This window comes from Mytilus edulis, chromosome 8 (genome assembly GCF_963676685.1).
Source record: "Mytilus edulis chromosome 8, xbMytEdul2.2, whole genome shotgun sequence".
Lineage (NCBI taxonomy): Eukaryota > Metazoa > Mollusca > Bivalvia > Mytilida > Mytilidae > Mytilus > Mytilus edulis.
Genome location: NC_092351.1, coordinates 54,668,806 through 54,789,835, shown reverse-complemented (window position 1 = coordinate 54,789,835; position 121,030 = coordinate 54,668,806). Strand labels below are relative to the sequence as shown.

The 121,030-nt window shown below is 32.7% G+C and overlaps 7 protein-coding genes across 8 annotated transcripts in view; 3 read left to right on the top strand and 4 right to left on the bottom strand.

Moving 5' to 3' along the window:
* Window positions 1–24,298: 24,298 nt before the first annotated feature.
* LOC139484199 (uncharacterized) lies at window positions 24,299–25,705 on the top strand. The gene is made up of 2 exons (XM_071267933.1): window positions 24,299–24,365; window positions 25,248–25,705. The coding sequence occupies exons 1-2, from the start codon at window positions 24,299–24,301 to the stop codon at window positions 25,703–25,705; spliced, it is 525 nt and encodes a 174-aa protein (XP_071124034.1).
* Window positions 25,706–37,058: 11,353 nt separating this feature from the next.
* LOC139485899 (bone morphogenetic protein 1-like) lies at window positions 37,059–65,813 on the top strand. The gene is made up of 15 exons (XM_071270555.1): window positions 37,059–37,220; window positions 38,122–38,230; window positions 40,741–40,837; window positions 43,129–43,241; window positions 43,887–44,039; window positions 44,575–44,686; window positions 47,288–47,415; window positions 48,783–48,938; window positions 52,253–52,394; window positions 52,681–52,781; window positions 54,740–54,901; window positions 56,111–56,213; window positions 58,355–58,479; window positions 61,592–61,747; window positions 63,718–65,813. The coding sequence occupies exons 2-15, from the start codon at window positions 38,158–38,160 to the stop codon at window positions 64,266–64,268; spliced, it is 2,172 nt and encodes a 723-aa protein (XP_071126656.1). The 5' UTR covers window positions 37,059–37,220; window positions 38,122–38,157; the 3' UTR covers window positions 64,269–65,813.
* Window positions 65,814–67,812: 1,999 nt separating this feature from the next.
* On the top strand, window positions 67,813–87,373 carry LOC139485897 (zinc metalloproteinase nas-39-like). The gene is made up of 15 exons (XM_071270553.1): window positions 67,813–67,974; window positions 69,049–69,161; window positions 69,480–69,576; window positions 70,339–70,451; window positions 71,314–71,469; window positions 71,959–72,070; window positions 72,684–72,820; window positions 78,071–78,226; window positions 79,083–79,224; window positions 80,247–80,350; window positions 82,119–82,280; window positions 83,882–83,984; window positions 85,189–85,313; window positions 85,722–85,877; window positions 86,471–87,373. Exons 2-15 carry the CDS (start codon window positions 69,089–69,091, stop codon window positions 87,076–87,078), a joined length of 2,244 nt encoding a protein of 747 aa, XP_071126654.1. The 5' UTR covers window positions 67,813–67,974; window positions 69,049–69,088; the 3' UTR covers window positions 87,079–87,373.
* A 990-nt stretch (window positions 87,374–88,363) lies between these two features.
* LOC139485898 (uncharacterized) lies at window positions 88,364–93,229 on the bottom strand. Its single transcript, XM_071270554.1, has 2 exons — window positions 93,131–93,229; window positions 88,364–91,053 (listed from the first exon to the last, which is right to left on the bottom strand). Exons 1-2 carry the CDS (start codon window positions 93,135–93,137, stop codon window positions 89,105–89,107), a joined length of 1,956 nt encoding a protein of 651 aa, XP_071126655.1. The 5' UTR covers window positions 93,138–93,229; the 3' UTR covers window positions 88,364–89,104.
* Window positions 93,230–97,167: 3,938 nt separating this feature from the next.
* Window positions 97,168–100,488, bottom strand: LOC139484198 (cerebellin-1-like). The gene is made up of 3 exons (XM_071267931.1): window positions 100,484–100,488; window positions 98,566–98,723; window positions 97,168–97,619 (listed from the first exon to the last, which is right to left on the bottom strand). The coding sequence occupies exons 1-3, from the start codon at window positions 100,486–100,488 to the stop codon at window positions 97,219–97,221; spliced, it is 564 nt and encodes a 187-aa protein (XP_071124032.1). The 3' UTR covers window positions 97,168–97,218.
* An 8,281-nt stretch (window positions 100,489–108,769) lies between these two features.
* On the bottom strand, window positions 108,770–110,377 carry LOC139484197 (uncharacterized). Its single transcript, XM_071267930.1, has one exon. The coding sequence runs from the start codon at window positions 110,375–110,377 to the stop codon at window positions 108,770–108,772; it is 1,608 nt and encodes a 535-aa protein (XP_071124031.1).
* A 4,187-nt stretch (window positions 110,378–114,564) lies between these two features.
* The window catches only part of LOC139485891 (elastase-1-like), a 10,339-nt gene continuing 3,873 nt past the window's right edge, over window positions 114,565–121,030 (bottom strand). For both annotated transcript variants that reach the window (XM_071270543.1, XM_071270542.1), the window contains exons 3-8: window positions 120,168–120,423; window positions 119,530–119,620; window positions 118,161–118,332; window positions 117,334–117,372; window positions 116,411–116,562; window positions 114,565–115,524 (exon numbers count right to left, since the gene is read on the bottom strand). In XM_071270543.1, coding sequence (XP_071126644.1) covers window positions 115,294–115,524; window positions 116,411–116,562; window positions 117,334–117,372; window positions 118,161–118,332; window positions 119,530–119,620; window positions 120,168–120,423 — 941 coding nt within the window. In that variant the 3' untranslated portion in view covers window positions 114,565–115,293. The remainder of the gene's footprint in view (window positions 115,525–116,410; window positions 116,563–117,333; window positions 117,373–118,160; window positions 118,333–119,529; window positions 119,621–120,167; window positions 120,424–121,030) is intronic.

Genomic DNA, 121,030 nt, shown 5'->3' with positions numbered 1-121,030 from the left:
AATTTATCATGTAACCGTTGTTGTTTTTTGTTTTTTTTTGGTTTCTGAATACCAGGTTATCCCCATTAACGATTGTTTTCATAGGAGCAAATGGTAGGTTGTAACATTAAATAGACAAGAATAACGAACATTTCGAATGGTCGATTTCTGTTATATTCAAATCACATGTTTCCTCCCCCTCCCTATCCCCTTATTTTTTTCGTATTTTATGGTTTAACAAATACAAATTATAAAACGTATTAAAATATATATTTGCAGTATAATTGGTATTTGGTCACTAATATTTTTTAGTATTGTTACATTGATAATCGGCATACATGATGTTTTATAGGGGGGAAAATTAGCAATATTAGAAGCAACTAAGGTAAACTAATTTGATATCGCTATCTTTTATTTTAAAAGAAGGGCTAGTTCATAGATTGAAAATAAACTGAACTAGCCCCTCTAAGATTCATAGATTGAAAATAAACTGACAACGACATGGGTACAAAGAAAAAGACAAACAGACAAATAATAGTACAGAAGACACAACATAGAAAACATACACGAAAACCACCAAAAACTGGGTTGATCTCATATGCTCCGGAATGATAAGTAGATCCTGCTCCAATTGTGGCACCCGTCATGTTGGATTGTAGAATAACAGTATACACTCTATTTAGTTATATACTTTAACTTGTTAAATCTGCATATTTTGATTGAAATAAATCACACTGTAGACATATTTCATTTCTTCATGTATAATATTTAGTGTTGTCAAATCGTACACTTTTCCCTTACCGTTTACTCGGATAATTGTTCGACCGATTAACCGGTTAACCGATAGTTTGAGTTGGTGTTTGCAACCCTTATCAATAGTACCCTACACATAGATATAATATGTGATATGAATGTCAAGTTGACAACCTTTCATCCAAGTCATAAATTTACGCTTTTAGAATTGAAGTTTGTCATCTGGCATTATCAGGCTTGTCTGTGAGGATTTCTGGCAAAGTTTGACTTTTAATAATCAACTACACCGTATCAACTATAGCGTTTGTACCAACTTCAGATTGAAAAATAAAATAAAAAACTTCTTGATCTCGTAGAATTGAAAATGTCTGAAACTAATTATTCTTTCCTTTTCACCTGTTGTCTCCGAAAATAATGTGGAGTGTTTCATTTTGAGTGATTAAATATGAAAAAGAAGATGTGGTATGATTGCCAATGAGACAATTCTCCACAACAGATCAAAATTACATAGACATTAACAACTTTAGGTTACCGTACGGCCTGTTTCTTTACTTTGTTTGCATGTTACTCGTACTATTACGTATACATTGAGTACATTCACATCAATTTGGTTTGCAATTCACAATTTTTGAGTTAGCATTTCGTTCAAATGCACATTTAGATGAAGGTTTACACAATATTAGATCAAAAACGAAATAATGAAGTAAATCGTAAAATTTAATCGCATTACTGATTTAGAGTTATTGCTAAAAAAAACATGTACTATACTAATTATATTTCTTTAAGATCCTGCCCCGAGCTGAAAGACAAGTTCTAATTAATTTTATGTTCATAGGTTTAACAATAGCAATCTATTTACTGGACAACATCCGGTATGGACAAGTCTTTCTTCAACTGTATCAGATGTTAAAAAGGGAGCGATAAAAGGTCGTCTATTCACTGGGACTTATATTCTTGAATCTCACAGATCTAAATTTAGTGGTGGCAAGGAATCGGCATTATGTAAATGCTGCGGAACTTCAGATGAAGATATAATTCATTTCCTTCTATTGTGCCCGGCTCTACACAAGCAGAGAAAAGAAACATTTAGCAAACTCAAGTCTTATGTGATCTCAGTCATTGGCACGAAATATTGGTCTAAGAATTTTAAAGAACATTTGGATCTGATAAAACTTATTGTTGACAGCTCTTTTCTACTGCCAATGCTTAGAAATAGGATTGAACTGGACAAAGTTCATCGATTGGCTACGGACATGTGTTAAAGACTCCATGCTCAGCGTGTGTGGAAATTACAAGGAACATAATATCTCTATACTCAAAGATAAATATGTATAGGCAATATATTCAGTGCAATAAGGAAAGATATGAAATGAACATTATGTACATATGTGTATAGGTAGAGGCAGGGGTGTCCTGCTTTCCATTGTATAAAGCACCCTATATTTTTAGATTTTAGTTGTGTACAGTAAATCTTATAAGTAAATATTGATAGGGCCTAGATATTTTTACCTTTTATTGCGTAAATTATTTTATCAGTCCTTACATATTTTTGATTTTATCTAATAGGGCCTAGATATTTTTACCTTTATTGCGTAAATTATTTGATCAGTCCTTAAATATTTTAGATTTTACCCGTGTACAGTGAATTTAAAAATTTTAAGTTAGTTGGGGGATTTTTTTTTTTAGTCTATAAATTTTAATTAACTCCCGTCTGGATGATATCCGCTGAGAAGGTCTTCCATAACCATGATAACTGGAAGGATTTACGAATAGAAGAAGAAGACTATATGTCAAATCAATTACCACGACGACATTTTTTTAATAAAACCTAACTTTTTAATGATTTCAATACAAATTTATATAAAATCTATCAAAATTGAAAAAAAGTCCGGTTAACCGGTTAGCGTTTTTGGTATTCGGTATTCGGTCGTTCGACTGGTTAACCGGTTAACCGTTGACAGGATTAATAATATTCAATGTTAACATTCTAAGTAACTAATTGTTGTACCAAAATCCTGCTTTTTTTATTTACAATTTATCATTATATCCCAATTATTATATGTTTAGTTTACAGATAATACAATTGGTATTCAACAACATGATAAATTAGAAAATTAGGAACGTGCCTATACATAATTCAGGCGAAATTCATACTACTGAGATATTGTAGAGAAATCTTGAGCACCATCAAGGATGTGTCTTGGTGTGTTCAGACACCTTTAATACTGTCAAGAATGTGTCCGTCGGAACATATCCAGATATCATTAAGAATGTCATGAATACACAAATTTTAGGCAGTCGAAATAGGTCAACACTAATCAAATTATAAAATCACAAACCTACTTGACTCCTATGAAAATTCAATAAGAAAAGTCCCTAATCCAATGGTAAAATCAAAAGCTCAAAGACATCAAATGAATGGATAACAACTATCATATTCCTGACTTGGTACAGACATGTTCTTATATATAGCTAGCTAAACTTCGCATTTGTATGACAGTCGTATCAAAGTCCGTTATATTGACAACGAGGCGTGAACAAAACAAGTAGACATAATAGGTAAAACTGTCAAATATATGGGGAAAAGCAGTAGTTATTGTGGTATCATCTTAATCACTATAAAACAAAAAAATGTAACAAAGCATAATATTGTATTTTAAAAACAAACAAATGTTACACAGCACAAAATACAATTCTCATATATAAAGAAAGTGTTGAGAATGTGTAAGACAACTGAATGGTAATACTGTCAAGACATTTTTAAAGAAACATCACTTTATAAAGACAAATTTAGACTTTTTCAAGCATTTTTACGAAAATTCCAGATCAGACAAAGATAACATTTTGAGAAATATTTCATTCAAACTCAAACAAAATATTGGTCTTTTCAGATTTTTTTATTTTTGCAGTGGATTCATTGCATTATATATACCGTTTTAACAAATACCAAATTTTTTTTTTTATTCAAATCGTTTTTTAATCTAACCATTTAAGGGGGATAGCTCTAATGGTAAACATCTTTATAAAGGATTGTTGGTGACATCTTTTTTTTAAATGTTCTGTCACAGCATTATAAATCTGTAATTTTCTAAGAACATATTCTGAATTCTATTTTTTCATATTTAATATCTAATTTTAAAATTCTATCTCATTGATTTATTTTATTCACAAAAGTGTATTTTGTTTAAATAATTATGAAAATTTGGCAGTTGTGCACGAATTATAGATTTAAACATATTACGGTAACCAATACTTTTATTATGTATTTGAGTAACTATGGTAAAATTCTGAGGAAATTTATACTGCTGATCTACCTTCGGTAAGATTGATTGGACGATAAAAAGCAATTGATATCACACTATGACAAAAAACAATTTTGCATTTGCAATCAGAAATCAAAACAAAACTTGTGTATGTATCCAGCGTACCAGCTGTCAGTTCAGAAAACACAGGTTAGTTTACATGTATGCATCTTATCAACAGAAATATCATAGTATGCACGAACTTACTGGTCTCTTTTCTAATGGTGCTGTATTTTACTATGATCAGAAGCGGATTAATGGTAATGTAGAGGTAGTACCCTTTCTGATTGCGTAAATGTCATTTTTGCTTAAATTCATCAAGAAAAATAAAGAGGCGAATACCCCTTCCCATTATTAATTTAACACATCCCATGGGTATCAGTTTGGGGTATTTTCTATTAATTTAGATGATTCGATAAATTAACTTTTCATTCATAAAATCTGTAATCAATAATTGAACAGATTGCCATTCAGCGGTTTACGTAGTAATGTACTACTATAGTAGGATCGCTTATGCTAGTTATTTGGAATTATCCATATACAAATGTAGTGTGTCATTTATCATTGAAAACCTCGGTAAAACTTGGGTGGCATGTTAAATGTTTTTAACATTTGAAATCCGATGCGCAAAGGCGTTCCTATTATAGTAGTACATTACTACATTTACGTAAATCTCTGAATGACAGTCCGTTCAATTATTAATGACAGATTTTATGAATGAAAAGTTAATTTATCGAATCATCTCTTTTTTAATAGAAAATATAACAAAACTGATACCCAGGGGATCTGTGAAACAGTAATAATATATGCATATCACGTTTTTGTTCATGTACTGAATTTAGCAGTAAAGCTAAATGAGTTGTGCACAGTTAATAGAAATACGTGTTAAACGTTTGACAGAATGTTCCCAATACTCCAATATCATATCCACTGTAGCCTTCATTTAATAAGTAATAACCTAAATTCATGTATAATTTCAATTTATTATTTCATGGATATAAAAAAAAAGCCAAACCTTCATTTTTTCCGCCTACTGTAGAGAAGCGTGAGACAAAAGAAATGTTTTATATAAATACATATATTGAAATTGATTGGAATACATACATGCATTCTGTTAAAAGTAAGCAGTTAAAATGCATTTTTTACTGATATTCATTTTGTGTATGTTGACTGTAGAAAGCTATGGTATGTATTTTTTGCTTGTAAGATTATCTATATAATATTATGTTCTTTTTGTCTTTTCTTATTTTTCTATATGTATTTTATCTTTTATTTCTAATTTCACTTTTTTTGTTGCAAGTCTGGATTTTATCCCATATCGGCCAAAATAAGTTGGTTTAAAGTATTATTGTGTTAAAATATATCAACTTTTTTCTATTAAGTTTGAGATAAAATCTAACCAATTCTTGCGCGTGTCTGTAGTGACGTTTTAGATTCCAATGAACGTAATCTATATTTTACTGGTTAATATTGACATTTCAGTCAAAGATTTCGTTTCCACAAATTAAGATTTTGTTTTGAAGTATGTAATATTTAACAAACGGTATAGAACATCTTAATTTGTGCAGTGATTCTGTAGATTTAACTACGAACCGAATGAATTAACCAATTCTTAAAATCAACGCATTCAAAACGATTACCAACTCAACACTGTAATCAATTTCTTTATTACTAATTTTATTGTTATGAACATTGTTCTTGTAATCAGTAAATTGAAATAAAACTATTGATTATTGTTCAACACATGTATATGTACGGTCTTACTACGTGTTGATGCTTATAGTTTGACAGTTCGGGTATTCTCTGACTGTAAATTACGTCTTTACACTAATCATATTGGATGTTGGATATGTGTTGATTGATTTTTTTTTAAATCCGCTGTATTTTTTATTCAACAACTTAACTGCACGTGCTGTTAACAGATTTCTTCACTGGTATAGTTATTTCAGTTTTCAGTAATTGCAAGTACTATCATATGTTTACTTTGTGTTTTCTGTGTTCTGTTAATATGTTAATATGTTTTGTCCATTGTATTGATCGGATGATCTAAGCCCTTTTCAACTGAGTTTTATAGATTGTTCTTATGTTAAACGGTATACCAATGTCCACAATTCAGTAGAGGGTTTGGCGCTAGCAAACATGTTTTACTTAGCCTAATTCTGTATGTTAGGAGCTTGTGATTTAGTGGTCTTTGATTGGTGCTTTGTCAGTGTATTGACATTTGCTTTACGGTTGAATATTTTGTACATGATTAAGGCCGTTTGATTATCGTTTAAACGGTTTTTAATTTTTATGACATTTTATAGCTTACTACACGGAAGGCATTTTTCTTATTCTTAAAGGCCATACGATGACCTATATTTGTTAATATCTACGTCGTGTGGTCTCTAGTTGAATGCGGTCTCATTTCAAAATGTTGAATATTCTCAAATTTTTCATTACTTTTATTAGTAATGCTGCTGAACATAATGACTTAATATTTGGTAAGTGGCTTGACCATGATGAGTTCACTGTTGTGTCTGCTATTTTGGATTAGTAAAAATTGATATTTCTTGTTTTTAGATTCTTTGAATTGTGAATTTTCATATGCTTAGCAAAACAACTGATTTATTCTTGTTTGTATATAGAATGAATCACTGTGTATAAATTAAACTAATGATTTGTTACTAAAAAAAGCAGGAAACTCAATCAAAAGCACAGAAATTTTTATATTGATATGATCTAGATATCAATCAAAAACATCTAAAAACATTTTGAAAACATTTTTATGGCACAGTCTCACTTGAAAGAAAACAAGTCGATTTTTTTGTGATATTTTCATGACATTAGACACAACATTTTAATAACATTTTAAAGATGTTTTGTGTTTGCTGGGTTTATACTCCAATCAAATTTTATAGGTCTAAAATTGAGAAGGGAAATGGGGAATGTGTCAAAGAGACAACAACCCGACCAAATAAAAAACAACAGCAGAGGGTCACCAACAGGTCTTCAATGTAGCGAGAAATTCCCGCACCCGGAGGCGTCCTTCAGCTGCTCCCTAAACAAATATATACTAGTCCAGTGATAATGAACGCCATACTAACTTCCAAATTGTACACAAGAAACTAAAATTAAAATAATACAAGACTAACAAAGGCTAGAGGCTCCTGACTTGGGACAGGCGCAAAAATGCGGCGGGGTTAAACATGTTTGTGATATCTCAAACCTCCCCTATACCTCTAACCAATGTAGAAAATTAAACGCATAACAATACGCACATTAAAATGCAGTTCAAGAGAAGTCCGAGTCTGATGTCAGAAGATGTAACCAAAGAAAATAAACAAAATGACAATAATACACAAATAACAACAGACTACTAGCAGTTAACTGACATGCCAGCTCCAGACTTCAATTAAACTGACTGAAAGATTATGATTTCATCATATGAACATCAGGCACAATCCTTCCCGTTAGGGGTTTAGTATCATACCATCATAACATATATGAGAAGAACATAACCCGTGTCATGCCAACAACTGTTTTTAGAATAAATGTGTTTAGTTCCGATGCAAAGACCTTATCAGTGACTCAATATTAACGCCAAAATATGCAATCTTTAATGACTTGACAACAGTATCGTAATTATATCCCTTCTTAATAAGTCTATTCAAAGGTTTTGTAAGTTTCTGAGGTGAATACTGACACCTTTGTGCTTTATAAAGAATATTTCCATAAAAAATTGGATGTGAAATACCTCAACGTATTAGAAGTCTGCATGTTGAGCTATATTTACGAATGATGCGCATAGGTGGATCCAGGGGGGGCCTGGGGGGCCCGGCCCCCCCTTTCGTGGGAAAAATTTGGTTGATTATATAGGGAATCATTGAAGCATGACTGGAGCGGGCCCCCCCTTAGGAAAAGTTCTGGATCCGCCACTGTCTGATGTCTTTATACCGAGGATAAAATTCTAACATTTATATTTTCTCTAATAATTGTATTGTATTCTGATATGGATGACATGATCAGCATGGATCAGGAAGACACGAAATACAGCCTTTTGTTTATGGTGTGGACTACCAAAACCTTTTTATGACCGAAGGTTATGGTAAACCCTAACTAGAAGGGTAATGGATGCCCATAACCTTATCAAGATAAATGAAAAATAATTTCTCCCACCCTCAAAATGCACAGTTATGGATATCCATAACTATGAAGGTTATGGGTTACCATAACATTGTAGAGTTATGGCTTGCCATGAATTCCCAGACTGTTGATAATCAAATTTCTTATTTGTTTTATCAAAGACGTCACATAAAACAAACACATACATTGCAGATCATTACACAAGTCAGGTTTCCCTAAAAATCGTATAAACATCGTAAGAGATACATATTTTATCACTGAATCTCGTGTAATACGATATTTATCCACTTTCGACAGTCAGGTTGCCAATACTTTACAGTCTCAAGTGAATAAATATTGTATGAAACTGATGCTATGGTAGAATCTATATATTCAAGTCAGAAATATACTATTATAATTTTTTAGAAAACGTTATCAGTTTATAAACAACCTTACATTAAATGTTTATCAATTTGTCATAGCTAAGGATTTAGTGCTTCAGTACTTGGATGATTTATAACCAAAAATAAAAAAATGTCAAATTATAGATTAAGAAATTATATGGAAACTAAGGTTTCAACTCTAAACCAAAAGCGTTCTTTAGCACAGTCATATCAAATAATGTGCGTTGTAAACCTGATAAAACCGAACATCGGTTAAAACCGAACAAAATCATAAGTCCAAAAGAGGTTCGGTTTAAACAGGTTTCATGGAACGCGCATCTGGCGTAATAAATTTTGATCCTGGTACCTTAAATAACTATTCACTTTATATGATTTTAAGTTTGATTTGTACATAACCATAAATGGGTAAACTATACTATTTTAAATTCAAACAAATATGAGATGGTGTAAAGTCGAAACTGAGGCTAACATATTTCACTTTATTTGTGGGTATCGTACCAAACATACATAGGTGAACTCAAAATTCAAATTACGTGTTTGAAATTGAATCTTGTGTTTAAATGCAAAATATAGTAACTGGTGTCAGCTCATATTTGTTCCTTATAACTGATGTCCTTTTTAGAAATATTATACTAGCTAGAATCTTTCTCTTTACAAATATTCCTTATGAAATATATATTTTTCCATGTCATTATGGACTATCGACACACCATGAGGGTATCATCAGCTCAGTACGTAACCAGTACTTTTAACAAACATTTATTTTTATCTTGCACTTAACATGACCATTTGTATTGAGTGTTTTTGCAAAAATATGATGCATATAATCAAGATTTATATTATATATCATATCTTTCAGCATTTTCCCATTTTTCAATGATGAGAGTGATGTTACAACAATGCCATGAAACCCTCCCGTTTTTAACAAGATCAGATGATACCAAATGCGACTATATACAACGTCTACACAAAGAGTTATGTAAAACCTGTCGGACATCAACAAACTTCTTTCAATGTGTAGAACGATACTGTCTTTACAGGTAGTGTGTGCGTGGTTGTTGTATCATACGGATTGGATATCGTATAATGCAAAATGTTAAGCAAAACGAATTGTACTTTTGCAAGTTTTGATAACAAAAACTTTGAGAAATAACTTATCATGCCATTCCATCAGATATTCATTCCATCGGATATATATATCTTTATGAGATTTAGCATAAAATTGCAAAACATTGGTATGATATAAAAGAAAATTGTAACACAATTACTGAGTTCCACGACAATCTGCGGGTAACACAAGTGATGATGAAACTTAATTCGTATCATTCGTGAACACTTGAGTTCAATCACTGTAATTTTGTTATCGTGTTGCTGAATCATATCTGTGTGTGTCATTTTGTGTCATTTTGTGTTTCATGTGTTTTGTTTGTTGTTTTTTTATGCACTGCGCATGCTGTTGGTCAGTTCATCTAATTTCAAACTAATATCACTATCTTCATTTAATTTTGTATATGAAAAAAACATCGTTACATAATGTGGCTTTTTCTAGATTCAGGTTAACAGTGTGCCACATATGGAGCAGGATCTGCTTACCCTTCCGGAGCACCTGAGATCACCCTATTTTTTTTGTGGGGTTCGTGTTGCCTATTCTTTAGTTTTCTATGTTATGTGTCATGTGTTCTATTGATTGTCTGTGTGTCTTCTTTTATTTGTAGCTAGGCGTTGTCAGTTTATTTTTGATATATGAGTTTGACTGTCCCTCAGTATCGTTCGTCCCTCTTTTAACGATACAAACAACCTGTCTTCTTCTTCTTTGTGTTACTTCTTCCTGTGGTTTGGAGCACATCAAGTACTTGATGTTTATCTTGATTTAAGTAACATGATCAAGTAAAGAGTATTTAGGATACTAAAATATGAAATATATTTTTATTAACTTATGTTGTTTGTCGTGCATTTGATAACTCAGATTTTGGTAATAAGAAACACATGCGTGGAGAAACAGGAAGTGACGTTGGTTCAGTCATATCTTGTAAAGTTAATTGCGTAGGAAGTTTATCAATCTTCTGCACACTTTTCTTATTTTTGGGTTTATATACACAAAATATGAGCAACACAGTGAAAAATATGAATATTCCAGCTACACATACAGCTGCTAAAATTCCATAACACTTCTGCATCTCCAATGTTGAACAAAACCAGTTTTGGTATAAAGATGTTTCATTTGCGGCTGCAAAAATATATTATAACGTTTTTTATACGATCAGTTTTCATGTAAGAATGTTGACTTTTTTCTAACAGTTTAAGATTATCAAACAAATATCAAAACACTTTGTTAGTTTCGTAAAAATACATGAACGCGTTTACTTATCTTTAACTACATATAAATATACTTTATTTCATCATGTATTAAAACAAGAATAAAATACACACGTCTTGATTCACATTCTTGCCAACTAGTACATTTTCTAATTAATTTACACATTTAGTCAATTTGACGATTTTCATCAAATTCCAGTGACACCCTTGTCCTGCCAATTTTGATTTAACTATTATGTATTTTTAAAGAAAATAATAAAACAGACCTTTTGTCAATGTTTCAAAAGTACAGTAAACTACATTTGATACATATTTTATTAAAACTATTTCATTGATAAATTTTCCTTGTTTCAATTTCAACAATAAAAATTCCTTAGTTTGACGCGTTTAGTTATGCTCAACCGTTTACGTCTTTATATGCGGTATTTGTTTTGCTCATTGTGGAAGACTGTACGGTGATCTGTAGCTGCTCACTTCCATGCATTTGTCAAGTCGAATCTATTTGGGTGGTTGTCTCATTGGATATCATACAACATCTTTAATTCATGAACCAATGGTTGGAACCATTGTTCGAAGAGAAATATATTATATGTAGATTGTATTTAAAAATTGTTTAGTCATTATTTATCAAAGTCTTGCCGATTGCAACTTTTACTGATCATTTCTGTGGTCCTCAATGCCCTTCAACTTCGTAATTAGTTTGACATTTTTTTCTTCGAGCGCCCCTAATGAGTCTTTTGTAAACGAAAAATGCGTCTGACGCAAATATAAAATTTCAATCCTGGTATCTATGATTAGATCAATGATAATAACTTACCACACACCAATATGCATACTAGCTAAGTTTTCTATACATTTACCCTTAGATATTTGAATGTACAAAACTATTTGCTATGACCTTAATCTGCACTTTTCTAAACAAAACCTAACACATTCTGGTTAGAACCATTCAATAGTTCCTAACATGTACATTCACTCACAATAACTATTGTTACTGCTGATCGATATACTGCTTTCTGTTGTTAAACTACTTTCAGTTGTTCCACTACTTTCAGTTGTTCCACTACTTTCAGTTGTAGCACTATTTTCTGTTGTAACACTACTTCCTGTTGTAACGCTACTTTCTGTTGTAACACCACTTCCTGTTGTTATCTCATTTTCGGTCGAAGCACTACTTGTAGTAGATGTGTCTGATGTACAATTGACTACAATAATAATTAAAAATTACAAAACAAATTGTTGTCATGGTTTTTCATTGGAAATACATGTTGTGTTACCAAAATGTTTTATTGATAAAGAATATGATGAAGACGCCACATACAATTCTATCTCGTATCACAGCTACAGTACTGTACAAGTTCTGACCCCTCGAAAACATATTGACTGTTAAAAATTGCAGAGCATCTGAGTTGGTCTCAAGTTCGATTTCTATTCGTTTACTTTTATTCGCTATTTTGATTGGGTGGTATTTGTTTTGGTCAGATTTGGTTTGTGTCTGTGTTGTTTCTTTCATCATAGTCTGTTCTGTTCTTCGTGAGTGCGGAAACAATCGTATAATATTTTTACATTCTAATGGAGGTCTATAAAAAAAGAAATAAGTACTGGGGACAAAAAGAAGCTCAACAAATCTAGCTGTTAGAAATGAACTAGGACTTTTGCCATTAGAAACTTTCATAAAAACCCAAACTATGATGTACCTATCTAGATCTAAACCCACTTCTTAATGAAGCCTTTAAATTAACTAAAAGTTTAGATACCAAGGGAACATACTCTTGGTATACTTTTGCAAAAAATGTGTCACAAGAAATAAATATTGACATTAAACTTATTGAGGAAACTAAAACTTTAAAACAGACTAAAATGTTAAAACCCCAATTAAAAAAAAGTTATATCAACTATTATCAAACTCTTATTGATGATAAAATAAATAACTTAAATGAAAATAATAAAATATATCTATATAAATTTCTTAAATCTAATATAAATAACCAAATGCAATAATACCTATCTCACCCAAGTAAAGAGACAAGAAAAATGTTAACCAAATTTAGAATAAGCGAACATTGTCTCTTCATAGAAACTGGACGATATACCAAAATACCACGAAATGAAAGAAAATGTAAAATATGTAATATCTTAGACGATGAATTTCATTTTTTCTTCAACTGTAAAATAAATAAAAATATAAGAGAAATCTTTCTAAAATATTATATACAAAAATATGTAAATTTTAATACACTTAATTTTACTGATAAACTCGTGATAATACTTTATCCATCAACACCAAATGATGTAAAAGCAGTTGTTTCTTTTATTAAAGAGTCATTAGAACTGAGGAAAGGAGAACAGTAACTGTTTTTATCATATTTCTTATAATATTGTCGAGTTTTCATTCTGTTTCATTATGTTTGTTTGTCAATGTATTTGCCACAACCAAAATTGTTTTTTGTATGTTTTGCAAATAAAGATATATTAATTATAAAAAGTAAACACAAAAGCGAAAATGAGCAGCAAAACAGTAAAGGAATAAAAAATGAAAACAAATTAGATAATTAAGGGCCGAAATATCAAGAGTAGTAAAAATTGTCTAAAATATAAAAGAAACCTAAAATGAAGCACTTAATTCAGAACCTCAGTCACTCGAGAATCTCAATATTGTTCAAGGTTACACATGGAATCTCACCTATCGTCGATAAAGACAGTACGCCACCAGTGGATGTTGCAACCGCTGGTGACTGTGATTGTTCGCAGCTTCCAGCACTAACACTGCTGAGTAAAGTATTTCCAGAATAAGCCACTGCCTTCAAAATATCAAACCCTTTTAATTATCTAAATTAATCATTATTTATTAATGTTGTTTGTTACTTCTGTTTTTATGCCCCCGTCGTCAACGAAGGGAGTATTAAGTGTTACCATTGTTCGTCCGTCCATATATATGTACATCGCAAAATTTGTTTCCGTTCTCTAGATTTAGTTTGACTCAAAAATATGCTATGAAACTTATAAACAATGCTTATAATTACAAGATCAAATCTAAGTGGCGGCATTTCTATCATTCTCCAGTTTTACCAAACAAAAAAAAAGTTGGTATGAATGCCAGGTAGACAACTATCCTACAACGTTCAATTAAAGTGGATGTATATAATAATAATAATAATAATCTTTATTTGTCATATAAGTAACATTATACTTGTGACATAAACAAAAGTAACAGCAACAATAAAATAACTGAGTTAAACACACACATATCTATATATATACAAGTAAAAGTAACTAAGAGTCCCCTGTCCTCAGCTCTAAAGACTGTTTTATAAAGGAACCTGTTTTTTTCACTTGGTTTATATTAGAAGGATTTAGTAGGACTACTAGTTTTTCAGTATCAGATAGATTTGAAAACATAGGATTATCTATTGCCATGTCATTAAAAAGTTTTATACGTAAAACATTATTAATTTGACAGTGGAGGAGAAAGTGATTTTCATCTTCTAAGGTTTTACAAGTTGGACATGTTCTATTGTCTCGAGGTATTTTTAGATATCTGCCCTTCTCAATGAGCAAATTATGGTCACTATTTCTAATTTTTGTAAATAAACGTCTAGTTTCAAAATTGTGATATTTTAGATAAAATTCTTGGTCTTGTTTGACTTTAATATTTTTGTAAAGAAAAAGTTTGTTATTTTCGTTCAAACTATTAATTTTATTTTCCAGTAGTTCTGAATAAAATTTACTTGTAATATTCTTAATCCAAGTCTTTAGTTTGTTAACTTGTTCCATATTTTGACAGGACATTACTTTTTGTATATCAATATTCATTTCTTGTGTTGAATCTTTTATAAAAGTGGACCAAGTATAAACTCCTTGTGAATCAAGGTGTTTACTTAATGTATAACTTTCTTTTAGCAATGGGTTTATGTTTTCAGTATTTAATCTAGCCCAATAAAGAATTGCTTGTGTTTTTATATATTTTTCTATTGGTTGTCTACCAAGTTCAGCTTTAACACCTAAATTAGCAGATGTTTTTTTAGTACCTAAAATATATTTACAGAAATTAACATGAACCTTTTCGAAGGGAGTCTTATCCAAATATTGGAAATTATCTATATCTTTGTTTTGGGATTTTAATCTGCCTTTTGCTCTATAATAAGATTGATATGTATCCATGTATGATATTTCAGCATTATATGTTAAAATTGGTTTTATAAGAGAATCAAAAAGATTACAGGATACATTAACAGGAAAATTTCCCAAAAAGGCTGCATGTGTTTTTAATGAAAACAGAGCTTTCCTAGCTTTTTTGGCTAAATCTGTTAAACTTGCATTTAGATTTCCATTATTTTTTATCAGAGAGCCCAGAAATTTATACTCAGTAACGTTATCAATTTTTTCATTATTGAACCTTACAATGTATGGTTCCAGTTTTGTAGTTCTTTGTTCAATGATCATTGTTTTTGTTTTTTTAGTATTTAGACATAACTGCCATTTTTCACAGTAATTTGATAAGTTATTTAAGCTATTTTGAAGACCTTCTTTACTTTCGGATAATAAGCATTCGTGCGTCCTTCAACAATAAGATTAACGTAATATGCAATTGGGAGCATCACTTGTGTGTATAATGAACACATTCTTCACTTATTTTTATTTTTATTATCTAATTCGTTTCAATTTTTTTTCTCGAAAAACACTTTCCATTTTTTTGGTATTTTTGGTCTTCAATGCTCTTTAACCTTGTACTTGTTTGTCTTTCTACCTATTTTGATCTGAGCGTCACTGATGACTCTTATGTAGACGAAACTCGCGTCTGACGTATTAAGTTATAAGCCTGATACCTTCAATAACTATAAACAATTTTTAGAAAACAATATTATGTAAATACTTCAATAAAAAAAAGAATTTATTAAACAAATAAATAAAATGTTATTCTTCTGGTTTCATACTCAGAAGGCAATTCTGATGATTTTTGTTCCAGAAAAACTGATCCTGAAAATTGGTGTTTGTAACTAAAAACGTGTTTTAAAATTACTTACCAAACATGAAAATCGAAAATAATTAATGTTGTCTACTGTTCCTGGATTGTATACACTTATATACGATGTACTTCCACTTGGTATAGAGGCGACACATTGTAACACTCCTTCATCTTGCAAAATGATAAAAGTACAACGCGTGTCAAAATTTACTTGACTTTAAATTCCTATAACATATTTTCTAGTACGACTTAAACAATGTTTGGGACTGAACAAAACATTTAAATTTAGAGGTTTTAGATTTTAAATATTGGTACGAATTATTTTTTTCAATGTTACGTGTACAATCACACTGTGATGTTTAGTAAAGCTCAATTTATTTATTTATCCGCGATGATTTTGTATTATATTTGACACTCTGCGAATCGCTCTCTCGCCAAAAAAGTTCACATTAAGGCTCGTGACTGATAATAAACGATATCAATGATTAGAAAACCCGGTAAAAAGAAAAATCACAACAATACTGAGCTGAAATTCAAATCGAAAGTTCCGAGAATCAAATAGCAAAATCAAAGGCGCAAGCAGAAGCATCAAACGCATGGACGACAACTGTCATATTACTGACATAATACAGGCGTTTTCTGATGTAGAAAATGGTGGATTAAACCTGGCTTAACAGCTAGCTAGACCTCTCACTTGGTAATTCATACCACATTATTTCTCCCCTTGGAAGATAATATTACTTACTTGAAAACAGTTGTACTGTGCTGCATAGTGTGTAATTAAATTTTGCTGTAGTTGTATCAGCACAAATATCTACATCTGAGGCAGCACTACAAAACACAGATCCTCCATGTGTGTACGTATATGAGTGTGTCCCTTGTAATATAGGAGGGAAATCTATATAAACTGAGGATGCATACCCTGTAGGAAGAACGATAAGTCAGTTTTTAAATATTTTTTGTCATTTATAAAATTGATAAAATTCAATTTAAATCGAGACAGGAAGATGTCCAAAAAATAAATACTTGAACAAATGCGTCTTTTATATCAATGATGGTGCTAAATGCAACGAAATATCATTGATACTGATACGGGTGTTCAAAGACGAAATTAAACAACCTTTAAAAAAGTGTTTGCAGTTATGGTAAGTCTGTTTAACAGATGACGACAAATCTGTACCAATTGTCGTAACCACGATCCCGCCCTCTTTTCTTAGATGTGCCATATCGAGCTAGACTTTTCTACAGGTTTGTAATTTCATGAGCAACAAAATGAGTGCCAAATGTCAAACAGGATCTGCCTATCCTTCCGGAGCCCGTAAGATCACCCTTGTTTTGTTTTCAAGTTTTGGGGTACGTGTTGTTCTTGCTTAAGTTTTAAGCGTAGTTCCTTCTGCTTTTAAAATTTTCGATGCCTCCGTTGTTTATATTGGCAACAGCCTTGTGTATCCTTAATTGAAAAATGTGTCAACTTTAAACTTTCATCCTCGGTGAAGATTCAAGATTTGATAATTTACATGACCGATAGTTTACCAATTTGATGACGTGTAAGGCCTAAATAAGAGACGATTGCAACAGACTTTTGTGCGACGCTTTATCACTTAATCACTTAGCTTATCAAGAAATCTTAGGAGTAGCACGTCGGGTGTCACTTACGGACAGGATCAGCTAACCCCTTCCGGAGCACCTTAGATCACCCAAGAGTGTGGTGTGCACCGTGTTGCTTAGTTTTTATTTGTCTTTGTCCTGTTGTGTATACTGTTGTTTTTTGTCTTTTAATCGTGTTTTTTTTATATGAGTTTGAATCCATGCCTTGTCTTTTGTCTACGTTCTAAGCGCAGCTACATTACATTTTTTCTATAAGTCAATCGTTATTAACTATTCGTTAATTTTCGCTACTACTACAATAACTAACAAGAATGACAAATTAGGTACGATTGTTTTACAAGGAAGTTGATTTTAAACCTTGTCTGACAGCCATATGGAATTCCTCGTCTCCTGGTGGACTTGAAGGCGAACAGTACGTTGAGGCGGACCAAGATGTAATTGCTGAACTGAATGTTTCAAGGTAAGCGCGTTCATTCACACCATTTGACTGATAATCTAAAATGTATATGAAAATAATTTGATGCAAACAAACAATACAAAAAAAAGACTTCTAAATGAAATATAATGGGAAAGAAATACTTTGTATAATCTTGAATTTATGTTTAACGAGAAATCAAAATGTTAATTTGTATAAATATTGATAAGTGTTTGTTACTCAAAAGTATAATTCAATATTACTGATAAGACATGTAACACGCCGGTTACGTAATCGAATATAGAAAAAAAGATGTGGTATGATTGCCAATTTGACAAATCTCTACAAGAGACCAATGACACAGAAATTAAAAATTACAGGTCACCGTACGGCCTTCAATGTCTTCCAATGGCATATTATTAGTTACATAATGTGCTAGTGACCTAATACGATATATTGAATCATTACGTTCCATATTGGGATTCGTATTAGTTCACTAGCACACGGGGTTGAATTTAACCAATCATATTCCTAGAAATTATTAGAAGGTAAGATGAGTTTATATATAGGAATATTATGGTTTTAGTCTACATTGTATATCTCTCTTCGGTCGAACGATTGCACTATAATATATGTGTTTATCATATGTTTAGTAGTAAATACAGTAGTTTTGCATATTTGATAAATAACCTGCTGTTTAATCCATATCGCGCAATTTTGATGCGCACCCTTTATCGCATACCCTTTATTACACTCCTACCCTTTATCGCATACCCTTTATCACACCCTTACCCTTTATCGCATACCCTTTATCACACCTCCTAATTTTTTTTTTCCTTTTTTTTTTTTTACATAAATAGATATAGAAAGATGTGGTGTGAGTGCCAATGAGACAACTCTCCATACAAATAATAATTTAAAAAGTAAACCATTATAGGTTAAAGTACGGCCTTCAACACGGAGCCTTGGCTCACACCGAACAACAAGTTATAAAGGGCCCCAAAATTACTAGTGTAAAACCATTCAAACGGGAAAACCAACGGTCTAATCTATATAAACAAAACGAGAAACGAGAAACACGTATATATTACATAAACAAACGACAACTACTGTACATCAGATTCCTGACTTAGGACAGGTGCAAACATTTGCAGCGGGATTAAACGTTTTAATGGATCCAAACCTTCTCCCTTTTTCTGAAACAATAGCATAACATCACAACAAAGAAAAACATACGATAAAATATCAATTGGCAGACTTAACTCAATCAAAAAACGTATGATTAAACAATGAACGAATAAATTTGATCTGCGATATCTGAATACAAATGCACAGTTAATTAAATATTAGAGACAAACATTCATGACCAAAAAGCTAACAAACAAATTCAAACACAGGACATGACTGAGAAATATTTAACCAATCAATGTTCACTTTAGAAAAAAACCGTTTTTTTTATAATCTTGAAGTTTATACAAATGTTGTAAGAATAAGTGAAAAATTGAAGATATTACAAATAATCAAAGCTGGTGTACAGACAAGATCCATATAAATAAAAAATAACAAAAAAGCATTATAAACAGTATCAACAGGTCGAATTAATAAATTAATAAAGTCTGTTTTTGTTTATGTTAACTTAAGAAAAATTTTCCTCAAAATAGGTCCAATAGAACGGTCACTATAATATATGTGTTTATTACCTGCTAGAATGTAGTAGTAGAACGAATTATCCGTCACATTTGTCCAGTGAATACACAAATACGGTATAATGTTAGACGAAAAAAAGTTCAAAGACGAATCTCCACTAAAATGGAAAATAATGTCAAAGCTTTTTTATTAAATACATAAAAACATTTTTATTTGGAATAGAATTTTTAATCAACGCTACGATCAATGTATATGTCGCTGAAAAGGTAAAATCAATAGCACTGATCAACACTTTTTACAGGAGTTCAAACCCTTGCAATTGTGAATATTATGAAAATAACAATGTACTCGACTTTAGGGGAGAAACCATTTGATTGTTCAGAATGACATTTGACTAAATGTAGGATATGCTTGAGTAAAAAAACAGGATGAGCATCTTCGCAAAACAAAAACGCAGGATAACAATTTATGTCAGAAAAAGTCCGCTTAAACTAATTAAAAAAAGACAGATTTGAATAGAGTGAGAAAAAAAACAGGAATGTGTGATCATCCTAGACCAAACATCCCAATTTATATCTAATGATAGCTCATTTATGTATATCAAAGTTTTATATCCGTATTGCCCACAACATACGATTGGTTTTTTTTCTCTATCTGTAGCTGTTCCTTTCGTGTGTTTGTGAATTGGGTAGATTAATCAAGATCAAAGGCATACTTTCAGAGAATACCTATTAAATCTATGTTGATTATCTTTGTACATGTGCAAAATATGTAAGTATATGAAAGAAATTATTCTTTTTTGTTAAAATAAACAATTTGTCCTTTGAATCCGTAGTAGTACATAGAGTCTCAGAGCTTGCTTCGGATTAGAAAACGTTCAACAGATATAAGACGAGGTTGTATGAGTGCCAATGAGACAACTCTTCATCATAGTCACAACTTATAAAAGTACACCATTATAAGTCAAAGAACGGATTTCAACACGGAGCATTTGCTCACACCGAGCAGCAAGATATCAAGGGCCCAAACAATTACTATAGTGGAAAACAATTCAAAAGGGAAAACAAACGGTTTAATCTGTATAAAAAAACAAGAACCAAGAAATATTTATGAACCACATCAACAGACGACAACTACTGAACATCAGTTTATGCTCAGTTATACAGACTAAATAACATACATAATTTACAGACAGATAAAAGTTTAAAGAAATAAAAATTATAAAGTAGTTTTTAAGTTGTAAAAAGTTAAAATGTCACAGTTTCAATATGATTAAATAGGCCGTTTTAGAAAATATAACCCAGAATACATTAGGTTCTACTGGAAAATTGAAAGCAGAAGTGTTAATATAAATGAAATTCTGAATAAAGATGGTAATACAGTCTTCCTACCGAAACACTAAGTAATTGTTAGAAGTATCTTCAGCTACGCATGTCCAAGTTGTGACTGAGGATGAGCCAAGTGTAACAACCCAACCGGAAGTCACCTGCAATGTTGCCTTGGAGATCGTTAGTGTACCTTCCGTACTATCATACCAAGTTCCGTCCCACATTACAGGAAATGTGCAGCAGAAAATGTCTGAAAATATCGAAAATTAGCTATTGTAATTTGATGTTTACTATTTCAAAAATAAAAATAGGTCACGATTGAAAAAAACTTTTGATATATCGTATATAATGGTAGCCAAAATTATTATAATTATTAAGAAAAGTGTACTCTCAATATGTGATATCATTATAATGGTAAAAAAAAACATTAGATATAGGAAGGTGTTAACAAGTTTCTTCCTACTAAAATTGATTTCACGATCGGGTCTAACGTTCGAACATATTAAGACTAGAGTCAGTGACATATTAAAAACGTTATCAATACAACAACTTCAAATACTTGCGTAAAGTTTAACCTCGTGATATAATCAATAGAAACAATTAAGCTTCATTTTTGTTTAAACGCTCTGTATACATGTATTTAAAGTATGCTATTCAATATCTCCCAGAGGACTTTCAGTACATCTATTAAATCGATGTGTGGTACTGCAAAATTGAAATTATCTTCCGACACGAGATCATCATGATCATAAACTGTTAAAATACAGTATCTGATTCAGAATATGCTCGATTGGTTTAAATGCACTAAAATTGTCTTAAACTTGCACATTCTATTAAGTCACAAATTCAGTTTTTGTTAAACGCAAATTTGTCATAACGTTATTTCACTTTAAGGTGGCTGGGGTGAATTTTGAAAAAAGCATATGAAAATCGATCTCAAAAGTTTCGTATACAGTTTAATTTTCATTACACCAATTGTCAAAGGCATGAGAATACAAGGTTTCTTGCTCTTGCATTTAAGTTCAGTTTTTTAAGCATGTACATTTAATGTTCGTTTTAGTTGTGTTTTGCAACGTAAATCCTTTCTTCAGTAAAATCCATAGCCCCGGACTATAAACATATACATGTATAACAGAAAACTGTTTAGAGTCTTTAATATCAGCTGTATTTATACGAGGCTACGCTACAGGTGTAATGCGAGCTTCAATGAGCTATTACTCCTGTTTCGAGCCGAGTACAAATACTGCTGTTATTTCAAGATACTTAACAGTTATTGTCTTTATCCTGCAAATAATTTTGTACATTTGTTTCCATCACATTCGTTGAATTTGTGTTTGATGGAAATCAACATGACTTCAACACGGACCACAATGAGGCCCTAAATTGAACTGTGACGTTAACAGTAATTTGACACACCCGTTCACTCGGAACAGAACATGAAACTATATGTATACGTCCAGTACGTATATCGCGTCGTGTTATATTACTACTGTAGTATTATCATGATTATAGTGTGTGTTAGTGGTGCTACACCATAGGGTAGTGAAATGCGTCTAATGCGGCGGGTATCGACCATTAAATATACCGCTGCCGCTGGCTAGCCTACTTGTAGGTGAAAGCGAGAGACGAGTGCGTAAACCTTGCCCTGCCAGTACAATGCCTTTATACTACCAAGACTCTTGCAATGCCTTCTCGTGGCAATACACGGATACTGAGGTCCAGTATTCCAGACTAAATTGCAAAGGATCTCGGAGCAGCAAGGGCCATAGAGATGCAGAGAGTACAGGCCCAACGGCTGGTGGATGCGCCCAGGCTTTCATCAATCTTGCTCCAGCTATGGGATATTAGCCCCACTGCCTTGTGGGGGACTTTGGAAAGTCAAAGGCTATGGAAGTTAAGCCAGAAATAAAATCCGGGTAGATGGAACTCGTAAACTCATGCAGTCGTCTAAGGAATGGAAACCCCCTACAGAATAACCCGACCCTTCACGTAGAAGGTTTTGCCTAGGGTTAACGACCCTAACAAGTAAAAAAAAATCATGTTACAGAAACAGCTACGAAGAATATAACTACAGCTGTGGAAGAGAGTGTCCAACGCACCAACAGTGGAGCAAGGATGAATGAAGGTAGTGAAAGCCGAAAGGAAACTACAAACAGGATAAAGGAGACCCTTAACATGGCACAAACTAAAACCAGAATTGGTTTTTGGAACGTTAGAACAATGTATGCAGCAGGAAAATTGGCTCAATTAACCTTAAAACTGCAGCAGTACAAATTACATATCTTACACATTAGTGAAAGTATAGATGGATCTGGCAGAATGACAACAACTTCAGAAGCTACTGTAATATTCTCTGGGTGAGATGATAACCAACATCATGAAAGAGTGGCAATAATCATCAAAAAGGGAATAGAAAGAACACTGATAGAATGGAAACCTATAAGCAGTCGAATGATTATGGCAAGATTCAAAGTAAAACAAATAAACATCACTTTATATCAATGTTATGCTCCTGATGAAGAGAACAAAGATGCATTTTACGAACAAATACAACATGAAATTGATAAAACATCAAACCATGATATGAAGATCATCATGGCAGACATGAATGCAAAAACGTGGGTTTTGACAACACTGGCTACGAAAGAGTTAAGGGAACGCATGGTTGTGATAAGATAAATGAGAATGGGGAACGACTTGTCGATTTCTGCTCAACGAATTATTTAGTAGTAGGGGGTTCAATTTTTCCACACAAACTAACATGGTATTCCCCAAACCTCAGAGATAAAAACCAGATTGATCATCTAATGATAAACAGCACATGGAGAAGATCATTTAATTTATTAGATGTGAAAGTTTAGAGACGGGTCGATGTAAGATCTGACCACCAACTGACAACAGCTCTCATCCAACTGAAGCTCAGGGCAACTGGAAAGAAAATTCCATCAAGGAAGCGTATTGATATTGATAAACTGGAGGATATCAACGTTAAAAGAGAATTTGCTTTAAAGTTACAGAACAGATACCAGGTATTGGAAAACTCTGTAAGAGATGAAAATGAAACATTAGATGAGAAGTGGAATGAAATATCAGATATATACACTAAATGTAGCGAGGAATATATAGGCTATAAGCAAAAGACAAAGAAAAAGGATTTGATCACAACGGAAACATGGAACAAGATTAACATCAGAAGGCAGGCAAAAAAGAAAGTCAATGATACCAAATCACCAAGATTGAAAGACAAATACCAACAAGATTATAGTGGCATACATAGCAATGTCAAAACCCTTGTAAGAGCTGATAAGAGAAAATATATGGATAATTTAGCAGATCAAGCAGAAGAAGCGGCTATAAAAGAGAGCAAGGCAACCTCTACAAAATTACCAATTGTGGAAATCACCTAACATCGCAGTGAAAGTTAAACAGGGAAATTTACTAACATCAGAAAAGGATGGGCAGAACACTTCAGTAAAATGTTGAACAGACCATCTCCAAAAGAACTACCTACTATTTCAGAGCCTAGCATTGAACTGGAAATAAGTATTGAACCACCTACCATATCTTAAATTGTAGCAGCAATAATGACTCGAAAGAACGAAAAAGCTCCTAGTTCAGATAATCTGAATGCAGAACTGTCAAAACTGATCTCATCTTAGCAGCCAATACCCTCCAACCAGTTTCAATAATATCTGGAAAGAAGTTAAAGTACCAACAGAATGGGATAAAGGTATTATCATCCGAATACCAAAAAAGGGTGCATTAAATTATTGCAATGACTGTCGTGGAATCACTCTTATATCTATTCCTAGCAAGATCATGGCCAAAATTATTATAAAAAGAATATCTGAAGCAATCGACAGTTTACAAAGAAAGGAGCAAGCAGGATTTCGAAAGGAAAAAGGCTGCGTTGACCAGATTTTCATTATGAGAAATATCATTGAACATTGCACAGAATGGCAGCGACAACTCTACATAAATTTCATCGACTCCGAAAAAGCATTTGATAGCATTCATAGGGAAACCCTTTGGAAAATCATACAACTTAATAGCATCCTACAACACCTGATTAATCTAATTAAGGCTTTTTATGAAAACTTCAAATGTACAGTCGGAAGTCTACACTATTTATAATAGCCATTGACTGGGTGATGCGACAAACAACTGCATATATCCCAAGAAGCATAAGATGGGGAACTTTCACCATTTTTAAAGATTTGGACTTTGCTTACGACATTGCCATGCTATCGCACACTCATCGATATATCAAGGAAAAGTCCAGTCGAATAGAAAAGTATGCAGGACAGATAGGTCTCAAAATTAACACCAAGAAAACTGAAGTAATGTGTTTAAACACTAACAACCCAGCACCAATTATAATAAACAGGAAACCATTTCAATAGACTGATATCTTCACCTGCCTAGGAAGTACTGTAAGATCAGATGGTGGAGCCAACACTGACATCAAACAAAGACTGTCAAAAGCTAGAGCTGCATTTAATAACCTGCAGCCTGTATGGAAAGCCGGTCAATACAACATCTGGACAACGCTAAAACTATACAACAGTTGTATACTACCTATCCTCTTGTATCATGTGTATGGTTCTGAATATTGGCGAATGACAGAGGTAGACCAACAGAAGATATCTACATTACATACCAAGAGTCTCAGTAGAATCCTAAGGATATTTTGGCCACAAAACATCACCAACCAGGATCTCCTCATTAAATGCAAACAGGAAGAGATCAGCATACACATTAGCAGGAGAAGATGGAGTTGGATTGCCCATGTTTTACGTAAGAGCCCCAGAGAACTTACAAAAACAGCAATGTTCTGGACTCCAGAGGGAAAGAGAGGGAAAGAGACGCAGAGGACGACCTAAAATAACATGGCGGCGCACAGTTGAGTCTGAGATGGCATTTCAAACATACTTGGGGGAGCTTGAAGAAGATGGCATAAAACAGACAGATGTGGATAAACGTCGTTGCTGCCCCACAGGCCAATGGGCGTAATGTGCAGTAAATAAGTATTATTATAGTAGATATAGTAGTGCAGTATAAATTACTAAGAATATTCATTTCGAGGAGCCGAATCTTAAGTTGATTTAGGATTTAATGTTTTAAGGAACAGTCTAAATTAATATTCAATAGATGTATTATAAAATAATTCAAGTAGTGTATCCGATTATTATGATCCTATGTGGATTCTATGTGGATACAAAATATTTTCCTCAAAAGAAAAAAAAATATAAAGAAAAGAAAAATACAGCTCCTTACTTTTTATCCTTAACGAGTTTATAAAAACAGGATTATAATTTGATGTGGTAGACTCACGTTTCGTTTACAGTAATAACAAAAAAAATCCCCAAAAAGAAAAGCGTTTATTTAGACTAAATAAAACGTTTTGCTAGATCTGCCTTTAGTGACAATCTTTGGTTATATGTAGTTATATTTAATGTGGAAGACTGTGCAAAAGCAATTAAAGTTCCTTCGACAAAATCTTTAGGAAAAAAAACCCTTAACCAGATTTGCAACAAACCATCATTTTCTAGGGTGTGGATATATATACCTGAACACAGTATTAATGTATTTCCATAATAGAAAGTTTAAGCCGCCAATGTGTGTAGTGAGTCAGTCTTTTTATTGAGTGGTTCACACTAGGAGATTTATCCCTGCGAAATTTTTGCTGCCAGTGTTAGTAATGAAACACCCTTGTATTGTGTGGAAGATACTAAGAGATTTATACTATAGAAATTTTAGCCGCAATGGTAGTAATGAACCACCCATTATAACGGATGGTTCTTATTAGGAGCTTTACAATTCAGGAGAAGAAACTTACCTCTTCGCATGTCAATCAAAATCCATATCAATAATGTTATCCGATACTGGTTGATTTTCATCGCAACATCGCATATACATACATATCCAAAAAATGAAAGTGTCAAATTTTGTCCTTATAATAACCATGCTCTATAGGTATACCTGCATTTAATGAGCTTTTGTCTCTTTGAATTTAAGGTCATATTGTAATCGCCTTAAAATTCACCGATCAAATGTTTTAATACTTTTATAATGAAGTCTATAATGTAATGAGGCTTAAAATTTTCTACAGCGCGTAAACTTTTCACGTAATCTTTGTTTGGTACATAGTAAGCGTATTCGTAATAAAACCATTAGATTTAAATGTTTTTACTGACTGACTGTAACGGTTAGTCGTAGGATTTGTGCTTTATAAACGTAAATGAGAATAGAGGGGAAATGTATCAGTTATTGTTTTCATTTTTTTTTTTCTACTGTTATAAGAGTAATTTCCCCTGAAAGACTTTTCACATGCGGACCGTTTCAAAACTATTCAATCGTTCCTTTATTGTGATATATTTTTGTCCATTTGATGAGTTAAGTTTTTTCAACTGATTTTTTTATAGTTCGTCCTTATGTTGTACTGTTAAACCACTGTCCCATGTTAGGAGGAGGTTTGGTATCCTGCTAAAATGTTTAACCTCGCTACATTATGTATGTATGTGCCCGTCCTAAGTCAGGAGCCTGTAATTCACTGGTTGTCGTTTGTTTATGTGTTAAATATTTGTTTTTCGTTTATTTTGTATACATATAAAATAAGGCCGTTATTTTTCTCGTTTACATTTTTTTACATTGTCATTTCGGGGCCTTTTATAGCTGACTATGCGGTATGGGCTTTGTTGAAGGCCGTACGGTAACCTATAGTTGTTAATTTCTGTGTCATTTTGGTCTCTTGGGGAAAACAACAAATTGCCGCTAAAAGTCCACAACGCCGCTAAAGTCCACAAAATGACCTCCGCTTAAGTCCACAAGAAAACGCCGTTAAAGTCCACAATAACAAGTTCCGCTAAAGCTCTAAAAACCGTTAAAGTCCAACCAATTTTCTTGTTATAAAACAAAAATTGCTTTTTTTTTTACTCCCGATAATATAGATCTAATGAAAAGCATGGACTTTAGTTCTTAAAAAGTATTTCTTATCAGCTTGAATTACATTTTTGATAAATGAAATAATTACAGTTTCTAATTTTGATCACCACAAATCTGATCTTTGTATTGCGATTTTTTATTTTCAGATAATCCTTGCTTGGTAAAATGATAAAGATATATCATATTATCAACTATGGTAGCCTTTTGCTTTTTAGAAATATTATTTTTTAGAATTGTTTCTAGAATAAGAAACACATTTCAGGTACATGTAAACGTACAGCGGTTTGTGCTCGTTCAGTCCGACAAAACAGTCACATAACATTAAATTTTATATTTCATGGAAGTTCTGAAGAAAGAAATTCTAAATGCATCTGAAACGTCACACGATACTGGTGTCACCTAACGTTACACACTCAAAGACGTAAGCCAAAATTTAAAACGTTGGAATGCATGTCGTTCAGATGGCTTTTTACAATAAATTTTAAAGGATTGATTTTTTTTTCCTAAGAAAGGATTAATTGTTTTTTCTTAGACAAAAGAAGTCATGTTCGCTTTCCACAGAGAATCAATTTGAAATATATACATATTAACTCTACTACATGACTTTTGTGTATAAATGATCACGTCTGTTCTTTATTCGTCACAACCCGGCCGGTTCCTTCATCTAAAATTTAGAGTAGCGGATTCACACAAGGATTACCGATTGGTCTGTTCTTAACATCAACGAAAAGCGTCCTCTAAATAGTTGAATGCTTCCACAATGAATTAGATAGAGCTACGTCTATTGACACGCAATAAGACGTCAAATATCTTTTCTATTTACTTCTAGTAAGTTTTCTACAACTTATCTTGTAGTTCTCTTACTACTCATTCCTATTTGTTTGACAATAATTGCTATTAACACATGACATGGGTAAAATCTCTTTGTTCTTACTGTGCTATAATCTGGATAATGCACCGCAAAGGTGTGCATTAACTACCTCAGATATACTGCACAGTTCAAATCTATTTTTACCTTTAGGGGCGGTTCCTAGATTTTGAAAGGGGCGTTATTCTATTAAAATAAAAAAATATATAACCGAGTGTAGCGAGACTAAAAACAATATTGACGAGTTTAAGGCAAAACACGATACTTTGTCCATATCCTAGGGTGAACGACATGTTCGTCCCCACCCCGAATCCGCCATCTGCCTTGAAATTACGACAAAATTGAACTTCGTACAAATATCGTAGTTTCAAAATAGTAAAAAAGAAAGGTTTCTCATTCCTTTTTTTTATTTTGCGTACAACATAAATCTTAAAGCAGTGTTTTAAAGTCAGAAATATAGTTAAAACAATTTTTAGTAAGTTCCACCAAAAAAGAAATGTATCTAAGAATATCCGAATAAAAGCAATCTGATTTTGATAAGTTTTAGACTCAGTGGAATTTATAACGACTTTTTGAATATCTATTCCCCATATTTTTTAATAGAATTTAAAGGGGGTCATATTTAAGTTTGTTTTAAAACAGGGAGATTAGCTGGAGATCAATCAGACTTCATTTAGATGGACGTGTCTTAAAAATTAATACAGTATACGTAGATACAAAGAAATTTGGGGGAGGGGGAGTAAAAGATTTGAAAGAGAAACGTAAAATTTAGGTAATATAACATCTTCCTCGGTTCATCTTTCTCTAATAAAGCATATCATCGATGGAAAGAAATTCAAGCGCAATTAATCTTAACTCAATAACCCTTTCAGTTATGATTTTTTTTTCATACAACGATTTGAAAGTACTCAATTTGTCAAAGTCTTAATCGTCACTTATTAAATAAAAAAATGGGAATAGATCTAACAGAAACATTTAAAAAAAATCTACCATTAAATCTCAATTTTACAATAACTCTAAACCCCAAAGAAAGTTATCAATTTAAAACTTACCAATGAAAGTCGTATTTCCCCCTTTCTTTACCCTTCAATAAACTTTCCTCGGATCCGTGGATTGCGGAATATCGTCCACATCTAAAACGTTCACGTAAATTAATGACGTCATGTGTTAAAACAGTTATTGGCCAATCAAATCGGTATATAGAATTTAATCTGCACGCGCTCAGGATGACCCTTTAACCCGAACTCCTACGTCGTTCGGGTTAATAAGGGTCACCTAAGCTGTGCAGATTAAATTCTATATACCGACTTGCTTGGTCAATAACTATAACTTGTATTGAGACCTATGGTTAAAATGTCCTCCTTTATGTGACTAGCATGTGTTCAAATCCCGCTTTTAGGAATCAAAAGTTTTAAGACGTGCATTTGCAGGATGTCGTCATTTAATATATTAAGTGGCTGTAATAACGTTATTAATACCTGTATTATACGTATTTACCTGTAATATTGGCGCAAATGAAATATAGTTTGTGGCGCAAATGAAAGATTTTTTGGTGCAAATGAAATGCCAATTGGCGCAAAAGCAAAGCACCGACGATATGCTTTGTCAGCGAAAAGCGCTCAAAAGACAAAAAGGTAAGAGTTCCATATGGGACCCCCACCCAAAAAATTTAAAAAATATATGTAATTGATATATATTTAATGTACCATAATTTTTATTAGATTTTTATTAGATCTAGTATTAACATTTTCACCACCATCTATAATAATTTCAATATTATTATTATTAAGGTCACCAACAATGTCGGGCACAAAATCAACATCATTGTTGTTTGTATCAGGGACATCTGCATCATTCTGATTCTTCAGAAGTTGAAAATAAACCTTTACTTACACCAAAGTAAGATCTAAGACTCTCTGATTCTTCAACTACGTTGCTAGTTTTTTGTTGACCACAAGCAAAAGGCGATGATTCTTCCACCATTGAAAATAAACTTTTACTAGGATCATATTCATTGTCACTTTCTAAACTTGTATTTATATTAAACTGTCCACATTGAAATTGTGATGAATCTGATGATACTTCCTCATTTATATCCTTTTTCGGATTATGAAGAACTTTCCGTTTTCTTAAAGTCATGTATGCATTATCCTTACATGGACTTGAAGAATCTTCCATGTTAAATCAATATCAATTCCAAAGTTACTATATATATATATAAGGATATGAAATAAATAGCAGTACGTTTCAATTCAAAAGTATAATTATAAATAGAATCATATTCAAAACAGTGTAGCTGTGGTCATTGATTGACAACCTTAAATTATCCCATTGACTGGGGCAGATTAGGTGAACGTATGTCTGTAACAACAACTGCTCACTACTTACTTATTATAGAATTTAAACTGTGGGGTCACCAAAGGTTCTAAACGCCTTTAATATTGAAATAATTCGAAAAGTTAATCAGGAATAACTTTATGTTTTGATTTATATTATTGATATAAATCAAAACATCGTGTTATTCCTGATTAGTTTTTCTAATTTCTTTATTTAGGTGTTGAGAACCTTTGTTTACAAAAGGAAAGAAGAAAAAGTGTTCAGGTGACATAAAGGTTGACGAAAACAAGGTATTATTAACAGATACACTCAGCGAGGCATTCTCATGTCTTTACAACAACTCACCTACTATTAATTACGATCAGAATACAAACATGAACAATTCGATTAATCAGGGATTTAATCAATACACACCCATTCAATCAAGTACACCAAATTTCCAGTACCATGGCCAGCCCTACCAGTTTCAACAATTCCCCAGTCCACCACCGCCACCCCCACCCCTACCGCCTCATCTAGCAACAAACGGAATTGAGATGATACTTAATGAATTATGTAAAAAAGTTGATGCGATGGAAACAAAACTCAACAAGCTAGACTGTATTGAAGAGCGATTAAACAAATACGAATCGAAATTTACTGCTGTTGATGTTGATATGAAATCCTGCAAAGACAGAATAAGTACGCTTGAACATAGTGCCCAATTTATGTCCGATATAAAAGATGAACATCAAGCTATTAAAAAGAAACTTGAAAAGGTGTCTGAAAGTATAGAAACCTCAAAAACAGTAAACTTAAATGTGAAAAATAGACTTGTCGACGTTGAAAAACAAAACTTTAGTAATAATCTTCTGTTCTTTGCTATCGATGAACAAATGGAAATTACTGAAATGGATACCGGGATAAACGGGGCACAGGGTGATACCGAGGAGGCGAATGCGGCGGGAAAAAAAGAACCGGAAAATTGCATCAAAATTATTACAGATTTTCTCGAGACAAGGTTGAACATTAAAGATGCTAAAACGCGCATAAAACTCGAAAAAGCCTATAGACTTGGTAGGAAAAAGACGAATGCCGAAAAACCGAGACCAATAGTGGTAAAATTTGCTGAATTCGGTGATCGAGAAATGGTACGAAAAGCTTCGGGTCGCTTAAGACAAACAAGTTTTGGAATTAGTCCTCAGTATCCGACAGAGGTGTTACTAAAACGAAAGAAATTGATACCAGTGATGAAGGAAAAACGTAAAGAAAATAAAGAGGCATATCTAGTAGGGGATAAATTGTTCATTGAAGGAAAGTTGTGGAAGGAATAGGAGTTTGCGGAGAATGGCTGTAGTACTGTTGAAAGTGATAAATGTAATAAATGTTCATTAAATGTGTGCTCATGGAATATCTCCAAAGGTCTGTTGCGGAAACTAAAAGACAAAGAATTCTTAACGGAAATAACAAATTGTGATATCGTATGCTTAAATGAGTGCTGGGTCAAATGCCCGACGGAATTTGAATTAAATGGTTATGATAAAAAGTTTGTTTATAGGGAAAAGTGCAACGGAGGAGGAGTAATTGTTTTCTATAGAAAGTGGTTAAATCCGTATATTGAAGTATTGAATTGTTGTGCTGATAGTATGATATGGTTAAAAATAAGCAATGTTATTATGTTTGATAGTAAAGATTTGTACCTGTGTGCTATATATATGCCCCCTGATAATAATGTGTTTTACCGAAAGTATGACTTAGATGTCTTTGAAGTTTTGCAGGAACAAATAGAACATTACAGTGTATTAGGTAACATTGCAGTGATTGGTGATCTCAACGGAAGAATAGGTTTAGAAAATGACTTCATAATGCAAGACAATTTAAATGTATTTAATTGCAATGAAACTGATTTACTTAATTATGAACCTGATCTACCAAGTAAAAGAACAACAGAGGACATAAAGCCGGCTAATTCATTTGGTCGTAAAATTTTGAACTTATGTAAATCTTCTGGTATAAGAGTATGTAATGGTCGTTTTGGGAAAAAAAGTGAAACTTTTACATTTCAAAATAAGAATGGATGTAGCGTAATTGATTATTTGCTTTTATCTTGTGATTCATTTTCTATTGTTAATGATTTTGTCATTGGTGATTTTACTACTTTTTCATGTCATGCACCGTTAAAAGTTGTATTTAAACTTAAAGGATTAACTTTAAATGAAATATGTACTTGTAAAACTGTAAAATATGATTGTTATAAATGGAATGAAGGGTTTAAAGATGACGTTAAAAGGGACCTTGCGGCAAATTCCGATAAAGTTAATGAACTGATGAATAGTTTATCCGACGAGCCAAGGAATATCGACGAAATTGTGAACAATATTAATTCGTGTCTCTCCGGTATTGTCAATAAATATACAAAAACAGAAGTGACTAAAGTTTTAAAATGTGATTATTGTAACAGCTCGAAGCGAACTTATAAACCTATACATATAGGGCAAGATAAACCGTGGATAAACGATGATTGCAAACAATTGTATATAGAATATAGACGCTCATTAAAACAATTTAACCAAAATAAGTGTGAAGAAAATAGACTAATTTTAAATCTTGCTAAACAAAGATTTAAACGAAGCGAGAATAGTTTAAAAAGACGATATAAAAAACAGAGGGGAAACATGTTGAGTTCTATGAGAAAAAAGAATCCAAAGTACTTTTATCGAAAATTCAGGAAACGAAAAAAGGCCATACAAAGCAACATAAAGTTAAACGATTTTGTGACGCATTTTAAAAACTTAGTTTCTAAAGAAGAAATTGACGACGGACCGGAAGAAGAAGTCAACAATGAAGTCATTTATGAAGAATTGGACCGACCTTTTACGGAGCAAGAAATTGATGTTTGTGTTAAAAAATTGAAAACTGAAAAAGCAACAGGCTATGACAATCTATTAAATGAATTTTTGAAGGAGTGTAAATTAGTCCTACTGCCACTGTTATGTAAACTTTTTAACGTAATACTTATTACAGGTTGGTTTCCAGAAATATGGGTCAAGAGTGTTTTAGTTCCGCTATTTAAAAAAGGTCCAGTTGATGAAACAGGAAATTACAGAGGAATTTCGCTTGTGTCTCATGTTGGGAAATTGTTTACTTCTGTCATTAATACAAGACTATTAAAGTGGTGCAAAGAATACAGTATATTGACTGATGCGCAGTTTGGATTTGTCCCTGGATATGGTACACACGACGCGATTTTTGCCCTTCATTCTATTGTATCAAAAAGTTTACGTAAAGGAAAACGTCTCTATTGTTGTTTTATTGATTTTGTCAAAGCCTTCGACAGTGTGTCACATTATGTTTTATGGCAAAAAATGTTAAAATGTGGTATTAGTGGAAATTTACTGAATCTTATTAAATCAATGTATTCTAAGTTGAAAACTTGTGTTAAATTAGATGGTGAATTTTCAGATTTCTTTCATTGTAATGTTGGCCTAATGCAAGGCGAATCATTATCACCATTTTTATATGCAATTTATGTAAATGACATAGAAATTGAGTTAATTAAACAAGGAATAGAACCATATGAAGTAAAATTGTTAAATCTTTATCTTTTTATGTATGCTGATGATACAGTTCTCTTCAGCGAAAGTATATCTGATTTACAAAAAATGATAGTCACTGTATATGATAGTTCATACAAGAATGGTCTTGACATTAATTTAAGAAAAACCAGAATAGTAGTTTTTCGTAACAAAGGTGTACTGAAAGAGAACGAAAAATGGTATTTGAATGGTAAAATGATAGAAATGTGTGATCAGTTTGTATATCTTGGTTTGTTATTAAACTATAACGGTACTTTTACTGTAACACAGAAAACACTATCTGAACAGGGTAGAAAGGCTACATTTTGTTTATTGAGTAAAATTTATGATGATTGTTATAACACTGAGACTTTGATGTCCTTATTTGATACATATGTAACAAGTATTGTGAATTATGGTTGTGAAATATGGGGTTTCCATAAGGGAGCAGATATAGAAACGCTTCATTTGTATTATCTAAAAAGAATTTTGAAAGTGAGAAAAACGACTGTAAACCACATGGTGTATTTTGAACTTGGGCGTTTACCATTGTATGTAAACAGATATGTAAGAATGATACGTTACTGGTTGAAGTTATTAGAATCTAATAATTGTATATTGAATAGTATTTATGAAGATATGTACGAATCTAGTTTTGTCAAACCGAATGATAAACTCAATTGGAGTTGTAAAATAAGAGACATACTAAACAGGTATGGATTTAATGATATATGGTTAGCACAAAGTGTTGGAAATAGTCAATTATTTTTGCATGAATTTAAAAAAAGAATTGTTGATAATTATATAGCTGAAGCCTTGTCATTTTTATGCCCCACCTACGATAGTAGAGGGGCATTATGTTTTCTGGTCTGTGCGTCCGTTCGTCCGTTCGTTCGTCCGTTCGTCCGTCTGTCCCGCTTCAGGTTAAAGTTTTTGGTCCAGGTAGTTTTTGATGAAGTTGAAGTCCAATCGACTTCAAACTTGGTACACATGTTCCCTATGATATGATCTTTCTAATTTTAATGCCAAATCAGAGATTTTACCCCAATTTCACGGTCCACTGAACATAGAAAATGATAGTGCGAGTGGGGCATTCGTGTACTGAGGACACATTCTTGTTTGAAAATACTTCAAAATGTAATTTATATCAATATATACATGATGGACATACTTTGCAATTTTATTTAAATCGACCATTGAACAGTTTATACCAGTCATATGTAACTAAATATAGAATCAATTCACATTCACTTAATGTAGAAACTGGAAGATACTTTAATATTTCCAGAAATGAGCGTGTTTGTAATATGTGTAATAAGAAAGTAATCGAAGACGAATATCATTTTATATTAGAGTGTGATAAATATGTAAATGTCAGAAGTAAATATATTAAGATATATTATTATAGAAACCCATCTACCTTCAAATTAGTTCAATTACTATCTGTAAGAAATATTAAAGAATTAAATAATCTGGGTAAATACCTCTATGAGGCAGAGAAAATTCGTAACACTTGATTTTGTTATGAACCTTTATTATCAATGTAAATTGTATGCCAAACTCCACTATATATTAATGCTGTATATGTTTATGTAAACTGTATAATTTGTGTATGTATTTAATCCTATGAGCTGTATATTTGCTTACGGAATAAAGAATTATTATTGTGACCCCACAGTTTAACAAGTACATAGTGACAGAGACATATAATACAATTGGATTATATGTCTCTGATAGTGAGCAGTTGTCGTTACAGACACACGTTCACCTAATCTGCCCCAGTCAATGGGATAATTTAAGGTCGTCAATCAATGGCCACAACTACACTGTTTTGAATATGATTCTATTGACAAGAAAAAGAAAATAAAAGCAACTAATATCTATTATTTTTTATTCTAAATTTAGAAGAAAAAAATTAACCCCCCAAAAAAGCCATGCCCCATTTTTTATATAGATCCCCTTAAAAAAAACCTTTTTAGAATGTTTTCTAATCGGGAAAATATATTTTTGGGTGTGGGTGCCATATGGAACTTTATAGCTAGCGTATAAATCAAAATATAGTTTACTAATTATAAAACTGATAAAGACTGTGTCATACGAAATCTACCGAATACCGTGGGTGATTGATTTCAAGGGCTTTTTGCTTGAATGGAAAATGTAAAACATTTCCTTCACTGTTCACTGTGGCACTTATAACCGGCTTCCTTATTTACGTCAGTTTTGAGTTTTCAAAAATTTATCATTTTGTTTGATTCCGTAAAAAAACAATTTACTTTTAATGACAAAAAAAATTGAGTAAATTACTTCTCACGTGATTTTTGTAATTGAAAATACGATTAATTTACCCTCTTTGAATACGTAATACACACACTTTGTCTAATTTAAATGCAATTGCATTTGTAAATACTATTCATAATATCTTTATCATGTTTAAAAAGGTAATTGTTTGTACCTTTAAATATTAGATTGTACAAATGTATAGCCGTATATACAGTTATTGATCTAGATTTTACCTTAATTGTTAATTTCTTCACAGACGACCTATTAATTGTAAAAAGATACCGTAGCGATGCAAACATTGAATTCCACACTTTAAAAACATTATAAAAACATTGCAATGGTTTCGCAATAAATAAATTTCATTTCAAATGGACCTAACAATGCAAATACCAATAATACACACCAATTAATAAAGTGAGTACTTCTTCTTTACCTTTAATATTATTTTCTTATACATGTCTGTGTGTGTATTTGAATACATTGATATTTGTTCTCGATGTTTTGTGAATATTAGATGTTTAGTAGTATTCAGTGATCGTCGATGACCGTCGAGTACGTACTGTTTGCACAATAACATTCGGTGTCTAGTGATACACAACCAGTAAAAGACAACATGTTGCTCCGTCCCTTCTAAAAGAACAGTTTGTACAAATGCACGGGTGTATGAAATTAAGGAAAAGAACACAGGTCAAACAATTGTAGCGACTGGTTGAAATGTTATTTTGGAATGACCATCATGCTTAAAAAAACGGCGTGCTTAGAAATACAATACTTTTAAATATGAGAAAGTGGCATAACAGAAATAATAGGTAGAAATGTCAAAATAGGGGCACAGAAGTCAAACTTGTATTCAATCTTAATCACTATAAAAACAAGCAAATATGGAACAAAGAGGCACACAAAGGCATTTAGAAAAAACACATCTTTCGCTTCTCTTTTGTGTCGTCAATTAAGTTGACTATTTTTTCCACGTTCTACGTTCCTATTTACTGTTTTATGGCCCAATTATGGGAATTATGTTTTTCGACCTGTGCGCCCCTTCGTTCGTCCACCCGTTCGTCTGTTTGTGTCGCTTGCGGTTAATTTTTTTTTGTCAAGATAGTTTTTTATGAAGTTTAAGGCCAATTAACTTGAAACTTAATAAACGTGTTCCTTATGATATGATCTATCTTAATTTTAATGCCAAATTAAGAGTTTTGACCCATGCAATTTCACGGTCCACTAAAACTAGAAAATTATAGTGCGAGTGGGACATCCATGCACAGTTATATGGACACATTTTTGTTTATTGATCATTTCATTCTTCTCTTTTCAGTCTAGATACCGATAGTTACATATATATCGTAGACTTATGGAAGTAACTAACCGAAAACAACGCTTTCTTGAAATATCAGTTGTGCTTTTGAGTACCTGCCTCATACATGGTAATGTATATTTATTATGATAGATCAGCTAGACTTGAAATTTTCAAATTCACGCGATTCCTTCAGTTTTTTTATTTTTGATCCTTAATTCACTCCAGTTGCCGAACCAGGCGAGCTTTACACATTTGTTCAGTATTGTGTTACCTAACCCGAGAGGTACGTTATTGCCCAATTTGATTATTCTACCGTTAGCAAAAGTGTGGTTCCACTCACGAGATATTAAAATTCATCAAAGTACATGTTTTTATTTATCCCTTCTTTAACACATTCTTCTATATATTTGGTTTATTTTAGAAACACTAATGAACGATGTTGTTTTTCAGCCTTTGAACAGATACATATTATTTATTTATTTATTGTACGTAATCTACAAGCAATTCTCTAAAATCAAAGGTTTTAACCAAACAAAATAATATATTTACCTTGATTTGTTGAGGATAGACTTCATTCCTCTACAATTATCGTTCTTGTAGGCTAGATATCAACTAGCCTTGAACATCTTCAAATTGAATATTTTAACTACCTCAATGTAATTGTCGTTCTTGTAAATATCCGTGATTAACTGCTTATAAGGGAAACCAGTATTTCAAAAAAAAAACCATTTAATTTGCGTGTGTAAGAAGGCAAGGGTGAGTGGGAAGGAGTAAAGGGCCATTTTGAGCAAAATCCGCTAGTTGAAAGAAAGGCTAACAACATTGCTATGAAAAAAAACACTCCCAGACTCCAACAAAATACCTCCAAAGAAGTATATCGATTGGACAGCATGCGCCCAATAAACATAAACTCATGTTCTTAATTGGGATAAACAACAACTCCAGTTCTCGCAATCACTTCTATTTGCTTATTTCAACGTTTTTACAATGTGTTGTACAACTTTTGGGACAAATCATATCAAAATTATAGAACACTTCATCGACTCTAATTGAAAATATGGACAATTTTATGTTTAGGGGGTCTTGCAATCTTTGGACAGCTTTCGAAGTGCTAATTTTTAATTGTTAATCGTTTTCAACTTTTTCAGTGCACGTGGTTGTCGTTTGTTTATGTGTTTCATATTTGTTTTTCGTTCATTTTTTAATACAAATAAGGCCGTTAGTTTTCTCGTTTGAATTGTTTTACATTGGAATATCGGGGCCTTTTATAGCTAACTATGCGGCATGGGCTTTGCTCATGGTTGAAAGCCGTACGGTTACCTATAGTTGTTCATGTCTGTGTCTTTTTGGTCTCTTGTGGATAGTTGTCTCATTGGCAATGATTCTACATCTTCGTTTTTTATACTATACTTTAAAATTCATTACCCAAATATTTTGTCAGCGTCATTGTATCCCTTCACTTACTATTTGAGGCATAAAACATGGAGTTACATCTGGAAGGGGTATAAAAATATTGGAAAGTAACACACTGTCCACACTTGGAACTACATTTACATTCGTGGACAACGAAAATCAAGGGACGACAATTGTGGTCTCGGACCAAGTAAGATAAGATAAGAAAACTTTATTTTGATTCAGCATAAGTACAAATAAGCAACACAAGCTCTAATGAGCTTTTGACCGAATATAAAAACATATAAATAACATAAAAACAGTGCATTTTGACATTAAAAACAACCTGTAATACAAAGTTGGAATCTCACATACATAGCATGCAATAAAAATAAGCAACACATTTTTAAATGAAGTAAAAACATGCTTGACCAGAGCAACCTAAAGCAGCGTAAATAATAAGCAGCTCAAGAATTATCAGCAAGCAGAACAGCGACATTCCAAACTGTTCCAGGACTGAACAAGACTTTTAAAATGTGAAAAACTGTACCGTAATGGGTTGAATTTACCTGTTGAATTTCAGGAATATTTACATACCTGAAAGAATATTTAGATTTTTTTACATTCACCAGATTTTGTAAGCACACAGGAGCTATGTTGTTTATAATTTTAAAGGTGATGGCATAACAGATGAAAAGGAGATTTAATAGGGATCAAAACACTTATTAATGAATAAAAAATAAAAAAAGGTTTTTAAAACAAAGCTTTACTGATTTTTGCATATCGTTACAGTAACTGGTTACTGGTGTTTGTGCATGTGCAGTATCGCCTTGCTTTAACTTTTATAAAATCGTCACTACTGATGGTTATCCGTCAAATTGTGCAATTATAAACAAGAAAATGAGGTATGATTGTCAATAAGACAACCCTCCACAAGAGACCAAATTACACAGACATTAACAACTATAGGTCACCGTACGGCCTCCAACAATGAGAAAAACCCATACCGTATAGTCAGCTATCAAAGGCACCGATACGACAAATGTAAAACAATTCAAATGAAAAACTATCGGCCTAATATATGTAAAAGATGAAGGAAAAACAAATATGTAACACATCAACATACGCAACCCAGAAAGACAGTTTTATTTTTTATTTTTCTTTATTATGTCTCTTGGTTTTCAAGATTTGATTTTTATAATGGTCACTGAAGTTTACAAATGAAATGAATTTCAATTTTTGTAGTTTCTGCAGATTGTGCAGGTCTAGTATCGACTCTTATTGCGGATTATAACAGTTATAAGACCGTCACTACTGACGATTATCCATCATCTTATGCAAAGTAAGTGGTACCATTAAAAATTTAACTGGATGTACCACGTCTTCAGATTGGCTGAAAGTTTTTTTTTTGTCTATCAGCTCGTAGACATAATTTTGTGTGACCGTGACGTCATCCACGTTTTTTAACTCCTTAAAACTGGAAATCAGAATTAAACATTTTAAATAATCCGTTTCACGGGTTATTTAGTGTCCACATGATGGATGTTATTAATTTTTTCTTCAACGAAATATTACAGTCATTCTGTAAATCATAGCAAGTTACCGCCAATTTAGTAACAATCAATTCACGAGTTCCCACAACATACATGTATAAACATATCCTTAATTACAAAATATATTCTACAAGTGAGGAAAGTTGAATCGTTAAAAAAAAACACTATGTCAGAGTTGGTACTAATATTTCTAGAGAATTGTATTGTTTTGACCTTATTTTCTGCCAACATTTTTGGTAAAAATGTGAGCTATGATTCTCAATGCAAAAATTTATGTAAAGAGGGTAATTTTCGCAAGATGTCATTGGTCATTGCAAATTGCGAATATAATTGGGAATGGAAACGAGAAATGTATCCAAGAGACAATAAACTGATCAAAGAGCAAACACAGCTCAAGACCACCAATGGTCTCAACATATCGAAAAAATCCCGCACCCGGAGGCGGTATTTAGCTGGCCCCTGAACAAAAAAGTGTACAAGTTCAGAGAAAATTGACGCCACTAAACTCCAACCGAAATTAAAAAATATACAAGACTAACAGAGGCCAGAGGCTTCTGACTTGGGACAGGAGCAAACACGCAGATTGGGGTAAGCATGTTTTGTGAGATCTTAATCCTCCCAATATTAATGCAGAATAAACAAACATACTTCAAAACGCACAGAACAATTCAGTATGAAATATTTTATATAATGTTTTTTGTATTGTTTCGTTCAATTTTCTATTCAAACTACATTTAAAAAATAATTAATTCATGTCATACTCTATGCTCATTTTAACATGGGTAGGCATTATATTTGTCGATATCTTACATTGAGTGTTAGCGATTTAAATGTGAAAATGAGCATATAGGTTTGCAAGAAGGCATATTTTGATTCTAATAGGACACATACAGTATTTATCTTGGTCGAATTTCAAGCTGCGAAAATACCTTAACAACTAATGTTTTGCTGTTCTCGTTTCTGTAATGTTTATTGGTCGTTAAGGTTACAATTAAGTAGAATCTTAGTGTAGCAATGCATGGTTTACGCTTGAGAAAGAGTTACACAGATTAAGACGTTTGGCTAGAAAGTCAGTTGTTGATTCCAATGGTATTGGGGTGTTTGAGAGGGATTCTTGTATTCGGTATCGGGAACATTTAGAGAACATCCCCATCCAAAAAATAGTGTATTCGCCCTGGAGTAAATACGTGGATGAGGAATACAATTCGGGTTCTGTCGATATTCTTATTTAGAAGACCAATGTACAAGAATAGGCACGTTACATAACTGTAGATGATACTGTCACGGACAACTTGTTCTAGGAACAACTTGTACTGGGTACAAGTTGGTCTTACATAGGAGGTTGGCAGAGCAGACTGTCCGCAAAGCGGATTATGTAAAATGTGAAGAGTCAAAAATTAGTTTTATGGTTCAATAAAATCAAAATAAATTATTGCCATTCATTATAAATAAATTTCTATCAAAAATAAGGCTCAAAGAACTTTTTATATTTTTTATATTAACAATAACAACGTACACACATGTTGGCGTATGAATACACAACGTCAGAGTGGGCGCGTCGCCATCAAAATTGACAACATTGAAAATAAAACTAATAATTTTAACCAATCAGAAGACAGTAAAACACCAAATTTATTTATAATTGTATGTATATTTATCTGTTGTTACTTTATATCGGCAAAGTGCCCGTGTGCATATTTTAGTTCATTGAGCATTACATAGATAGTTGTAGTTTTTAGTATTGCCGTATTGTTTATAATGGACAACTTGGATCCAATTAATTACTGGAACGGACGTTTAAGATCTAAACAGCTTGTTACACGGTACATTTCTATCCCCTTTGAGTCTGTTCATTACATTTTCATTTTTAATAAGTTTAAAACCGAAAAGCTTTGCATAACTTGCTAAAATATATATATATATATATTATTAGAATACCAATGCTATGAAAATAACGAAAACATATTCAAATTTGAGCGCATGCGTCAAGCTTATTTTGTAATAAGGAGCGAGGTCATATTAAAATATTTATTTTAAATTTCAGGTTTTTTTTATACCATAGCAAATCTTTTCATTTCAGCCATCTCACGTGTGAATGGAAGATTGATTCGGGATTACCAGGAGACAAAGTTGCAATAAGTTTCCTCGCCTTTAATTTAGAAACATCCTATGATGAATTGAAAGTTTATGATGGTATGTTATATGTCTATATGTTTACCTGATTAAAGAGATATAGGAGTGCAAATGAGACAACTCTCCATCCAAGTAACACTTTATAATTTTAACAGTAAACTATTATAGGCCAAGTTACGGTCATCAACACGGAGCTTTGAAATGAATCACAAAATTGAAATACTTTCAGTTACATATATAGCCCATAAAAGAATTGTGTATTAACTTTGTGACATTCTAAGTATAAGGATCCACGCAATGTAGTACATATAACATTATTTGAATTGACTTTTAATGACCTTTATTTAATGTAAGAACCGGTTTGCAATGAACTCTGTTTCCATTAGTAGGTGCGATATGAAAAAAAAACATGATTATACATAGAAAATATTCCTCAGAGTTATACTCATTTTTTTAAGAGTTATTCTTTGAATTCAATTGAAGATGAAATTCATTTTCTGATGGCATGTCCAGCATTCGAACAACAACGACAAGTTATGCCAAATCTGCTATAAAAACATGCACTTATATAAAAAAAAAAAACAGAAAATAGTATATTTCAAAAAAGCTTGCTTGCGTGAATATTATAGTTTACTTGTAATCATTGTATGTACATGTACTATAGTCTTTATGGGCGGATGATTGGTTTAAGAAAGTACATTTTAGGTGATAGTGCGTCGTCAAGTTTGGGGTCTACATATACAGGAAGTCTCGATGATACATTTTACATATCGACTGGACAATACCTGTTTTTAAGGTTTACGACTGACTTCTCTGTCACGTGGTCAGGATTTAAAATACAGTATATCACCATTAAAGGTAAGAGAACGTGTTGTAATTTCTTTCCGATTTATTTTTTAGAATATTCGAATTTGTTTCATATTGGTATGCCATTTTCGCTTGATTCGAACTTCTATTCTTTGTCATCTTTATTACATGTTTAACAAAAAGATGAAATTATAATCGAATAAATTCAATTCAATCGAACAGACAGCCAAAAAAACGATTTTATTCATTCCAACGATCAAGTTGGTTTTGCAATTTCAGTCTTCATTTATGATCCATGTTTTAATGACGTCATATACTTGTAGTTTATTCATTGCTCACTGTATAAGGGTCGAGTTAAGGGGTCTTTATTTCTGTAGTCTTTAATTTTTCCCTTATTATTTTTTATCTTTAAAAATAATAGCTATTCTGTACTTGAATACTGTATACTGGACACCCCGTTATTCTCTGTTTTTTTGTGGTTTTTTTTGTTGTTTTTTTGGGGTGGGGGGGGGGTCCCATTATTTTCTGTTCCGTAAACCCCATTCACATCCTGCTTCGTTTATATGTTATTTTTTTTCTTTTTCAGGCAGCATCCTAAAACCTAACTGCGCTGATACCATAACTTTGGACGAATCTTCTGCAGGCATCGAACACCAATATGCTTTACATACCTTCAGTTCGCCTATCACAAGTTTGTTGTAAGTGTTTACTTTCTTTGTTTGTTCGTTTGGTGTGTTTACAATGTACGCTTTTGATTTTACCATTTAATAAGGAAATTTCCGTTATTTTACTTTTTGTTTGATTTTTTTAAAATTAATAAGAAACTCATTTGTTTTGACTTTATTTTTTATTTATGCTTGTTTTTCGTAGTTTTTTTTTTTAGGTTGGTCAATTTTCATGAGTGTGTGTTGGTGTGTTTTTCGACTCCATTAAAAAAGGGGGGGGGGATATTGGATGGTTTTCTTTTTAAATTTTCATTTGAACGAAAATGAGTTGATATATGCACTGTACGGGTGTATATATGTCGTGTACAAGTTGCGATTTTGTACAGGTTATAACATGTACAAAAATATTGTACATGTTATAACTTGTATAAAATGCAAAAATACAAGTTATAGCATATACAAAAGTACCTCGTACATGTTATGATCTGTACAAAATATTGCTGAAAATGGTTTTAACTTGTACAAAATCGAAAAATAAGGATATGTTTCTATTATCACAACAGATGCTTTTATTGACCTCAATTATATTTTCATAACTTTTTTATTGTTCCTTCATGTTAGTGTGTTTTGTCCTTTTTTATACAGTTAATGTCCAGGGGTCGGTATTACAAAGCATTCCTAAGACTTGTCATAAGATATATCTTAGGACATGTCTTATGATCCTCTTATGACTGTCTATGGACATATCTTTATTTGATGAATTATAATTGTGAGTGTCCACTTTGAAGGCAATAGTAAAGTACTTCCATTCTAGTTGACACTAAAAGACATAAGAGGATAGCCAGGACAGATGTGTCTACAAATAAAATTGGGAATGGAAATGGGGTATGTGTCTTAAAGACAACAACCAGCCCATGCAGCAGACGACATTCAAAGGACACAAATACATGCTTTCAAAGTAGAGGATATATATATCTAAAACATCAAAATGACATTCGCTTCATGCAATGATCTTATAGTGTATAAAAAAAATTGAGTTATAAATTTACATAAGTCATGCTGAAGGCCAAAAATGTTGAAGAGTAGATCCAAAGATATTGATAATGAAGCGTGGTCCAATGAAAACCATTTCAGCTCTCTCTTGCTTTTACAGAGTAAGCATATAAGACATTGTTTTAGTATTTGCATGCTATAAAACAAGAGGGAGGAGTATTACCCCAAATTATTAGGCATCGTTCTTAAAATTTTTGAAAGAATTTAGTTACTAGTATCTAATGTAATTGTAATTGAGAAAATGCAAGCTTTAAGTAAATAGTGTCACACTTTTTTAAGCCATGATGGACTACATAAAACATACAATTACATGAAAACACATTTTGCCATCATAAGTCATGAAACATATATTTCTGAAACTTTGTAATCATTGCCCTCCACAGAAAAAGACACATTCTGTCCTATTTATTGTTGTTCTTTATGCATTGGTGAATTTAAATGTATATTTTACTTCATTAAGATTTATCTTAAATTTTGTACAAGTTAAAACCATTCTTAAGCAATATTTGTAACATATATAACATGTATGAGGTACTTTTGTACATGTTATAATAACTTGTATTTTTCCATTATACAAGTTATAACATGTACAATATTTTTGTACATGTTATAACCTGTACAAAATCGCAACTTGTACACGACATATACATGTATAAGCAAATGGCAATTGAGTCTTAGTTTATTAAAAGTTTAAAGTTAAAAGATGGCGGTTTTATTTCAAAGTTATGTACAATAAAAATGAATTCAAAGAAAGCTGTTAATAAATTATAAACAAATACTTTGCCTTGAGTAAACAACTATATTTTTTTTTGTAAACAGGACATATTAAACTTGTAGCTTTATTAAAATATGAATTAATACATTCAGTGTATACGATATTAAAACAAGTGACCATCTCATTTTTTATGAAGCGTGGAGGGATTTGAAAACAAACAGCAGATAAAGTGATAGAGCAGATTGTTATCACGAGAGAACATTGTGAACCGAGGCGAAGCCAAGGTTTACAATATTTGTTAAAGGGGTAAGGATCTGCTGTATCACCCTCTTAGCATTGTGTTATCTACTCTATTATACTGAATGCTCTGATGTTACTATTTATTAAATTGCATATTCAAAGTTATGAACTATGACGACATAGTGACCATCTGTATTTGATAAAGCGCACAATTGATCATTGACAAGCGTCTAGCTATGTGGGATAAGGTCAAATTTCTCCATAAAGGTTTATGTACCCTTCTGTAGCCATTTTTGTACGAACTTTTCAAACTTCAATTGTATCAAAACTACAGATATAATGAATAATAGAGATAGACCATTTTGTACATATTCCAAGGGGAAACTTGATGCAAAGCATTATTTTTTACTGTTCCATTGCATTTAATAGAAAAAGAGGACTTTGTGGCAAATAAATCAATATATACAAGGAGATGTAGTGAGACTGCACACAAAAACACAATACCATCAAAACAACTGTTTCTTGCATAACAGAATAATTTATATATGCGCGTTAATTAAACAATTCAACAGTTTTTATGAAATAAGTTTAATATAATCCAATATAATTATGTTTTATTTTTTTAGTTGTGAATGGACAATTAATTCGGCAGCAAATGCCCAATTCTCGATAAATATTGTATATACAGACTTTGACGATTTCTCAACCTACACTTGTGATCAGACAACGGAATTCGGCTTATCAGTATGGGAAGGTATGATAATAAGCATCAACATTTTCTTTTTCGTTAGCAATTCTACTATTGATATTATGCGTTAAGCTTCAGACGCCTCGTTGTCAATAAATAGAATTTGATGCGACTGTCATACAAGTGAGAGGTTTAGCTAGCTATTAAACCAGGTTCAATCCACTATCTTCTACATAAGAAAATGCCTGTACCAAGTTAGGAATATGACTGTTGTTGTCCATTCATTTGATGTGTTTGGGCTTTGATTTTGCCTTTTGATTAGTAGGTACTTTCCGTTTTGAATTTTCCTCGGAGTTCAGTATTTTTTGTGATTTTACTTTTTATCTAGTGTCGTTTCACATCACTAGGTCGATACTGTTTGTGGACGATCAGTCTACTAGGCTATCTTCAGTCATGGTATTGTCAGTTCGTTTATGATTCATGACTTTGAATATTCCTTTGGTAACTTGGTAATGCCTCTGCTGGTGGATTATTAGTCCCCGAGGGTATCACCACCCCAGTAGCCAGTACTTCGCTACTGGCATGAAAATATGGATTTTTTTGTGTTATTAAAATTTACTGTTACAAAATGATAGAAATTATTATAAATTAAGGAATGTATCTCCCTCATGCAAAGCTCTGATTCCTTTCACGGATTTGGCTATACTTTTTGGACCTTTTGGATTATAGCTCTTCATCTTTTATATAAGCTTTGGATTTCAAATATTTTGGCCACGAACATCACTGAAGAGACATGTATTGTCGAAATGCGCATCTGGTGCAAGAAAATAGGTACCGTTAATTTTATTGCACCTCTCTAGTACACTCTTGATAGAACTGATAAGTGATTCACAATTTAAATAAAGACTATTTAACTGTTAAGATTGAAAAATACTCTATAAAAATGGTCCTTGTTATTACTGGACCTCTTAAAATTGTGTTAATAAATTTTGTTAACAGTAGAAAATGCAAAAGGAATAAATATCAGTAAATTTGAGGTCATTTTGTTCATCCTTATAGCTGTTAACTTCTTGGTAAAAACAAAATGATATTGTAAGAAATTTCTGTGATTTTTTTTTTCTTTAATACGGATCATCTTATATTTGATTTATGTGTTAAATGAATATGTTATAATTTAAAAATGTATATATTTCAGAAATAACTTAACTGATAAGTATTGACCAAATTATTATATACTATAAATAATGGTTATAGTCAACTATAACATATATATAATTATCAATAAAGATGATATAAATTAAAAAACAGGGGGGAAAAAGAAACGACATCGAGGTGACTAGCATTTAAAGAACACCACAACTTTAAAGAATCTAGAATTTCAATATTTTTAATTTGAAATCATTTTTTTATAGAATATCTGTTATTTTTTCCAGATTCAGTAATAAAATACCAGCTTTGTGACTTTTTACCAGATTCTCTTGTTTCCATGTACGCAACTGGCGGATATACAAATAAAGTGAAATTCAGGACCCCAACTATCAACGGTGTTGACAGAGGATTCATAATCACCTTAAAATATATTGGAACAAGTAAGCTATTATTACATTGATGATGTTTATATTAACCTTAAAGTTTCTTATATAATATTATATATTCTAAAAGAGGAGCGAAAGATACCAGAGGGACAGTCAAACTCATAGATCGAAAATAAACTAACAACGCCATGGCTAAAAAAAGAAAAAGACAAAGACAAACAGACATGTAAAAGTACACATTACACAACATAGAAAAACTAAAGACTAAGCAACACGAACCCCACCAAAAACTTGGTGTGATGGCATGTGCTCCGGAAGGGTTAGCAGATCCTGCTCCCCATGTGTCACCAGTCATGCTGCTCATGTTATTAAAAACAATGTTTCTAACCTTCAACAACTTTTCATACATATGGGTTCAACCTGTTTTTTAGGCTTAGTTATTTATCTATTTTCAAGTCTGGAAGATACGTAATTTATAATTAGATGTTATACGATAAAGTTATAGCGTCTAGTCACCTACAATCAGATTTTATAATGGTGAATTCATTATTCTTTTCGTTTATGAAAACTAAAGACTAAAAATTATATGCATTCAAGGACTTTTTCTTGACTTTTTATCGTCAGGAACAATCATACGTAAATATTTAACAGCCATGTACGCATCAAAACTTTGAAACGATAGGAGTTTTATGATAAAAAGGAACCTTCAACATGTACAATAATATCCCAATTTTTCACCAAAGTAGTTTCCTTTTTTATCTTATCATTTATGAACGCAGAATTTTAGAATAAATCATATGAACCAACGGATTGTCTAACCGGCTGGTTCAACACCTGGTGCAAACAGTCTATGAGCAGTGTTTTCTAACATTTGCTAGTAAAAAATAATAAAGCTTTTTCCGAAACTCTTTTCTGTATTTATTGTACAGATATTTTAGAACCTAAGTATTTGAAATAATATATTAAAACATCAGGACGCTAGGAGGTATATAATTTAAAAGAACATAAAATTCATGTAATGTCACCAAAAACAGTAAAATAACAATAATGCCGAACTCAGAACCTCGAGGAAAATTCTAAAAGAAAAGTTCCTAAGCATACGACAAAATTAGAAGCTAAAACACATAAAACAAATGGATACCATAGGACACTTTCACAATAACGGGCTGTATATTAAGTGTCGAGCCATGTTACATTAATAGGATATTACTAAAATTGACTAAACAGTAAAAGTCATTATTGACAAAGACAAATAAATTAATACTACAACATGTTATGAAGATGATAAACAAACCCAGTACATAAAATCTATTATTCAAGACCATCGTGTATTATTTGTGAATTTGATAATCGTTTGACTTTAACATACCACTTGTTTATCAACTTTCTGCCCATAAACTGGCCGAGTAGCAAGAGCGCTGGGAAATTATTATATTGCTTATAAGATGGGTGAATTATCAAAATTAAATTCGTCTCGTTTTTATACGCCCGTCAAAATTTTGACGGGACGTATTATGGTATACAAATGTCCGGTGTCCGTCAGTCTGTCCGTCCGTCCGTCTGTCCGTCTGTCCGTCTGTCCGGCGTAAACATGTCGCACCGTAACTTGAGAACGACTTATCCAAATTTCATGAAACTTAATATAGTTGTTTCTTATGATAGTCAAATGATCTGTATACTTTTTGGTGAAAATAAGATTTAAACTTTTTGAGTTACGGCACTTTGTAACTAAAACAGGGGTGTGTTTTTTTTTTCACATGTCGCACCGTATCTCAAAAACTTTTTCTTGATTATTGCTTAAAACTTTACACACTTCTTAGTTATATTAATCTTAATATCTGTATACTTTTTGGTGATGATTCAAAATTTCATTTTTGAGTTTTTGAGTATTTTGTAAAAAAGGGGGAGGTTTTTTTTACATGTCGCGCCGTATCTCAAAAACGATTTATGATTATTGCTTAAAACTTTACACACTTCTTTGTTATATTAATCTTAAGATCTGTATACTTTTTGGTGATGATCCAAAATTTCATTTTTGAGTTATTGAGTATTTTGTAAAAAAGGGGGAGGGTTTTTTTACATGTCGTGCCGTATCTCAAAAACCATTTATGATTATTGCTTAAAACTTTACACACTTCTTTGTTATATTAATCTAAAGATCTCTATACTTTTTGGTGATGACTCAAAATTTTATTTTTGAGTTATTGAGTATTTTGTAAAAAAGGGGAGGGTTTTTTTTACATGTCGCGCCGTATCTCAAAAACAATTTATGATTATTGTTTGAAACTGTACACACTTCTTTGTTATACTAATTTAAAGATCTGTATACTTTTTGGTTTGATTCAAAATTTTATTTTAGTGATATTTGTAAAAAAAAACAGGGAGGTGGGGTTTCACATGTCCCGCCGTGTCTCAAAAACAATAAATGGTTATTGCTTAAAACTTCCTCAGAAACTATTTATGATTATTGCATAAAACTTCCACACAAGACGTCGGGCGTATCATGCGCTCATGGCGCAGCTGTTTATTCTTCGATTCTGGTACTGAGATGACCGCTAATGTCCAATTCATTGCGAGATATAAGTGTAAAAAGGAGGCATCTATTTTCGTTTTCCTTTGGGTTTTTTTATATTTAATTAATTAATCAATGAAAATGTTTTGAAAAGTCGAAGTACTGAAAATTTAGCTGATGATACTGTTGTGAATTAACAGTCTACAAGTCGGGATATCAACACAGTGCTAGTAAATACTTATCATAGATACCATCCATGATTTAATTTTTGTACTTGGGCCAGACGCGCGTTTTTGTTTACAAAAGAGTCTTCAGTGACGCTCTAATCAAAAAAAGTTTTAAAAAAGGCAAATGAGAACTTTTGAGAGCATTGAGAATTCAAAATTTCTATACGTTTTACCAAATACAGCTACGGTAATCTATTTCTGAGGTAGAACAGCCTCAGTAAAGTTTTGTAAACAGTTGATTTAAAATTATGACCATATCATTGATAATTCCTGTTAACATAGAAGTGCTGACTACAGGACTGGTGATACCCTCGGGGTATGAAAACTCCACCAGCAGTGGGATCGATCCAGTGATTGTAAATAAACTCATAATGACATATTTTGTTTTTGGAAGCACTTTTTATATTTACTTTTACTCATATTGTGTTTGCGAATTGCTATTGGATTTACATTTACAGAAACGCTGAATCCTATTTTCTGAGAGCACTAAGTGTAAAGTTACTTTAAAACTATGTGAAAAATGCTACATGACCATACACGGTCTAAGATTATGTTGCAGGCATGAGGCATTTGTAACCTTTGTTTGTTCATAATTTCTTATGTATGACTACTTTTTTTTCGACATTTAGCTGCGGTCCCGAGTAGCGCTATTCCTACAGTGGCTAGCTTGTCTAGTGTTTGTGGTTCACAGACTAACCCGACACGCCTTACAGTTGATAATGTAACAGAACAGTTTGTCGTTTCACCAGGTTATCCAGGCCAATACTCAAAGTAGGTATTAGTGACGTTTTAAAGAGGGATAGCTCGGTTGTTATGAATTAAAGATAATTATCATTACAATGTTTCTTTTTTCTCGTACTATCCAATGATTTTTTTCCGATAAAGTGTGTGGTTCAAGTTTTTCGAAATTTTATATTTTTGTCAAAGGATAAAAATAAATATTTTGTCAAAATTCGATGAAAATTCAACGAACCAAATTAGTTTTAGTCAAGATGTTTAGTACCTTAATATTAGATAAAATTATAAATAACTGTAAATATTTGATACCTATTTTCAGCAATCTTGATTGTTGGTGGATTCTAACATCTTCTACTGGAATCCGAATACGTCCATACCATATTTTCATCGAGGCATCAGATAATTTGAAAATATATGATGGTAAGAATCGCAAAGGTCAAACTAAGGGCATACGATACAGTTTTGATCCCACAGTTATCTTTATCACCCCGCTTTGAAAAAAGGGGGTATACTGTTTTACCTCTGTCTGTCCATCAGTCCGTCCGTCCATCAGTCCGTCAGTCCGTCCGTCCCATGAAGATCTTTCGTCACATTTTTCTCAGGAACTACAATATAAGGATTTCTGAAATTTGCTTTCAAGGTTTATATAAGTCTGCTTTACCGTGTGATGCGTTTTTAGATTCACCACTTGACAACTTCCTGTTTACCGAACACTTGTATGTTAACACATGGTAGCCAAGTTGAAAATGTTCGTCACATTTTTCTCAGGAACTACAATACAAGGATTTCTGAAATTTGGTTTCAGGGTTTAATTAAGTCAGCTATACTGTGTGATGCGTTTTCAGATTCATCACTCATCAACTTCCTGTTTACCGAACACTTGCATATTTTTACACTATTAAAATTATCCACTTGCGGCGGGGGTATCATCAATGAGCAGTAGCTCGCAGTTTCACTTGTTTTACGAAAATTTGCGTACAAGCTATTTTCATCTAGTCAATTCAAATGTGTAATAAAAAATTACCTTCATGTGCTCCTTTAAGAGATTAATGTGGTCAAAAATAAGTTCTTATAATTTAATTCTTATAATTATTCACTTTGGGTTATTTTGGAGAAAAACGTAAAAAAGGCTTCCGGATATTGTTTCCGTCATTGGACGGACTTTTAAGTCCTAAACAAGACTTCCGTTTAGTACTGTTTTTAAATTGCACATAATTTTCAAAAGTTTTAGGGACAGGACAATTATTTTTTACGGGTTTTTTTTTTTAAATTATCATCATACATATACAACTTACAACTAATAAAATGTTTTTCTATTTACTATCAGTTCCAAGTTTACTATCCACGGTGGTCGCTGACTTGGTCGCTGATATATAATATAAAGAGTCTCTATATATACCATATCAGTGACTGCCTTGGATAGTAGACTAGGAATTGATAGTAAATAGCAAATACACTTTATTTTTAGTATATGTTTGTTCATAGTATACAGAAAAACAGAAAACAAACAATAACGGACTGTGTAAAAAAGGGGGAGGGCTAAAACAAAGTTGTCCTGTCAACACGGCACCCGCTGGCGAAGACTTTTAATATCTTTCTTGAAATTAGCCAGCCATAAAATATTTTACGAAAATTCATTCTACAACAGTTAACATGCTTTCAACCACGCACTAAATGCCCGCGATTTCACGGATGTGTCCTGGTAGTTTTTTAAAAGAAAAAGGTGCCAGTATTAAATATATAACAAAATCTAGAGAGAATCAGTTCCCACCAAATTTTCGAAGGCTAATATAACGAAAACAAGCACACGGACCCTTAATTTTTTTCCCTCTTTTTTAGTTCCTTTTTTTATAAACTTTCAAATTATAACAGTCGTTTAAAAAGCTTGTTATTTTGAAACAGAGTAGAGAACATCCTTAAGGAGTTATTTCCATGTCAAATGGGGCAAAGGGATATTTCTTTTTATCATTTTTTCAAGTAGTCTCTTTAAAATGAAGTAACAAGATTTGAACATTGGTTAACCAATGCCGCCTGAATTAAACAACCTTCTATACTGTTTTCTTTATTATTTTGCCATTCATTTCAATGATTCCTTGATTCTCGATTCTGAAAACCCCACTAATCCTCGATGTGCAAATTGTCTTAAAAATATTGGAAAGTCATAATAGAACATATTTTCTCATAATTATTTTTATGACCTCAATAAGCTTATTTAATGAGTATTTATAATCCGTTAATATATCAAACATTAAATAATTTACCTGATCTTTTTATTCATTTCTTTTTTTTGCATTCCAGCTCTCATTCTAGCTCTCTTCGATTTAAAAAAAAATTCAGTTAATCTATTACTATAAATCTTTCTTTTTCTAATTTATCAGGACCAACTTCAGGCTACGTTTCTCTTGCGTACTTTTATGGAACATACAGTTCGCATTTGTCAACTTATCTGTCAACAGGAAGTAGCGTCACAATCAATTTCAGAACCGACGGATCAACAACAGAAACTGGCTTTTCTATTGGCTGTATCGGAAGTTTACCAGGTAAGATTAATGTACTAAGGGTTGAATAATATTTGCAATTTCGTATTTGAAACAATATGTTTAAATTGTCGAGAACGAGAACGACCAATGATTTGTTTTATTGAAGAATAAATGACTTATGCTTGTATTTCATTATGTTCGTAATTAAAGCGTTGACCAAAATGTTTGATATCAAGGGGTGATTTTGTTGTTTGGAAATTTGAAATCCGTTTGCTCAGTTAACTCTATTTTATCAATTTAACATAAATCGATCAATCAATTAATCAATGATCACTAATTTATGTCCAAAAAAAAAAGTTTATGTATTGCCGATGAATTTCCATGGGATTTTATAAAACAGGTATTGGTAAAAGATAAGCAGACAAAACTGTGAGTAAAAGAAAAGATTAAATTACAGAAGTGTGGGCATTCGTGGCGCAATTTGCGCAGGTCACCTCAGAGCAATTTTTGACGATACATGGAAATCCGTTCAGTTTGCATTCATTAGAAAAAAGAACACGCTAGTTGACCCTTCTGGACCACCTGAGATCACCCATATTTTTTGTAGGCTTGCGTTGCTCAGTCAGAACTTTTATGTCTATTCGCAGATGTTTTTTGTCATGATGTGTAGTTGTTAAAGTTGTCTCATTGATCTGTAACCAACATTTGTCCAATTCATCTTGATTTAAGAGTTGAATGCTTCTCCTTTTAAACTTTATCGGAAGTTTAAAAGTGTTGACCGCAGTTCATTTTGTTTAGTTTTCATCATTTTCAAATTGTGAGCGCACGTACAACAGTTTAACAACATTTTTCAGTTACTAAAAGAAACATTCACATACATTGTACTTATAATTACATTGTTTGCTTGGAAAAAGAAAACACTATATCTGGAAAATGTTTCTTTATTGCAGTTTATTGTGGAAACTCCTCTCATCATTAATGTTACATCGTGTTTTCATGATTCTAGAAAAAAGGCAATTATAAGTATTGAACACTTACACAAGTAATTTAATAGGGTCGCAAAAACGTTGACCGTTCTGACATTTTTAGAATGGAGCGCTTCATGCAAAATGTACTTCGGTGAACTCTTTTGCACCCAAATGAATTTAAATAAAGAGCATTCAATTCTTAAGTGAGGGTTAATTTCTGATGAACGCAAGATTGCCAATCAAAATAACATATTATTATGAACATACATGTAATGTTATTATATATATATTTATATAACAGTTATTCCAAGTTGTGCACCAAGTGGATTCGTTCTTTTGAACGCTACCTCTACAGAAAAGACTTTACAGTCGCATGCAGGATATGGATCCATTGATTATATGGAGTAAGTTATTTCTTCATAGTTCCTTTGCCAATTACCGATTTGATTCTGTTATTACACACTTTTTAAAATCAAAATTACGTCATTTTGTCAATCGCAAAGCATGATAAGTTAAAAGTGATATATCGCCGTTTTAACAAATTCTTAGTGAAAACTTACTTTTGTTATCAAAATAAGCTATAATAAACAAAAATTTTTATTATAAAGGTTTTAAAGACTCAAAAATTACACACAAATAAATTTGGTCTTTTTGCTAGGTCACAGTTATCAATAGAGTAATATTTTCAATCCAAGGGAAACAACTTAAAATGGGATCTACTATAATAGAGTCAATGACGGGAATAGGCAAACAGACTATTCCTGGCTATCTTTATAAACCTATTTGTAACAATCGGCATAACTCCTCTCTCTATATCTATACTTAAAAACTTATGTTTAAACAGATACCCTAACCACCAACCTATATCGCTTATTTTTGAAGGTTTTTTTTAGTATACTTTAGGATTCGTTTCAAACCATTATGGATATCGTGCTCGTGAATTAATGGGTTAGAGCATTGGAAAAAGTAAAATAATAAAAATACCAAACTCCAAACGAAACTAAAAACGGAAAGCCGTTAATAAAATGGCAAAATGAAAAGCTCCAAACCTTCTAATGAATGGAAAACAACTGTCATATTACTGACTAGATACATGTTGATAAATATTTCGTATCAACTTCACAAATAATAACAGGAGGTCTTGAAGTGTAGATTCTAGGTAATGCCGTTGTTTATCATCTTTATAACGTATTAAAGTTCACTTTTATTTGTCTTTGTGAATTACGACTTTTACTGTTTAGTCTAATTTTGGTAATATTCATTTGACATGGCTCGTTACTTATATCTCGTGGTTGTGTCTTTGTGCTATGGTAAATTTGTGTATATTCTTTCTTCTCATTTTTTGAAAATGTGCTTTTTCGTTATGCCTATTTTGTTTGTTATTGACATATCTGTTTTATTTATAGTTATTAAGATTATAACATAATTTTGACTGATTTTTTTACTTTTTTACCTACAATGTATGTTTTATTTTGTTCACAAGTCGTTGTCAATATAATTAAATTGTATGCGACTGTCATACAAGTAAGAGGTGAGCTGGCTATAAAATCACTTTTAATCCACCATATTATACATAAAAAAATTCCTGTACTTAGTCAGGAAATGGCAATTGTTATCAATTTGTTTGATGCGTTTGAGTTTTTGCGTTTACCATTAGCTTAGAGACTTTCCGTTTAGAATTTTCCTTGGCGTTTGTTTTTATGTTTTCTTTTTCATTATGTAGAAATAGTTGGTTTAAATCTATTGATTGATATCTAAAGTCATAATTGACAGTCGAGATGTATGAAAACTACTGTTGCCAGTAGTTTACGATAACTAATCACGTTTTCAGTGTTTCGTGTTTGAAATGTTATACTCATACAATCAAGATTGATGAGAAACATGTAAACAATTAAGGAAAGACCGCGACCGAAAGATGAACACAAGTAAAAAAAAATATGTATGCACCTTGCGGACATTCAATTATGTACAACTTGGGGATCTTTAAGAAATATGCAGAAAATGAGTCGAAAACAGAAGGCATCATAACAATTGAAAATTTCAAAATTATCAACAGAACCAGCTGTGAACATTAAAATTGATATGTAGAGAATATTTTATAATAACTTTTTTTATTTTCCGTTTCGGATAAAACAGAGAGTGCTAAATAATACTGGAGTCAAACCAGTACTTGAATTTAATCGAATAATGTCATTGGGTTAGTTCGTTGGACAGCTCTTACCTCACGGTCATAAAACTTTTGAGCATGATTTTTGTACTCAGACTCGAAAATCAACCAATCAAATTGCTGGATTTCATGTTTCGAGCATGATTTTTGTGCTCCGAGCACTGAGCAAAGTTTTATGCCTTCAAGGACTTGATCTGAGTATGCAACAATATTTTGTGATGCAAATATTAATATGAATTGTTTCTTCGGTAATCAGACGTATATATAATCATCATCATACTATATTTCAAAATAATCAGGATCAGGAATATTTCCATTTCTGTTACTAGTAAATTGAACAAAACAATTCAAAGTCATCATTTATTTGTATATTTGCAGTGATTTGGAATCCTATTGGCTGATTGATACAGGACCATCATCAACTACAATTTACATCGAGTTTACTTCATTTCGCTTAGAATCATCCGTTACTTGCGCATACGATTATGTTAAAGTATATGCAGGTAGGCATTCAATGATTTAAACCGACCGATGGGCCGACCGTGATATCGCTGTTAAGCCAGTCAAGGTCGTTAAACACTTCAATCATGATTGAAACATGTTAGTAGGGTTTTGTTTGTCGTGTATGTTTGTTTGTTTTTAGTTTGGTTAATCTGTAGGTTTCGGAGTTTAGTTTGATGTCCATTTTATCTGAACAAATACACATTTTGTTAAGCTGAAGCCTGCTATAGGATGTTGGATTTTCTCGCAGTGTTGAAGACCCATTTGTAGCCTTGGGCTGCGTTCTGCTCTTTTACCGGATTGTAGTTTCTTTTATATATTTCCCGTTTCCATTTATATTCTCAGTTTTATTTGTCATATAATGCTAAATTCTAAGTTATTGTTATATTACCTATGTGCCTCATTTTTATTAAGCAGGACCAGATCTGCTGTTTTGTTTTGAATTAAAGAACTTTGCTGATGCAATACGTTTACGAAGAAAGAGGACAAAACAAATTTCTACTTACTGAACAGTTTATATATCCTAAAATGTGTATCCTGTTTAACATTTTTTTGTAAATGGTATAATGAAGGAATTTGATAAATCATTATGAGAAAAATTATTATGTATATTTACAACAAGCTTGGGTCACACATTCACGATTTTTACTGACGTCCTTGACAGAACCATTTTCGATTAAAATTTGACAAAAGTCTGATCAAGATCCTGTGAATCGTGGGTGGAAATCAAACTTTAATCAAAATTTGTAATGCGGGGTTCACACATTGCTTCTGTTTGAGATCAGACAGCAATACGACATGAAAAGTGAAAAAGTCGGATTACTATCCTCAATTATCTGGGATGTCCTACCATTGTCTGAACGCAGTTGTTTAAGTTCTAAACAGATTCCTACAGATCGAGAAGGGTCCGAATAGTTCGGCGAAGCACTCCGACAGTTAGGTGCGTCCCGTAACATTCGGGGAAACTCGAATTTTTTTCTACTCGGATTACAGTCGTGACTATGTCGTGAAAGATTTTGTTGTATCGGATCAAAATCAAAACAATGTTCTGTGTATTCTGGACGGTTCCTATGGAACGGGAATGATCTGGAGAAATTTGTCATAGCTGTTTTTCTGCCGATTGATTCCAGATTGCATCCAGATCTTGTCGATTGCGAACTGTTTTAAATTTGTCGAAAGCGTTCCGACACAGTCCCGTTATTAATACGAAATTCGTGAATGATACCAACGTCAGGGTCCCGACAATTACAGAATACAATACGACTGAGACCAGACAAAGCCGTTTGCAATGCGATAGAGTGGACCGTGATAGGAAATACGTTCCGACAGTACCTTTTCATCCCGAGTATGCCGGCAGTTTTCGAACGGATACGTTCCGTCAGCGTCGGTTCACTGTCTGGTCACTGACTGATCTCTGTCGGATTACATTCAGTAGAATTGGGACGCATCTGTGACAGACTTTGTCAAATTTTACCAGGCGAAAGATACAAATTGGATTAGAAGCGGATTGAGAACGGTATTATCGGGATAAATCCGCTTGAAAACGGTTGAACATCGACGCTTCCTGAACAATATCGGATTGTTGTCGCGATTGAATTATGCGTTTTACAAATTTTAATGAAAGTTTGAATTTCCATCCACGATTCACAGGATCTTGATCAGACTTTTGTCAAATTTTAATCGGGAAATTTCCTGTCAAGGACCGCAGTAAAAATCTTGAATGTGTGACCCCAGCTTATTTATTTTTTTAATCACGACAACAATCAGATATTGTTCAGTAAGCGTCGATATTCAACTGTTTCCAAGCGAATTTGTCCCGATAATCCCGTTCTCAATCCGATTCTAATCCGATTTGTATCTTTTGCATGGTTAAATGCGACCGATTCTGTCACGACTGCGACCCGATTCAGAGTTCAGAAAGTGACCAGACAGTGAACCGACGCTGACGGAAGTCATCCGTTAGATAACTGCCGGCACATTCGGGATAATCAGGTACTGTCGGAACGTAATCCTATTATGGTCCGCTCTATCGCATTGCAAACGGCTTTGTCTGGCTTCAGTGGTATTGCTTTTTGTAATTGTCGCGACTCTGACATGGGTATCATTGACGAATTTCGTATTAATAACGGGACTGTTTCGGAATGGTTTCGACAAAGACGGTTCGTAATCGTCAAAATCTGGACACAATCTGGAATCAATCGGCAGAAAAACAGCAATAAAAAATTTCTCCAGATCATTTCCGTTCTACAGGACACCGTCCATGCAGAAAACACAGAACATTGTTAGGATTTTGATCCGATACAGCAGAACCTATCACGACATAGTCACGGTTGTAATCCGACTAGACAAAATCGGCTGAGTTTCCTCGAATGTTACGGGACGTACCTAACTGTCAGGGTGCTTCGAACTACCAGAACCATTCCTGACCCGCAGAAATCTGTTACGAACTTAAACGACTGCGTGGTAGGACATTTCAGATAATTGAGGATAGTAATCCGATTTTTCACTTTTTGTGTTTTATCACTGTGAGATCTCAAACGGGAGCAATAATCGGCAATGGACGAAGGCTCACACTAACATTTAAAGTATCAGAACACGAAGTTGAAAATATTTGTTGTTGAGAAAACTCACTTGGCAAATATAACAATCGTAATGGGAGTTCCATTAAAGCATTGTCTAAAAATAATTTTTGAAAATATGGCAAGCAAAATTTGTTTTGATTTGTTTGAATCTTCACATTATTTATGAACTGAATGCTTCTTTGTTTGTTAATTTATTGGGCCGTAAAGGCGTTGACCAAAGTACTTTTTGTATGAAGCCCTAAACAATTACTTAAAAAAGCATTCAGTACTTTTATTTACATTTTGTTTTGCTAGAATCATGAAAACACGCTTTCTTTAAAGAGTTTTTCTTTTATTTACCGTTACACTTTTTTGTGAAAGCTCATGCCAGTATGAATGTTACAATTCATTTTGAAATGAAGGTTGATTTAAGAATGACTCAAGATTCCAGTTAGCCAATCATAATAACTTATTATAATGAAATATACATGTAATGTAATTATTTGTTTTCACTTTATTCGTTCTACTGATTTACCTGTTTATTTTTACCTAGGTGCATGTGTGGAGGACAATAATAGAATACAGTTTCTTTGTGGAATACAGACAGACATTTCCTTCAGCAGTACACAAGGGAGATATGTATTAATTCATTTCCGTACGGACAGTACTGTAAATTACCAAGGATGGGAGTTAGAATATTCTACGTCAGGTAATAACATATATCTTACCTCCTATACATTTCTAGGAATGTGATTGGTTAAAAGCGACCTCGTGGAAACCGTGTATATTTGATATTAGGTTAGTAGGGAGGCGGGGCTTATTTCATACACGGTTAGTAGTGGAGTTACGTCCCTTTAGAATGGAAAGGTGAAAATACGGGAAAATGTATAATTAAAATAAATGAGTTTGAGAGGGCGACATGGGGGTTAACATCAAAATGTGTGTTTCGCGGCTAAAAATTATAGACTAAAACACAAAGAAGATATTAGAACATATGGTATGAGTACCAATGAGACAACTCTCCATCCAAGTTTCAATTTATAAAAGTAACCCTTTATAGGTCAAAGTACGGTCTTCAACACTGAACATTGGCTCACACGGAACAACAAACTATAGCCTCAAAAATGACTAGTGTAAAACCATTTAAACGGGAAAAACTAATCTGTTACTGGCACCAAATTAAAAGCCAAAAACAATTTATAATAAAAAATCATGCATCAACTAAAACACATCCCAGGGATTTGGTATTTTAACGTCATGACAAGTGAAACAAGACATGACTTGTACAATGACAAAAATAAATGTACCGACAGGCAGTAGGATAGTTTGGAGTCGCAGGTAACCCCTCTATGAATAAAAATGAACGTGGGTGTGTTTTTATACATTCCGTTTGAAAAAAATACAAATTTAGTTATGTTTATATTTGCTGATGACAAAATCGATATTAGTGTCAATGTAAAATATATTCAAAGATTTATTTACAACATTGGTAAGATAAGCCTTACTCATAAGTTTGTTTTTGTTAAACAAAAAGTACATATACAATCCCGTTATAAACACAATCATACGCATACATATATCATAGTAGGTGTAAATGACGATTGCAGAATACCTGAACTATGATGACATATCGTTCTATAAATTAGACTAAATACAACTGATTTAATATTTTTCTAAAATTGTTAGTACCATTCTTTATGCATGACAAATGGCCTTCAGAATTAAAATGACACATGTATGATATGGAGGTATTCATGCAGCCGTGTAAATCCAATGAGCATTCTGAATATTTTAAAGATCTTCTCCACAATTTTCTACCACAAAGTTTACAATTTTTGCAGTAATCTATAATATCAAAACGTTTGATTTTCTACGCTCAACAAGACTCTGATTCATAGTTCAATTGTTGACTTTGATGTTATATGATATATTATTTTGTCGAAATGCGCTTCAAAAGCAGTAAAATTGGTTCCGTCACTGTAATTGTAAACAATAACAAGAATCTGTTACTTTTTGGGAAAGCTGTAGAAGTTAACGTGTTTTTATATCTATCTATGTTATTTGAGTGTCAATTTACTTTTATTTTTATTTATGTTGTTTTCTTAATAAGCTTCATTTCTTTCATTTAATGAATGGCTATTATCTATTTTGAATTTATTGAACCATAAAACTAATTTTTGACTCTTCACATTGAATAATCCACGATAGTAGAGGGGCATTATGTTTTCTGGTCTGTGCGTCCGTTCGTCCGTCTGTCCGTTCGTTCGTCCGTCTGTCCTGCTTCAGGTTAAAGTTTTTGGTTAAGGTAGTTTTTGATGAAGTTGAAGTCCAATCAACTTGAAACTTAGTATACATGTTCCCTTTGATAAGATCATTCTAATTTTAATGCCAAATTAGAGAATTTATTCCAATTTCACGGTCCACTAAACATAGAAAATGATAGTGCGAGTGGGGCATCCGTGTACTGTGGACACATTCTTGTTATTTATGTTGTTTTCTTAATAAGCTTCATTTCTTTCATATAAAAACATACATTATATTTCAGGGAAATTATGAAGTCAAATAGTCATAGTCGCTTTTAATAAGTTTAGCAGCGTTTTCGACGTAGCGTTTGCAATTGATTCACAAGAAATAAAAAATCTTAAGTGAATAACTGATCAATTCTTTTGTTTCTTTCAGATGGTCAGGTGAATGCGAGTACAGCCGATAGTAGTAACGATTGGTGGAGAATTGTTGTTGGTGTTGTTTTCGGAATTCTTGCATTTATCTTTTTTATTTGTTTTTGCTGTAAAAAGAAAAGTCGTACTAAAAAAGCTAAATCGTCGATGATCCCTGCACAAACTACGAGCTTCCAACAACCACCTGTACGGAAAACAATACCAAACCACGTTGTCATAACAAAACGTCCGCCAAAAACTAGACCCGCCTATGAAATTGACACGCAGAAGCGACAACAGAAGAGAAACCAGCAAAAAGAAACAATCAATTTAAATATCTCTTTAAATGTTGTTATAAACCAACCTGCCTTACAGCCTCAAATACAACAAACGTATCCCCCTCCAAATTATTATGGGGTCGTTCAGCAAGGTGGGGATCCAGCATATCCACCAATACATACTGATCAAACATTTAACCAAAATCAGAATGAAATGTACAATCGACCCCCTTATGCACCTGCAAATGATCCTAATAATGTGCCCTCCCCTTTTACGTATACAGACAAGTATTAAACATTCAATTTGATTAAAATGTAGATACTGTGTTAATGCTCAGCTTTCACAGGTTTGACGCTCTGTTCTACTTCAGTTAAAAAGACATATCGGGATTCTCTGATTTTGTCATATTCATCCTCTGATTTTTTTATATTCATCCTCTGATTTTGTCATATTCATACATTTATGAAGATTTCAACTGTTGTGTGTTATATTAAAAAGACAAGTATGAGTTATACGGTACCTATGCTTTTGAAGAAAAGGTTAATTATGCTTGATTCATCAGTTAGTTTGTCATTCATTCAGGTCTTGCATAATTCCGTTTGCCATTCCCTTAATGTTTCAAAGTAGTTTTCCACGAGAAATATAAATATTATTCCCTGAAATTTGATATCGAGCTATATGGAAGCTATACTGTACTTTGTGAACCAAGGTCACAGTTCAACTCAATTTTTTAAACCAAAAAAAACAAGGTTAATTCGCCGTTTCAGAATCTAAAGAATCATGGGTAATTTCATTGTTCGTACCCCAAAATGAAAATAACGCCACGTCATTGGTTAAATTTCCATTGTTTATGACATTTTTAACCAATCAGGACGTTGTGGTGTACACTTTTGAAAATATTACCCAGGATGCATTAGATTCTGAAACGGCGAATTAACTGGAACCTTGATTTGTATCTTCCAAAATAATTGTATATCAATCAATGAAGATATTTAATGAATGGCTATTATCTATTTTGATTTTATTGAACCATAAAACTACTTTTTGACTCTTCACATTGAATAATCCGCGAAGCGGATTATGTAAAATGTGAAGAGTCAAAAATTAGTTTTATGGTACAATAAAATCAAAATAAATTATTGCCATTCATTATAAATAAATGTCTATCAAAAACAAGGCTTAAAGAACTTTTTATATTATTTATATTAACAATAACAACGTACACACATGTTGGCGTATGAATACACAACGTCAGAGTGGGCGTGTCGCCATCAAAATTGACAACATTGAAAATAAAACTAATAATTTTAACCAATCAGAAAACAGTAAATACACCAAATTTATTTATATATCCAAACAACCGCTTCTCTGGAATCAACTTTAAGAATAGCATAATAATGACAGATTTTATGACATGGTTAACGTGAATGTTGAGAGATCAAGTTCACTGGAACATTAGACATTCCAGAGCCACACTACTTCAATCCCATAATTTTCAAGTTATATGTTTATGTTAACTTTTTCCATAAATGCATGCATGTGCAATGTATTTGAGGTGCCATAAGTTAAAGTACTGAAGTGCCATATGTTGAACTAAATCATCCGATACGTGGTCGAGAGTTGTGTATCTGTTACTTGTGGTTATTGTATCAAATTATGTCAAAATCGTGAACATGAATGAGTATTTTTGAAAGACAAGATCATCACCGAATCAGCATTTAACACATTTATTCATTGTTATATTTAAATCTGTATGGTAGATACTATATCGTTGTAACATTAAGTATTGTATTGTTACTCTTGTTTATATTTTAAAACAAAGAATGCTAAAAACATTCATTCATACAAAATATATATGGCCAAAACACGGGTAAACAGTTTAACACACACATCTCTCCTGACAATTACTTTTTTTTAATTAGAAAAATCACATTTTTACATGTAATCCCTATCTTATGCACCCTCATGTTTCCGTTGCAGTAGAAGCTTCACCTTCCTTCATCCCGGTCGACCATTATATAATAGGACCTGCTGTTGTATTTTTTTAATATATGCTCGGTCTGAAAATGCATGACATATTTGTCTCCCTCCGCTCCCTTTTTTTTTTTTTGCTTCATCAAATTGCATAATTCTTTGGACTTTTAATTGTATATTGTCCACGGGTATTGAAGGGAGTCCAGGGGTTTGTGCTATTTGTCAAAATGAGCAAATGGTGGAGTCCTGTTGCTGATCGATATTAAGGAGCTGGATGTCCTAATGGAGAACAAAAGATATTAGTAGATCCTTCATTTTTTTGCTACAGTTAACTTACTAGCCTGGTTGAGCTGGAATCTCGGATTCCTAATATTTTTTTTATAAATGGAGAAATGCATGAATAGACAACCAAAGTACCATAACAAAACTGATTTTATGCTCGAGGTTGGGTGCTATCCATAAGTTTCTATGTTAGCCCTAAAATAGAAAACGAAATGACAAGTATTCTTATTGAACTTGTGCCTTCGCGGCTCTCTGCAGGATTCATCTTTACCAGGACCGCATAATTGAAAAACTGAGGAAGTTACTTTATAATACGCGAGGCGTTATATGACAAAAAGGGGCACCGAAAGAGCACATCAAAATTGGCATCAAAAGCACACAAATTAAAAGGCATAAAGAAGCACTAACGAATGTACTTTAACAATATAACATCAGTCCAATACTTTGAAGGTAATGTAACTGAATCAAGTTACTCTAATTATTAATTTACATAAATTAGAAATACAGAAATGGAGAATGAGATCTTTTTTTAAAGTCTAGTGGTCAGCATAACATACTGATGTTGGCCGATATGTGAGAAAAAGCGTTCTACATTGCGACAAAAGGGGGGTTACTCTAGACCAAATAGTGTCGTTCAAAAATTATGAAATGTAGAATGTTTGCTGGCGATAGACTAACAGGAAAATTTCTACTGAATCTTTATATCATTGATGTGTGAATTATATGTATCTTTTGGTGTATGGGGTACCAGTTGTATTTTTGGTGTATGGGGTACCAGTTGCTAACAATAGTGCACTGCGGTTCTCCTGAAAGGCATACTTAGTCAGTTTTGTCGTTTGGTTATAAAAAAATACAATGTTCATAACTGTTTGTTGAGTTTCTTCTTCTTCTTTTCATTAATTTGTTGGATCTATAGACTTTGATATTTTTCAGAACTCTGTAAGTTCTCACTACGACAGACTTATTAGGACGGATACCTCATACTAAAGTTGAAATTTAATAAAATATTGCAATACATTAAAAAAAAGTTTACTTACGTCTCACCATTGATATTACAGAACATAACATAATATACGAATATATAACATGACATACGAATAGTAATAACTTCTTAAAAAGAATTGTGATATACGAGATTAATAAGAAATAAAAGATAATGATATAAAATATCAACGCATAGCTTCTTTTTTTTAATTTCTTTCAAAATATATACAGTAAAGTAAAGAGAAAAAGTTGAACGATATAAAAAAAAACGACGTCTTCTGTCTAGATTAGAATTTTTTTTTTTTAAAAGTTAACAAATACCAACTGCTATACGATCCACGACGAGTAGGGTTAATTATTTATAACACGATCAGGTTAAGTTAACTTTAAATACACGTAATCTAAATTGAATCGTCGACGTCACATGAACATACATGTATTAAAAAGAATTTAATAATTATTTAAAATTTATTTAATTATTCTCGATAGCCATACAAATGAAATCTCTTGTCTCTTTAAACATGGAATCCATTTACAATCAACAATTCCACAATCGCTTATTGATCTATATTTTTACCTGTATTGCTAATTGTAATGATTGACCCATTGATCCATAAAATACCCATTGATAGCTATGGTCGTCGCGATGTAAACAATGATTTTTTGTAAAACAATGCAATGATTTCGAAAAATGTGCACTATATTTTGTGTATTAGTGATTTAAATGGAACGACAATGTAAATACACTTAATATAATTTGGTAAGTAATTTGTGTTTGTATACGTTATGTACATGTATCTATTCTTCTTCATATGTGTGTATCTAATAAGAAAAAAAAGGTTGATCAGGCATATTGTCCAGTAAACAGTATCACAAGTACATGTTCAGTTTGAGTTAACCGTTACAAGTTTCAATGGGAGTCCTTTAAAAGGAAATTAAATGTATGTGTTAAATTCATAGATTTATAAGTCTAAAGGGGAACAGCACTTGGTACAATTGTTTTTAATTACACAAAAGCTATAATTCATACATGGCTAACAGATCGGAAATTCCTCAGGACAAGTCAGGTGGTCCGAGTACAGTTCGTTTCACATATCATACACTTACAGTTATCATATACTGCATCATTGAAAGTTGGATCATTGCGATCAGTACCTTCATTAGTCGATATGTTAACTAACATTCAATATTATTTTATACGCGATTTTTTTCCAAAACTTTAAGGAATTTTGGTTCCTCCATGCTCTCAGTAAACTTTATTTGACCTTTTTTTTTTTTTTTTTTTTTTTTTTTTTTTTTTTTAAAGTTGATGAATATTTTGTAGACGAAACGCGCACTAGGTGTACAAAATTCAAATTTTGGTATCTATAATGAGTTGTTTTATATGCATTAAATATCTCTTACAAACATGTATCCAAAACACTCACTAAAATACAAGTGCCGAAACAATTAGTGTGTTATTCTTTCGCCACTTATTTCAGATACAATCAAGTTATTTTAGTATCGTTTTAATCGACTTGTGGATCTGAAACCGAGTGTAGATTTTTAATAAGTCTCCATATTTCTAACACTGATATATAACGTCTTGCTAATATAAATTACGAAATTAAAACGTTAAGCAGGTGTACGCCATCTCTCAGATTATCCCTTACGACATGACCTGATGGACTGGTGTGATACATTGCAACCCCGTCCTAAGGGTCCATAAAGCTTTGTATTTTAATTCGCGATACACACATTACAGTTGAATGTTTTCCCGTCTCAAATAATGTTAACAAGTATTCCACATGTATTTTTTTTTATATATTGTATGAATATATTTTTTTTCTTTCAGTCTTTGGTGTTGAACACTCTTACCTCAAGATTGAACACTCATGGAATTAACTAACCACAAGAAATGCCTTCTTGAGATACTAATTGTAATTTTTGATACCTGCCTTATACACGGTAATCATGTTTTATTTATTTTGATTGAAAATATTGATTAAAAAGTATGTAAAAAGTTTACTGAAATTATGAAAGACAAAATATTATATTTAATGTAGAAATATTTTAAAATAAACAATAAATTGAAATCTGGTAAAGGTGTGCGAAATTTATATTGATAAGCTTTTGAAAAATACATGGATTGCTTCTATAAGATATGTCGGAATGTCTCTTTGTAATCTTGCCTGGCTTTACTATATACAATGTAGCTATTTGATTTTTATAATGGTCATTTGAGTTTTAGAAAACTAAATACATGAAATGAATTTATTTTTGTAGTTTCTGGAGATTGTGCAGGTCTAGTATCGACTCTAACTGCGGATTTTAACAGTTATAAGACCGTCACTACTGACGGTTATCCATCAAATTATGCAAAGTAAGTGGTATCTTAAAAGCTTGCCAAGTACTTACTATGGTACCATATAATCCACCCTTTTTGCTGGAAAAAATATGGTTGATTATATAGGAAATTACAAAGGTGTGAACTGTATTACACGTACAGTACCAAAATAGTATATAAAATTGAGAATGGAAATGGGAATGTGTCAAAGAGACAACAACCGATACCTGTTCGCCAAATATTATTGACCTGCTTATAACATGCATTGATGTTGACCCTGATCTGCACAAATCTTTGCTTTTGTTTACCAATAAGGTTAGTCGCTACTCTGTTTCAAAATTTAAAAAGCTTTTCATAAGAAATTAATAACTTGATATTATATAAACAAATATAGGCCCGTTTCCTTGTTGTTTTTTTTTATAGATATTATAACCTATTTTGTGGAAAAAGATTCTCTCTTGATTTTTCATTCATTTAACATTCACACTTATTTTTTTCAAAAAGATATGAAGAAATAACAATAAGATTTAATAAGACTTTCAAAGTGGCCTTTTAAACTAAATATAATAAAATCATTAAAAGAAAGCAGGGCTTGACGGGGAAAAAAGTAATGGCACTTCTGAGACAAAACCAGAGGATGCTGAATATCTGACGAAAAAAATCAAAAACAAGAGCAGCAGTCCTTATGTCTATCTTTCTTTACCTAATGGTGTTGATTTCCGCTTTGGATTACCTACTTTTTAAAGTACTTGACTTGTTAAAAACTGCAGTTTTTTATACCACTTCAAATGTTTCTAGTTCTCTCACGTGTGAATGGAAGATCGACTCGGGATCAGCATCGGATAAAGTTGCAATGACTTACCTCGCCTTTAATTTAGAAACAAGCTACGATAAATTGACAGTTTATGATGGTAAGTTATATAGATATAAGAAGATGTGGTACCAATGAGACCAAGTCACAATTTGTTTAAGGAAACCATATAGGTCCAATTACGGTCTTCAACACGGAATTATATGTCTTCATAATTACGTACATGTATGTTTCATCATAATACGTTATTTTGATTGACTAATAGCAATCTTACGTCATTCTGAAATTAACCTTCATTTCAAAATGGAATTTAACATTCATGATGAAACGAGCTCTCACAATAACGTGCATAAAAACAGCCATGTAAATAAAAGAAAACCTTGATATAAATCCTGTTTTTATCATCCTAACAAAAAAGTGTAATTATAAGAACAAGGGTAAACCAATTCCCTGACTGGTTCGATCTACAAATTAAAACATATTCTTATACTGGAAAAAACGATTATCAACATATTGTTTAAACCTGTACTGTGAAATAAAAAAAACACCTATTGTAGAAAAATCAACTTGCACGAGTTCGCTATCTATTTATATCTATGTTTATGTTTGCAACGGGTTATATAAACGCCGTCGGTCATCTGGATGGTTAATTAGATGTCGTCTAGACTGAAATACACACGAAATACAGATTTTGAGTTTATGCATCGTAAATTGTTTATTTTAGACTTTTTTATTCGAATATATGTTCTAATATGTTACAAGTCGAATATGAGAATTTGAGTAAAATCGTTGAACATGAATTTGACAGCTGGTGTCCATTGAAATCCATATTGTCATAAGCATTATCATTATTATTTCTTTATTGATGTCTTTTTATAATCATTAATTTAGTATGTACCTTGCTTTTTTTGCCGATCAGTGATTTAGTACAGTACTGAGTCTCATTTTCGAATATATTTTAGGAGAAAGTGCGTCGTCAAATATGGGTACTAACATAGATACCGGAAGTTACGATGATAGATTTTACATATCGAGTGGACAATACCTGTTTTTGAGGTTTACGTCGGACTCTTCAGTCATGTGGTCAGGATTTAAAATACAGTATATCGCTATATCAAGTAAGAAAAATGTTGTTAAGTCTTTCAATACATACAATATGTTTAAACCACTCGACGAATGCTTTTCATTCATTGGTTTTGATTTTAGGTTTGATTTGAACTTTTTTTTCATCTTGATAACTTGTATGAGTGTTAAGAAGCGGTTTATCAAAACAGAGAATAATAGGCGACCGATTCCTCAGCAATCTGAACAAACAAAAGAAAATAAAAACAGGGAGAAAATAAAGAATAGAGAATAATGGGGTGGTAAAATATTAAAAATAAAGAAAAATTACCTACTTGTATACAAAAAAAAAGTATGTCAAAAACTAGAAAACCATTAAATTATTCAGCCGAACAGACAACTAGCTAAAATTGTTTATTCATTTCTAAGTATAGCAAGACTTCCTGATTCTATTGGTTCGTGTTGTGATGACGTCATATTCAAATTGTGCATCACTCACTTAATTTGTTTAGTTATGTTAGTATGCTTTTTATCTTCTTTTTCAGACAGCATTATAAAACCCAACTGTGGCGAAACCATAACACTAGATGAAACATCAGTAAATATTGAAAAACAGTATGCTTTAAATACCTTTAATCAGCCAATCAGCACTTCGTTGTAAGTTGTGTGTTCAATTTTTATTTTGGGCTTTCAATCTTTTATGCACAAGCAATCAATTGTACATGTTGTAATGGAAACGTTGTGTACATCTTTCTTTTAGCGCTTCTCATTCGTTCCTACTCCATAGTGTAGCTTAAGAGCAAGCCGCCATTTTGAATTCCTGAAAATTGACAAGATTTTGAAAATACATTTTCAGTAAGCATTGGTATATTATATATAGAATTTGATGCTCAAAGTCAAGTGTAAACTGTTAAACTTGTCATTGAATTAAAATAAATATAAATATCAGTAGACTACATAATTATATAAAAAAAAAAAGAAGATGTGGTATGATTACCAAAATGACACAGACATAATACATACATGTTTTATATTTGAAAAACATAGACTGAAGCCATTGTTTACAGTCAGGATGGTTTGTCCTTTGATTATATTTAAAACAAAAGTTCAGATGTAACATTTTAACATAGTTCAAGGATACAGGAACATATTCATATTTCGCAATAATGAAAAAGACTATAGCATTCTTACAATAAAAAAGTGGAGATTTTTATTTATGAAAAAAATGTTCGAATACATTATGTACACTTATTAATTTTTTTCGTTTAAGTTACACAACCTGCGAATGGACAATAAGCTCAAATACAAATGCACAGTTCTCGATAAATATTGTTTATGCAGACTTTGATGATTTCTCAACCTACAATTGTGATCAGACAACGGAATACGGTTTATCAATTTGGGAAGGTATGAGTAAAATCAAAAAAAATACTGAACCCCGGGGAAAATTCAAATAGGAAATTCCCTAATCAAATGATAAAATCAAAAGCACAAAAACATCAAACGAATGGATAACAACTGTCATATTCCGGACTTGCATTTCGTCGCTGGGCTTCTAAAATGTCGTATATGACTTTTTTGGCTAAAACTACTTTTTGACACCAATGGTCTGGGCGGGAGGAAATCGTTGGTATTACAAAATAGCTTCCTATTATTGGGTATACGGGGATGTGCCAAAAATATTTTTGGAGATTTTAGGTGTCATACCACCAATTACTCCCTCAAATTTAGAACGTGAAAGTAGGCCTACTCAGACAAAAAATAGTGCATTTGATGTCATTGTTTACTTAAACTAACCAACAAATTGGCAGAAATGAAACTTTTGGTGAAAGAGAAATATATTAAGACCATTTTGAGCTAAAATTTACATGTTTATGAGTTTGCATTCAAAATTGAGGATTAATGCACTCCATAGTATACTAATTTAAGATTTCCAGAAAACCAGGGGTTATTTTTAGTGGTACCTCTATTCGGAAGACCTTTTCTTTTTTATATGATTTTAAACACCTGTTGAAAATTGGCATGTAGAAAGCTGATACATGTACAATTCAGGATATACCTGGTTTCTATGAAGTTAAACATAAGGTAAAATATTTAGAAAGCTGTGAAAATTGTAAAATTTGGTTGAACAGATAGGGACTTTTAATTGGTGGTATGACACCTTTATATAAAAATGACCCTCCTTTTTAGCTCAAGGGCCAAGTGAGCTTTTCTCATCACTTTGCGTCCGTCGTCCGTCGTCCGGCGTCCGTCGTCCGTCGTCCGGCGTCCGTCGTCCGTCGTCCGGCGTCCGTCGTCCGTCGTCCGGCGTCCGTCGTCCGTAAACTTTTACAAAAATCTTCTCCTCTGAAACTATTGGGCCAAATTTAATCAAACTTGGTCACAATCATCATTGGGGTATCTAGTTTAAAATTTGTGTCCGGTGACCCGCCAAAATAATCAAGATGGCTGCCATGGCTAAAAATAGAACATAGGGGTAATATGTATATTTTGGCTTATAACTCTGAAACCAAAGCATTTAGAGCAAATATGACATGGGGGTAAAATTGTTTATTAGGTCAAGATCTATCTGCCCTGAAATTTTCAGATGAATCAGACAATGGGTTGTTGGGTTGCTGCCCCTGAATTGGTAATTTTAAGGAAATTTTGTCCGTTTTTTGGTTATTATCTAAAAAAATATTATAGATAGAGATAAACTGTAAACAGCAATAATGTTCAGCAAATTAAGATCTACAAATAAGTCAACTTTACCAAAATGGTCAGTTGACCCCTTAATTTAGTTATTGCCCTTTATAGTAATTTTTTAACATTTTTCATTAATTTGGTAAATTTTGGTAAGTTTTTACAAAGTTTTTTCCTCTGTCACTAAAGGGACAAGTTCATTACAGATAGAGAAAATTGTAAGTAACAAAAATGATCAGTAAAGTATGGTCTACAAACACATCGCCATCACCAAAACACAATTTTGTGATAAATCCATCTGTTTCCTTTGTTTAATATGCACATAAACCAAGGTGAGCGACACAGGCTCTTAAGAGCCTCTAGTTAATGACATCCTATTTTAAAATGCATTTACGTTTGATAACTGTATATTGATTTGGGATATGATCTACATATCATATATAAATATGCTATTGAGAATCTTACATTATTAATGGTCAAATATTATATTAAATTAAATCAATTTCACCTTTCAAACAAAGTGCTTTCAAAAAAGTTCCCAAATGAACCCCGGTGAGTTAGTGCTTATATAAGCATGTGTCATATTTTAAATATTGTATATAAGTATAGGTCATTCTTTCTTAAATATTTATATAACTTAAGTACTGAATTTCAGTGAATGTTATATTAACCCTTTTACGTTCCTACCGGTCAATTTGACCGTTAAGCAAAATTTGTGGCGGAGTAGTTTGCATGAAGTTTTGTATCGTTGACAATTTTTGACGTACATATGTGGTTGTGGGCTCAAATTGAAGATCAGTATACCACCAACTTGATTTTTGGTGTCTGAAACCAACAAAATACAATGCATGATGCCAATTTGCCCTATATTGACAAGATGTTTTTGGAGGAAAACTGTTTTATTTCTATTTTTAAATTGAATATTTTCACAAAATGTCACAAGACAAATTGTTGCTGTTCTTTGTTTTAAAATGACAATTTTGATAATTGTGCAATGATCATTTACAAGAATACTATCAAAACTGTAAGTAAAACTCATACACATACAAAAAATCAGATTCATAGAGTATCAACACTGAAACAAACTCAAATTACAAGGAATTTTCATGTTTTCTTTTGTCAGTTTTTATAGCAAAAGAGATGAGAACATCTAAAATGTGTTAAAAATTGTTAGCCAAGTCGGAATAGCAATAACAAATCTTTGTTTCTTTAGTGTCTGGTTATGAGGGTGTTGGATATCGTATCGCTAAGGTATAGAAATAGTGACATATAGACGAAAAAACGAACATTTCTGAATAACTTTCTTACAAATTTGCTTCAAAAAATAATAATTTTCAAAAAATAGCTTCTTAAGAAAACGAAGTTTGATTATGTTCTCCCAAAATTAATTTCTAGTCTTACAGAGAAGGTGACTTATATGCTTAAATTTCATAAGTTTCCCAATGGTTTCTGTGGCTCAGTGGAAAGATGCACAGACTTACACCCGGATGATCGCGTGTTCAAACCTCACTGCCGGAGGATGAAAAAATAAATTCCTATATTAAATGTAACTTAACTTAATGAAAAAATAAATTCCTATATTAAATGTAACTTAACTTAAAAATAAATTCCTATATTAAATGTAACTTAACTTAATGAAAAAATAAATTCCTATATTAAATGTAACTTAACTTAACTTAACTTAACTTAATGAAAAAATAAATTCCTATATTAAATGTAACTTAACTTAACTTAACTTTACTTTCAATTTCAATTAAGACAACTGAAATACATGATTTACATCAAAAAGAAAAAATCCTCAATTAAGACAACTGAAATACATGATTTACATCAAAAAGAAAAAATCCGCCCCCCCCCTTTTCTCCCCTCTCTCTGTTTTTGTTACATTCTTAGCCTGGGCACTCAAAAATACCAGATTTTCATTCAAAATTTACTCAAAATTCTTTCCTAAAGGCTTATTCTGTAAGCAGTTATGAATAGTACATCTTTAACATAAACTTGGGCCATTTATTTGACTATGACAAAAATTCTCAAAAAATCCACTATTTTTCGGTGTTTCGAGTCTTGATATTTCTACCAATCAGACAAGTTTTGCATCTTTCTGTATACAGTTTTCACCGATAACGTTTCCGAAAGTCTTCATGCATTAATTTAACACTAAAACTATGTTCTATTTTTGTCACTAAATGTCTGTAAAACCGCTTTTCCGCTTGAATTGTACATTTTTGTCACTTTAATTCAGCATATCACGTGACTTTTGAGGGATATCACGTGACCAACGTAAGAAATTATTTTCCTTAAATCAAGTTTTCCTGAAACCTTGGTCAATTATCTATCAGATGAGTCTAACTTGTCCTTTGAGTGAGCTTTTTATCGAAATGTGCAATTGATTGAAAACAGATATCCTTTATTCGGGAAGAAAAGGTAAAAAATCCTTGAATGTTAAAGGGTTAAAATGGGTACGTTTTTTCAGGCAAAAATGGCACACCCCTACCAAAAAAATATCGAAGTTACCCTCCGTGACATTTTGGAAGCATGCATTTTGCCAAAATTTTCAAAGCCTGTTTGTGGGATATTTTTTTCTTGAAAAATTTGTAATTTACAACATTTTAGTAGCCCAGCGACGATTTGGTACATGCAATTTCCTATGTGAAAAATGGGGGATTAAACCTGAGTGTATAAGTAGTCTTATTTCTTTTACACGGAGGCAAAGTGGTCTAAGTAATCCATCTACATGAATCAATAGCTAGTAAACAACCAGGTTTTAAAGTGGTCGAACCCCGGTCGTGATAAGATTCGTTTGATTTTAATCTGAATAAACTTTAATTGACAGTTTTCCTGAAATTATAAGGGAAGGGTGTTGAGATTTCAAAAAACATGTTTAACCCCGCCACATTTTTGCGCCTGTCTTCACAAGGTCAGGAACCTCTGACTAAGTTAGTCTTGTATGGTTTTTAATTTTAGTTTCTTTTATATATTTTGGAGTTAAGTATGACGTCCATCATCACAGAAATCCTATTCAGTTTGGTAAGGGGCCAGCTGAAGCACGCCTCCGGTTGCGGAATTTTCTCGCTGCATTGATAAACCATTGGTGGCCTTCGGCTGTCATCTGCTCTTTAGTCGGGTTGTTGTCTCTTTGACACATTCCCCATTTCGATTCTCAATTTTATGTTGTATTTCTTTCGGATTGCACTTTCTTTGGGTAAACACGGAGGTGAAGTGGTCTAAGTAATCCATCTACATGAATCGATCGAGCTATAGTAAACACCCGGGTTGTATGGTCGAACCCCGGTCGTGATAAGATTCGTTTGATTTTAATCTGAATAAACTATAATTGCCAGTTTTTCTGCCGAACGTCAGTGTTCTCTCCGGGTAATCCGTCTTTTTTCATAAAATATTGGCCACCATGATGAAGAAAAATTTTTCTGAAATAGAACTTTAAACTCAAACAATAAATCACGGGATCAATTACTCTAGTGTTTAAATCAGATCGAATAAGTTGTATCGTCAATTTGAAGATAAGTCTGTAATATTGCTACTTCTAGTACCAGATACTCCATCATTCTCCATTCGTAAAAAATAAATATGCGTATAGTTATTAGAACGAGGTTATTATTATAAGTATATATACCTGACTGTTGAAAGTTAGTGCATACATAACCTTTTAAGGTCAATGTTTTAAACATTTTCAAGCCTAATTTCCTATATATATATAATAACTATACAAGATTATTCGAATATTTTTACTAGTGATAAAATCTTCTGTCTTCCAAAATGGCCGCCATTGCAGAACTCATTTTTCCCTTGGGATGAAACTGCAGTGATTTCTTAAGTTAACATTTCAGAAATCGGTAATGTCTATTAAATGATTTAACCGGTTAGCGTTTTTGGTATTCGGTATTCGGTCGTTAGACCAGTTAACCGGTGAACCGGTTAACCGTTGACAACACTATTTAAATCACATATTTTTTTTAGGTTCGGCAATAACTTACCAGCTATGTGGATTTTTACCGGATACTGTGGTTTCTGTTTACGCATCTGGTGCACTTACAAACAAAGTAAAATTTAAGGCTCCAATTATCAACAGTATTGACAGAGGATTCATATTGACACTGAAATACCTTGGAACAAGTAAGCTATTTTTCATGCCCCATTTATGGGCATTATGTTTTAGGTCTGTGCGTCCGTTCGTCTGTTTGTTCGTCCGTACGTTCGTTCGTCTGTCCCGCTTCAGGTTAAAGTTTTTGGTCGAGGTAGTTTTTGATGAAGTTGAAGTCCAAATAACTTGAAACTTAGTACGTATCATATGTTCCTTATGATATGATCTTTCTAATTCTAATGCCAAATTAGAATGTTTACCTCATTTTCACGGTCCACTGAACATAGAAAATGATAATGCGGAGCGGGAATCTGTGTACTAGTAGGGACACATTCTTGTTTTGAAACATTTTCTTTTTCTGGCATTCTGACAATAGTTCCTAAAAATATATAGTTATTTGAAGCTCTTTTATTTCAATTTTTTAATTTCTGCATGAATTCGAATTTGAAGTTAGTGACTGAATTACCTAAATTTGTTGAGACTGTCAAGATCATGATTTGAAAAGGAAATCAACGAGAAAATATATATTATATTCAAAGCCTGTTAATTATAAAAGTATATCTGAAGGCCAATGTCTCTATGTAAAATACAAAATGTAGCATAATATTACTTTGGTCAAGCTAATTTAAATAACATATTGACCTGTCCGCTGACTTTTATACTATAGTGACTTCCGTACTGAATTTTTTTACTTGCGCGCATGTGTTAATAACATAATAACTTGTCCGTTGATTTTGATAAGATATTGACTTGCCCTCTGATTTATTAAAAGATTGACCTGCCCGCCGATTACATAAAGTTTAACTATCGACTAAAAGTGATACCCACTTACATGTATTAAGTCATCCACTAATTCTTTGAATATCCAATGATATCTCTCTGTTTTAGGTGCTATTGCCAGTAGTGCTATTCCTACATTGGCCGGCTCGTCTAGTTTGTGTGGTTCCGAGACAAATCCAACACGTCTCACAGCCGACAATGTTACAGTGCAGTATGTCACTTCGCCAGGTTATCCAGGCCAGTACGCCAAGTAGGTTTTCAGAATAGAGAATAAGGGACTAAAAGTGCAAAATAAAGGACTAGAACATTAAGGATACAGATATATAGGCCTAAAATTAAGAAAATGAAGCAATCGGGTGGTAAAATATAAAGAAGTGAGAAAAGTACCCATGTATACACGTAAGGGTCCACAACAGAACGTAACTAGGTCTATTGATGTTCAGTTACAGTCTTTAATATATAATAATATTGATATCTTCTGTAATTGTCCGAAACACTTTTGGATTTACATTCACCGGGAACGCTTAAACCCAAAACGTTAAACTAAAGATGTATAAATATTTCAATACGTGACGAGGTATATGACAAAAAAATATCAAAAAATGTACTTCTACCTTTGAGAGCTTTATACTTAAAATTCTTATGGAATTGTTTTATTTAATCATCATTAACAAAGAATTAAACAGTTTTTTTAATATATATAAATCATTTAAAATCGAAGCGTTGAATTCGAGATGCGGTATGAATACTAGTGAGGCAATCATTCACAAAGACCACAGAACACCAACATAAATAACTTAATGTCACTGTACGACATCCAATATAAAGGGAAACATACCGTATAGAAAGCTATGAAAACCCGTGATAACAAACTGTGAAATCAATTAAAGGAAAAAGATACTTTCTATCTATAATATCTCTAACAGAAAAAAAAACATGTATGCCAGACAGCAACCAAAGACAACAACGTACAACAATCTCCTTGTTTGGCGCAGGTATATACATAATGTAGAGGCATTAAACATGTTAAACCGTTTTCTAGTTCTCAATTTTTAACCGGAACAATATATACTTAAAATCATTCAAAATGATTTAACTTGTTAGGTTGGAACTCAACACAAATAAATCGAAAAAATGACAAAAAGCGACAATTTAACGTAACAATCTTAGAGTTCTCTAAGTTACTGAAAACTAGTAACTAGTTGAAAGCCCAATTTCAACAACATGTACTAGTAAAAAGACAATAGTTTGAGAGATACTTTTGTTTTTCAGTAATCTTGAATGTTGGTGGATTATCACTGCTCCATCAGAAGGAGTACAAATATTTCCATACCAGATAAACACTGATGGTACTGATACCTTAACAATATATGATGGTGAGAACGATGTATTTTTGTTTTTATCTTACCTCATATAATATTTTAATTAAGAATAATATTGAAAGAAAGCAACCATGTGGAGACCGTCTGAATTTGATATCGGGTAGTAGGCGTGGTTTAGTTTTTGGTACACGATAAGCAGTGTTTTACGTCCCTTTTAAGAAGCCACCCGGTGTTGATACAAAATCTGAAACGTTTCATTTGGATAATAGGTGCATGAACAAATCGATGATGAATAATTGAAACAAGCATTAGCCTTTCAAAAAGGGCTAGTCGACTCTGAGCTGATGAAAATGGATGGTGCTCTCGCTTTGTAGATTAATTCATTTACTAGAATAGCCACGTGCATCAATCAACAAATTTTACCACACAGATATCGTTTAACGTTGTTGTTTACGAAACTCCAGAAGATTCGACTATTTATAGATAAAAGTTACCTGTGTACCAATATCATGAATATGCATGATTAATGACCAGGCAAAATCTAATTGCTAAAATAGAGAGGACAAATCCGATACTCTACGGGATTGAAGGACATTTACCAAGTTTGGATTGTCCTAACCAATCAATAAACTTTGATTATTCACGTCTCGTAATATCTTCCAATCAGGTAGCAAGAAAAATTCACGCACTAACTGTCCATCGTTTAATTCTTAATATCGACTCCTAGGAGTCGATAATAAATGCAGAACACACATTTTCAATCAGTGGAAACCCACACTCTAATATGGAGCTGAGACTTGAAAAACAAAATCAAAGTTACATGCTTGAAAAACAATAAGCCTTCATTAACAAATGTCTTGGATGCATCAAATGGCCTGAGCAGATATTAAACCAAAACCCGTGAGAAAATACAAACGAATCCCCATTTGATGAAGAGTTCAAAAAAGAGAAAGTAGAGACTGATAGGGATCACACTGATGACGCAAAATTACTGCATTACAAGGCAAGTCTTACAGTGGACCCCACACGCTTTATGGAAAGCGTGGTAGATGCAAACTTAGATACACCTGAAGACGAAACGTTTCAGTCAAGATGGAGAAAGAAGGATACAAATGGCATGACTTTGGGAGACTTAAACAAATAAATAACAAGGTGAATGAACATCTTTAGTGGCCTAAACTCCACCAAGGGGCAACATGATTAAGCAAGGACTAGGTTGTAAGATTGGGCATTCGAAGATGGCACTTCTGTCTTTGATTTTTTTCAATGTTGTCAGTACTTCTGCAATATCATCATTATAAAACAAAATATGTAATATTGTTAGAAAGACTGAAAACTGAATAACGACTATGAAAATGACTTAATGTCATTGAGCAGCATTCACCAAGAGTAGTTTGAATACCTATTCAGAAGACATTATTTGAAACCCTTATACTCAGATATTTACTACTGGCTATGATACAATGAGGTTATCACCCTACCTTTAATCCTTGTTATATATCATATTCAATGTATTTTGGTTGAATATTGGCTTATCCGGCAAGAGGAAAAGGATAAATGAAAGTAAGGGATTAAAATGTATGTTATGTTAGAAAGCACGTCATTTGTGTTCATAGCTATTTGGTAGTTATTTTTTTTTACGTTTTATTAAATTTAGTTCTCGATGGTTAACTAGCTGTAACAATACCTGATAAGAATTACTTCCCAAGTGTTTAAATAACACTCTATTTTGTGTCGAATGACCAGTTCCATATTAATTTTCAAACTGTCATTTCATGAAATTTATTTATTTAATTTTTAATTATTTTTTTTTAATTTACAGGACCAAACTCAGGTTACGTTTCTCTAGCGTCGTATTCAGGGACTTATAGTTCATTGTCTTCATCTGTGCTGTCTACCGGAAGTAGCGTCACAATCAAATTCGAAACTGACGGATCAACAACAGATACTGGATTTTCAATTGGTTATTTGGAAAATGCAACAGGTGAGATAGATTCTTTTTTATAGCTTGAAATATCCAGGGGTTTTTTTCTGATGGAAATCGTAGAAAATTGTCAATGACAATAAACATAAGTACGGGTAATCTTAAATTACCCTGGTATTTAATGACCTGTTTAAGACGCAGTCGCAGCAAAGTTCACATTAAAAGCAAAGGATATGCAAATCTGATATGTTGTTCTCAGTCTGGTAAAAAAAAAAATTATCTTCAGGTAAACAGCCAGACATTTTGTGTGTTTCTTTAAACCCCATTCCAGAAGTACATGCTATAAACCTGGAGTTAGAGTGCAACACAATTATAATGCAAATCATTTTGTTCCTTATACACACTGATAGATATACTCATAGCATATGCGCAGTTTTTTATCCTATAAAAATAAGTTAAGAGAGGTTCTTAAGGACGATTCTTTAATCGCGTGTACTTTTTGCACAAAACTTAGAACAGAAACATTGAAGATAAATTAATTTAAATATGGAAGTTATCTAACTTGCATTTTCATGCCACAGCAATTTTGGATTGTTCGTTCTAACTAATAACCAACCAACCGGGTCATATACGTAGTAAATCTATTTTTGCAGTCCATGCACATTGTACTTGATCGAAAGAAAAAGGCGTAAAACTTGTAAAAGTTGAAATCAATCTTAAAATAAACTGTCAGAAAATTATCGAGAATAAGAAAAAAATACTTTATTTGTATTTTAACGGTAATTTATAATTCTTCAATATTTCGATATGATATTTGCTGTCGTATGCTCTCACTATTTATTCCTTATTCAATCAGCACATCAAATTATAACTTTTATCCAGTTAGATATTGCAGTCAATTTAGGTCAATTCCGGTTCATTGTTTCTAAAACATTTTTTGTTTGACAATATTATTGCCATATAAGTACATTAAATGTATGTTTCACTATAATACGTTATTCTGATTGGCTAACTGTACATCACGTGTTATTCCTAAAGCAGTTGTATCCCACAATAAAACTTTTCATTCATGATGACACGAGGTCCCACAATAAAGTGCACAGGTAAATGAAATAAAAACTTGATAAAAGGCGTGTTTTCATGATCCTATAGATAAAAATGTAATTAAAAGTATTGAATACTTTTTTTGTAACTTTATAGGGGTGTAAAAGCGTTGACCGTGCGCACATTTTTAGTATGAAGCGCGGAAAAGCGCTTCCGCGCTTCATACAAAATGTACTTCGGTCAACGCTTTTACACCCCAATAAATTTACAAAAAAGATCATTCAATTCTTGAGTAAGTAAAGCATATTTTTAAAGTCAACAGATAGAAATATGCCAGTATGTAGGAATAAAATCGCCCTCCTCGCCATGGAACATATGTAAAATATAAAAACAACACGTTATAAATGTCATGCTTCCAAAGTGCTTTTCTGGGTTATCTTCACTAGAAACGTCCAAAGTCGAATATTTGAAAGCCAACAATGTATGTGAATTTTCTCACGAAAGCATGCTTGCTTTTCTAAAAATAAATTATGTTGACTTGTTTGTATGTAGTATAAACTTCTACCACATGTCTACCTTTATCAATATCCAGAGTATTATGTTTATTCATCCAACAGTTATTCCAACTTGTGTACCCACTGGTTATGTATATTTAACTGCTACAAGTAATGAACAGAGCTTACAGTCACATGTAGGTTATGGATCGTCTTCTTACTCGAAGTAAGTTATACTAGTATTCAGTGTTATCTTTATTTAATTTTGGATTAATCGCGTGTTCTGATTGGTTGAAAGTGTTAGCCTATCAGCTCATATACATAGTTCTGTTATATGACCGTGACGTCATAAAATTGAGAATGGAAATGGGGAATGTGCCAAAGAGACAACAACCCGACCATAGAAAAAAACAACATATTTCATGATTTATTCCTGCTTCGTTGGAGTGGAATTTATAATAGAAATATACGGAATGACTATGCGCGTTATTCTGTGTTCACCACAGTTTTTATGTTATTTCTTCGTAGACAGAAAAGTATGGTACGATGCAATTTGTAAATTAAGACGTAAATAAAATTTGAAAGATTTAGGATCAAACTGACCTTATCAAATTAAAATTGATTTACTAGTGCTTATAACGTAACCGCTACATTTGATATACACTGCGATATTGGTTTTCCCAAAATGCCAGATTGTGAGACGCTTCAACGAATTCAAATAAGAGAAAAAGAAAGAAAAAATATAAATGGGACAATACAAAAAATAACAAAAAGTTAATTGGAGAATGTTCAGCAACATCATGACCGAAAAGTAATAAATAGTAAAAAAAACTAAGAGTTAATCAACAAAGACAAATTTATCGATAGACATAGGTATTCAGAGCAGTCAGGAAGTAATGCCCCATAAGGGGATCAGATGTAAAAACTCATCAAAGATACCAGGGCATTTTGTGATTTTACGTCAATAGGTACTCGGAGTACATACCGTGTGATCGAACCAACAAATCCAGCATTTTAATTGGTCGAATTTTAAGTCTGAGAATTAACTGATAATTGTACACCATATTTTGAATGACAGCGCCATATCTAAGACTAATTTGCTAGGAGAGAAAAAGACGACACGTAGTATTCTATAAAATCGTGAATGAAATAATTATGTCAACGTTTAGTTATGATAGGTGTTTGGAAAACACCAGTGGTCAGCATTGTTGGTTTGTTGTTGGGGTTTTTTTTGTTGCATTTTAGTGTTTTGCTGTTTTGCTGTTTTACTTTTCTAGTTGATAGGTTCGACCCGATTCGTTTTTTTTCAATCGATTTATGACTTTAGAACAGCGATATACTATTGTTGATTTTATGTATCGAATGATAACTTTCTTTACAATTATGCATAGTCAAACGACACATGTTTTAATTATTTTATATCATTATAGTGACTTAGATTCCTATTGGCTGATTGATACAGGGTCAACTCCAAACACTATTAACATCAAGTTCACTTCGTTTAATATAGAAAGCGCCACTTCATGCCAATATGATTATTTCAAAGTATATGCAGGTAAGTCATAAAAGATGTTAGGTTACAAATTATTGAAACGTTTTAGTCTTTTGACCATGATTCTTCATTTAAACAGAATTATTTACCATTAAAAACACACAGGGTAGCAGTGCGCAAACGTCAGCTATATGACGTATAATTTATCTCACTGGAAATGATAGCACGAACCAAATTCATTTCAACCAACAATTTCTGTTGATGTTTTGAGGTGTTAATATTGACTTTAAAATTCAAAATTATTCCTAAGAATCTGAGCGAAATGAAAGTAAGTGATGATCTCGTTTGTAGCACAGTGCGCTACTGCTATTCGTGTAAAATGTGTCTAGTAAAGATAGTCACCTTTCATTTTGTATAAATTGTCAAAAACAGTTTTGAATGCTATCATAACCTTCTGCATATTTTTACTAGGTGCATGTGAGGATGAAGATAATAAAATACAATTATATTGTGGAGAAATGACAAACCTGTATTTTAGCAGTACAAAAGGAAGATACATTTTAATTCATTTCCATACAGATTATTCTGTGACTCATACTGGATGGGAACTAGAATATTACACGTCAGGTAATACACTTTTATGTATGATAACATTATGATTAGTTATAAATGATATTAAGTAAATATACTAATATGTAATCAAAACATGTGAGTTACCTTAACACACATTTAAAATTAAAAAAAATGAGTTGAAAATAAGCGTATTGTTGTGGTTTTGTTTAAGTCTACATTGGCTAGAGGTAAAAAGGGGGTGAGAACTCATAATTATGTTTACCCCCTCCCCAATGTTTGAGCCTGTCCAAACCAGAAGCATTTGGCCTTTGTTAGTCTTGTATGGGTTTTTTCAAATTTTAGTTCATTTAAATTTTTGGAGTTTAGTATGACGTCCATTTTTACTAAACTAGAACACATTTTTTTAGCGACCCTCCTGGTGCTGGACTTCCTTGCTATTTTGAGGACCCATCGGTGGCCTTCGGTTGTTATCTACTCTTTGGTCGAGTTTTTGTCTATTTCCCCATTTCAATTCACAATTTTATCATCATATTAATGTCTATTTTTATATTAAATTTAAATTCCAATCATCATGGCAATTAAAACGTTTATGCATTTTTTTATGGACAAAACTACCAAACAAATAATCAGTGTTTGTGTATTTTCAGATGTTCAGACGGAAGAAGATTCATCAGAGAGCAGCAATAATTGGAGAATTGGTCTAGGTGTTGGTATTTTTATTGTACTCTTTATTTTCTTCTGTGTCTGTTGTCAACTGAAATCCCGTTCTAGACAAAGGAGGACTATTCCAACAACTACAAACTTTCAGCAGCATCCTCCTGAAAGGAAAACATTTCCAAGTCAGATTGTCATAAAGGCACGGCAACCAAAAATCAAACCAGAATATATAATGGACACATGGAAGGGTCAACAAAAAAGAAACCGTCTTCAAAAAGCCCTTGGTAGACATCAGTTGAAAGAAATAGACAATGTATCTAACGGATCCGATTCAGAATTGACATCAAAATCTGAATTTACCAATTCAAATCATTCCAAAAATCTTCCTCCATTAATTCACCATATGAAGCAAAGAAGTCCACCTCCAGATTACAAGGAATTCGAAGAAGAACAAAAGGAGGGTGGTGTAGTTACGCCAATAAATACGGATCCGAATCAGGAAGAAACATATAAAAGTGACCCGTCTCTACTACAGTTTGATCCAAATAATGTCCCACCTCCTTTTGAATATACCATGCCACCACAGCTAATGTCATGATGACTTCGTTTCTATAAGTGTTACTATTAAAACCTTCTAGTACTCAAAGGTGAAATTTAGAAAGAAAAAAAACAGGGTCAAAACGCAAACAATACGTTATCATGTTTAATATAGATACAAACATTTAATCAGAGGATATCGTTTGAGGACAATATGACAGAAGTCTTTAAACATTGTTAAATGAGATAAATGGTGCACACAATATCATGCTTTTATTTTGGTACTGATAATCAAACAACCTTCACCTTGTCTTTGTAATTTACATATGTGAATATATTGTTTTTATCTTTGATAATCATATTCAATTTAATAGTCACAAAGTTGGGGAAAAGTTGTTGGGTATTAAAATGTCGAACGAGGTCACCTTGGTATTTGGTTGGGTTTGTCTTGCTACGTCTTTAGTGTTTCATGCTGTGTTTGACAATGTGTTATTAGTCTAGTGTTTGTATTTTGGTCGTTTTTCATGTTTAGTCCTTGTTAGTTTGTTTTAGTGCGTTTTAATATCCCTTTGGTATATTTGGCCTCTTTTCTAAATTAAAAAGGCTCACAAGTCGGGAGTCGAAATATTGTGGTTTCAAATTTTTCGACACATGAACATTTACCAATGTGTTTTGTTTTTTAAGAACTCTGTTGGGCATATACATGAACTTCGTCATTTAGTTATATATCATTCAATTTTAACTGATTCGTTTTGAATGCGTGTCCGTAAGTAAGTTGAATCAAGAAAAGCACTTCAAAACTTTAAATTGGATAGTATAATTTACTAGAACGGGTTTGATCCCGCTTCTGGTCAAACAAAGGCTCTAAAGCCCTGTGACAAATTTGACCTGAACCATTTAAGCTCTTCTATGTATCCTATTTTGTATTTTTGTAACTTTTCATATATTAGAAGGGTTGTTTAGTGTCAGGAAAATCGCCAGATATTCTGTTGTCTTAATGATCTTTGTTGCAGAAATCTGCGTTATTGACAGACTTATGATTTCTTTTCTGTTTAATGTTTGAAATCCTTGTCTCTCTTTATATTAATTGGTGATAAACAAAGGCCCCTTTACACGACGGGTGCCACACGTGGGGCAGGATCTTCTTACCTTTCCAGACAACCTGAAATCACCCCTAGTTTTTTGGTAGGGTTCGTGTTGCTAAGTCTTTCGTTTTCTATCTTTTGTCTTCTGTGCTATTGTTTGTCATTTTCTTTTTTAGCCATGGCGTTATTAATTTATTTTCAATCTATGAGAGTGTATGTCCCTCTGGTATCTTCCTTCGCTCTTTAATGATTTTCTCTCTATTTTGTTAAATAAATCCGGGTGGAAAGTAAAATTATAAAGATAAAGAACTCCGAGAAAAATTCAAAACGGAAAGTCCTTTATCTAATAGAAAAATTAAAAACACAAACACGTGAAAGTAACGGAAAGTATCCACCATAGTCCTCACTTGATACATGCATTTTCTACTGTAAAAAATTATAGATTTAACCTAGTTTTATGGCTGACTAAAATTTAGCTATAATGAATTAGGTCTTGAAAAGACATATTGTGTGAATCTCTGTATATTGTTCAAAGTGTTCATATCCCGCTATGCGTTTTGCTCAATTTTATGTTTATAAATAAAGGCAACAGTAGTATACCGCTGTTCAAACTCATAAATCCATGGACAAAAAAACAAAATAGGGGTAACAAACTAAAACTGAGGGAAACGCATAAATATAAGAGGAGAACAACGACACAACACTACAATGTAACTAACACACACAGAAACGGACCAAGCATCAGACAAAATCCCACGAGAATAACAAATATAATATGTGTATGTCATTATCTACTTTACGTCCGTTATCAAAGTAAAATGGTCTGTTGTATGTATAACATTATTGGCATACACAGAACAAATCGCATGATAGGACACAAATTAAAGAATCCCAATTGATGAAATATTTAATACTGGAGTTCACATCAAACAAATAAATATGATTAAAGTTTAAAATCATGAAGAAAAAATGAAGTATTTAGTTTCTTAAGTTTATTATACATTAGCTCTGGTACAGTCCGCTTATCGATGACAATCTCCAAAACGCACTATTTTCATCTTGATCTGCGTATAATCTTATAGATCGTTTAAATGCTTGTCTTGCTGATGGTAAATCACCTACTAACTGATAAGCTATTCCTATGATGTTGTATGATATAGCTTCCTGATAGGAACATGCTATAAAATACTTTTCTCCTATAGTTAATTGTAAATCTTTGAGAGAAATAAGGCATTTTCTAGAATTGTTTAGATGATAATGACATAGAAATAGAAGAATATGCGCAAATGCTACTGGCGGTATTATACACGGAGTAGTTTTTACTACCTTTCTTAATTCTTCCGGTATCAACAAAGAATTTGCAAGAAACACCACTTGGTCTAATAGCAGATATTTAAACACAATAACCACAGGCATCTGCCGAAACAAGTACGAACTGAATAAATCATAATAAATATGCGACAAATTCATGAACGGGTAAAGTTTTTCAGATGAACATTTTAGTAGAGAATACTTAAGAAGTTCAATGGCTTTTATATGCTGTTCGGTATAATAGAAGAAAGAAGCTAACTTCAGCCATCCAGTTACAGCATTGTGGCGAATGTTTCGTAGCAAAGAACTTATACAGGTATTGTATTGTGTATATGTAGATTTATTACCAATACTATCCTTACATCCTTGTAATGTGTCATGTAAGCAACACGTCTTTGAAATATAGTACAAGTAAAAGTGTTTTATTTTGGAATTCTTTGTAGATAATATTATATGTAAAACTTTTTCCAACAAAAAGTTACAAGACGAAGACTGAATATCCGCAAAAATCATTTTTGAAAATAATAATTGTTTAAGACTATTAACATATAAAGAAATTGGCTCTTTTCTAATGTGAAATGCTAATTTATTGAAGATTGGGATTTGTTTTGAAAATGCTATACAATGCCAACCATAACTATTTAAAACACTTAGCTTATTTAAGAGAATTTTCTGTGCGTTTCCTTTTATCTTATTCTCAAATAAGTTGTTGTCAGGAATAAAGTAATGGGGACAGACTACATATTCAACACAGTATATTAGTCTCCTAAAACATCTCATAAAATTTATAATTAAGTTTTCAGGTCTCCATATTGCTACTGAAACTTCCTCCGAAATCCAAAAAAGAATTGTTTTTAAAAAATATGAGCAAAGTAAATCTTTGCAATCTATGTCAATATCTATTACATCTTTCAGAAGAATTTTCAATAGGGCATAGCAAAGTAATTGTGCATGTGTAAATGTAAAGACTAGAAGTTTTTCTCCAACGGAAAACGATATTCGCCATTCTAAATCTTCTTTAATAGATCCTTTAACACCTATTGGTACAAAGAGAACGCCATGTCTTAGAATAGATTGTTTAACATCGTACCCTGGCCATGCGTTCTGTGATCGTGTCATCCATTTTTTTGCTTGTGTTATCCACAACTTACTATGTAAGCAATATGCAATATCATATTCTCCATTTGTGTCTGACATACAAGGACCGTGAATGAGTGGAGTACGCATGTGTAATATGCGTTCTTTTAATCTCATGCTGGAAAAGTACAGATAACCTTCATTCATTTCGCATAATTCAAAGACGCTAGGATCATTGCATTGCACTACACGTAAATGGGTGAAGCCTGGATGTGTGTCTTCTGTCGCCATTGTAAAATACGTTTTAGCAGGATTAAAACGAGTGTATGAGCTTTCACGAACCTCAGCACATTTACTCACATACATAATGTCAATATCACTTCCTTTAATCTCCAGTCCCTCACCAAAACTGCCACTGGTTATTTTTGTTAAATCGTCTTGACTCGATAAATTATCTCTAATAGAGTTCATCATTCTGACAGTTTTTACATGCCCTTCTGTTCCAACAATTTTCTGACACATATATTGATATAGATATGTTGATACATCATGTGTAGCTTGTTCTGAAATGAAACTTAATCAATTGATATGTATTATGGAACTAACACTTGCATCATTTGTTTGGTTTCAACTTATACGTTTGATTTCGCTTTGGTATATATCTTTCGACTCCCGTCATATAGCAAAATTACAGCCGGCCGATCAGAGGTAACAAATGTAATAAAAATTGCAAGTATATTTACTGCGAGACTAGTACTGTTAAGCTATTTTTAGGCTGAAACGGTCATTTTGATCTTAAAATCATCTGAAAAGTCTTAACAATAAATTATTAAGAAATTATCAGTCTTTCCATCAATAATCAGATTCATCAACTACAGAAAATTCAGTATAGTTCTTACAATTCGATTGCAGTCAATTTCGTATTTTCAAGTAACTTTTCACAGAGTTCAGTACGTGGTTGATCTGCACAGTTTAATCACCACTTCCTGTTTTTAATTTACGGCTGTAGATATTGTCGGCTTTGAGCTTTCCTTGGGGAAGCATCGTGAACGTGAATCAACAAAAGCGGAGTGGGTGCTTGTAATTTGTAACATGTTTATTTTATTTTATTAGATGCGTAACACGAAGATAGATTTATAGGCAAAAAATATATCGAAAAGAAAGAGAATTGCCTTGAAAATAAGATAAAATAAAGATAGAAATGGAGGACCCTAATTAATGCCATTTCATTTATCAAAATGATAAATGATACGCTATAAGGAGCAAGGTAAATTGAGAACATGCACGTCAATAACTTCTACTCAGAGCATAACTTGTATTGTTCCTGTTCGATAGGACGCAAGTGTATATATAATGTTGTTTTTTAAAGGATAGTAATGCATATTATATGACTGTCGTTTTAGCCATTTTCCTTATAATAGTTTTCAAAGGTACTAGGATTATAATTTAATACGCCAGACGCGCGTTTTCGTCTACATAAAACTCACCATTGACGCTGAAATCAAAATAGTTATATAGCGAAATAGTACAAAGTTGAAGAGCATTGAGGACCCAAAAATTCCAAAATGTTGTGCCAAAGTACAACCATATATGACTTTTGAATGTTTAATTCCGAGACTGCCTTTTGAAAATAATTTTATGAGGAAATATTGATTAAAACCAATAATGTTTTTGCTTTGTTTTCTTCTTAATTTATCTCTTTGAAATGTCGGGAATGACACAATTAATGTTGCTCCATATTTCGAACATTCAAAACAACTGACGATTTAAGTAGCAGAAAGTGTGCTAAAATATTATACAGTAATAAAATGTATGACGTAAAATAAAATATACGAGTGCATTTACCTAAGTTTTTAAAAGTTATGTATTCGTCCAGTCGTTGATAAGTTCGAATATTTAATTTTCAGGTTTTTTTTTCTCCCTTTTTGAATTTACATTTAAGCTCAGTACTTTTGCTAAAACTTTTTGTATACTTTGAATTAAATGGAGAATTGTATCCTCGATTCATTTTTGATCATTTTTGCATTTAAACGTTCATTTTGTTTTTTCGTTTGCATTGGGGTTTTTTTTCTTTGTATTTTCATGCATTTAAGGATATTAAACAACCATAATATGTAATCACCATTAGTGGAATATTCATAATAATGATATCTGCCGGGGCAAATATCTACTGATACAAAACATGGGAGATAAACGACAACTCGAACAATAACAGGCAGTCGAACTCGACCTGTCAGTGCTTCTGTTATTTTGAAGCTTAGTGAAAGAACTTCAGGAATGTTTTTTTGAAGAATAGGTGTATCATCACACTGTCACGAAACCTATGTTCTCGTCGGATGGGATCTCCTCACTCTAGCCTGCTCTCCTTTTGTTACAAACTAGCTTTTTGGTATGTTTAAATAAAACAAAATTACACTTACATTTAATCAGCCGGTATTACAAGTATATGTCCATCAACTATCCATAGTTGTAATTTACACTAAAATTATTAGTTAAGAATTGTACTCAAATTTGTTTCAATAAGCGTTCTTAATAAACGAATACATATATATAATTTGTTGTGCGTAAATAAAGTATTTTTAGAAAGCATGATACAATGACTATTGAAAATCAGTAGCAGCTATATTAGTATTGTTTTACCTGCCATTTATTTGTCCACGGGGATGTTCATTACAGTTGAACTTCGTTTTTAGTGAATGATGATATCAAACTATCAAATATTGACCTTTGACATGTTATATCTCTACTTCCTGATAGTGTTTACTTCCTGATAGTGTTTACTTCATGTGTTTTTACATTAAAATCGTTTTTATCTATAAGAAATGTGTCATCGAATTCTTTAGATATACGTATTAGTGGTAAATGTTCTTCTTTATAATATTTCCTTCTGGCGTATGTATAAAAGAGGGACAACAGATACAGAGGGACATTCAAACTCATAAATCGAAAATAAACTGACAACACCATGGCTAAAAATTAAGAAAACAAACAGAAAAACAAAAGTTCACATGACACAACATAGAAAACTTAAGAATAAGCAACACGAATCCCACCAAAACTTTGGGTGATCTCAGGTGCTCCGGAAGGGTAAGCAGATCCTGCTCCACATGTGGTACCCGTCGTGTTGCTTATCTGATAATGTTTTCTTGTCTATTGTTTGCTTAATATATTGGTTTGTTTATCAAATGTCATGTTTTCATACTGGTCTCGAGTCTTAACGTGCTTATTTTGTTAATTTGTGATGATATCATTCCTCCCGCTGTTCTACCCAAATCTGAAAACAATTCCGATGAATCTTCTATCCTTTTGCAACGTACAACAATATAAACCTAAAGGCAGGCTAACACAATCTCTCTTGCTAGAAAATAATTTCAAAAATCCTAGTTTGTCAGTAGTATCTTGAAATGTAACGTAATTGGTTTAAATGTAGCGTTTGAAGAGTATATTAATCACTAGTTAACTCGTTAGTAATTTGCTAGTTGGCTGGTAATTGGACGTTTACATTACATGGACATTGTAACAGAGTTGAACCTAGGTATCAAATGTTGACATTATTAAATACTATTGTACTGAATGCTTGTATCTAAACAGAAAAATATTACACGACTTTTGATCCTCAGTGCTTTTCAGCTTTGTACTTGTTTTGGCTTTCAAACTTTTTTTTATCTAGACGTCGCTGGTTAGTCTTGTGTGGACGTGGCGCGGGTCTGGCGTATTAAATGTTAACCAAATACCTGTTGTTAGCTATTAATCGTTTGTTTCTCTTTCCTATATTTTCTCCCATTTATTTGTATTGTAGTCCTGTCATGTAATGTTGTCATTTTAATGTTGTAATTAACATTGCCATTAAAGCAGGAGGTTTGAAATGCCACAAAACCAGGTTCAACCCACCATTTTTATCTTAAAATGCCCTGTACCAAGTCAAGGAAATGGACATTGTTATGTTAAAGTTTGTTTCTGTGTGTGTTACATTTTAATGTTGTGTTTCTGATGTCTCTTAAATTTGATGCGCTTCCTTCAGTTTTAGTTTGTATCTCGCATTTGTTTTTCTCTATCGTTTTATGAAGTATATACTACTGTTGCCTTTATTTATAAATATAAGCTTTCGAAACGCTTTGCGAAATTTACGTTCATACGGAACGTTCAATATTAAATGTATAAAAGCCATGTGTGAAAAACAACCAAAATAGTTGAAGAGGTATATCACCAAACGGACTTCAAGATACCAGCCAAATACCTTTAGGAAATTTTTTTACAGGCCTTCACATGATTAGTGGGGTTTTTTTCACTAACGGGGTATTTTGATTTTCTGTTGTTTTTTTTTTTTTTTTTTTTTCTTTTCTCCCATCAATGATCTGTTACAGAGCTTGATGTGTATATTTTGTAATTTTGTATGAGTCTGTTATATACAAAATTAAGTCCTGGTATCTATGAGTTTATTTATAACATTCAGTTCAATAGTGGACGCGTTAAAATAAGATTGGGTTCTGATAATTATTAAGTTACAAACATATAACAGAAAATCTAGATAGGAATCCGTCATTTCTTCATTCTTAAATTCTTTATGTCATTTTGGTTTATTCTTTTATATTATTGCCCATTGGTCTTTATTCTTAACATAACTACATCTCACTATTCTTTATTTCTTATTTGTGTTTTTTTTATATTATTGGTTCAATTTTGCAAACCTCATTGAGACCCATACGACAGGAAGAAACATTGGTAGAATGTGTTTATGCTGGGTGTCTCCTGTGTTGAGAGACAAATACTAGTGTCCTAACGATTAGAGTCAAACGATTCTGTCCTCAGTGATGTTTTGAAGGGTTGTAACGGGCAACTACTATGTAAAGAGTGGCAGGGAAGGTCATCTGAAAAGTGTAACTTTTTTTACATGCATCTTGTGTATCATACGGTCGATTAAAAAAGATGATATTTAAGTAAAGATTCCCAATTATCGTGGTTATAACTATCCAAATGTCGGTTTAGGATAAGACAAAAACTACACAATATAAAAAAAACGAAAGTAACCACCGCATTATATCAAGTTATTGGAACATTACATACAATGGTAACAACATTCTATGCAGTTATCACAGCACTTTAAACTATAAGTTGTGTCGGCAAAGCTTAGTTTAAAGATTCCATTGAAATGAACTACCAATTTGAAATTCTAACTAGAAAATTAACGCTCTGATTAATATATGCAAGAATAAATGACTAGCAATTTTCATAAACAGCAACCGACGAAAACCGCTGAATAAAAGATTCCTGACTTGATATAGGCACATACCTAACATACTCGCGAGCTCTCAAAACTCACCATTCGGGAAAGGGAAGGGACTGACGATAATTGTATCAATTTTCGGTCGTCATCTGTGACAGTTGGTATTAACATGCAGTATTCTGTGATTTTTTATTGATTTTCACCCACTATGATACATTTAATAACATGAGTAACATTTTGCCAAGTAAAAACTTTGTACGTTAAAACTCATATTTACCAAAGTTAGATCATCTTAACCTTGACTTTGACCCTTTGCTTCTATGATATATAGTCAGTGTATCCAAGTCATAACTTGAATAATAAAGAATTTAGACTGACCAAACTTAACGCAATCAAACCTGTTTTAAGAGACCACTTAAGGTAGAGCCAAAACGTTGTCTCTTAAGACAGGTGGTCTTTTAATACAGGTTAAATGCATATGAAATGTACTACAGGGGGATCTAAAATTGGTGGTCTTTTAACACAGGTTTTTGCTTTATACAGGTGGTCTCTTGAACAGGTTTGACTGTTTATGGATGTATCATTTGATGAGGGTGTATCTTGTTTGCGGAAAAATGTGTAAAAATTCTTCATTTAAGGAAGAGAACTGTTGATTTATATTAAACACCTGTTGCAATTACTCCTAAATGGGTAACCTTTATCTCCTTTAGATATAATCCAATTTCAGCAGTATTGCGACAGTGTTCTTGTTGTGGCGATAGAATTATAATAACAATAAGGATAGTTTGAAGAGGGGACATGCCATACATCATCACTACAACGTTTCCCTTAACGCAATATACATTTTATGCATCACTAAAGCGTTCGTCGCTGTCGGCCATCGTAAGTTACTATTCTGTATATACAATCTCAACAACCCAGAGCAAATGTATATGACTTAAGGCTGTTTTAGCTTCTCGTAATAAACAGAAAATTTAATATATTTTTCTTATCGATTTCTAAGCATTACTACCCTTTTTTCGCCTTTAGGAAATGATGTATATTACCGTAAATATTTGAATAGAAATGCAGGTGTTAAAATTTTGCTTTTACAGTGTGAAAGTACATAGTCATACGTTCGATAGACGGATTTTTGAAGAGGGGAAAAGATACCAGAGGAACATTCCAACTTATAGATCGAAAATAAACTGACAAATAACGCCATGGCTAAAAAAACAAAGGCAAACAAACAAATAATAGAACACAAGACACAACATAGAAAACTAAAGACTAAGCAACAAGAATACCACCAAAATACCGGGGTAAGCAGATCCTGCTTTATATGTGGCACTCTTCGTGATGCTCATATTATATTACAAACCCGGTAAATAGTCTAATTCAGTTTGTCACATTTTTAAGGAATCATTTGACATTGTAAACTATCATTATAAAACATAATTTTGGTAAGAATTTTAATAAATATTTGACAACTCTGATTTTATCATGTTTATGTTATATATAACTGTTATAGTTTATAACCACTAAAAGTTGACCAACTATTACCAAACAAATACTGTCCGGTATATCCCTCTTGGATCGTTACGTATATTTTATCGTCCTTCTTTACTTCAATAACAACATTTTGACTTCCTGATGCGGAATCTGCTTCTTTCCGTGCTCCTGCGAAGTTTCTGGCTATCAGATTCCCGTTGAGAGCGAGATAAGTAAAGAAGAATTTTCCATGAGGAGTAAGAACTGTCCAGGAAAAGATGTAGACACCATTTGAAGGAGCTGTAAATATCCCAGTTGACTTATCGTATCCGTTGCCTAAATTTGTAATAACTGTATTGTAAACTACAACAGATTTCGAAGGGATGTTGTGTAAATTAATTGAATTTTTAACCATAAACGCCACTTTTTCTGATCCTGAAATAAATTCAGTTTTACAATATATTTTAACAAGCTTAAGTAATATGTAAATTAAATGCAATTTCTAAATATTGGAGACAATGGAATCATCTGCTTATATTTTTATCCTTTCTTCGTGGTTTAAAATGGCAAACAAATATTTGAATGTTCATCTTTCAAAATTCTTTATAAATAGTATTTTGCATTTTGTATCATAATTCAGTGAATCTTGTGCACATAAGCATATATTACGCCGATAAAAAAATCCACAGAAAGATAATAAATTGATCTTTTTAAAGAAATAATTGCTGCAAGCTATACTTTATTGTCGTTTTAACATGGGTAGGCATCATATTCTTGACTATTTTTGCCCGAGCGATAGTGAGGGCTAAAATAACACGAATATAATGCCTACCCATGTTAAAACGACAATAAAGTATAGCTTGCATCAATTATTTCTATTCTGAATAGGACAATTAAGGTTATATCTATGTCCGATAAGTATAAGTGTAAAAGCGTTTGTGTTTACTATGCTCTTCCATGAACCTCCCTTTTTTGTTTGTGAAGAAGCAAACAGCTGGCACTGTGCATGATAATTTGATCAAATTCATTTTTCTGAAGAAGTCAATATACGCATGTGCAAACAAATTTTATTGGATTTAGAGCATGTATTGAGTTTGTTCACAAAGCGAAAGCAGCACGTCATATTAGAATAAAGTATTTATATGCATCTCTGGAAAGGAAAATAATAAAGGTAAAAGAACAATGACGATAAATGCCCCAGTCCTAATTTCACGACCCTTTGACAATATAACAACAACACGATATGTATAACCGGATTCGAGTGGAATTGATAATTTCCACAGCACGACGGAATGAGTTCTTGCAGTCCTCTCTGATAAATGAATGGCGTACGTTCTGCTGAACGATTTGTAATCGGACGCATATTGTAAACATATTTTACCTGAACCTCTTCCTTTACAATCACATTTTCCCTCATTGTCCTCTAAGAGTTTAAGCTGGTATTGAATACTCTTCATGAGATCAGCATTTCTGGAGCAGGATTTCTGTCCCGTTACCATGATTGACATAACACAAGTCAGTAAGATAACCTGGAATAAACTGAAAAAGAGGCTCGACGTAAACGTTTGTGTTTGTGCCAAAATAAAACAATATCCCGCATAGCAAGCAAAATAAGGCCCCAAAATGACAGCATCTGAATTACTGACTATGAACAGACACATACAGAATGGTGCGGGGTTAAACATGTGTGCGGGCACTAAACCCTGATAAACCCGACACAGTGGTGTTGCAGCATATAACATAAGAACTAAATATATATATAATTTAAAATCATTTGGAAAGGGTTTATTTATGAAGTTTCTTTGAGACCCTTCGTACGGGGTATACATTTCTCAACGTGTTCCATATGGCCGTACTTTATAGTCGCGTTTTAGATTTCAATGAGCGAGACTTGTGTACTGCTAATAAACTAGAAAGTCAAAGATTTCGTTAATTACTAGTAAAACCTTCACAAAATTCATTCATAGATACAAATGTAGGTTTGGTGTTTGGCTGTTCTGTTGATTTTCAGAAAAAACGGGATATCTCATCCTAATGTTTAAAAAGTTCGTAAATTAAGATGCGATCCCTTTAACCTAATCGGTTCATTAACTTGTTCTCAAATATTGTTTCATTGCCCGAATATAGGTACTAGTAACATAAATTTATTTCTGTTTCTGAAAAAAAATTCCCCATAGGTCAGTCAACGCCCCCATCTCCTTTTTACAAAAAGTTCTGGATCCGCCACTGTTAGTTACTAGTTACAAATTGCTATGTGTAGAGCTATGAGAACTCATTATCTTACATTCTCTTGATACTATTCTTATAATTTGGGTTGTACAAGGTCATTGTTTTCTCAAAGTGTGTATGACGTCTTTACACCAAAGCCGTTGGATGTGTACTGATTGATACTTAAGGAGAACATGATATATTCACCAGTTGTAAATTGCTTTAAACTAGCTTTCAGTAATTATGAATACTCTTAACTGCATTTGGCAAAACTTTTAGGAATTTAGGTCCTCAATGCTCTTCAACTTCGTACTTTATTTGGCCTTCTTAACTTTTTTGGATTCGAGCGTCACTGATGAGTTTTTTGTAGACGAAACGCGCGTCTGGCGTATATTTACAAAATTTAGTCCTGGTATCTATGATGAGTTTATGTTAATGCTTTGTGTCTGCTGATTTAATGCTATATAAAAAAGAAGATGTGGTATGATTGCCAATGAGACAACTGTCCACAAGAGACCAAAACGACACAGACATTAACAACTATAGGTCACCGTACGGCCTTCATGGTTTGTGCCTCGTACCGATCTTTTGAGTACTTTTTTTATACAGTTTATTCTTATGCTTATACACCACTGTCCCAGGTAAAAAGAGGGTTGATCCTTCACAAAGCGAAACATATTTAACCTAGACGCATTCTGCATGTGCCTGACTTTAGTCAGGAGCCTGTAGTTGTGTGGTTGTCGATGGTTTATGCCTGCCGTACTTTTTTTTGTAGGCTATTTTTTCGTTTGAATTGTTTCATTTTTTTCCCGTCCGTGCTTTTGTGCCTGTCGTAGTTTTTTTTGTAGGCTAATTTTTTCGTTTGAATTGTTTCATCTTTTTCCCGTCAGTGCTTTTTATGGCAAAAGAGGTAATTCCCACCCCCTATTAGACAATCCCTTAATCCCCCACTCAACAACACCACCACACACACACGCGCACTTTTCAGTCTGTCCTTACGTAACCGAGTTACGTACTAAATACATTGAGCTTTATGAAAACTGACTTAACGACAAATGTCTATGAATAAAATATTAAACAAACTTTCATACCTCATTTCGATCTGTTGAATTGCTATCTGGACCAATTCTAATAAATTTTAGATCTATGCTATTTATAATATTGCAGGATTGATTTCAACTTGTATTTCACAAAAATTATCAGTTTGCGTGCTTATAAAGTATTATACGTGGTACATGTAATAGAGAAACACTTGATACATTGCCCTAAAATTATTTCAACAGATGCATAGATATTTATTAGACGTGGGCTGGAGGCGGCAAACATGGAACAAAAATAAATAGCTGCGCCATGAGCGCATGATACGCCCGACGTCTTGTGTGGAAGTTTTATGCAATAATCATAAACAGTTTCTGAGGAAGTTATAAGCAATAACCATTTATTAATTTTGAGACACGGCGGGACATGTGAAACACCCCCCCCCCCCCCCCCCCTCCCACCCTGTTTTTTTTTACAAATATCACTAAAATAAAATTTTGAATCAAACCAAAAAGTATACAGATCTTTAAATTAGTATAACAAAGAAGTGTGTACAGTTTCAAGCAATAATCATAAATTGTTTTTGAGATACGGCGCGACATGTAAAAAAAAACCTCCCCTTTTTTACAAAATACTCAATAACTCAAAAATAAAATTTTGAATCATCACCAAAAGTGTACAGATATTAAGATTAATATAACTAAGAAGTGTGTAAAGTTTTAAGCAATAATCAAGAAAAGTTTTTGAGATACGGTGCGACATGTGAAAAAAAACACACCCCTGTTTTAGTTACAAAGTGCCGTAACTCAAAAAGTTTAAATCTTATTTTCACCAAAAAGTATACAGATCATTTGACCATCATAAGAAACAAATATATGAAGTTTCATGAAATTTGAATAAGTCGTTCTCAAGTTACGGTGCGACATGTTTACGCCGGACAGACGGACAGACGGACGGACAGACAGACAGACAGACAGACAGACAGACAGACAGACAGACAGACAGACAGACAGACAGACAGACAGACAGACAGACAGACGGACGGACGGACGGACACCGGACATTTGTATACCATAATACGTCACGTCAAAATTTTGACGGGCGTATAAAAAGTAACAATTTACATCAATCTGATGAAATGATGCACGGACGGAAGGCTGTTTAAAATCCGGTGTCAAATCAAATGCATATTCAGGGTTTACACTAATATCACATTATGATGTGATACAAGACCAACACGCTGAGCCTGATTTTCACTTGCTAAGTCTTTTAGGTCTTTGGTTTGGACTGGCCAGGGATCGAACCCAAGACCCTCTGTACTTGAGAATACGTTACCCCCGAGTCGGATAGAATTAACATAAAAAAAGTTAGGAAATAATTTAGCCAGGAAATAAATAGGAGTTAACCCCAAATTGGCATATTTCCAAGTCTTTTGGTTTTAATGTACTTTACTTTTATACTTCTTTTTACATTTCTTGGTATTAACTCCTGTTTACTTCCTGGTTTTATTATGTTCTGAGCATCCCTGTCTAGTAAACATGACCAAAACAAACAGCCATTCTTTGTAAGAACAATTTTTAGATTGGAATAGACTATCAGAAAATCTCGTGTGTCCCAAGACAAAAGGGAGCCTTAAAACTAAGTTGCTTTAACAACGTTTGATTAATTTTCCAGCGTCTCTTTTCAATTACCATTGATGCCATATACTGCTTTTCACACTAAGAAGAGATTTTTAGTGTTTTGTACTAGGTCAGGAATGTGAGCTAGTTGTTTTCGATTTGTTGATAAAGTCGAATGGTTGATTTTGACAGTTGTGTGGACTAATTAATCTGGTATGAATTATATCTTGGAGTTCTATATTTTTGTTATTTCTTGTTTGCATACTAAATGTCGTTCAACGCCAAGAGATAAGAAATAAAGCTCAAGTGACCGTTTTGGTCTTGCTAGTTAAAATTGAAAAGACAATAACACCTTTACATGTAAATGAGATGCGAAACCATTTCAAAAGGACTTTCAAACTCACAAGTCGAAAAGGAGAGAAATTACTATTTTAGTCCAAATACAAAGTAGGTAGATTTAAATATGACCGTTTTTGATTCTGTAAGATTTTCTCTGCCTCAAAATGCCCATGAGCACAATCAAGTAGTAAATTTAGAAATTTTCATAAGTGGTCCACTGACTGCCAAAGAGGGGCCGTCTCCAGTCATGCTACAGTGATACTCTATATAATCAACCAAATTTTTCCCACAAAAAGGGGGGTACCCCCCCACCCCCTAAATCTGCCTCAGCTATCAGTTGCATAGGGAAATTTTCTCAAGACAACACATTCACAACAGACAGCTGTTGCCAAGTGATAACAAAAGCTCACATCTTTTTTTCAATAATTGAAACATGAAAATGCAAAACTTTTTGCACTAGAACGAAAAAACGTAACTAAATGATACTTGTGTAATATTTATTATCTCAAGCTCTAAACAAAAAACAACAGTAGCAACAATAACTACATAACTACAACATGAAAGTTTTTAGAATAAAATACAAAGTCATTTAATAAAGGTCAGGATGAGGGGTCTTCATCTTTTGTGTATTTTTAATTTTTCCAGGTCTTTTTTCTCTTTTCTTCATATTTTAGCACCTCTTTTTCCTGTTTTATATAATTTGGTCCATTATTCTCTATTTTGTAAACCCCAACCAAACCCTTAATTTCAATTGTGACTACATATAGCCTATGTCTATCATTTTAATTGATACATGTATACAGATAAATAAACTTATTTGTAGCCTAATGATGAATTTAGGTGAAATTAATAGAAAATAAATTTAAAATTGATACTATTAGCTTAAGCAGTGATGGATCCAGGGGGGGGGGGGGGGGGGGGGTTCCAGGGGTTGGAACCCCCCTTTTTTTGGACGATCAATGCATTTGAATGGGAGCATTTTTTTTTAATTGCAGTAAATTCTGACTATCATGATCACGACTATGCCTTTTGCCTTATATTTGCATTGGTATTATTTTGGTATCAAATTGAAAGAAAGAAATCTAGAATCTGCTAAAAAATTTGGTTAATGACCTTTAATTATATATGAGCTATTGAAGTCTTATATGCAAAGAAAAATGGGTGTTTTGGGGCAAAATATTTTACCCTGTATTTTAGGGGGTAAAAACAAGCAGTCCAAATATCTGACACAAATTTTTAAAAACCTCACCTAAGTACATCCTTAAATATTTAATTAATGCTAATGCAATTTTTAAAACAAAATTGAATTTCAACTAATCAAAGTAACTTTATAGTTTTATCACTATGATATAAATTTTCCCAAAAAATTGAAGAAGAAATACATTTATTGATAAGTTGTAACAATTAAGACTACAAATTTAAATATTCAATCTTTGTGCAACCAACCCAGACAGATATTTTATTGAGATCAATCTTATCTAGATCATTTATCAATTAAGTAACGACAACCAGCTACAAACCCAAAATTTATTTAAAGTTACAGGGGGAGCAATTTCAATAAAAATAATTTGAAGTGTTTCAGGTCAATAAATATCTAGATTATTTTTCTAGTATGAGGGGGGCTTGACACTAGATGCAACACCCCCTATCATTTGCATCTGTGGTCAGGTGGTATTCTGTTAGTCTTAGCATGCACACAAATTGATATAAAGTGAAATCTTATACAGACAATAATTTTCAATGCAATTTTTAAATGCACTCTACATAAAATTCAAAATCTGATTACAGACCTAGGCAATCAGTCATATAACTCAGCGCTCAGAGTATAAAACTTGTCCTCATAACACCAAATTCAGTATTTGTTGAATTCTTTGTATGATAATTGTACTTCAACTGTTTATGACGGCACAGCCATGACCTTAAATACATTGTATTCATTGCACAGTTAATTAGGGACACTGAATGTTATACATTTGTATAAATAAATATGTATATACATGTATTATTAAAATTGAGAAAATTCCCTCAACATCAGGATCACCACAAATCCTATTTTTGTAGTTGCACTCCTTTAACCCTTTCCTCCATAATGACACCTTTTGACGCCACCCCCCTTTACTCCATAATGACGCCTTTTGACATCTGTGTAGTACCTCAGTTGAAACGCTGGACCTCGAAATGTCTGCATCAGACTTAACAAAATTTGTATCCAATATGAAAAGGAATTCATAAGAATATCTTGACTGGAATTTTATTGATGAAATATTTGTTTTCCCAATTCATTGATACTTTAAACCTGATGAATTTTTTTTTTAATGAAAAAATCCTATGCGAATCAAGTAAGTAAAAAAAAAATGTCCATGGAGGAAAGGGTTAAGTTAGAGCACTTTTTGTATAGCAACATCTGATGTTGAATATTGAGATTAACAAAAAAAACACCTATATAACAGTAAAATTTTAAATATATAATTCTATCAAATTTTGTTCTAATCTGTATAAAATTTTAAAAAATGATATTTAATTTCCTTTCGACCAAACAGGTTTCAAATGGTAAACCAAAAGTAAATATTCAAAAAGAATTTATGTGTTTATATGATCTTGACTTCTTGGACAATGGAATGAAATTTGTTTTGGTGTTGATCCCTGTTGATCTTATACCATCTTCTCTATTAACAATACAAGTAAAAATCACAACCATATCAATCGTCAAAGTTTTGTTTTTAAATTTGAATTAATAACATAATTGATTCAGGTTATCAAATATATAAATTAATGTCCATTTACATGTATGGAAAAATAAGGCTTAAAAGTACAAACACTTAATAAATTTCAAATACATGAGGCAATGTAAATAACCAATTATATAAGACTATGGGCGGATCCAGGATTTTTTCAGAGGTTGGATGTATAAAAACTGTGTATTTTTGGCCTGGCTGACCAAAGAGAAAAAAAATTGGGACAATCATATGCTTCAATGTAGGTGTTCTGGTATGTCATGATTATTAGCCCCACTCACAAATTTTCAAAGTCCTTACCCCCTAATCATGCTAATTTCAGCAAAAGTCATTAGAGGAGAAACTTATTATAGGGACATGTATACTTAATCTGTTACTCATCATAGTATAAAATAAAATTGAGAATGGAAATGGGGAATATGTCAAAGAACACTAACCCACACAAAGAGTAGAAACTAAAAATCAGCTCAATATGCAAATGTGTTGAAAAGAAGTCTGTATAACCAATTATAACTGTATCTTGCAGAATAGGGGAATGATATGCAGACATTGACAAAATGATGGAATGATGGATAAAGGTAAAACTATATGGCCTGACCACTTTATGCCAGGGCATAAAAAATTTACATTGATTGTGAACACTGAAATTGGGACTTTTTATAAACATCAAAGTTAAAAATGAAACTGATTCTATATATAAATGAACATATATATACATGTACATACATGTAAAACATACACCACAAGACTTTTGAAAGTCAATTCTTAAGGGAGCTACCATTTGATTTTTATGGGGGGGCTAGGATGAAATTTGAAAAAAATAGGCAGGACAGGAGTTTTGAGTAAAAAAAAAAGGCAGGATGAGACGCTTGCAAAAAAAAGAAGTCAGGACGACAATTTAGGTAAAAAAAAGTCAGGATAAACTAAAAAAAAAAAAGGCAGGACCAAACAGAATGAAAAATAAAAAGGCAGGACAGAGATTACAGCTAAAAAAAATGCAGGACAAAATTTTTCATCCTAGCCCCCCCCCCCCATCATAAAAATCAAATGGTAGCTCCCTAAGATTGTAAGTATCATGGCATACACTAATTATACATAAATACAATGTAATTTTGGTCACACATTTCACAGTACTTGTACAGTAGAGAGATAAATTAAGAGTCTATATAATCATTAACCTTATTTTCAATAACCCATTTTATTAAACAGTTACATGTATGATATATTAAAGCATCAAAAAATGTTCAGACTGTAGACATTTAAATTTAATTACTAATCATGTTACTAGCTCTAGTAGGAAGATGGTCTCATTGGGGGGTTCTGATCCCAGATCCCACTTACTGTTTTGTCAGAATCCCTTATCCGGCTTACTGTTTTAAATTTGTCAGATGCCCTTATCCCGCTTAAACTATGTACGTAAGAAATTCTCATTTCTTTGTAATTTCCGTGTCCTGCTAGACTTCATTTCCCATTTACACAGCACAATAATTTGACTTTCACGTGTTACGTTTACAAAAAATCGGCAATCCCGTGTCACGCTAAATAGACCCCAATGAGACCCACTATGAAAACATATGTATTTCTTGGTCAACAATGCAATTTGACAGGTGATAATGTTAAATTTACAATCAAAATAGATTTAGTTTACATTTGTACTTAAGGAGCAACCATTAATAACTTTAAGGAGGGGTTATGATTTTTTTGTCTGTGTAAGAATAAAATTTACACAATTAAAAGCAAACAGTTTTTTTATTACATATATATTTCAACACTATAAATCAATTTTTTTTATCCAAAATTTAACACAGAATGATTTTTTTTGTCATCTCATTGAACACAATATTTTTTTTCATCCAATTGGGGGTCAGAATATTTTTAGGAAAAAAACCATAACCCCTATGATACCACCCACAATTTCAGCTTGATCTGTGTTTTGTGGTTATAGGCATTGTGTAAACCCACATGATTTATAGTTTAACAATAGTTGGTCGAGGCAAACTTAAGTTAGAGAATGGAAATTATTTTTCTATTTGTAAATGGGCATAACTCTGGAACTGTAAAAGTTATGACACCCAAGTTCAAACTTGGTCTGTGTTTTGTGGAAATAAGCATTGTGTATAGATTTTGTAACATTTAGTTGAAGAAAACTAAAATTAAAGAATGGGAACCAATTTTTGGGATGCAATAACTTACAGGAGTACCAAGGCCACATTTAAAAGAATGTCTGTTTTCCCCTCCCCCGGGTCTACCCTTTGTAAACAGACCAGGAAGGCAGGTTTTTTTTTTTTTTTTTTTTTAACTGGATGTGATTGTCATACATGTAGCATGGTCACATGAATGGTTTGACTTGTCCAGTCCAGGCCACTTATCAGTTGTTTGTGCTCAATTTGAGTGTATTTATTTAGATTATCAACCCTTCTGCTTTCAAGCACTTTCCAAAAATGGAAACAAATTATTTTCAGGAAAAAAATAATTTCGATTTTTTTGTGGAAAATAATTTTTTGACCCGGGGCTTATTTTTGACCCGGGTGGGGGAGGGGAAACAAACATATTTTTAATTTTGGCCCAAGGGTAACACTTAATGCCCCTGGAATGCTGAGGCAGGGGCATACAACTATTCTTGTTTAATTCTAACATGTTCATGAAGTTGGAAAAGCTTTTTTTAATCCAAAAATACTTAAATTCTAGCAAAAGTACATGTAAATCATTATATGTTACTTCAATATTTAAAATATTAACATACACCTTTGAGATAATAAAAATGTCCTTAATTGTACGTCCCGATCCTTAGGCCAAATTAAAACATATGTGTGGTTCCAGTTACCCTATAGCTACCTATCCTACTTTTTAGTCCTAATATATAATAGCCAACCATAAAGATTTTTTTGTCATTTTTCAATAAGCACGATCAAAGTCAGAATGTTCCTCCCATAGCCATAATGTAAAAAAAAAATCCTTTACTACATACCCTAACTTTTCTTACATGTAACTGGAACCACATACTTTTTTTTATTCAGCCTTAATCTTAAAACTGTGTCACTCTGGCCACTCAAAATTGTATTTGAAGACCTGACATGCAGTGAGTCTTCTGCATGCAGATTTTGAATTGTACAACATGTATTCTGATAATTGTTTACGAAGACCAGTGTTTCTTGTGCATGTAGACTTATACATTTTTTAAATTTAAGATGTAAAAAAATAATTCATGACAAAAAGTTCTGTTAAAACAGAAAGTATGTAAGCTTCTCTTGCTGGGAAAGGTAATTTCTTATACTCTATATGTCATTTTGTATGTGTTCAGATTTAATCTATAACAATTTATTGTTTTGGTTAAGGCAAATGATAACTTAATTGCACTGTGACCAGGTGACAAAACTTGCAAAAATATACATGTACAGTACATTAATGAAGTATAATCATGATAATCTAGAGATTAGCTTTCAGAAGTATTCATAAACATGGTGTTACTCAATATTTTCTTTATCATGTTCCTAAACATGCTAAATTTATGCTCCCAATGTAATGTGCGTCATAAATCATGTTAATTGGAAAATTCAAAATTTATAACTAACAATATAAAAATGATATAAATTTACAAAGATAAAATGTACACCTACATAAACATGATAAATACATTTAATTAAAATCAAAGAGGTATAAGTGGTCTAACAATTGTCCCTCGTGAATTTTTCAGGGGAATATCTACACCATGTGTTCTACGAAGATGTCTATTTAAATCTTTTACTAGACCAAACATTGAATTACAATGCTCACAGGCAAACTGCTTCTTATGCATACGACAAATGTGATCGATCATATGTTGTTTCTTGTGTGCCATATAAGTGCAAATTTTGCAGTAATAATTTGTCACTTCTCCTGTTGTCTCTGTTGTGAAATCTTCCTCAACATTGAAGTCAAAATTGCTGGAAGCAAATTCTTGTTCCATTAATTTTAACTGATCCTGAGGAGGCATTTGTGCTCTTTGAATGGTAGAATCCTGATACGAATCATTTCTTTCATCTTCATCTTCAGGTGAATTTGTACTACTATCCAAATTTCGGCTCTGCTTTATTGGTGATGGTAAAGCTTCAGTGCATTCTTTTGGTGGCGATGTTGAATTTGTTGATAAACTTTGAATAGGAATAACTTCTAACGCATTTGGTTCTTCTAGTTCTTTAGGTTCTTCTTTAATTCTAAGGTTTAAATTGAAGCCTGAATCTTCTGTTTCAAAAACTTTTGTGCTATAAGCCTGCAAATCTTCATGATGGATGTTTGAATCATTGCAACTTTCATCTTGACCTTCTTTTGATAAGTTAACCAAATCTTCAATTGAGTTCCCAACACCAGAATTTGATTGTTCATCAGTATCGTATTCAGATCTGGTAATAGTGACATAATGTTTGTTTATTAAGGATCGTTTTGCAGTGGAACAGCTATATTTATTTTTCAACAAGTGTCTTTTGAGGTCTCTTTCATAACCGAATCCTCTTCCACAGATATGGCAAGTAACAGGTTTAAAATGGAATCGATCCAAATGCGCTTCTAAATTCTTTGCACTAGTTGTGGAGTAATGTTTGCACAATGTACAGGGATATTTACCCTTACCCCCTTCTTCGGTGTTGGTACTTTGATTGTCACTGTTCTGAAAATCAGTAACTTGGTTATTTGTATTTTCAATAAAATACATGTCGCCATCTTCTGGTGTTAAAGGAACAGGCTCCCCGGGAATATCTTCATTTTGTTTGGACAAATTGACCGGAAATGTCTGAGTGTTCCCAATTGATGACAAGAGAACAGGTATTGGTGAAACTGTATTAGAATCAGGACAAACATCAAGTATATCAGGGTTAGCAGGGGATGTTTTCAGCTTCATACTTGAACTAAACTCATCATTTTCTCGAATTAGGTTACAAATTTTTCGGTTTCGACTCTTTCTTCTTCTTTTAGGGGTGGTTAAATATTCACTTGAAGTAATTTCACCCCAAGAATTATCATTATCGTCAAAATCTGTCTTCATCAAGTCACGTACAATAGTGTATGATGAAAGAATATTGTGTGCGTTTGATACAGAAGCCCACGAACCACAGATTTTCAAAGAATTGGGTGCGACTAGGGGATTGTTTGAACTACTGATCATCAGGGTCCCTGTCAAATCGCATACTCGTTCTAAAAAGCTCCTTGCGTGATTATTGGACAACAAATTTTCAAATTCAGCGGATAATTCCGCAGAAATGCTTTGAAATACAGTTCCCATTGCTGTTTTTCTTGAGAGAAAAAGAAAAAAATTCCAAACGTAAACAATTACACCAAAACAAACTCCCTCAAGGAGAACGCGTCTGAAAGGTATGACTACAGACCAAAAGAGCAAAGAAATAAAAATACACACACACGGTCTTTATAAAAAATCTTCGCTTATATGACAAAAAAAATATTTGTATATAAACAGAGACATTATTATTTTCTCTAATTTAAGTGAATCAACAGTTTATCAACTGCATTACTCCATCTAGTAAAATCAAGAATTTATATCTTCGACCTACTATAGAGGTCCCTCATGGGGATGTCCAAGTAATCACATAATCACAATTGTTTGGCCAATATACATGATATAATCACATAATCATTAATTATTATTTTCAAACAAGATAATTAAGTAATCAAAAATATAGCCCTAATTATAAAATAATCAAAAATATAGTCCGTATTATGAAATAATCAAATAATCACGAAATATTTGGTATGATAATCAAAGTAACCACTATAAAAACGGCCGAGTAATCAGATATTGAAAACCCACACGAGGAGAATCACTGTAGCTACAGATACGTGTACAGACACCAAACTGTACTGTAATGAGTTAAAAATCGAATTTCTTTATATTTTCAATCGTTTTCAAATCGAACTACAAAAATTACAATGATGTCGGCTAATGTGATGACAAAATCACGATTTTAGCGTCAATAAATTAAATCATCAGTATTAATTAAAGTACATTTATACGTTTTCAAAACTCAATATGCATATTTTTTATCCATCCCTTATTTACTGAGACACACCAACGTATCTCATCAAAGTCATGGTGAGTTATTATACATCTACCTTTGAAGTTACCGGGTTGTACAATTATATTTAATAGTAATATTTATTGGAATTATTTTAGAAGCCACCAGGACAATTTTAATACTGACATTCTTCTAAGTTGAGAATTTCTCAATTGGAGCAAATGTTAATGAGCGAAAATAAAATTGAGAATGGAAATGGGGAATGTGTCAAAGAGACAACAACCCGACCATAGAAAAAACAGCAGCAGAAGGTCACCGACAGGTCTTCAATGTAGCGAGAAATTCCCACACCCGGAGACGTCCTTCTGCTGGCCCCGAAACAAATATATACTAGTTCAGTGATAATGAACGCCATACTAATTTCCAAATTGTACACATGAAACTAAAATTAAAATAATACAAGACTAACAAAGGTCAGATGCTCCTGACTTGGGACAGGCGCAAAACTTGATGCGGCGGGGTTAAACATGTTTATGAGATCTCAACCCTCCCCCTATACCTCTATCCTTTTAAGTTTAATGAATTGTCTTGCAAGTTTACAAACCAGACAAACGCATTTATGTTACTGAAAACAGCACTATCCTATGTCTACAATTTTACTTTTCACAAAACAAATGATCCATGCCAAACTTTTTTATAAAGTTCGTGTGGAATCAAATATACCCACTTCATTCTACATCGGCAGATATGCCTTATAAGACTACTTGCAATTGGCTGTGCTTGATGATTAACTGACACCTTGTAATTTTAAGACAATTGATATTTTGTTTTATTTTACACATCCTAATATTTTAAGTAATTATATATTGATTCTTATATCATGTATATCAAATTTAAACAATTCTTTTCCTTTAATTTGTAACTGTGTATTACATGTATTAGTTACTTATATATATTTATTATTTTCCCATATCTTTCATAGGCGGATCCAGGGAGGGAGGAGTCCTGGTGCCCCCCCCCCCCCCCCCCCCCCCCCCAATTGTGGAAAAAATTGTTTGATTATATAGGGAATCATTGAAGCATGACTGGAGTGGGTCTCCTCTTAGGTCAGTCAGCGCCTCCCCCTGATGAAAAGTTCTGGATCCGTCACTGTTTTTGGATTGGCATTTTTTTACGGGATCTGGAATCAGGCCGTCGGTCGGGCGATGCTTGAATAAAACAACCCAGTCGACGTGCCGGGTTTTTCTCCTTCTGAAGCTCATGTCGATGTTTTACTTCTCTTCACTGGTTTTGACCTATATTTTCATTAGCGAAAATGTAACTACTTTATATTATAACTACATTTGTGCATATATGATCATCGACAACTGACTCGGATATCCATGAAAATTATAATGTACAATTCTATCAAGTTCTGACTTGTGTCTGTTTACCCGACTGTTGCATGGTAAGTTTGTCAGACATCTAACCTTCTGCGCTTCCGAGTTTCGTGGAATTTTATGAAATATGGACAGAAGCTTCTTCTTGATCAACAGACAGTATCCATATTATCCATAGCAAATTTTGAAAATTTGCTTTTTTTCATTTTCCTATAGGGACAACATTTAAATACAAATGCATGATAAAAAAAAAACTTAAATCAAATAGTTAGGGGGTGGGTTAAGAGTCACATTGATTTCAAGTTTTGTTATCCTACATTGATTTTTCTGATTAAAGACATACATATTAAAGTTATATTCCAAATGTGTTTGGAAGCTTCATGCTAACAAATAATAATAAATCGTACAGGATAGTAATTTTTGGGGTTAAAAACTCATAAGAAAAGCGAAGCTAGTAGTCAAATAGAAAAATCAGGATCCATATTAACTACTAGTATGCCGTGTATACATGTGCATGAATATGTAGAAAATAATTCACATTTCCAGAGTCATTTATTTAGATACCTAAAGAATAATATTCAGTTATATTAATATTTCCTGACAAGTATTTCCAATTCAATACAAAAAAAAAACATCATTCATTGTACAGGAACACCAATGGTGACCAACAAAATCGATATATGGTCACTCTCGGTCTCGTTCTGACCAAAGAAAATCCATGCCAAAATGAGGCGCCCGTTCGATTGTGCCGGACCTGTTAATTCAAAGCCATGTCTATTCAGAATGTGGACGATAAATTCGGTGCCTCATGTAAAGACAGAGCAACGCTCTCTACCTTTTAACAACTTTTGTAACAACTCTTTGAGGGGTCGGTGTTGACCTCTTGCAAGGACAAATTTCTTCCCCTATCCAAAAAATCCTCATTTTCCAGTTGAATTTCAAATTTGCAGCTTGTCAAAACCGGCGCATTTTATTACAAAACCTATCTAATGTATGTATTGTCAATGTAATCAGATCTGAACGTGCATTAAATTTTTGCCACTGGACATTAGGCGATTATGATTAAATCAACAAATCGTGGTTGAGGTAACAACACTCATGATTTTTCATGTTACATATGTATTCAAAACATTTTCAACACATATACCTATACTGGTTTAATAACCAAGTTTTTTTCTTCAAATTAGGTTACAAGAGGGGAGAGGAGGGGGGTCAAGGAAAATTCTATTTGAATTAAGTTTTTATCTCACATTAAACTCTTGATTCATAAATTACTGGGTTTTTTTTGCAGTTACTTTAAGATACAGACAAAGTAAGTTTTCATATATCATTAATTACGTTAATTCATCGGTCACAATTAGCAATGGGTCGACAACTAACGCTACTGGTGAACTTAGTCCTCGGGTGCATCATCAGCTCAGTAGTCAGTGCTTCGGTACGGACAAGATTTATAACATACCTTTCTTAACTTATTCAAGGGGCCTCGGTGGTTCGTGTGTTCGAAATAGTTACTACTGTATAATCACTAGTCAGTCAAAACGGCAGTTGTGAGTTCGAACCCCGCTTATGCGAGTGCATACGATTCGAATTTTAATTGACTATAGGATTGTCAGTTTTCCTATCGAAAGTCGGTGGTTTTCTCCGGGCACTCCGGCCTTCTCCATCAAGAAAAACTGGCCGCCATGAAATAGCCCAAAAGCGGTGCTGAAAAGTGGCGTTAAAACACAAAAAATCAAATGTTTACACATTCATAAAATTATTATAGATCTTTAAAGATACTAGGTCCATTTTGATCACATAACTCTTCAAATATTTCGTTATCTGCATGTTTTTTGTTTTTGTTTTTGATATGTTACTCTGATCGAGCGATCACGATGAAGTTAAATCCAGAAAAGCGCTTCGGATTGCTGTTGATCACGTGTTATCTTTTTAACATTGAATTACTGTAACAGTAAATATATTTTCGTAATACTAAATCTACACAGACAGAATGTTTGATCTATATGATATACATGTAAGTACACTATACACTCTCCAAAGTTTATAGACAAAGGCAAATATCGGCAAAATGTTTTAATTCTTTGTTAATTTATTACAATCCTGCTTCTAACAGCATTCGTCACACAATAAAATAATAAAGCTATATATACTTTTCGTTGGACCCTTTTATAATATACAGTCAAACCTGTTTTAAGAGACCCTTAGAGCAAAAAAAGTTGTCTCTTTACACAGGTGGTCTTAATACAGGTTCAATATATATGAAATGTACTACAGAGGGATCTAACATTCATGGTCTTTTAACACAGGTTTTTGCTTAATACAGGTGGTCTCTTAAGCAGGTTTGACGGTATCTACAAAATATGTTGAATAATAATCGTTGATACTTGTTTTTATTCTAACTTTTAAGAAACTGTTGAGAAATATATTTTGTATATATTTCGTTAGCCGATTACGAAATGAAAATTATCAAATTTAAAGATCATTTTTATCAATTTTAGAACAAACTCGGATGATACTTCTTTCATGACTAAATGAGAAATCAATATACGATTTCAGAAAGCTTTGCAATAGTTTTATTATGCTAGGACTTCACAAATGTTGCCATGATTGTATCGATGACAATGTTTTATAAGAATGCCAATGGCCTTTTATCCTGTGTTGACAGTTTGCTGTATTATTGTGTAAATTATATTGAACCAATTCTGGCGGTCGTACTGCCAAAACTAAGGTGGTCTTGATGATATTGCATATATAAGAGTATTCAAACATGTATCCCATATGAGTCATGATTATTTTTCCTGAAAAATATTCATCTCCATTTCGAGTTTTGTATCGTCCATTTTAATTTCACGCACTAGCATGCGGTATTGTAATATTCGGTCTTGAGTCCACTCCCAGAACTTAGCAATGTCTGCAAACACCGTAGGATAGCTCATACACGAAGAAGATCCCCACGACGTCACCCCAACTAGAATGTATTGGTTCTGTACTTTACAAACCAGAGGCCCTCCGCTGTCTCCCTAAAAAAAGAAACTCATTTAACTTTAATTTTGAAATCTAACGTTATTATTTCATTATTATTAGTAAAATAACAATCTGTTTTATTATTATATATTTGATATACTTATCTGGAACTCTTACATGCATTGGCTTAATAAAACACATGTGTATTATAATACACTACATTTAAAATGCAATTAACAGGTTAGCCTGTTACTGTAATTGTCTCAAGTTAAGGTAAGTTAATTTCCACCTGACATCTACGTCATTTTATTTCCAATCTCTCTGATCCAGCATCGTATAGTTGATACCATTACTATGATTTGAGATAAGCGATGTAGTGAATGCTTTATAAATAAGTAATATAACATCATGATTTTTTTTTTTAAATCTCAAACGAGTCACGTTCTGTGATGACATGAAACAGTTGGTTCTTCTTATTCACAGTCTTTATTTTTGCCGATTATAAAACAGATAGCGATTTCCAACAAACAATTATAGTCACGTTTACAGCAACAATGTTTATCTATAATATAGTTACACAGTTACGTAAAGGATCAAATCGTAAAATGTTGTGAATGTTTAAGTTTACCTCACTCGTCGCCGGTTTTTTTTATGAAAGGCAAAAACATTAGTTCGTTTTTCTAAGCTATTGCTGTACCGTCTGGTCGGTTGCATTTTGAATTGATAATATCATATCTTTGTTTTATCATAAACATAATGATTCACGTTCTCGCTGTGACATGAAAGAGGTAGAAAGTCTCTTATCTTTGTCGAATATAAGAAACTGACAGCAATGTCTAACAAATCGACACGTTTACAGCAACAATATATATCTATAGTCACACAGCAACAAATCATAAAGTCTTAAAATGTTGTTAGAATTGTTAGAAGTTTTAAGTTTACCTCACAAGCTGCCGTTTTTTTATGAAAGGCACAAATATTTGTTGGTTTCACTAAGCCATCCCAATACCGTCTTGAGTTGCATTTTGAATTGCTTATAACTTCAATCTCCGCTTCTTGTAACGTTACTGCTAAGTGACCATAACCGTCAGTTTCTACAATAAAAAATAATCGAAACTTAAGTTAGAAAGCTAAACAAACTTCTATTCCCTAAATAGTTCCCGATTTTTTTTTATTTTGCGGTTTCATCTTTACTAATTGATTGTGTTTTCTTTGAAAACTCAAGGAGAAAGGGTTCGATCAACTCGTCATTAAAGGGGAATAACTTTTGTGAGTATTCGACTGATGACGGGAATTGAGGAATTCATTACATTCTAAATGTTTTTGTTACTTTCTCTATCTATAACGATTTTTAAGATATAAGGCATTCATTCATTTTACATGTATGTTTTGGTTATAATTCGGAATCGTGGGACACGTTTTTCAATCAAGATACAACTAGGACCATTTTGACAAGTATATTTTCGTGGGAGAAGATCTATGTAAAATGAAGGACAACGGACTTTGCAGACGGTCGACTACTATGAACAGTGAACTCGTGGTCTTAAAAGATCGAATCAAAACACCACAGGCTTTTGATCACTGAAAGATGAAATTCTGAGAATACTCGGACACCCAGGCTCCAATAACAATATGAACGATTACGTTTTTTATAATACGCGGAGTGACATTTGTTGTGCACGAAAATCTACCAGTCGCCGACAAATGAAATACGTACATTTTGCATGTTTGTGTAACCTATCGCAAAATGTAAAAATCCATTGTTATAAAATAATTTTGCTTCCGCCATCAACCCATTTACCGCTCGAAATTCATCTACTAAATTATTATTTTGACAAGAACTACCGATTTGAAACTTTACTTACTTGACTCAATGTTCTTAGATGCTGCAGATGGAAGACGTACTAAAATGCAATAAATAATAGATCATACGGAATCATTGTCATATTTTCAATAAGCATACTTGTTATAAATACATGTACATGCATGTAGTTTGTAGCCAAAGGAAAGGCGTATACAGGATTTATCTCTAGGCTGAATTTGTTAATTCCATATTGATTATATGTATAGGGGGAAGGTTGAGATCACACACAACATATTCAACCACGCCACGTCAGGGATATCTAGCCTTTGTTCGTTTTGTGTCGTAGATAACTAACTGCTCTTGTGTTTTCCAGAAATAAATCCTTATATTTTGACATTTCTTTTCCTACGTTAACATTTACTTTGTATATAGTAGGACTGCATGGTCAGAACTATTCTCTCATTTTTTTTTTATTTTTTTTTTGGGGGGGGGGGGGGAGCGTTTTTGAATTTCTGTTTCTTTAGAAAATTGGTTTATAAAGCTGTATGAAATTAAAGAATCGTTGGCAAAAGCCCCAATCGTATCACATCGATCTTTCATTATTAAAATAAAAGGGGGACCGCAATGAAATGTAAATTGACTTGATCGTGTTACTATTTTTACTCGTAGAGACGATGATTTTTTTGATTTTTTTTTGGGTGTGCAGTACGTAGTTATAACAAAGAAGAAGTGCTTACTTTACATTACTTTTTTTTAATCAGTGGTACTTTTAAATTATTTCCGAGATAATCTGTGTTCACCTTAGAACTGTATCCACACTATATTTCAACACTAGCCAAATTGTACCGCGGTTTCGCGGACATCTTGTAGTCGTATAAATATATTTACCCATTGATTTGATTCCCCATCCTGTAATGAAACACTTGCATTTTGTGTAATACAGCGTTTTGTGAGCAATACCAGGAATTGGCTTGACACGATAAGATGGCGTAGCATTTCTTTCTAGAAATAATATGGCTATATCATATCCTTTAAGAAAGTTATTGTCATAATTTGGATGCTGAAAAGAAGATGAAGATATTATAATGTTGTTCACACACATGCTGTTTTTTTTTTTATCATTATTCAATTCTTCAACATATATATGTTTAGACGAGTTGTATATATATATATATATATGCATGGGTTCGAATCCCGGCGAGGGAAGAACCAAAAATTTGCGAAAGCAAATTTACAGATCTAACATTGTTGGGTTGATGTTTAGACGAGTTGTATATATATATATATATATATATATATATATATATATATATATATACAACTCGTCTAATATATATATATATATATATATATATACAACTCGTCTAAACATCAACCCAACAACATTGTTGGATCTGTAAATTTGCTTTCGCAAATTTTTGGTTCTTCCCTCGCCGGGATTCGACCCCATGCTACTGTGATATCGTGACACCAAATCGCCTGCACTGCAGCCGTCCCGCTAGACCACACGACCACCTGGGCTCTCAAAAAAAGAGCTTTCGCTGGCCGTGTGTTACCTTTCCACGTTAGTTTTAATCTAGCGGCGTACTGCAGTACATGATATATAAGGCATGAAGATGTTATTGTTACAGATCAGCTAAATTATATAATTTACAGATCTAACATTGTTGGGTTGATGTTTAGACGAGTTGTATATACATTATGTACACAGCCATGTATCACCATCATTGATGGCGATCCGATGGATACATCTGTTGTAGGGTTGTCACTGACTCAGACGTACTTATATATATATATATATATATATATATATGTATATTAAATTTACAGATCTAACATTGTTGGGTTGATGTTTAGACGAGTTATATATATATATATATATACAACAGATATATTACATATTACACAAAATTATCCGTGACAAGGCAATGTTTTTAAGTATAAAAAAGTTATAAAAAAGTAATTTGACAAAAACTTAGATAAATTTAATATATATTTATCAGTTCTTAAAACAGTTATAACTAATTAACATCTTTGTTCCTGTACCAGTTTAATCTTAGCCACATATAATTTTCGTTATTTAGGGTTTGTTCCAAGTCGCCTTATCTTGACCGTCACTTGTTTTCGTTGTTGCATGTCTGAAATCGATTTCTCGGATGAAACGACTGATGCACTATTCAACATTTTTGGAAATCACTGTAATTTATATGTATAAATATATTTTGCAAACGAAAAAGGTTTGTAATTTATTACTTACCACGTTGAAGCTTTTCACTGGGATATACTGTTCATAACCCTCCCAGAAATACCTATTGTACTCTCCTACTACAACACTTAACCCACGTCTCCTAAAAGAAAACATAGCTTGAACAATCTTTTAGTGTCATATCTACCTTCATTTTGGCATTTCATGTAAAATTAAAATATAGGGCCTCGGTGACCTAGAAGTCGAACTGCTGTATCACGGACACGACTGACACACCATTTTTCAATCTTTCAAGATTTATTACTCCTGAACGGTGAAAAAGAAAATCTTTTTAAATATAACTTGACCATCATCTTTTCATAAGAAGCAACATATTAAAACTTGAAAAGATTTCGTTGAACGGTTCATGAGTAAATGCACGGACATTGTTTTGGCAGTCGCCTGTGCGCTTCCCGCACGGATATCTGCCTTCCGTACATTTCCAAATCAATAACAGATTTTCCATCGAAAAATTCGGTTAAAAATCACAAAGATTTATAGTATTGCAAACAATGTTTGACAATACGGACTCTCGGGAGAAAAAAACCTGGTACCGATATAAAACGATCCGAAATGGTAAGCACACCCTGTTCCACATGCGTAACATTAACTTCCCGATTACATATTTTTCAATTCTAAAAAAAGCTTACCTTGATCCGTCCAGACAATGTGCTGCTGTTATAACAACGTCATACGTTATAAGTGTACCTCCACAGAATACACCATAAGCCGATATTAGTCCAACCTGCCACGGCCATGAACTTAATGAAGCATCGCGACCTCCAACAATAAAACTATCTGGTACCCTGGTCTTCCCTCCATTTCTCACCATTAAACTATCTGGTACCTTGTTCTTCTCTTCTCCTTTAACTATAAGACTATCTAGTATTCTAGACTTTTTTCCAGCTGTTTGTTATATTAATGAAAAAGACAATTATTAGTTCAAATATTATAGGCTAGAGTGGAAATAAGTATTACCGAAATGGGTAGAAACTTACTTCTTAAATGTGATATTATCTCTCTAAAGAAACAAAATGAATTGAGCACTATGACGGCTCACTAATGACATCCTCGTTTCAATTTTTTGGTTAAAATAAAGTTATAGATTAAAGGGTGATATAACGTATCACAATTTATCATGCTCACAGGAGGCCTGTATGATTTCAAAATTCAGAGTGCCTTGATTTTTAATTCCGGAGAATAATGCGACGACAATTTTATATATGGCGGTAACGGCCTTTACGTAAAAATGTTTTCAGTGTTGCTGGTCTATTCGTCTGTTACTTCGGCAATATCCGGGTCTTTTCCTCGACGTTAGATTTCCGATTGTCCCGTTTTACCATTTCCTTTTTTTACGTGACAAGACTACTTTTGTTTAAAGTTGTATAATTATGGGTTTCTATCTTATCCATTTTTTTTAATGGCCGTTCACTGAATCTAATTATATATCTCAGATTTCTTTATGCTCATAAGACTGAGAATAGAGGGGGAGGACAGGGGTAAGGGAGACAGG

Bases quoted from the DNA above. Each gene is read 5' to 3' on its own strand.
- LOC139484198 (XM_071267931.1), bottom strand. The intron at 97,620-98,565 runs GTAAAATATGTT...AATTTATTTCAG, and splicing joins TTGTAAAGGAAGAGGTTCAG to GATCAGAAAAAGTGGCGTTT.
- LOC139485899 (XM_071270555.1), top strand. From the start codon at position 38,158: ATGGAAGTAACTAACCGAAAACAACGCTTTCTTGAAATATCAGTTGTG. The intron at 52,395-52,680 runs GTAGGTATTAGT...ACCTATTTTCAG, and splicing joins TATCCAGGCCAATACTCAAA to CAATCTTGATTGTTGGTGGA. The intron at 58,480-61,591 runs GTAGGCATTCAA...ATTTTTACCTAG, and splicing joins TTATGTTAAAGTATATGCAG to GTGCATGTGTGGAGGACAAT.
- LOC139485897 (XM_071270553.1), top strand. From the start codon at position 69,089: ATGGAATTAACTAACCACAAGAAATGCCTTCTTGAGATACTAATTGTA. The intron at 72,071-72,683 runs GTAAGTTGTGTG...TTTTCGTTTAAG, and splicing joins CAGCCAATCAGCACTTCGTT to TTACACAACCTGCGAATGGA. The intron at 85,314-85,721 runs GTAAGTCATAAA...TATTTTTACTAG, and splicing joins TTATTTCAAAGTATATGCAG to GTGCATGTGAGGATGAAGAT.
- LOC139484197 (XM_071267930.1), bottom strand. From the start codon at position 110,377: ATGGGAACTGTATTTCAAAGCATTTCTGCGGAATTATCCGCTGAATTT.
- LOC139484199 (XM_071267933.1), top strand. From the start codon at position 24,299: ATGTTGAACAGACCATCTCCAAAAGAACTACCTACTATTTCAGAGCCT. The intron at 24,366-25,247 runs GTATTGAACCAC...TCACCTGCCTAG, and splicing joins TAGCATTGAACTGGAAATAA to GAAGTACTGTAAGATCAGAT.